This window comes from Chenopodium quinoa, unplaced genomic scaffold (genome assembly GCF_001683475.1).
Source record: "Chenopodium quinoa cultivar QQ74 unplaced genomic scaffold, ASM168347v1, whole genome shotgun sequence".
Classification (NCBI taxonomy): Eukaryota; Viridiplantae; Streptophyta; class Magnoliopsida; order Caryophyllales; family Amaranthaceae; genus Chenopodium; species Chenopodium quinoa.
This window is the reverse complement of record NW_018744239.1, coordinates 1,420,835-1,565,013: the sequence shown is the minus strand read 5'-3', so window position 1 is coordinate 1,565,013 and position 144,179 is coordinate 1,420,835. Positions and strand designations below refer to the sequence as shown.

General features: G+C 35.4%; 3 protein-coding genes and 1 long non-coding RNA gene across 11 annotated transcripts; 2 read left to right on the top strand and 2 right to left on the bottom strand.

The window, feature by feature from the left end:
* Positions 1–54,761: 54,761 nt before the first annotated feature.
* On the bottom strand, positions 54,762–77,498 carry LOC110694100. 6 transcript variants are annotated; one of them, XR_002505743.1, is made up of 13 exons: positions 77,128–77,498; positions 73,442–73,514; positions 73,245–73,295; positions 71,434–71,663; positions 70,582–70,627; positions 69,597–69,666; positions 67,581–67,968; positions 66,967–67,050; positions 62,807–63,090; positions 62,553–62,633; positions 62,391–62,444; positions 60,374–60,544; positions 54,762–56,053 (listed from the first exon to the last, which is right to left on the bottom strand). It is a non-coding gene; the product is annotated as an uncharacterized LOC110694100 (long non-coding RNA). The 6 variants fall into 6 exon arrangements; XR_002505741.1 differs by lacking the exon at positions 70,582–70,627 and having other exon boundaries at positions 67,581–69,666; XR_002505742.1 differs by lacking the exon at positions 70,582–70,627 and having other exon boundaries at positions 62,807–63,087; positions 67,581–69,666.
* A 2,621-nt stretch (positions 77,499–80,119) lies between these two features.
* Positions 80,120–84,220, top strand: LOC110694589 (meiotic recombination protein DMC1 homolog). Its single transcript, XM_021871754.1, has 14 exons — positions 80,120–80,142; positions 80,241–80,326; positions 80,966–81,057; positions 81,169–81,240; positions 81,335–81,373; positions 81,476–81,533; positions 81,655–81,700; positions 81,978–82,023; positions 82,515–82,576; positions 82,684–82,750; positions 82,837–82,929; positions 83,025–83,093; positions 83,253–83,331; positions 83,447–84,220. The coding sequence occupies exons 1-14, from the start codon at positions 80,120–80,122 to the stop codon at positions 83,629–83,631; spliced, it is 1,017 nt and encodes a 338-aa protein (XP_021727446.1). The 3' UTR covers positions 83,632–84,220.
* Positions 84,221–86,970: 2,750 nt separating this feature from the next.
* LOC110694099 (protein ALP1-like) lies at positions 86,971–89,590 on the top strand. 2 transcript variants are annotated; one of them, XM_021871260.1, is made up of 4 exons: positions 86,971–87,206; positions 87,287–87,364; positions 88,859–88,904; positions 88,991–89,590. In XM_021871260.1, exons 1-4 carry the CDS (start codon positions 87,141–87,143, stop codon positions 89,461–89,463), a joined length of 663 nt encoding a protein of 220 aa, XP_021726952.1. In that variant the 5' UTR covers positions 86,971–87,140; the 3' UTR covers positions 89,464–89,590. The 2 variants fall into 2 exon arrangements, with proteins under 2 accessions (XP_021726952.1, XP_021726951.1); XM_021871259.1 differs by having other exon boundaries at positions 86,974–87,206; positions 88,702–88,904.
* A 7,647-nt stretch (positions 89,591–97,237) lies between these two features.
* On the bottom strand, positions 97,238–99,917 carry LOC110694098 (protein ALTERED XYLOGLUCAN 4-like). Of its 2 annotated transcripts, none has more exons than XM_021871257.1 (4): positions 99,522–99,917; positions 99,366–99,416; positions 99,109–99,159; positions 97,238–98,997 (listed from the first exon to the last, which is right to left on the bottom strand). In XM_021871257.1, exons 1-4 carry the CDS (start codon positions 99,709–99,711, stop codon positions 97,877–97,879), a joined length of 1,413 nt encoding a protein of 470 aa, XP_021726949.1. In that variant the 5' UTR covers positions 99,712–99,917; the 3' UTR covers positions 97,238–97,876. The 2 variants fall into 2 exon arrangements, with proteins under 2 accessions (XP_021726949.1, XP_021726950.1); XM_021871258.1 differs by having other exon boundaries at positions 97,238–98,994; positions 99,522–99,915.
* Between the last annotated feature and the right edge of the window lie 44,262 nt (positions 99,918–144,179).

Genomic DNA, 144,179 nt, shown 5'->3' with positions numbered 1-144,179 from the left:
CACACCCCAAACCCACATACAGGTGAAAAATACGAGAAAGTGTAATCCTAGCATTGTAATTATTACTACTTTTACTTCCCTAATTCATAAAACGTGAGGGACTAAGTTTATATTTTTTTTAACACTTCCACTTTCATTATTGTCATTATTCAATTTCAATATTTAATGATGTTCATAAGAATATGAAATAACACTTATTATTAAGTTAATCATACCTATGCCAATTTGTTAATTTTAAATCTGGAACTGTAGACACCCATTTGTGTCTCCCCAAAACCAAACCCGGTGATGAGTACCTTTCACGTCGAATCATAATCGAACGAAGCGAAAGTGTGGAAAGTCTAGCGTTGCGGATAGTTTTAATTTCTTTTCTCTTCTCTCTTTTTTTGAAAACCTATTTTAAGAAAACAGCCAATTCAGTTTGGTTGGTCCATGATATGAGTCCAATAGTAATGTAGTTGGATGAGAATTGAAAAGAGCTTTCCAACGATATATTATAAGCCCAATTCCGATGAAAATTGAGGAAGTTATGGCCAAATTACTAAACTGGGCCCAGTTTGAACCTTATATGCGGCCCAATGATCTAGAGGAGGGCCTAATATGGATTTATCACTCCTAATGCAATTAGGAATAGTTTTAGTCTTCTAGATTCTTCTAGAAGTTCTTTTCATTCCTAATTCAATTAGCATTGATAAATTGACTTTTGTTGACTTTTTAGAGTTTTAATCCGAATAAAAGAGTGTTTTTGAGGAAAATACGATTTTATCCTCCTGTATGGTTAATTTCTATCTGATTTTAGAAAACGCGTCAAAAACTTGTTTAGCGCCTAACGCCAGCATTAGCGCCTGGCGCTAAGCTTGGCGTCTGGCGCTAATGTCAGCGTCTGGCGCTAACTCTGTTTTTTCGCGTCAGGACTCTGGTTCGATTTTCTATCTTTTTGGCTGATTTTCTCTATAAATAGCCTCCTAAAAACTCCGTTTTCAATCATCTACAATCATCAAATATTCTCTAATATCACCTATTCTCTAATTCTCTTCTCTCTCAAAGCCAAAGCTTTATTTTTCTTTCTTTTCTAAACCAACCTTCATACAAAATTCCGCATTCACATTAGATCTAGACACACCTAGCCAAGTTCGAAGTTGCCTTCGCCCTAGACGTGAAAGGTTTTAATTTCTAAGGGTTTGGTCACAAATCTCTCTTTCAAGTATTTAATTGAATTGTTTGTTTATTATTTTCCTTGAAGTTACTAACATGTGTATTTTGTTATTAGAAAGAGATATGAGACATCCAAGTAAGTGCTTTAATTGGTTTTATTGATATTATGATATAGAAATCATGTCTAGGTTGTTATTATGATTCCTAGTATCATGTTAGGATACTTGATGTTTTGAATGACAACAATGATTCCTAGTATTATGTTTAGGGAAAAGGTTATAATATCAAATATGCTTATTATGATTCCTGCGATGCTTCCTATTTTCTTTCCTAATATTCATGTTAGTATCATGTTAGGGTTAAAGCTTTGATTTTTATTGCTTAGTGACATGCTAGTGTTTGTTATTAATCTTGTTAGTATCATACCTAGGATCTTGCTATTATTATGCTTTAACATGATTATGATTATAATTGTTATAATTTATGATCATGATTATTTTAATTATTATTATTATGGTTATAATTATTATTTTGACGATGATAATTATGTTGCTTGATATTTATTGTTATTGCTTCATCACACCTTTTATGCATATTTAAAGGGAATTGGTACTTGTAATCACGCTTAATAAGATAATTAATAATCTTGTTTAGGGTTATTTTGATTATAATTCAAGTGATCGCCAATAATAGTTTTATTTGTGCATTAATATTTAACTAACATAGATCAACAGGTTTAGGGTAAACCTAATGATTACGATCAGAATAAAGTAGAGGCCTATTATTAGGGCATGTTCAACTCTTTTAGGTTGGATTTGTACCTTCATCCCCGAACTACCAGTCATGGTTCCAGACCTATTGGAGTTAACGATCTCCTGGATCATTAAGGGGTGTAACCTTCATCTCGTGAACGGTTTACAAGTTCCTAAAACTTGTTGGCGACTCTTTTGCTCTAGCTTCCTTCCCTTTGGACGCCACCGTACTTTAGTGTATGATCACAATGGAGTTCAAGCTAAGGATAATGCTTGAAATATTCCCTACAGGAACAAAAAAAACTTTTTATTTTTTATTTTTTTTTGAATATTTTAAGGAAACTTAAACTACACAAAACGAGCTCTAATAAACCCTTTTTATATACGCGTATAAAATACTCCGTAAAAAAATTCAATTTTCTAGGTTGAACACATACAAATCAAATCTTTGTATCATATAATAAATTGAAGAGCATAAAAACATACAAAAAAAAATTGCATATATAATCAATCCATCCAGAAAATAAAACCAATCAAATCAAAAGAAAAAAAACATGAAGTTATCAAGAACATAAATCACTTTAAACCTTGAAATAAAACCTTACGATGAAAAAATAAAATCCGAGCACCGAGAAAAAATGATAAGAACCTATGTTTTTGGAATTGCCATGTATTAAATGAAGGGAATAAGTTTTTTTACAAGATATTTAATAAAAGGTACAAAAATTCAATGAAGGGATTAAGTTTTTGCTCCGGTGAGTTAAACTTAGGTTAGTTTTCCGGATTATTAATTAGAGGCCCAAAAGGTGAAATAAAAAAACTAAGGTCCCAAAAGGTGAAAAAACTAAAAACTTAGTCCCCATTCTTATACTTAACTCTGTTTTACTATGGATAATAATCAAGAATCAATAACCAATCCACCACCACACCAAAAGTAAAAATCAAGAATCATCTGCTTCTTATTCTCCATTTCAATCCTCAATCTTTGATTTTTCTCATCATACCTAACTTCTTGACCTCAATGACAAAATTCATAGCAAATACATTCATTTGAGCACCCAATTCACGCATCATCAAATTATTTACATTTTCTTTCTCGTCCACCCCACCAGCCTCATCATCACCATCTTCAATCCCAACATCCGATCCTCTTCTCCTCAATCCTCATCCTCCCCTTCCTAGAAACTCTTCCTCTTCTTCAAATCCTGTTTGGGTTAAAGGAAATGGAGGGAAAGGAAGGGAATAGAAAAGAAGGGAAGGACTATCTTTTATTTGGATAACAAATGAGGAAATAAGGGAATTGAAGGTGCGAGAAATGGAGAGATTAAATAAAAACAAATAGATCTCTCCAACAATGGAGAGATTTGGAAGGAAAACTCGTCTTTTTTCCCTCCCTCCCTTTCTCTTCCCCCACCCTCACCTCCTCCCCCACCCCCCTCACCTCCCCCCTCTGCTTTTCTTTCCCATTTCTTTGAAGTCCTCAAACCCCCACCTTCATAATCACCCCTTCTCCAACACCTATTTTCGATATCCCACCCATTCTATCGAACGCCCCAACCTTTTCCCTCCTTTACATCTCAAGATTCCCAAGCTGAAATCCCCATTCCTCATCTTTTTTGTCCTCATTGTTCTTTGATTACATCAATTGAAAGAATTTAGGGAAAAAACCCTAATTTTCAACAACCCAAGCCAGTTTCATACAAAAATAAAAAATCTAACGAAGGGAAAACACATTACCTTGCTCGAAAATGATAAATTGATCCGTTGAAGATTTGAGTTTCATAATCAAATAGCTTTGGGAGTAATTGAGCCTTCAACTTTGAGAGAAGAGAAGATTGTTATAGTGGAAGCGAGAGAGCATGGCTACATGGTTCTTTTGTGGGGGATTTGGAGGGAAAAGGGGTTTAATTAGGAGAAAAAAATATCACATGCCAAACATTCTCCAGTCAACGCCGGAAAGAGAGAGCCAACGTTTGACAAAAAAAATTTACAAAGGTTGTTTGTGACAAGTTTGTGTTAGATTTAATCTACACGAAAAATTTCATACTTCAAAATACACACGAAAATGGATGCTCAATAGTTCTTGTCTTCATGACTATACGCTACAAATGTAAGATAATGCATCAACGTAACCAACTGCCTACACTCAGCTCCATGCTAAACTAAATTGGTCTCGGTTAGGCAAACAATTCCTTATACCATACGAATTACTGCTAGACTACTACTGACTAGTTGTAAAGATCTTTGTGATCATCCTGATCAACCTCTACAACCCTTTTCGTCCACATCAAGGAATTACTGCTAGACTACTACTGACTAGTTGTAAAGATCTTTGACATGCTAAAGTACCCTATTGGAAATGCATCTCTATTTGGTAGGCACAGTGCATATCACTTTTTTTTTCAACTAACAAAACCTGCCACGTCCATCTTCACACCACCATCTAGTAGGCAAGCATACTACTTGTCACGATAACTAAGGTAAGCTGGACTACATTTAGTGCATTATAGTTTCACCAAGAGAAGAATTCAAGCACTATTGGCCAGCATAATTAGTAGATATCAAGAAAATTATGCAAGGTTTGACATGCAAAGGTATGGTGTAGAAAAAATATACATCAATCTACGATTCTACTGGTAGGTATACAAATGTATGAAGTTTTTTGATTTAAAAATCTACTTAAGTTAGTAATAGACTAATATGTCTAAAGTCAAATCAGAATTAAACATTTCCCGCAAACTAAAATTAGAATCACCCATCAGCAAGACAGAGATACATGAATGAATCACTTATTCAGAACATACAATCACTAGTAGAATAAACGTAATGGCAAGCGGTTCAAACCCCCTAATGGCAAGCGGTTTTGAACCGCATGCGCTTAGGGGGCTTGCCATTAGCCATTTAAATGACAAGCGGTTCAGAACTGCTTGCCATTACTAGAGAAAGGGCAGCGGTTTTGGCACCAAACCGCTGCCCATTATGGGTATACAAAATTAAAAAAAAAAATTTTGTTTTTTTGTTTTTTCACATAAATTGATACACAAACCAAATATATGTAAAAACATTAATGTTTTTATTAATTATTTGTTGTAATATTACATTTACATCAAAAAAAAATTAATACAACAATAAAATTAATACAACTAATAAAATTAGCTCTATATAAAAATAAATACTAGATTTAGAGTTTTCATGGTCGAATTTGACCTCCACCGTCCCTAACCCGCAACCCACCCAAGCAAAACACCAATTTTGACTTGAAAATTTGGTTTTAAAGGTCAAATTCGACCATGAAAACACTAGATCTAGAGTTTTCATGGTCGAATTTTACCTAAAAAACTTGAAAACCCACACGATTTGCACGAATTTGCTCAAAAATTGCTCAAAATTTTGCTCCAAAGCTGCTCGGAATTTTAGTCGAAATTATATGGGTTTTGGTCAAATTTGTTCGAAATTTATGCGGGTTTTGGTCGAGGAGAATGAGAAATGGAGATTGAGAGAGGAGAGTGAAATGAAGGGAGTGAGAAATGGAAGGAGGAGTGAGAACGAAAGAGATTGAGGGAGGAGTGAGAACGAAAGAGATTGAGAGAGGAGAGTGAGAACTGAGAAAGAGAGGAGAGAGAGGAGGAGAGAGAGCGGCTAGAGTTATTTAAAATGGGTAGGTTTTTTTTTTTAAAAGGCAAGCGGTTCACGGTACGAACCGCTTGCCATTTGGGCTTTTGCAAGCGGTTCAGCCCAAACCGCTTGCCATTTACAATTATGCAAGCAGTTCAGCCCAAACCGCTTGCCATTTATAATTTTGGAAGCGGAATTGCATACCGCTTGCCATTTGGGGCTTCCCATTACATTTATTCTACTAGTGAATCATGAAATTCAGCTTTGCAAGGTTGGATCTTGTCCCACATCAATTAACTAACAAGGGTTGTATTAAAGAGATGACTATAAAATTAAAATGAGTATGTTCAAACAAATTACTTACCTGGACGGGGTCAATGAGCGATCAAGAAGGCCCATGGTCTAGACTGGTGACCTCCATTGCACATTAGGAGGGGTGCTTGCCTAACATCTTCCCAAGAGGAAGAGTGTACGTCATAATTTGTGATAGTGGGGGCCTGTGTTCGCGCGGCCCCTATACAATTTACAGTAAAACATTTAGGAAAATAATTATGCTTGTATTTAGAAAAAAAAAGGCAAACTTGAATTATTGGAAGAAGCAAAATTGATGCAGAACAACATAAGTAGAACAAGCTTCACAGAGTAGTTAGCAACTTAGCATAAATGTGAATTAAAGTTATATGAATTCTGGTTAAAACTTAAGCCAAAGATTGATGAATTGGGATGCTCGACTCTGTCTTGAATTTTATAACAATCACAATCCAGAGCACAATTTAGTTGGTAGTAAACCAGCAAATGTTAGCACGATAGCTCTAATCAAAATGGAACTTTTGGTGATTACGAACTCTTTCCCATGCAATAATTAACTGTAAAACTGTAACAGGAATTTATGATTGACTGTAAAACATACCAACCTGGGCGGGGGATATGGACTTATCTTATATCCTAGGAAGGTAGGCTCCATTGTACTTTTGGAGTTTTGGAAGGAATGCTCATGCCAGCCTAACATCTTCCCAAAGAGGAAGAGTGTACGTCATAATAGTATGGGTCTCCGGGTCTGTTTGCACAACCCCTGACCAAATTTATACTTTTTATAGTCTACTAGTCTGTAACCCAAATCGCTAGTACTGGCGCAACATTTACCAGTTTAATTTCTTAATATCTAAAATAATACTAAAAGCAGCAATTGTAACGTGACTAGATCCCCATTTTAAAAATAGATGCTGAATTTTCATTGAGGCTATTGAGTTTCATTCTCCTAGACTTGTCTAGTGTTTTCGGCATGGAACATAAACATTAATTGTTTTTCTTTAGTTTATTGAAGCAATTTTCATTTTCCACCTAAACCTTAATGCGACCAACTCCACCAGAGTCAAATAAATGAACTTGTAGATAACCATAAAGTAAAAATTTATAATACCTTGCAGAAGTCCCGGAGACATCATGGCACTCTGGTGAAGATAGCTAGCATACGACGCAAGTCAGGTCAGTATAAGAAGTCCATAGCTGGGTTTACAGAAATTAGATTATTAGTGGCAGAAGCCGCAGAACAGACTACAGAAAGAGAACATATTATTTAGAGAAAGAAACAAGGAAGACTATCTGAAGTTGGCATCATCTTTGAGCAGGAACCAAGAAAATAACTAAGACTTGACTAATCATTGGTGGGGTGCGCCAGGCCCGTGCAGTAGTGCAACGCATGGGCGACGCTTGAAGATCCCAGCAACAAGCTACTGTGGTGGATCTTCCCCCTTAAAAAATAAATTTAATATCGTTGTGGGCCATTGACCCACGTATCAGATATTAAACTGATAAGAACAGATACTACACTTGATCTTAGCCAAAAGGCCGAGAAAGGTATGATTTGTTCAATATAATCTCATGCTTTTTATTTCATGAAGTTATCTTACCATCGTCGCTTCTTTTCGATGTGGTACATCCTTCCTTAATTAAGAGCTTGGAACTTGGTACTATTATTCTGATGTCTGAAGTGTTTGGATAAGTAATTCATTAACAATATAGCTAGAGGTGATAAGATATAGTGGAATTGGTGAAAATATGAAGACAGGTTTATCACACATTAATATCATTTTAAGTGTAAGGCTACATAAGTCTAGAGCATGTCAAATTTTCATCTTGATCAAATGGAATAAAATTTTGGAAAATTTATTGTTATATAAAAGCATTTTGCAAGAAATAAAATTTAACAACTTTTTTAATTTTACTTTTTTAAGATGAAAACTTACTTGACCAAACATTTTATGACATTGACTCTCACGTGTAAGTCACGAGCCTGTATTTTCCTCGATTTTCATTCATCTTCTTCCCATTTCCATCTTCATCTTCTTCCCCATAACCAAAGACCTCCAAACAAATTGCATCCACAAAAGATCTCATATAATGTAATATTCATTTACAAAATATAAGAAAATACCAGGTATTTATGATGCCAGATTTCGATCCACTATTGCATATCTTACTTCTTATTCCAACTTTTATTTGAGTCTTTAGTCAACTCAAGTGCCACAAGTAAAATAAGGTGAACCTGAAGATTATGATAATTCTCCGACCTGACAAATTACCCGCAAAAAATTAATTAATGCAACTCTCCTATTCAAACTGCACATGAGATTCACAGAATTTTCACTATACAAAATTCTGCAACTGAAACTGAAATGTTCAGTAAAATAGACCATTTCTATAATAATTAATGAAACTGGCACTACAAGTACAGAGGAATTGGCCATTTGACTATTTAAGGCAAAGAAGTTGAATTTTTTTATGAACGATGACATACCAAAGCTAGTTTAGGATGAACTAAAATCATAAACACATTGCTTAAACACTTCAGAGCATGAACTGTTCAGAACCAAACCATGCTAAGTGCCCAACATGCATTTTAGATTGATACAGGAAGAGTAGAAAAGGACAAAAAAATTTGGACCATTTCTCGATTTGTGCGTGTCATCCTTGCGCAAGGGCCATGCTAATCTTCTCTATATCGTTCCAATTTTATCAGATGTCTCCGAAGAGACAATCATATTGTGAAGACACAATAATATAAAGAAAGAGTTTCTATATAAATCAACCAATGTGGGACTAATCTTTAACATATTTCAAAGGTATTCTGATACCTGAATTTCTGCAACTCAATCAGTCATAAGAACTACAACCTGAAGATCATAATGCCAAATAGATTTCAGACATGCATGGTACAAACACTAGACAGATCTCATTGGGTGATCAGCTGAAATTTCTACACAAATGCCATGGTTACTTTTTTGTTAAGTTGGTAGATGAGTTGAACTCTTCACCAAACAATCAAAATTAAAGATATATTTGATGAAACGGTGTCCTTCCCACATATCAAATGACTTCAGCATTTCTAGCATTGAAGGGTTCGTCATTTGAACTTTTTACAGTCAAAGAATCAAAAAATTATGGCAGATGTCGTTATAAATCTAGTTCAAAATGAATCAAAATCACAATACTGCTTATCAATTTTTTTAAAGCATGAAAAAGAACCTTTGCCAAGCAAGGCAAAGAGAATAAACCTTCTGGAAAAAAGGACCCTAAAATAATTTCCTAGGTAATTTGACATTGTTAGCTTTCAGTCATTCAAGCAGTGACTATTATCTTTCTATCTTATACTTGATGCAGTAGAAATATTTTTGTCATGGAAATTGTTATGGACTCATTTCTTCATCAAAGTTGCGGTCATGAGTGTCATCACATACTAGTACAAGTAAGAAATCACAATCATCGAACCCGTTCACTCAGTAAGCTTCCAGCTATCCAAATCAAACATTTTCCAACAAATGGCAACCACATAATAGTCACTAAACATAAAATACAGTATAAAATAAAAACTCATTGGATCCATTTCTTCTTATTCCAACTTTTACTCATATAATGTAATGGACTGCTAGGAGCAACCACCAACAGACTAATAAGATTAGAATGCTGAACAAAATAAAGAGAAATTTGAAGCTTTGATTACTGCCCAAGGATTTGTATTCTCCAGTAACAATGGAGAAAAAAAAGATTGATGCTTTAATTAACAGAACACGAATTACACAAAAGATAGGTATAGCCTATCGAGTTCCAAGTGAGTTTAGCTCACAACTCTCTATCAATGGCTTTAGGCCATAACTCTCTCATGACTTTACACCAAAATTCAGTGCAACTATTTCTTTCCCTCCCCTCTCTATTTAGACTAAGGACTAATAATCTAGAATACCTATACTACCACTCCTTAGGTTAGTCTATTACATATAACCAGTCCGCTAGGGTGCCTTCACCTTAATTAGGAGAGCCCAAAAAGATTATGAACATTCTCTGACCTCAAAAAAAAAATTATTATTATTATTATTATTATTATTATTATTATTATTATTATTATTATTATTATTATTATTATTATTATTATTATTATTATTATTATTATTATTATTATTATTATTATTATTATTATTATTATTATTATTATTATTATTATTATTATTATTATTATTATTATTATTATTATTATTATTATTATTATTATTATTATTATTATTATTATTATTATTATTATTATTGGACAGTTTTCAAATAGCTACAATAATAAAATTGTGGCTATTGTATTAAATCAAATCACAACCGTTCATTTTTATTGACTAATGTGAACCGTTGATATATTTTTACAAAAATTTGACAAAAAAAAGGATTTTTTTAAAAAAAACCACGACAATTCTTATTAGTTTGACGGTTTCTGTTTCTTCTTTATTTATTCAGCATTTTCCCCCTTTACTCCTCTTATGCATATTGATTGTCGTCTTCACAGTACTTTTTTCTTGAATCCATTCTTTGATTTACTCCATTATGTTTTTAGCTTTTTATGGCTTTATTATTTCAATCTAAATAGTTGGGAGTCTGGAAATTGATTTCAAAGAATAACACTATAACAGTTAATTAGATATTGGCATTTGCAAGTTCCATGTTTACAATGGGATAACGAAATCGTCACAATGCTATTGTGGATCCTCTATTTCTATTTGCCTTTTGCGCTTAGTGATACGTCATTAGATCAGAAATTCATATAGAGTTGCTTGAATTATTTGCAATATGTATCCATTCCAAAAAAAAGGAAACAAAAGGAAACAATTGAAGAGAAGTAAAGGAAAAAAAACTTAATAAACAAAGAAGGAACTAAAACAACAGAAAACTGACAAGAATGTGATAACTTTTTAATTTTTTTTGTTGAATTTATTTAAAAAAAACACAAAATAAACCATATCAACGATTTACGTTAGTTAATAGAAATGAAGGGTTATGATTTAATTTAATACAATGGCCACAATTTTATTATGGCCACTCAAAAGTCATCCTATGATTTTTTAGGAAAAGGATCAAAGAATTCAAGAAATAGGAAAAATACAAGGAGAAACTCAAAATCATACCCAACAAAAAAAAACAAGACAAAAACTACCTACTACGGGACCAAGCGTGGTGAGGCCACACCCCTACAATTAGAGGTGGGCAACGTGTCGTGTTGGGCCGCCGCCAGCCGTGCCTGATGGTGACTCGTGCTGTAATGTGCCGTGTCGGGCCACCATTTAGCACACTCTAGCCCACGGCGTGCCGTGCACCTGGCCGTCCATAATATTATTTAAAATAAATATACTATTTAAATAATTTTATTAATTTATGTTTTTTTATTATCATATTATTATTGCTCTTTTTATTATTCTTATTTTTATTATTAAAATCCTTTATTATTATTTATGTTAGTTTATGGTCGTACATGGCGTGTCATGCTAGCAGGTCAAACTATCGTGCCGCCCGCGGGTTTGTGCCGTGCTCGTATCGGATTATTAAAATTGTGTTCACGACACGACCCACTCCTCAGTCTCTGTGCCGTGTCATGGCGTTGGCGGGCTCGTGCCGGGCCAATCTCGTGCTCGGCCCATGCCCACCTCTATGGCTACAATCCTCTGCTAAAATACGACCAAGATCAAGCGGACATTATAAATATATTCTAATGGACAGTCTTGAATGACTCTGCAATAGGCCAATCAATCCGTTGTTCGGTTTCCTTTCGAAACACATGTGCTACTTTGGTTGCTCAACTTGGATCATTAAGTAACTTCTTGCAGTAAATGATGCCATTGGACGTTTACACCTCTAGGAACCTCCTTCTTGCATAAAGCCTTAACACAAGCGATGTTTTCGTCAAGCTAGACTTCAAGTTTATCAACGGAGGAAGTATTTAAAATTGTGATTTCTATACCCATTAAAATTGCAACTATAAAAATACGAGTAATAATTACTTCCTCCAATCTCTTTTACTTGCATAATTTTTTATATGTGCGGTGGCCTGTTGTACCATATTGTAGGGGTTATTCGAGCTACTCGGTCAGGGGCTACTCGAGTTACTCGGTGTAGACACCCATTTGTGTCTCCCTAAAACCAAATCCAGTGATGAGTACCTTTCACGTCGAATCATAATCGAATGAAATGAAAGTGTGGAAAGGTCTAGTGTTGCGGAAAGTTTTATTTCTTTTCTCTTCTCCCTGTTTTGGAAATACCTTTCCAACGATATATTATAAGCCCAATTCCAATGAATATTGAGGAAGTTATGGACAATTTACTAAACTGGGCCCGGTTTGAGCTTTATGTACGACCCAATGATCTAGGGGAGGGCCTAATATGATTTATCATTCCTAATGCAATTAGGAATGGTTTTAGTCTTCTAGAATCTTCTAGAAGGTTCTTTTCATTCCTAATTCAATTAACATTGATAAGTTGACTTTGTTGACTTTTCAGAGTTTTAATCAAGATCAAATAGCATTTTCGAAGAAATTATATTATTTTATCTTCCAGTACGGTAAACTTATCAGATTTTCGAAAACGCGTTGGAATTAAGACTGGCGTCCAACCCTAGGCCTTGGCGCCTGGAACCAGGCTTGGCGCCAGGCGCTAGCCATTGGTGCCTGGCGCCAGCTAGCCAGGGTTGACGTCAATCCTGTTTTGCGATCTTCAGACTCTGTTTTGTTAAATTATCTTTTTTGGCTGATTTTCTCTATAAATATCGTATTAAAAACTCCGTTTTCATGGAGGATTTCTACATCTACATTCATCAATTCTCAACAAACATTAGTTCTTTCATCTTTCAATTCTTCCTTGCTTTCTCATACAAAATTCCGCATTCACAAGATCTAGAAACACCTAGCCATATTCGAAGTTGCCTTCGCCCTAGACGTGAAAGGTTTTAATTTCTGAGGGTTTGGTCCCAAATCTCTATTTCAATTATTTAATTTAATTGTTTTGATTATTATTTTCCTTGAAGTTACTAACGTGTGTATTTTGTTATTAGAAAGAGGTACGAGGCATCAAAGTAAGTGCTTTGTTGATTTATTGATTATATGATATAGAAATCATGTTTATATTGTTATTATGATATTCCTAGTATCATGTCTAGGATATTTTTAATATATTAAATATGATTGCTATGATGCTTCCTATGCTCTTCCTAATATTTATTCATTGTTAGTATCATGTTAGGGCTAAAGATTTGATTTTTATTGCTTAGTGACATGCAAGGGTTTGTTATTAATCTTATTAGTATCATGCCTAGGATCTTGCTATTTCTATTATGCTTTAATATTAACATGAACATGATTATGATTATGATTATGATTGATATTATTATTATTAATGATGTTGATTATTGATTACGGAAATTTCATCAAATGCCCCTGAGTTATTTTTTTATTCACCATATGTCCCTGAGTTTTAAAAAAATGTCACCAATTGCCCAAATGACTAACGGATGTTAAACTCCGTTAGTCATTAGGGTTAAGTACGCCACGTGGCTAGATCTAATTGGTTATTTTTTAAATATTATTTAACTAAATATTATATGTATATATATTTCAAAAAAAAAAAAAACTAAAATAAAATTTCAAAAAAAAAAAAGACCTTTAACCCCCAACCTGCTTCTGCCGGCGAACCCTAAACCCAGCCACCTCCCCACAACCGCCACCCACCAGCCTCCCCACTACACACTAGCGCCGTCGGTTCCACCAATCTCGCTCGCCGGCAACTCAATCCCCTCCCCCACACTGCTGCTGCTCACCAAAGCCGAAAACCACCACCTAAAAACATTAAACCACCAAAATTAAAACCCTAGGTTTCAGTTTTTGGGGTTTTTGATTTTGTTAATCGACGCGGTGTTTCATGGGGTTGGAGATGGCAGGGGGAGGGGGGTTTGGGCTCGCCGACACACATAGCCAAAAACCACCATCCTTAAACACCAAAACCCCAAAATCGAAACCTTAAAAATCAAATTTAGGGTTTCGATTTTGGGTTTTTTTTATTTTTGGGTCCGACATGGTGGTTCACGGAATGGACACGACTGGGAGGAGGTGCGGCTTGGGTTCGCTGGCGTGGGGATAGGAATTCGGACACCGACGCGGTGGGGAGGGGATTTCAAGGAAGAGATGAAGGGGCGGTTTGGGGAGTAGGTGGTTTGCGTCGGGTTTGGGGTGGCGGTGGGGTAGGGTGGCAGCGTGGGCTGGTTTTTGTCGGGTTTGGGGTGGCGCCGGCGCTGGGGTTTTTACGGAAACTGGCAGGTGGTGGTTGGGGCTGGGCGGTGGTTGTGGTTATGGTGGGTAAGTTATTTTTTTTAAAATTTTTTTTGATAATTAATTAAATAATTATTTTAAAATTTAAATTATATAAATAACAACCAATCATAGGTTGCCACGTGGAAAATTTAGCCTTAATGATTAACGGAGTTAACGTCCGTTAGTCATTTGGGCAATTGGTGACATTTTTTTAAAACTCAGGGACATATGGTGAATTTGAAAATTTTTATGGGTATATGGTGAATAAAAAAATAACTTAGGGGCATTTGATGAAATTTCCGTATTGATTATGTTGCTTGATACATTATTTATTCTTTATTGCTTGATCACACCTTTTTATTGCATGTTAAAGGGAATTTGTACTTGTAATCACGCTTAATAAGATAATTAATAATCTTGTTAGGTTAAATATGATTATAATTCAAGTGATCGCCAATAATAGTTTATTTGTGAATTATATTCAACCAACATAGATTAAACAGGTTTAGGGTTAATCCTATTGATTGCATGTTGGTCAGAAAGCGCACATGAATATGAGCAGAATAAAGTAGAGGCCTATTATTAGGGCAGGTTCAATCTCTTTTAGGTTGGATTTGTACCTTTATCCCCGAACCCTTATTTGGTTCATGACCTTATGAAGTTGATGATCTCTTGGATCGTTAAGGGGTGTAACCTTCATCCTATGAACGGTTTACAAGTTCCTTAAAAACTTGTTGGCGACTCTTTTGCTCTATCTTCTTCCCTTTTGGACGCCACCATACTTTAGTGTATGATCACAGTGGGGTTCAAGCTAGTGGGATTTTAAAGGCTTGAAATTATTCCCTACAGTTTTTGGCGACTCCTGGGGAGGATTTCTATTTTAATTCCTGAATTTGTTTCGGCAATGATTTAGAATGAGTGGATGAGACTCAAAAAGTTCTAAGTATTTCATGTGCGTAATTTTGATTAACATTATTGTCATATGCATAAAAATGTTCTCATTGGAAAGACCATCCGTAATGAGTCAAAAATATAGGATTTTACACGTAGGAAATTTGAGGAATGTCTTTCACAACTAGGACTGAAATAACACCGCGCGAAGCTGGAAGATTTTATCGAGCACAGAAAGCTGCTGAGGCATGTGGGAAGTAGCGTCAGGGGCCAGAGCTTGGCGCCAAACTTTTAGCCGTAGCGCCAGAAGCCAATATTGGCGTCAGGCGCTACAGTTAAAAGTTGGCGTCAGTCTCTGTTTGCTGGCGCCAATTTCCCCCAATACCGAGCCAGAAATATGCGTTCTAATTTCGACCGGTTTTTCGTATTGTTTTCTCGATCCTACTTCCTGATTGAATTTTTTCTCACTTTTCTGAAACCCATATGTGTTCTACATATGGACATAACCCTCTGGGAATTCATGCTCCATCTACCCGATTGAACGCTCCTGGCAACAAAGGGTACATCCAAGATGTTGAATTCACCAAACCATGGAAGTGAGTTTTTTTCTAAAACTCGCGGTGTCCCATCCACTCGCGCCAACCCTTCACGGTTAGGCTTCCGCGCGGTGCATCCGGACAATTAACCATGGACCCTCTATTGACTAAACCATATCCCGAACTTTAGAAAACTAGAGCCATGGTTAGGTTGCAAACTCATTGCATCATATTGTGCCTACTTGACTAATTGTGCATTATTTGTTGTGCATATATATCCTATGTTTCTCTTAACCGTTTGTTGATTTGTGTTGAGACTAAAATTAATGACTTAAAGAACTTTTCCTAATTAATTAATTAATTAATTAATTTGAGTCAATAAAGTCTTTTTTAATCGGAATTGACCTAGTACGACTTTAGGCATACCCTAGTTGACTAATAATACTGAAAACAGTCCCAGACCGAAGCTCCAATATTGGCGCCAAAGTCTGAGCTGTAGCGCCACATTATAGTGTGTAGCGCCAGACATTAACTAAATCGTCTGGCGCCAACCACCATAGTGTGACGCCAGTCCTGTCGCTTGGCTGACAGTTCGGATTATTTGTTGAGTCATCCCCTAGTGTCTAATTAATCAGTTTTCTGTTTAATTCGGTTAATTCTGATGACAATAATGCTTAATTGAATTAATGTTCGAGTTTAGGCACCAAGTCCCATGGTCTTACACAAGAGTCCAAGCATGTCATTTACACTCAATGCACACACCGATACACATGTTTTGACCATGATTAAGAGAGTCTTGTGTGCGCGCTTTTTTCGTCATTTTTTTTAAGGGGTAAGTTGGATATTAATCCTCCAGTAAATAATGATACTTAGTTCCCTAAAAATATGTACATTTTTAAAAAAAAAAAAACAAAACCATAAGGTCAAGTCGATTCGAGTCAAGTAATTAAAACGCAAATTGGCTTAATTTACAGCGCGTGGTCAAGAAAGGAAGGACGATTAATCAAAGATAACCTCTTCATACAAGTCCAACTTTTCGACAAACCTATAGCCCGCAAGAGAAAAGCAAGAGTTATAATGGCAACTCAAGAAGAAGTCAATGACCTCAAGAACCAACTGGCTACTGTAACTGAGACACTGAAGTTTCTCGCACTTAAAATCGATGATCCCGTGAAACAACAACAAATGGTCCTCATGCAAGAGAGCCTAAGCAAGTTGTCCAGCGACTACAAGTTTCAAGAACTCACATCCCAAGGGGTCTCGGTGGATAAAGATCTTCTTCCGCAGAAGTTCAGCGCCAACGACATCCCAAAATTTAGGGCAATTGACAACCCTTACTTCCATTTAAGAGCATTTGAAACAATAATGAGTGTCAAGGGTATCAATAAGAATGTCTTCCCTTCTCTGTTCTCACTATCTCTCGAGACCGTTTGCCAACAATGGTTCTTTTCTCTCGAAAAATAAAAGACATCTACCTGGGAATCCATAGCAAACGCTTTCGTTGATAGGTACAAATGCAACATTCAAGTCGAAACTGACCATAGAGAACTTGAAATCCTCAAACAGAAAGAGAATGAAGGCTTCACTTCTTTCTTTAACAAGTGGAGAGAAACCTCAGCCAAAATGATCGAGGTACCAAGTGAAAAAGAGTCTGTAAGAATGTTCATTAAAAATCTCCAAGAAAAATATTCCAAAGATCTCAAATATCAAAATAACCTTCATACCTTTAAGGCTGTTTATGACATTGGGATCAATATTGAAGATGACTTGGTTAAATCTAAAGCTGCCAACAATAACTCCAACAGTGGCTGGAAAGGAAAGAAGAATGACAATCCTTCTTCTTCCAAAACCGCCCACTCAAATAATGTTAGCACCTTTAATCTAGGAGAGGTCCTCGCCATGAACAACCAAGGACAAAAGAAACCATTTAGGAGGAACTTCACTCTTATTGGCATGAGTTATGACACCGCATTTGATAGATTAAATGCAAAAGGCCTTATAACTCCCATTGGACCATTTGGGGATCCACCAGTTGAGAAGAGGTCGGCTAACTGGAACCCCAACGCACATTGCAAATATCACCAAGGTAGGGGCCATTCTACTGAAAGCTGTTGGAAGCTTAAGGAAGCTATCCAAGACCTAATTGACAATAACAAACTGTCGTTTCCCCCTGCCAGTAAGAATCCAAGTATTGACAATGCACCTCTTGCTCATACTTTGGCTATCTCCGATGAAGAAAGCAAAGTTGACCCCTCATCTCTCATTAAGCCTGTCAAAGCAACCAATGTCGAAGAAGGAGAAGAAGAGATCTTTTTCGATGTCAGAGATAACCTTCCAGAACTAGCAAACAAGGAAGACATAAATTTGCTCACACTGTTTATGAGGGAGACATCGCAACTATTACGTGAAACTCTCAAAATTGTAAACGAACTTCACAAGAAATATGATGAACTTCCATGTCCAAAGGTTAAGCCTAAAAGAGAATTCACACCCATAGGAATGACCTACGATGATACTTTTGATCGCCTCTATGATCAAGGACTAATCAAACCTATTGGTCCAATAGAGGATCCAACACCAGAAAAGCGATCTCCAAGATGGGATCCCAAATCCTACTGCAAGTACCATCAAGGAAACGGTCATACCACAAATGAATGCTACAGACTTCAAAACCTCATTCAAGATCTTGTGGAAGCTAATAAGATCTCTTTACCTCTAGCTAGCAAGGGAACGACTTATGAGGCAAAGTATTTTCCCTTACAAGTCACCGAAAAACCCAAGAAGAGCAATAGATTTTACACTCCGATTGGGATCCCATATGCACGAATGTTCGAAATGCTCTCTGAGAGTGGCAAGGTCAAACCTCTCGAACCGAGACCATTTGAATCATTAAAAAGGACATATAGATATTACTGTCAGTACCATCAGTCAGGGGGGCACACCATAGAAAACTGTTTCAAATTCAAGGATTTGGTGCAGAAAATGATTGATGAAAAGGAGTTAATCCAAGTTCAACAAGAAGAGGACATAACTGTTAATGGAGTATGGGACAGTGATGAAGAAGATGTCTACCTAAAGGACATAGTAGGACCTTCATCTTCTGTATCATACACCACAGACGACATTTGGGCTGAAGAAGATTCATCAATAGACGTCCTCACAAGATCCGGGAGAATGCAACCTCCCGTTTCAACACAACCTATGCCTACTGTACAACAAGTTCCCATACCTATCATCGAAGACAACGACATCGTTAAACAGTTTAAGAAGACAAAAGTTGAGATGAATGTATGGAAACTCCTGGCAACATCTCGAGAACATAGGTTGGCTGTAATGAATGCCTTGGATAAAATTGGGATAGATTCTGACACCACTCCTGAGGGACTAGCTAACTTCCTCACAAGTGACCTCCCTAGTCCGATTAATCTAATCACCTTCTCTGATAAAGATTTACCCCCAGAAGGTGACAAACACTACAAGGCGTTAAACCTCACGGTAGTCTGCAAAAGGATGAATGTTCCCATGACTCTTGTAGACAATGGATCAGCTATCAATGTCTGTCCACTTAGGACTGCGAGGATGCTCGGCATAAGGGATGAGGATTTAACTCCGTCCAAACAAGGAATAAGAGCTTACGATAATACTCGTCGTCAAGCTCTTGGCAAAATAACCCTAAATGTGACGGCAGGAGCAATAGAACATGCTACTACTTTTCAAGTGGTAGACATCAAAGCCTCATTCAATCTGTTGTTAGGACGCCCTTGGATCCATGATCTAAAGGCCGTCCCTTCATCTCTCCACCAACAAGTGAAAGCCATAGTTGGAGGAATTCCAATCACTATTGACGCTTCGCCGATGAGAATCAAATCAATAGAAAATCCAATCATCAATGTGGAGCACGACGAAGATGACGAAGACCTATGGGGCTTTAACGAAGAAGTCTCCTTAATCCAAGAGGATGAAAGGACATCTCTTTGCCACGACCCCCATTCCAACATGATTATCAACACCATGATGAAAAAACAAGGACACTTCCCTGGGATGACCTTAGGAAAGAAGAAGGAGATAGCAAAATCGGTGGAGTCACCTGGCCTCCCTAAATTAGATACTTTCGAACTTGGTTTCGAACCGACTCGTAAAGATCTCAAGCGATCCCAGGACAAGTTGAAAGCACGTAGGGACGCTCGCATTCAAAAGAAAGCAATTCCAATGGATCAGTACCCTCTTACGCTTAATGGTCAGTTTATAAAATAAGGAGAGGTCTATCCATGCTCTGAATTTCCCGAGCCATTTGTTGTAAATGGCATACGACAACCAGGATTCGAGATTTTCTTGGATTGCTACTTCACTGACGAAATCCCAACTCCCGTCCGTAAGGAAAAAGCACCCCCATGCTTTGATTTTAACGTCATGGGATTACTGTTTGGGCGAGAAAAGAATGAGTCAGCTTATGAGGAAGATAACTCCTCACTCATTCAAACGGTCCTACAAAGCGAAAACTTCAACCCCTTGAAGCTAATTACTCCAGCCGAAGAATCATTGCAAGGGTGGCGCAAGACTAACAAGGTGACTACTCCGAGTGGAAAGAAGATATCAATCACGACAGGGAAAGGACCGATGTTCGAAGAGTCGTCGGAGTCAGAGTCCGAGTCAGAGTCTTTCCCTTTAGAATCTTCTAAGTCTTTAGCAATAATGCCTCCCCTTCCTATTTCTTCTCCTAGGATAGTTAGTGATCCCGTCCCTGAGGACATATCACTCTTTGATGTAATGATCTCAGATTATAATAATACTTCTCGTTCTCCTTACTTCTCGTGTTCTTCCCTAACCCAAGATGACAAGCACTTCTTAGCTAACGATGAAAAAGATAAAGAAATTATTAAAGCAATGGAAACACTTGAAAAGAAAACACCAGTAATTGAAGAGACCGAAACGGTCGACATCTCAAATGACTCAACTCATAAAAGAGAAGTTAAAATCGGACTAACGTTGAATAAACAAGAAAGAACCGATTTAATTAACTTACTTAAAGAATTTATCGATGTATTTTCTTGGTCATATGAAGATATGCCAGGCATTAACAGAGAAATAGCTCAACACACTATACCATTAATCCCAGGAATGAAACCTGTAAAACAAAAGTTGCGTCGAATGAAACCCGACGTAGCACTTAAAATAAAAGAAGAAGTTCAAAAACAAATAACTGCAGGTTTCATCAAGGTATCTAAATACCCCGAATGGGTCGCCAACGTCGTCCCAGTTCCAAAGAAAGACGGAAGGGTAAGGATGTGTGTTGACTATCGAGATCTAAATAAGGCAAGTCCAAAGGCAACTTCCCTTTGCCACACATCGATATTCTGGTAGACAACACGGCAAATCACACGCTTCTCTCATTCATGGACGGATATGCAGGGTACAATCAGATTCTCATGGAAGAAGAAGACATGGAGAAAACGACCTTTATCACACCATGGGGCACTTACTGTTACACGGTAATTCCATTTGGGTTGAAAAACGCAGGTGCTACTTACCAACGTGTAGCAACTGCCTTACTCCACGACATGATGCACAAAGAAGTCGAAGTATATGTCGACGACATGATTGTGAAATCAAAGGACCGTCCAGGACGTCAAGTAGCCTTAAGGAAATTTTTCGAAAGGCTAAGAAAATATAATATGAGGTTGAATCCATCAAGATGTGCTTTTGGAGTCACCTCGGGCAAGCTCTTGGGATACGTCATAAGCTCTAGAGGAATAGAGGTAGATCCAACCAATATTAAAGCAATCATGTCGATGCCACCGCCCAAGACCGAGAAACAGATTCGAGGATTTATTGGCCGGTTGCAATACATAAGTAGGTTCGTATCAAAACTGACAACGATATGTGAACCAATCTTCAAAAAGCTCAAAAAGAATGTACCAGTAATATGGGATGATGAGTGTCAAAAAGCCTTTGACAGGATCAAAGCCTATCTCGCAAACCCTCCCGTATTAGCGCCGGCACTTCCCGAAATACCTCTTAGGTTATACTTGACGGTTACCAAAGAGATAATGGGAGCCATGCTAGCACAAGAGGTAGAAAGCAAAGAGAATGCAATCTATTACCTAAGTAAGAAGATGCTCGAATATGAAACACGCTATACACCACTTGAGAAATTGTGCCTCGCTTTGGTGTGGGCCACAACTAAGTTGAGACATTACATGTTGGTACATACCGTTTTCGTAGTATCCCGATTGGATCCACTCAAATATTTGTTCGAGAAATCAACACTTAATGGACGTATTTCAAGATGGATAGTCAACTTAGCCCAGTTTGATGTGCGGTTTATGCCACAAAAAGCTATTAAAGGATCTGTGGTGTCAGACTTTCTGGCAGACTTTCCAATAGAAGACTCGACACCAATACAGGACAATGAATTTCCGGATGAAGATTTGATGGTCACCGAAGATGATACTTGGACCTTGTATTTCGACGGAGCCTCAAACCAAAAGGGATGTGGCGTCGGAGTGCTACTAGTATCACCTAAAGAAGAACACGTCCCAATCTCAATAAAGCTTGATTTCGACGTTACCAACAACGCTGCTGAATATGAAGCATGCGTGGTAGGCCTTGAAACAGCCCTGGCATTGGGAGTAAAGAAGCTAAGGATATTCGGAGATTCTTCTTTGATTATCAATCAGATATCTAAAAGGTGGAAAGTAAGGAGCGAAAGCCTATCCCCTTACCAAACTTATCTGGAAACTCTTATTGATCAGTTAGAGAAGGTAGAATACACATATCTACCTAGAGAAGAAAACCAATTTGCTGATGCCTTGGAAAGATTGGCCTCAATGGTTAGGATTCCCACGGAAATCGAGCAAATGCCTCTAACTATCGAAAAAAGGCACAAACCAGCATATATACAGGCTATAGAAGATGACAACTCAGTTCAAGACGAAGAAGAAGAACAAGAAGAAGAACCATGGTACACGGACATACTCAACTATGTCACCAATAGAGAATACCCTCCTCATGCTGACAAAAGAGCAAAACGAGCATTGAGACTTTTGGCTTCTCAATATGTACTCATAGACAACGAGCTACATAAAAGGGTACCTAAAGGTCGAGCTCTCCTATGCGTAGGAAAGGTGGATGCACAAAGAATAATGAGAATAGTTCACGAAGGAATCTGTGGAACTCATGTAAATGGCAAAATGTTAGACCAGAAAATAATGCGAGAAGGGTATTATTGGACTACCATGAATAGGGATTGCCATCAATATGTGAAAAGATGTCCTAAGTGTCAAATTTATGCCAATTTACAACATGTTCCTCCATCTTTGCTCTACACCTACACATCACCATGGTCATTCTCTACATGGGGAATTGACATAATTGGCAAAATTACTCCCCCAGGGACAGGAGGCCACGAATTTATTCTAGTAGCAATTGATTATTTTACAAAGTGGGTCGAAGCGCAATCATACGCTAAACTCACTGCAAACCATGTAGCACTCTTTATCGAGAGAAATATCATTTGTCGATATGGAGTCCCACATGAAATGATAAGTGATAATGGAACTTACTTTCAAGCCGAATGTGAAGAATTGCTACATAAATATGGTATCCAACATCATCATTCGTCCCCTTATAGACCTCAAGCAAACGGAGCAGTTGAGGCAGCTAATAAGAATTTAAAGACTATCATCGAGAAAATGACAGAAAATTATAAGGATTGGCCTGACAAGCTCCACTTCGCACTGTGGGGTTATCGCACGTCAATCCGTACATCAACGGGAAATACACCATTTTCTTTGGTATACGGAATGGATGCCGTACAACCCGTCGAACTAGAAATACCATCTCTACGCATTGCGCTAGAGAGTAAACTTGATGAAGTTGAATGGACTAGGGCACGATATGAAGAATTGATCCTACTCGACGAAAAACGATTAGAAGCTCTACATCACACTCAGTGCTATCAAACTCGTATGGCTAGACATTTTAATAAGAAGGTCAAGACAAGAAATATCAAAGTAGGAGATTTGGTATCAAAAGCACTAAGGAAAAATGTTTTAGATCCAAGGGGAAAGTTTAGACCTAATTGGTCTGGCCCCTACATTGTCAAAACAATCCTGTCAGGTGGTGCAGCAAAACTAACTGATATGGATGGCAATGAATTCTCAAACATGACCAATCTTGACCAACTAAAAAAATACTACCCATGATTACTTGAGTAGGATACTCAAGAGAGCTACGTTCGGCCTGATTCCTTAGGAAAGGATACGTAGGCAACCCTTTACGGGTGCGGCCACTTTATTTTTTGACATCTCCGCGTTCCAGAATCAACTAAAATACAACACAAAGTCGACAAATTATCGGCGTTGCAGAACAGAGTCTGGCGCCAGCCAGAAGCCATTAGCGCCAGCCGATGGTATTGGCGCCTGGCGCCAGACCTCAATAGCTGGCGCCAAACTACAATTACTAGCGCCAATTCAGCAATAACATCTGGGCGAATTTTGGTGTTTTTTCGGAAAATTTTCGACTTCCGTACTCGAAGAATTTCTGGAAAATTAAATTTTTTTTTTTCGATTTTCATTGCTTTAATAAATTAAATTTAAAATAACAATTTAATTGAAAGCTGAAATTTCATTAATAAAACAAAATTACATTGTTAATGGAATTTAAATAAGGCTGGAATAAAAATTAACAATCTAATAAATCTAAAGCTAAGCAATGTTTTTAATCTTTCTTCTCCTTTTTAGCCCTTTTCCAATTCTTTTCTGTTTCCTCCTCTTCATCCATTACTTTAGCTAGTAGGCATCCTTTAGAGGACCTACATTCAATTTTGGAATAGATTGTTTCCCCTTCAGGTAGCACCCCATGCTTCTTTTCCACCCAAGCCTTTTTGTCCGTGGTGTTAGCTTTCCTTTTCCCTTTGTCTTTAGTAGCATTCTTCTTCCTAGGCATTATAGGTTTTTGAATTCAATTCTTGCACCTAAGCGTTCTTTGGCCGGTGTCACCCTGTCACCTAGACGATTCTTCACATCGGTTCTACCCTGATCAATTGAAGATTTCTTCAGTAACCACTTCTTTACATCATTAGGTAAAGAAGGGGGTACCTTTTGGGTAATCACTTCCCATAAAGGTCTAGCGCTCCAGTAAGTGTCGAATCTATCTACTTCTTGAGATACGGGGTACTCATAGGGAGGACGAAGATCCCCGGAAGGAATATTTTGAAGCAAGCCGTATTGTCTTTTTACCCTGCAGGGATAATAATATGTTACACGAGACAAGCTTGGGAGACGGCAGAAAGGTTGCTTGTTAACACCAACCATCCTTTCTATTCTCCACCATGGGATGACCCACTTGATAGCAAAATCACGTGATTCAAAGACTTTTATCCACCCATGGCGCCCAATTTTAGGGATGCGTTTCTTCCTTCTCACAAAGCAACTGGGAGTATATTTTTCGATGTCATCCGGAGGGCAAATTAACCCTAGCCTCTCCATTAGCCACACCTGTAAAAATTGCAATGCAAATAAATTATTATTACAATACAAAAATATTTTTTTTTGATTTCTGTAATTAAAAATATTATTTTTCTACCTGTAACAAAATTGGAGAGCCGCGAAGAGGCGCTTTTGGGTCCCTTTTCAATTCATCTAGACTAATCATAGTCTCTCCAACTATCAATGGCATTGGATTTCTCCCTGATTCAATTTGTTCTAGTACAGTGGTTATAATTGATTGACCCTCGTTATTTTTACCACTACTAAGACAATATTGATTGAGCATGCAAAATAAGAACGCCCTTCTTCTATATATATGAAAGGATTCAGAAAGAGGTTTATCAAAATAATGGCGTGCGAATTCTTTCAAATTAACTATTTTGCCATCTACTATTTTTGACAAATCCCTTTCCTTCAAATTAAAGAAGCGCTCAAAATCCTTATAATAGTATGCATCTACTCTAGGGATTACTACCAGGTCTATTGCAGGGAAGCCTAAGATAGCACCAAATTCCTCTGGCAAAGGGATAATTTCATCATACCCTATTCTAAAACAATATGTATCGATATTCCAAAATTCTAAAGCGGTATGTATGAAGTCTATGTCTAAATCTACCCCTTTGATGCCATAAATTCCCCCCAAGTGAAATAAATCTAATTCTTTTCTTTCTCTAACATTAAGAGATCGACACCATTCATGAGTGTATTGGGTGAAGGTTTTAGTGGCTAAGGACATGATTATTATTTTTTCTAAAGAGGGGAATAATTTTTTTCACTGGAATTATGAGAAGAATCGGCTGAGCAGGGGGCTATTTATGTACAAATTGCGAAGAATTTTAATCTGAATGGAATACGGAGTCAGCATCATTTGGCGTCAAAACCCCAACATTGGCGCCACCCTCCAGTGCTTGGCGCCACACGCTAAGTATAGCGCCTGGCGCCACGCGCCATACTATGGCGCCAGCTGGCGCCAAGTAAGCAAGACAGTCGCGCGTGCTCAGTTTACGTTTTTGATATTAAACTTGAGTCGGTTAATGACTTTATGGCCCCGTTTATTTTTTCTAAATATCTTTTCCATTTTTTTCTTAATTAATTAAATATCGTAATTATTTTTTTAATTTATTTTTCCTTTTTTTGGATTTTATATTAAAACGGCTTTTTTCCGTTTTCTTTTCCTCTTTATTTTTTCTTTTTGGGGGAGAGAGTCGGATAATATCCTCCATCAATAATAAAAATGACGGAATTTTTGCGCAAAATTGTCATCACACTTCTTTTGCACGCACTAACATACAATCAAATAAATTTACGATAACATAAAAAAATACAAAAGTGTCTAAGTAATGAGTCAAAGGCAAAAGTTCTATAAGTAAAAATAAAATACATATACAGAAACAGACTACGGCGCCGGAGGACGTAGGCCCATCATGCCATAAAACTGCGCCGTACGAGGAGTCACCTCTCCACCAGCTCCAGCCTCGGCACCAGCTCTAGTCTCCGTAGGAGGGGGAAGATTCAAGACAGGACCACTCCAGCCAATATCAACCTGAGGCTGAGACCGCGGAGGCTGCTGCGATGACGAGCCAACCTCGTACATCCCACCACCTCTGAAAGCCGAGGTAGCCTCTCCTACCGGTGCAGCAGGAGCACCCTCAGAAGAAGATCCTGAGCCCTCAGCAGCCTCGGAACGACCACCTCTACCTCGTGACGAAGTTCGACGACATCTCGAGCTAGACCTCGCCGGATCTCTCCGCCCCTCAGGTCTCGTACGGGTGTGAGAAGCGATGGGCTGACCCTGCAAAAAGAATTAAATCAGAAACAAGATAAAACTGAAGCCATAATACATAAATAACAAGTGAAGAAAGTTTACCTCTCGGACAACGTCGTCCCGACGACAGGTAGTCGCGTTCCTCATCCGGACGAGCTGGCTCCGGAAGGCATCTATACATCGTGCCATAGCCGAAACCACCTCGCGTGAGAACTGTCAGAAAAATAAGTCAGTGAAATACATGATAAATGAATACAAAATTCTGAATTAAAACTAGGCTTACACTAGTCTGGTGGCGAGGAATAGACCGCTCCACGAAGCGCTCGCCCTCGGGAGCCGGAGAAATCGTCTCCTCGATCAGCCCGTATACCACCTGGTAGTGAATGGACATACGGGGCGGCACAAACTCAGTGGGACCATCCTAATAAAATAGAAAGAAATCAGTAAGGTATTACTTGGGGGCTACTTAGCGAAAAATAAAAGCTAAGACTCTTACCCTCACATCCTCAGCCGGTGTAGGGGCTGGAGCTAATAAAGGTAGTAGCTCCTCAACGTAACGCCGCCCAAGGATCACATGGGACCGCCAGAGGGAACCAGATCCCTCGGCCATGCTCGAAAACTGTCTCTTGTCGAACATATGACGTGGCGGAGGAACAGGAACGACGAAAACATCAGAAGAGTGTTGTCTAGCAACTCTCTCTCCTAAATACACAACCGCTCCGTAGGTCCCTAGAAAATAGCGACGCTCAGCAGAGTATTGTGCGGCTAATCCAGGGACTGTCCAACCGCCCCACGGTCGGTATACGACCTCAGGTCCCTATAAAAAACACCAATCAGGCAAGAATATGTCTAAAACACTACAGAAGAGCAAGATAAACACTAAAAGTCGTACCGAGATGATCCGGCTCCGTACGCGTGCAGTAGACATGTCCACATGGTGGCCGCCCCAAGAGGCGCTCACCGGATATCCCCTCGGCGATGGTCTCGCCGGCGCAACGGAAGGAAAGTACTCGTAGAACCAGATCTACAAAAAGTTAAAAGCGTGAGTAAAGGCTAACTAATATGTAGGGCTAAACTTTATAGGGAATAATGTTTACCTCTACGACCTTCCAGAAAGCAGACAAAGCGACATTCGTCCTAAAGGACCGATGACGACACGAGTCCCTCAGCGCACGAACGAAATCAGCGTAGGCCAAGCTGGCCCAGTCATAAGTCCCGATCTGCTGGAGATCACGGACAGCAGGGAGGTAGTAAAGCAATGCCCTACTACCCTTGTCAGGGGAGAATGTCCCTGACAACAACATCAGCACAAAGATGCGCACCCGCTGCTCTCGGGTGGTAGCATCATCATCGAGAGCCGCTGCCAGCGTCGAGCGGCAAATCCCTCTAGCACCGAACTGAGTCGCTTCGACCTCAGCTCGGGCTCGAATAGCAATCGGCCCCAACAACTCCTCGACCTCTGAAGAAAAGACGTTGATCCCACCGTCGAACGGCAGCGGCACAGAAGTGAACTCCAGTCTTGTGATGAGACTGAAGTCTGTAGGGGTGACCATCATCTCGTCCCAGGGAAAATGGAAGGTGTTGGTGGTGTCCCAGAAGAACTCCACTAAAGCGCGTACTACGTGGTGACCCCCGCTGGAGGCAACCATAGCCTCGGAGGTCTCGAACAGAGTAACTAGCGCGCAGGACTCCCATAGGAGTCTCGTCTCACGATCTCTGGCGATGTGCATCTTGTACAAATCGCCTAGACCATCACAACCAGAGCCGTGATGACGTGTCCTCCCAGGCTCGGTTCCCCGTCTCACCCTCTCAGAAATGTGGTGGACAGGGGCAAAGAACAAATTCTGTTCGTCCCACTCCGGGAGCCGACCATGCGAAGTGGACGGCGTGGCGTCGTCCTCCACGGGCTCATGCTCCGATCTAGTGTTTCGGGACCGTGAACCTGAGCCTCGTTGTCTAGTCATGCTACATTGTGCAGAATCATCATAAATTAAGGTTCTATAGTATCTAAGGTTCGCCTAGCCACATGATACTATGTTCGTAAAAACAGAGTACGTAGTACTAAAACAGAGCACAAATTCAAATTGAGCATGACAGTATTTTTTTCAAGCAATCAAACAATTTCTTGCAACACTATAGTGATTATTGTGACAAATTGAACAAGAATTGCTAGCAAAAACGTTAAGAACAAGTCACATTGTTTTAATTGTTCTTCACGACCTTAAGAGGTCCAACAATGGCAGATTGCTCATTTCTTCACCAAATTGAGTCAAACAAGTCTCAAATTACTCCCAAGGCAATATATAAACATAAACAAGCAATTTCATGGCATGAAACTTGATAAACAAAGCAAATTGAGCATCATAGAATTCGAATTTTCATAAAATTTGTGAATAAATATGCCAAGAATTCATAAAAACCGGTGTGAGTTTGAGGAAAACTTACATAGATCGGGAAAATAGATGAAAAGAGATTTGATTTGCAACAAATTTGAGCGAATTCGGTTGAAAAACGAGCAAGCAATGAGCAATTGAAGTTTCGGAATTCTTTCAAGCAGTTTCGCGACGAACAGAGCAGCAAATGAAGAGGAAACGGGAATTTAAAGAAAATCCCGTGCTGGCGCCAGTCCCTAGGCATTGGCGTCGCAAAATGGGTGTGGCGCCTGGCGCCAACATCAGCGCCTAGCGCTAACACCAATGTCTGGCGCTGATGGATTTTCAGTGACGCCAAAGCAGCCAGCCACTTGTTGGGGTTGTGCTAGCCTTCTGCAATATATTTTTGGGTTCCTTGGTACGCTAGTTAGCCCCTCTAAGCAATTTGACATGATTAAGTAATCGGCTTGATTACGTAAAGTGATCGACCTGATAAAAGATCGTCTCACTTAGCTTAAAGCGCCTAAACATTGGCTCATTAGCAAAGGGCACCGACATATAGGTTCAAGAGCAAAGAGCACCGACATACAGGTTCAAAGCAAAAGAGCGCCGACGTACAGGCATAGCGGAGGCAAAGTTCAGGCGAACTTTTAAAGATCGACAGGTGTGGATCTTTGGTAATTTCCTTTGGAAAATTATCGTATCAATGCAACTGAAGATTGTTTCGAGAGAAATAATTTTCGATAGTATTCCCTTGGACGTGGGATATTATCAATGCGAATGAGAATTATTTCGAGAGAAATAATTTTCGATAGTGTTCCCTTGGACGTGGAATATTATCAATGTGGATGGAGATTGTTTCGAGAGAAATAATCTTCGATGATGTTCCCTTGGACGTGGAATGTTATCATAGCGGGGAGGATAGTTTCAGGCGAAGCGATTTTCTAAATTTTTTAGAAGCGGTTACAGGCGTAGCGGTTTTCAAGCAGGATGGCATTCTCTAGCTTGCAGGAGGTCATCAAAACAATCAGTTACTTTCAGAGACGTGTGCTCGACGGTGCAAGATACGCGTTTATTAACTCTTTTATCTGTTTAACTAATGCTAGTTTTGCAGGTATCGGCGTTATAAGATTGATTTAGGATCGCAGAACGTTCTGAATCATTCTCCGTCCCTATCGTTACTTTGACTTTCGTTTTCGAAACTAGCGTTTCTCCAAACTCAGTCAAAGTGGGGGCTTCTGTAGACACCCATTTGTGTCTCCCCAAAACCAAACCCAATGATGAGTACCTTTCACGTCGAATCATAATCGAATGAAACGAAAGTGTGGAAAGGTCTAGTGTTGCGGAAAGTTTTATTTCTTTTCTCTTCTCCCTGTTTTGGAAAACTTTATTTTAAGAAAACAGCCAATCCAGTTTGGTTGGTCCATGATATGGGTCCAATAGTGGTGTAGTTGGATGGGGCTTGCAAATACCTTTCCAACGATATATTATAAGCCCATTTCCGATGAATATTGAGGAAGTTATGGCCAATTTACTAAACTGGGCCCGGTTTGAGCTTTATGTACGGCCCAATGATCTAGGGGAGGGCCTAATATAATTTATCATTCCTAATGCAATTAGGAATGGTTTTAGTCTTCTAGAAGGTTCTTTTCATTCCTAATTCAATTAGCATTGATAAGTTGACTTTGTTGACTTTTCAGAGTTTTAATCAAGATCAAATAGCATTTTCGAAGAAATTATATTATTTTATCTTCCAGTACGGTAAACTTATCAGATTTTCGAAAACGCGTTGGAATTAAGACTGGCGTCCAACCCTAGGCCTTGGCGCCTGGAACCAGGCTTGGCGCCAGGCGCTAGCCATTGGTGCCTGGCGCCAACTAGCCAGGGTTGGCGCCAATCCTGTTTTGCGATCTTCAAACTCTGTTTTGTTAAATTATCTTTTTTGGCTGATTTTCTCTATAAATATCGTATTAAAAACTCCGTTTTCATGGAGGATTTCTACATCTACATTCATCAATTCTCAACAAACATTAGTTCTTTCATCTTTCAATTCTTCCTTGCTTTCTCATACAAAATTCCGCATTCACAAAATCTAGAAACACCTAGCCATATTCGAAGTTGCCTTCGCCCTAGACGTGAAAGGTTTTAATTTCTGAGGGTTTGGTCCCAAATCTCTATTTCAATTATTTAATTTAATTGTTTTGATTATTATTTTCCTTGAAGTTACTAACGTGTGTATTTTGTTATTAGAAAGAGGTACGAGGCATCAAAGTAAGTGCTTTGTTGATTTATTGATTTTATGATATAGAAATCATGTTTATATTGTTATTATGATATTCCTAGTATCATGTCTAGGATATTTTTAATATATTAAATATGATTGCTATGATGCTTCCTATGCTCTTCCTAATATTTATTCATTGTTAGTATCATGTTAGGGGTAAAGATTTGATTTTTATTGCTTAGTGACATGCTAGGGTTTGTTATTAATCTTATTAGTATCATGCCTAGGATCTTGCTATTTCTATTATGCTTTAATATTAACATGAACATGATTATGATTGTGATTATGATTATGATTGATATTATTATTATTAATGATGTTAATTATTGATTGTGTTGCTTGATACATTATTTATTCTTTATTGCTTGATCACACCTTTTTATTGCATGTTAAAGGGAATTTGTACTTGTAATCACGCTTAATAATATAATTAATAATTTTGTTAGGTTAAATATGATTATAATTCAAGTGATCGCCAATAATAGTTTATTTGTGCATTATATTCAACCAACATAAATTAAACAGGTTTAGGGTTAATCCTATTGATTGCATGTTAGTCAGAAAGCGCACATAAATACGAGCAGAATAAAGTAGAGGCCTATTATTAGGGCAGGTTCAATCTCTTTTAGGTTGGATTTGTACCTTCATCCCCGAACCCTTATTTGGTTCATGACCTTATGGAGTTGATGATCTCTTGGATCGTTAAGGGGTGTAATCTTCATCCTATGAACGGTTTACAAGTTCCTTAAAAACTTGTTGGCGACTCTTTTGCTCTATCTTCTTCCCTTTTGGACGCCACCGTACTTTAGTGTATGATCACAGTGGGGTTCAAGCTAGTGGGATTTTAAAGGCTTGAAATTATTCCCTACACTCGGTCAAGGGTTACTTGAGTTACTCCTGACCGAGTAACCCCTCAAGTAACCCCTGACCGAGAAACACCTCAAGTAACCCCTGACCGAGTAACCCCTCGAGTAATCCATGACTGAGTAACCCCTCGAATAACCCCTGATCGAGTAACCCCTCAAGTATCCACTGACTGATTAACCCCTGATCGAGTAACCCCTGACCGACCTCCTTAAGTAACCCCTCACCAAATTACTCGAGTAACCCTTGACCGAACTCCTTAAATAACCCCTAACTGAGTAACTCGAGTAACCCTTGATCGAGTAACCCTTGACTAAGTAACTCGAATAACCCCTGATCGAGTAAACCCTCAAGTAACCCATGACCGAGTGAACCCCTCGACTAATCCTTGTCCGAACCCCTAAAGTAACCCCTGATTGAGTAACTCAATAACTCCTGATAGAATAACTCAGGTAACCCCTTACAAAATAACTCGAGTAACCCTTGTCACACGGTGAGGCTTGTTGCACCAAAAAGTTGTTTTACTTGATCTGTTTTATTTCGTTTTAATTTTTTTAATCACACATTCACGTTTGTTAATACAAAACTTTAATACTCAATAAATTTATTTTTTATCCTTACATATTATTCACCAAAGACGGTCAAAAAAGAGATGGTGAATAATTTAAAAGTCAAAGCGAGTCAAATAAAAAAGAACAGATGAAGTATAATTTTGGTTATTTTTGGTATGATCACGCTTTCTAGCTGGTGACACATCAATGACTGTGGAGTGTTGTCTAATCTTATCAGTGCAACAATAATACTCGAGGATTTAGGAGGATATGTTGTATGAGTAAGGAAATCAACCACCCTTTTAAAACTATGGCTTATGTGCATACAACCCCTTTTACTTTGCATAGTATTTCATATGGTTTAATATACTCCGTAATTAATGATATGGATACAAAGGAGTTAAAGTAAATATTTGGTGATCAAGTTTTCACCAATTTCACCTTTTGGTGATCAAGTTTATTTTGCTTTCAATTTGGTAATTGAAGACACTTTTCCGGTGAGGAAAATTAAATGGGGGGACAAAACTTAGTCACTTAGGGTTAAAAACATAATCACCTAAGGTTAACCTATAGGAAATTAGCTGATTTAATTAAATTTTTACTTTAATCAAAATACGTCGGTCATTGAAATGAGTAAATGGCGCCCAATTCCCCTGCTTTCTCGTTCGTGGCCGCTCTGCTTTTCATCATCACAATCATCCATCTTCATCACCATTCATTAGCATCATCGATCATCGTTAATCGTCATCAAGACATCAACAATCATTAGCAAACAATCTTGACCGCTCGATATTAAAGAGCACCTCCATTCATGTGCAAATCACGTGAGAATTAGGAAAGACAAGCCCACAATGGAGCGGTTGCGAAGCCCATTGGAGCACCCGCTCCGAGAGCTTCATTCCTTGATTCTAAAAATTGAACAAATTGCGAGTGTTGTCCGCTTCAAAATACAGAGCAACTGCGGTAAAAGTTCTAACTTATGTGACCTCAATTGGAGCAATAATTGCTATTGCGTTTGGAAGGTGCAGGTCGCCACAGGGGCTGCTGGTGGCTAGGGTTGTATGAATTGGTGATTAAGGGACGCCTGAGATGGCGGTATTGGGCAGCTATGGTGAGCAAAGTTGGTGAGTGGCGGCGAGATGCTAGGTGCATTCGGGTGGATGGGCTGCTGTGAATTGGTGTGGCCCATGTGGGTAATTAAGGGGTGTGTGTAGCAGGTGTTGTTGTGTGTTTAAACGAGTTTTTTTTTTATGAACTTTTATTTCAGTTTGGAAATTAAAAAAAAAAAGGCTTAATTAGAAAATAACACCTGCAAAAAGACCCGATTTTGTTTATAACACCTTAACATTTCGAAATTTTATTATAACACCTACAAAAATCCCAAAATTTTGGTTTCACCACCCACTAACGGATTTTTGGATGGAAACCGTTAGTGGGACCCACTAGGGACACGTGTCAGTTGTTTATTGGCTTAAAAATAAAAATTAGGGGTTTTTTTTTATTAATTTTTATTTTTAAGCCAATAAACAACTGACACGTGTCCCTAGTGGGTCCCACTAACGGTTTCCATCCAAAAATCCGTTAGTGGGTGGTGAAACCAAAATTTTGGGATTTTTGTAGGTGTTATAATAAAATTTCGAAATGTTAAGGTGTTATAAACAAAATCGGGTCTTTTTGCAGGTGTTATTTTCTAATTTTTCCAAAGTTATTTATGACAGGTGATTGAGTTTATGTTGGGGGTGATTAATATTTGGTGTGGTTAAAGGTGAGTTAAATAAAATTCAGGTGAGTTAAGTTGCCTAAAAAGTTAACTTAATCACCAAATTGCAAACAAAAAAACTTGATCACTGAAAGGTGAAATTGGTGAAAACTTGGTCACCAAATGTTACCTTAACTTGGATACAAAGTGTGCCTTTATCCATAGTGAGCATTCCAACCATTATTCTCGTTAAAACTGTTGAACTCTCTTGTTTAATTTAATTAATTTATATTTTTCGATTTTCATGCCAAAAAATATTTCGTTATGGTTTCGGAGGATGTTTTATAAATAAAAATTTAATGGGACATTTCGTGGCACGAAAATCAGAAAATAAAAATTTAATTATATTAATAAAATAGAAGGTTCATCGGCTCCTGCGAAAATTGAGAATAATTGTCGGAATGCTCACCAAAGACACACTTTACATCCAAATAATTAGTTTGTGGTCTTTTAGCTACTACGAAAAGTGTCGAGTGCACCTAAGTCACAATTCAACAATTTTTGCTTTGAAAATAACATACATTTAACAAAAAATAACATCACCTAAATAAATAACATTGATCTTTAGAAAAAATAACATGAAAACAATTTAAATGAGTCTACAAAAACCAAAATACATAATCTCTAATCTATAATACAATATAAAGAAGTGAATTGCTAAACACCGCCAACAAAAATGATCACCACCGCCAACATTCGGTGTGAATGGACAATCGTACCCTTATTAATTCACCACCCCTTATCCTCCCGGCGACCCACAACCCCTTCTGATCGGCGATGACCACCACCTTGATCGACGACCCACCATACCCTCCTCTATGACGACCCACGACCTTCCCTCGCCGGCGGGAAGGTGGTGGTTTAATATATATATATTTTTTATTCCAGGAAACCGCGGTAACCGGAGCCCAAAACCGATTACCGTGCATGGTAACCGATTTTGGGCTCCGGTTATCGCGCACGGTAACCGATTTTGGGCTCCGGTTATCGCGCACGGTAACCGATTTTGGACTCCGGTTACCATGCACGGTAACCGATTTTGGGCTCTGGTTACCATGCACGGTAACCGGTTTTGGGCTCCAGTTACCGTGCACCTTAACCGATTCCATGGTAACCGGAGCCCAAAACCGGTTATCGTGCCCGGTAACCAGTTTTGAGCTCCGGTTGGTACAATTGTCAGAAAAAAAAAACCACCACCTTTCCGCTAAAGAGGGAAGGTGGTGGGTCATCTTTGAAGGGGGATGTGGTGGGTCGCCGGTCAGGGTGGTGGTGGTGGTCAACGCCGATTAGGGTGGTTGTGGTGGTGGTCGTCGTCTCCGGTCAGTGTGGTGGTGGTGTTAGTCGTTAATTGGGGTGGTGGTGTCAAGGTGTTAGTGATTGGTGGCAAGAGGGTAGATAGTGGTAACGTACTAAGGGTATGGTTGTCAATTTACACTAAATGTTGGCGGTTGTGATCATTTTGGATGGCGGTATCTAACACCCCCCAAGAAAGGAATTTTTTGTCGTAAATTTTACTATTCCTAAAATACCCTTTGACTTTGTAAAAATTACATTATCTACCCACAATTAAAAATTAATTAAAAAAAATCCTATCATGACTACCCATAAATATAATCCATTATTTAAATAATTTTTTTTTTTTTAAAAAAAAAACATTGTCATATCATAACTACCCAAATAGTAAAAGATATTATTAATAATTTTAAAAAAAAATAAGGATAAGTTGGTAACTGCTCATAGATTGAACCATGTTTGAATTGATCTGATTAACTGCGCATTAAAAAAAATGTAAAGCAGTTTCAATCACCAATATTTAACTCTTTAATTTTTTTGTTTTTCAATCACCACATTTTTTTTTTTTGGGACAAAATGGTGAAAACACTCTTGGATATGATAAATCTTTGGAGCATGTAGCAATTCAACAAAATATAGAATAAAATTATTTATACCAATAAAAGATACCATACCAAAAGTAGCCAAGAGTTCCAAGTTAATTTCCTGTGATATATACTTGTTGATATTTTATATGTTCTCTTTGATTATAAATTTAAGGCTAGAAAGTTCATTTGCCCATTATCTTATTACATTAGCCTAGAATAAGTCAAGGTTCATTCATTATTTATAATGCTCTTTAATTGGTGCACCCAATACACACAACATTACAGCACAAAATATTATTACAATTTTGGAATAAATAAATATATAGGATCTTTACTAAAGGTGCGTTTGATTTACCTGATTTTTACTTATCTGAACTTATTTGATCTTATCTGAACTTATTTTAGTTGTTTTAATAGTGAATGAATTTTTTTTTATTTATTTATACAAGGTAAGAAAATGTTTGAAAATAATTAGGATACATTCTCCTGTTTATTCTAATTAAAAACAATAAATATTAGTTGATGTAAATTTTAAAACTACTAAAAAATGTAAGTACCAAAAAAATTATAATAAAAAAGTCCATGAAGTTATGGAGTAGTTTTTAAGTGGGATAGGATGATAGGGGTATGTATGTATGTGTTTTTTTATTTTTTTTTATTTTTATTTTTATTTAGGATGGTAGTTATAAAAAAATTATTGAAGAGGGTAATTTAGAAATAGTGAAATTTATCATCTAAAAAGCTCTTTTTCTTTGTAATTATTTCTCTTTCTCTTAGTATAAGCTAAAAGATTCTTTCAAAAAAAAAAAAGTACAAGCTAAAGACACACGCATTGTGTGTGCAATAATAAGAAATAATTATAATTGATTAATAATGATTATAACAATTTTTATAGAAGAAACTGATTTCATATTCTTTTTTATCAACAATTAAAAAAGAAAATTAAATTTACATTATTGATATTTGTACTACTTACAAATTTAAATTGTGCTGCAATAATTTTTTCTTTTCAAATTTGAAAACTTCATTAATCTTTAATTAATGGATAATGATACAATACTATTGGAAAAAAAAAAAGAAGCAAGTTATATATTGCTAATAACTAATAAGCCAACTAGTAAGAATTCCACTCCAATATTCCTACGATCATTGATTATTCAATACACTAGAATTTTTTTTTTTTGGGGTTTACAGAGCCACAAGGGCGGGTGATGAGTTCGAACCCAGCATCACCTGGAATTGGAAGAGGAGTTCTAACCACTTGAACTATCCCTCACACTCAATACACTAGCATTTTGCATATTCTTTTAATAATTTCAGTTGTTCAATTTGTTTTTACTATATGTGCTTTACATAATTATCTAGTCTTCTTCTTTTTTAATTTTAGCATGATTCAAAAATACAACTGCTAGGAGAACAAATGGCTTAGCAATTTGTATAATATTAGAGAGATGTGGTGTTCTGCATGCTCGAAAAACTACTTTAGTGGTGCCATTCTCTATCTCAAAGGAGTGAAACAACAAACAAATCGGTTTCTCGTAGACTCCATGTCAATCATGGTCTTTGTGATTTTTACTATTCATTCCTTGAGGTTGTTGACGAGCATAGGAAAGAAGGCGGTAGTGATTATGATAGTATGACTGGTAATCGACACTTAGTGTGGGTAGATGTGGGATTGTTAGAGCATGCAAGAAAGGTATATACCATTCAAGTCTATTTACAATTTGAGGATAATTTTGTGAATGGTTTGCCTTACAATGCAAAGGTAACAGTGATGCAACCTCCTCTTTATGTTTACCATAATGGGCATCCCAAAAAAGATTTAATAATGCATACAGTTACTTTTGATGAATCAATGGTCACTGTTGAATGTACATGAAACTATGTAAGTACTTTGGCCAGGTGTACCATGACTCTATGAACATGGTACACCCGGGTATACAAATCAATAATTATGACAAAAGTGGATGAAATTCATCAAATGATGGTGCTTAACAAAGTTTTTGCATTTAATTTCAAAAGGTTTTTTTGGGTTGTTTTTCAAAAAAACCAATTTTTTTATTATTTTTTTTTTATATATAAAATAGTTCTAAACAAAATTTATGTAATGTCACCTTACTTGTTGGGTTTAGACTAATTTAGTGTGATTAGTGACCAAATTCCATAAGCCCATAAAAAACGTATCATACTTGCGTACTTATTAGAATATTCATGATTCTTCTAGAAATAGCATTTGTTTTTTTGTTTTTTTTTTTTTGAATAGCTAGAAATAGCATTTTAATGATAAATCATTCTACACAATGTCATTCGTTTCATTAATCAACCCTCATCAACATATATAAATATCAAATCCTCATTTTTTTTAGTATGTTCAATTCCTCAAATATTCTCACTCATATTCGGTGTATCTTGCTATCTTATTATTTGTTACACTTATCAAATACAACTATGGTTTTTTTAAAATGTTATTATTCTTTGATTTTTTTTTATAAAAAATTACATTTTAATATTATATCTCTCTTATTACATTAAGCTAATCAAGGATTACAAACTATATACATATGAAAAAAGTTTGTCAAACTATTCAAAGGAAATTTAATAGCTCAATTTTACAAAGAATACAAATATAACTAAAGTACATCATCTTTAACAGTAATTGCGGGTTTCAAACATGCCGTAGAAGATACCAAAATTAACCATATATGTTGAGATTGTAGAAGAAATTGAAGAGCAAATAATAAATAAAATTCGGTGGTTGGCATATATCAATTTGAGGAGAATTGACGGTGAGAAATGTGAAGTGAGAATGAGAAATATGTGAGAGAGATTAGGAAAATCAACGATAAGAATGGGTTATGAAAACTATAATTTTTGTAATAAGAAAATTGAGATATATAAAGAGAGGTATATCTTAGGGTTCATCACCATTGAAATCAACGGGTGGATTGAGTTTATAGAAATCACTATAGTAACACGTGACTTTCTAGGGAATAGGAGGGATGTGATAGTGTTAATCCTCATTTTTTTATTTCAACAGGTGGATTTTAATTTTGTAGAAATCACTATCATATTATAGAGAGAGGGATTTATTAGATCTCCTCAAATGAATGAGATTGACTTTTTTTACAGGCATCCTACCGAATTTTCAATTAACATCGTGATGAATTTAACAAATTTAACAAGTGTCAAATTCATCAAGATCCACATGAATATATTTATATATTTAATTAATTAATAAAATTATTTAAAAAAAATAAAAAAGGGGAAGGAATCCTAGTGCCGAAAACCGTCGAGCTCTCCAACAACCTATTTTGTAGCAACACCAATTAATTACTCCAATTGTTCGTATTTCATAAATTAGGTTTTTTCGATAATTATGGTTTATCGAAGGTTAAATTAAATTAATTTAGAGGTGTTGGGCCGTGATTGAGGCGCGCGCCGTCTGGAATGCGCTACGCCTAGGAAGACCAAGCCATTGACCTGTGCTTCGCTTCGCCTACTGCATAGGTGTTCTTGAGACACGCTTTTTAAAAATAAGTTAAAAACAGAGGAATCCGGTAGTAAAGAGAATTAAACTTTAAACCTGAAATCATATAAACAAACTCGTTGTTCACTATCTCAATCCCAAGATCAATACAAATCCAATACAACTAGAAATACAAGAGGCAAGACGACCATTGATCTTGGAGTTAACATGACCACGACTCTATGATAAATTGTTTTATGATTGATTTTTTTTTATATATAACACCGAGTTGTTGTTTATAATATACTTCTTAACTATTTTAAGATAAAAGATTTAGTTTAGATTAATACGTATTTGTATATTATAAAGAATAATAACATGTTCAAGAGTTTTACCCAACGTTAGAAATCACAATATAAGAGTTCAAATCCTTCTTCCAATACGAGGCATGATGGACCACTACCAGGTTGGGACTCTCATGCCCAATACCTAGGGGTATATTTGCCATTCAACATATATTGGATAGTAACTTCATTAATAGTCACCACATGCGTTGGCAACAATAAAAAGTAGTTTCTCTCTCATACTTTTGGAAAAGATACCACCACTGTTGTCAATTTGTCATTGCCGCTTTCCTCCATTAACACCACCACCAAAACCAAAGAAAATCACCATTATCATCATCTTATTCTTCGTCAATTACATGATGGTTTAGATTATTGCACCGCCTTACCACCACCACTATCGGATGTCCAATAACAGTATACAAATTAATAGTAGTAGTATACAATCAACAATAACAGTTTATTAATTAACAATAACAGTACAAACTTAACCTAAACCAAGTTATAAAACGATAACATTTAAATCAAACCCATGAAATTTCCAAAAAAAAAAAAACAGAAAGCATATAAACCCAGATTCACAGATAATTATACTAATCAGCCAATAACAGTATACTAATAAAAATCACAGTATACTAATAAAAAATAACAGTATAACAATTAACAATAACTGTGTAAAATCAATAATAGTTATGATTGCCAAATAATTTTCGTCGTCGACTTCAACCCCAAACATCCAAAGCTTAGATGAATAATCATCCTACCTGATTTGTATATTATCTACAAAGCTTGCAAATTCCATGGAAATAGATCAGAGCTTTGCGCTTAATTTCATTCCACAAGGGAGCTCGACTTTCCCTCGAGATTTCGATCAATAGCCACCATATTTGGAATCTCCTCCAGATCTCCGGTGAATAGCCACTGGCTATGATGTCATTTTTGAGAACTCCATCTAAACCTCTAGTGTTTTTCCATGGAGAAATGGTTTACCCAACTATTCACCCCGATTAAGGTGGATTTCCATATTTAGGTGGAAGTTCTAGTCAAATTCCCCTCTCTGAGCTACCTTCAGCTACACCACCGACACCGATCGACTATTTTTTCGCGGGAAGAGCAGCAACTAAAGGGGGAAAGTAACTTCTCTGTCCTCCTTTTTTTTTTACCCAACCCTTTTCATTTTACCCCCAATTTCATTTTATCTTTTTTTAATTTGCAAATATTATTTTTGGATTTTTTTGAAAATAACACCACAAATTTTACAAAAAAATGGATTATAACACCACAAATTCTCAAACTTTAATTATAACACCACAAAAAAAATCCAATAATTGGATTTCACCACCATGTAACGGATTCTTGGATGGAATCCGTTAGTGGGATCCGTACAAGACACGTGTCAAGTGGCTAGTGGTTTAAGTAAATGTTAATAAAAACCCTAACCTAGCCATCCCACCACCTCTGCACCACCTGCCTCAAATGCCAACCGCCGCCGACATCCACTACCCCAACAAAATCCGACGAAACCGAAGCCGTTGACCGCCGATCAACCACTTCGCCCCCTCTCCCTCCTCAAAAACCACCTTAAGCCCTCCAAACCACCGCAAAAACCATCCCTAACCGCCGCAAAATCCACCCCCATTTCCTGATCTGCCGCTAAATCCACACCCATTCCCCCAGTTTTGCGAAATCGGTGGCCGAAATCGACCAATCGAGGGCTGTCATGGTCGATTTCGGTCGTTTTGAGGGTGAAAGGTAAGGGTTTTCGTGGTTGGTGTTTGCTGTGGTAGGTGGTTAATTGCGGTGGGAATGCGGTGATTTGTGGCGATTAAGCAGGGTTGGGGTGGTTTTCGGGGAGGGGGAAGAAGGGAAGGGGAATTTCGCCGGGTTTCGGGGGTGCAGGTGACGCCGTCGGCTTGGGTTAGGCGTTGGCGTGGCTGGAGAAGGAGGTGCTGGTGGTGGGGTTGGCTGGGTTTAGGTTAGGTTTTTTTTAAAAAAAAATTTCTTTTTTTTTAAACCAATGTCTTATCGACACGTGTCCATCGTGGGTCCCTTTAACGGATTCCATCCAAAAATCAATTAGATGGTGGTGAAATCAATTTTTTTGATTTTTTTGTGGTGTTATGATAAAAATTCGAAAAATTGTGGTGTTATAACCCGTTTTTTTTGTAAAATTTGTGGTGTTATTTTTAAAAAATCCATTATTTTTTAATAGTTTCTCCTTCCAATACCACTTATAATAGTATAAGCCCATTTCCCAAACAATACCATCCACTGTTCCTCTCTTTTATACCAGATGGGAAGTTCACATATATTGCAAATTGCAAAATACTCAAGTCTTAATAAAGAGTTATAAGAAAATCCAAATATATTAAAATGTGAATTTCCTCATCTCGATCACCAGGATCACTCCTGATTTCTCAACTTGATTAGGCTTCTAGACGGCTTCATTAATTTGATCCTCGTTTCAACGGCAGTGTCCTAAATGGCTTTATCATTCGCGATACATTTACTGTTCTAAAATTTGATCAACCGCTTAGTAATCTAATAGCAGTCCTAACACTCACCTGCAAATATCAGATCTGTTTGTGGAATTCAGATTAGCCAGCAGGAATTAGAAACGCTCACCATATTTTGTCCCACATCAATGATCAACAATAGCAAAATAATAGTGTTTTGGGGTCAATGGGTGATCAGGTAGGATCGATGACGAAGTAGTTGGCTTCCATTGCACTTCAGGAGATGCACCCATGACCCATACATCATGATTTGCAGCATCGAGGGGCCTGCGTCGTGTAAGCTCAACCAACTATAGTTACACCCTTTTTTATGCTGAAACCACACCATACTGTCATAAACTGTAAGATAGTTTACAATACAAAGTAATTTCTTATCAGCACAAAATCAGGATTAATTCAAGAAAAGAACAAGGTTATCATTTTCGATCATTAGCTAACGTGAAGATGGAACACAAGTTTCAGCAGTTAAAGATGCTGACAAATAAAGGGAAACAACACACTTAACAGACTAACAATGATACCACACAGCATTTTCCTCTGCTCTTCACAGAATAGATACAAATAAGCAGGATATAAATTTCATGGAAATTTCCCATGAAGGTTGGGGTTTCTCATATGTACTTCGTATATACAAATTAGCAGCTTAGCACTATAGACTATAACATAATTTAGGCAGAACACCAAATAATTGAACTAATCATTTGTGAGGTGCGCCAGGCCCATGCAGTAGTGCGATGCATGGACAACGCTTGAAGATCCCAGTAGCAAGCTACCGTGGTAGAGCTTCCCCCTCAATTGAAGATTCATGATGTAATGAGATTAACATACCTTCCATACGATCATACATAAGAAAGCCACATAATTTTATCACAAAACTTGTTTCACAAAATTTTTTATCACGAAACTGATATGTGTGCCAAGCAGATATCAGATATGCAGTAGTGCAACACTGCAACCACTAGTAGAATAAACTTAATGAGCAGCCACAAATGGCAAACGCATGGGTGACACTTGAAGACCCTAGTAGAAAACTATTGTGACGGGACTAGCCCTTAACAATAAATTCAATACCATTGTATGTATCAGATATAAACTGATGAAAACAGATACTACACTTTACCTTATCCAAAAGGTCAAGAAAGGCATAATTTGCTTAGATTTAAGTACCTATATTTATTTTCTTGCATCATCTATTTAGGATCACCAACTCCATAGATCTTCCCAATTCTACCCAAACAGAACTACAATCTGCAATCAGAAAAAAGCAGGATTAGACATGCTGCAAGTCAAAATAGTGAGCGAACAGATATGGGATTGTGTTTTACTGTGGATATAATCATTCTCACATAGTACTACTCATGACTGTTTGCACCCAAAAAGAAAGTTTTCATTTAAATATATATATGGGTGACCTTGGCTTGCCTCAGTCATACTTCTCAAGACATACCATGTCTTATGCCGCTCAAATTGCAAATGAATTTATCATTATTAAAAGATATAGCAAAAGATGCAATCCAGCTCAAAATACAATGACTATTTAGTGAAAAGGTCACCTTAGTGTTCAACAAATGATTTTGGCATTTCAAACATTGAAGGTTTCACAATTTGACTTGTTCATAAAAAAATGAAATCAGAAAATTCTGTGCTGCACCAAGTGTCCATGTATGCTTAACAACGGAACACATCTAAACCTTGCTTATGATATTTTTTTTTTAATAAAAAAAAACATGCAACAAACATAGCAAGCAATTATATATATAGAATGAAACCTTCATAAAAATGGACCCTAAATAATTCCTAATTCCTAATATTAACATCATGCCTTTTCTAGTGGGTGATTAATGAATGAGTATTTAAGCTTAGTTTTCACTCTTAAAATGTGGAATGCAAACAATGAGTACAAATTTCCAGTTGGTAGCATAATATTAACAGCATACCTTAGCTTAATACGGAGTATAAGATTATAGATGTGGAATGCAAAATAATCCCACATCACTTAAGTATAGTGCGCCAACGTACGACTCTATATATATGTTTCACTATTCAATGTTACACTCCACGCAGCCATGCAGTGAGCACAGAGCGAACTATTCTTTCGCCTTTTACTAAAGAATACCGTGTGCTCGCTGCATTTAGTGGCATACGTTTATTTTTGGAGGGAGTTCCTTAAAGGAGCTTCCAATTAATCAAGTTCAATTATTTAACACTGTCCATTCTGTTATTATTAACCAGGTAATTGAATGAAGCAATACAAAGCATAACCATTGTTTAAGTAGAGCCTTAAAATGGAATCAACTATTCTAATATTTGTATCCATTCCAATCAGAAGCGTATTAGAATAGTTGATTTAATCTAATTTTCATCCTATTGGACCTTACACGGAGTTACACCCCAATATGAAGTCCTCTTACCAATTACTCCGTATTATATAGACAATACCATCATAATATGAGCTTTAAATTTAATCTAGAACTGCGACAAATACCAAAAATTTCATACTTCAGGATACACATGAAAATGGATGCCCAATAATTCCCATCTTCCTGACTTTATGCAACAAACGTAACATAACACATCAACCAACTGCCTACTCTCCACGCTTAGCTAAATTGACCTTAGTTGGAAAACAATTCCTTATACCATATTTACTTTGTGATCAAACTGATCAACCTCTACAGCCCTTTTCGTCCACATCAAGGAGTTGCTGCTAGACTACTACCTACTAATTGTAAAGATCTTTGATATGCTAAAGTACCCTGCTGTGAAATGCATCTCTATTTGGTAGGCACAGTGCAGCACCTTTTTTTTTTTTTTTTTTTACAATGACAACCTGCCACAAGCTTCACACGTCAGTACGCCACCATCTAGTAGACAAGCATATTGCTTGTCACAATAACTATTGACCAGTACAATAAGTAGTTATCAAAAAGACCATGCAAGGGTTTGGCATGCAAAATTATGATGTAGAGACAATATACATTAATCTACCTAGTAGGTATGTTAACAGTATAAATCTTTCGATTTTAATATCTAAAGTTAGTAATAGGTCTAAAGCAAATTCAGTATTAATCATTTCCCGCAAACTAAAGTTAAAATCACCCATCAGCAAGACAAAGATACATGAATTAATCACTTATTCAGAACATACAATCATGAAATTCAGCTTTGCAAGGTTGGATCTTGTCCCACATCAATTAATTAACAAGGGTTGTATTAAAGAGATGACTATAAAATAAAAATGAGTATGTCCAAACAAATTACTTACCTGGACGGGGTCAATGGGTGATCAAGAAGGCTCATGTCCTAGGCTGGTGACCTCCATTGCACATTAGGAGGGGTGCCTGCTTAACATCTTCCCAAGAGGAAGAGTGAACGTCATAATTTGTGATAGTGGGGGCCTGCGTCCGCGCGGCCCCTATACATTTGTCAGTTAAATCATCAGATGTATTTCTTTGTAAATGATTAGCAAAACATGGGACGATAACTAAATAACTATTGTTAATAATTAATTTGACACAATCATACCTCTACTGCTCTACACTGCTGGAATTGGTGAAGCTCTTTCGGCAAGTTAAAAAACTGAAAATTAAAGGAAACTCTTTTGATAATGATATAGCACTATTGAGGTACAATCTTCTCAATACAGAATTACAGATCAGTCATGCATAAGTTAAACAAGTTTCAGAGAGTAGTTAGCTATCTTAACATAAGTGGGGTACTAGATTGACAAGCTCAGGCTCACTTATAAGTTATAACTACTTTTAATGATGGTAAGGGAGTTTCAGTCAAAAGTAAAATCAGATATCAATACATCATCCAAGTAGGTTGGAGCGAGAAGAACTTCCAGTCCCTGGGATACACAAGCAAAGTAAAAAGATAAACAAAAAGACGCTGTATTAACACCACAAAGGGAAAATAAATTTGGACAATTTCTCGATTTGTGCCTGTCATCCTTGGAGGGGTCATGCTAATCTTCTTGTATCTTTCCAATTTTATTAGATATCTCTAAAGAGACAATAATTTGTAGTCAATGCAAAATAAACAAAGAAGTTTATTTATATGTTTTCAATGTGGGACAGATTGATTTACCCCTCACCAAGACCTATAATTTCCCAAATAAGTTCAAGGAACTGCCTATTTCTAAATAATCCAAGCAACACTTATAACAATTTCTGATTTGTCACTGGCCAGAAATTGGCAGCTTTGAGGCTTTACTATTCCTAGAATTGTAAAGATGAAAGCTATGAGTTCCTAAATTTTTTTGCAAACATACATAGAACCATTTAGATGAAATAAAACACAAAAATTGATTGATCACACAGAGGGAGAATTGAGCAAGGAGATTCATATGTCTAGAATAAAGCATCACCTGTAATTCTAAACAGCTTGCAATGAATGACTCACCATTTGACCTTGTTTATACTGTTTGAAGCAAAGATGGATTGATCGAAACTTCAATATACCCTGTGGTTGGTAAAAATCAAATCGACGTGAATCAGATCATAGTTACAGACTAGTTGCTTGAAATCCTTTACAAAGCATTACTAACCTGGTCAAGAACGATGCATCATAGTGTAACTGGTGAATGGAAGCCAGGCAGAAATTTTTTATATATTTCCAAAGAAAACTGAAATTAGTTTTAATCATGCTATCTTTAATTTTATAACTGAAAAGGCAAATATAACATTGTGATTTGTGAAGCTTGTAAAGGATTCCAACTCAAAACATAAGCATTCCTTGATTGCCATTATTATGGACAGAGTGACATAAGCATTCCTTGATACCTGAGTGAAGAACTGCTACTTCAAAGTAGAGAACAAAAATTTCTGTGAACAGCTAAGAATTATAAATTTTAGATTTTCAACAGAAGAAATAACAACAATATTATAAATTTCCAACAGGAAAAAAAAAAAATAAAAAAAAAAGGGCTAAAACCCTCGTCGTTGGCAAAAAAAATTTGGACCATTTCTCGATTTGTGCGTGTCATCCTTGCGCAGGGGCCATGCTAGCATTCCTTGATACCTGAGTGAAGAACTGCTACTTCAAAGTAGAGAACAAAAATTTCTGTGAACAGCTAAGAATTATAAATTTTAGATTTTCAACAGAAGAAATAACAACAATATTATAAATTTCCAACAGGAAAAAAAAAAAATAAAAAAAAAAGGGCTAAAACCCTCGTCGTTGGCAAAAAAAAATTTGGACCATTTCTCGATTTGTGCGTGTCATCCTTGCGCAGGGGCCATGCTAATCTTCTCTGTATCGTTCCAATTTTATCAAATGTCTCCGAAGAGACAATGCCTTATAGACACAACAGCGTTATAAATAAAGCCTTTATATCATTATTTTCCAATGTGGGACTACATATATTGCTGCATTTGTGTAGCCCATAAAATCTAATCTCCAGAAACCTATTAAATTGTTACAGCCAAAACATCTCATAGTGCCAAAGCCAACCACATATGTCCAATCTTCTAAGTATCCTATCAGCCGAGAGTAGCTTCCAAAATGTGTTCCTTTTTCTAAACAAACCTTACTTAATAGTTCAGCAAGTCTCTAAACCAATAGACAACAACAAGGAAAGTTGAGCTAAAAGATTTAAATTTTTTCCTACCTGCCTTAACATCTTCAGATTCTGGTACTGTTAAGTATTGAATGATTTGCCAGCAAACAAACTGGACCTGTTGTAGCAAAGATGATCACGCATTTTCAGTTCGAGATGAAGCATGAGTAGAAAATATCGAAATGTTTTCAAAATGCAAATTATAAACCAAATTGAAAAGAAAAAAAATGCACATCCCTTCTTTCTGCCAGGTGATAATCTGTCAATTAAAGAACCAGCAAAAAAACAAGAAGATTTCAGTAACACCAGTTCCTAAAACAAAGCCTACAATTATCTCTACAAAGAAATATAACAAAGCATATAAGTAAAAGACATAAAGTTTACTTGAACTTTGGTTTGCAAACTCAAATAAAAAACCACACAATACAGACATAAATCACATAATGAGAAAATAAGACATACAGGCATAAGAGGAAGCAACAGCCAGCAAATGGCAGTCTCGGTAGAATCATTCCCCATACGACCCAAAAAAAAAAAAAAAAAAAAACTTGTACATTTATAAGTTTTTGTAGATAAAATTCACCTGTTCTCTGTTACATTTACAATAAGATGTAAGTGACAAACACAACCGTCCAGCATCAATCAAGAAAGAAGAAAACTAGGAATTTGAAGCATAAATAACGTTGTGTGAGTGTGTGACCCTTCTCGCAGCTGTGCAGTCAGCACACGTCAAACTTCCAGAAGACCGAGTGCAAGTTTTTAATCAGCAAGACAGAAACTACAGTACTCTCCAAATTGTCAAATTTCTCCCACCAAAACTTGACTTTTATTCTTATTTTTACTTCTGGTTATTGGCAGCCATGGCAGGGGATGAAGGAGACCTTATTTTCTAGCTGAAATTTATTGCCAGTATCAAGTCCAACTCAATCACAGAGAGTCAGGTAAAAGAGACTTTGTAGAAAAGAATAAAGGAAAATCTTCAATAATACCTTGAAGCAGTCTGAGGCATCGTGGCACTCAAAGGCGCAAGGAGAGTTCAGAGTAAGTACAGACCCTGGTAGTATTTAACATAAACCATCAGTCATAACAATTTAAGAATGCCATATCTGGGTTTAGAGAAATAAATTTGTTAGTGGTAAAAACAGACTGCAGAAGCAGAATATAACCTGCAACAAGCAACAGAAGAACCAAATGGAGAGAAGGGACTAATGTTTGGACTATATCTCAAGGTGGCATCACCATTGCGCACAAGCAAGGATACTCTTCATTGTTCCCAGTTTCATACAAATCTGACTGTAAGTTCAACTGCACTCATGAGAAAACGACATACTACTCTACTATCTACCACAAATCCTTTGTTTTTTTTCTCTTACCAGCACTAAGAACTCTGCACTAACTATTAGAGCACATAATCTGTCCACTTACCAAATTCCACTGAAAATGGACCGGAGAATTCATACTTGTTATTTCCACACAAATAATAGCCACACATTCCATCTAATCAAAAAAAGAATAGTGTATTCTCACATGATATCACAACTCATTTATCATTGTTAAATTCTCTCACAGAACCAGAAATTTAAGCGGCTTAAACTGAGATTTCTTTGTTATAATCTCTTACAGCAGTAGAGAAAACTATTCTTTTGCACTATACTAAAGAATACCATCAGATGGCTGTATTAATTTGCAGTTTTTGAATGGGTTGCTTCAGAGTGCTTCTGGTCCCTGACTGCTGTGACTAGGGGTTGAAAAAAATCATGAATTTGAACGATTTAACATAATATAAGATGATACATATATTTAAAACAGAATATTCAGCTATTCATCATCATTCAATTAATTAGGAGAGAAAATCAGATTATTTTACTAGTCATTGGTGGGGTGCGCCAGGCCCGTGCAGTAGTGCAACGCATGGGCGACGCTTGAAGATCCCAGCAGCAAGCTACTGTGGTGGATCTTCCCCCTTAAAAAAAATTTAATATCGTATTGGCCCAAATATCAGATAATAAACTGATAACAGATACTACACTTGATCTTAGCCAATAGGCCGAGAAAGGTATGATTTGTTAAGTTTAATCTCTTGCACTTTATTTCTTGAAGTTGTCATACCCTTGACGCTTCTTTTCGATGTGGTACATCACTCCTTGAAATGGGGTTCTGTTTACAGCAAACTTCCATCATCATTATTCGGATGTCTGAAGTTCATGGTTAACTAATGTATTAACAATAGAGCTGGAGGTCATAAAATCTACTAGTAGATTTGGTGAACAAAAGGAGAAGGTCAATCACACATTAATTGTATCTAAGGGTAAAGCTACACAAATATAAAACATATCATACTTTCATTTTGAACAAAAGGAGACTTGTTTATCACACACAAACAACATCTAGTAGTAAAGGGTGCATCCAGTGGAACATCCCCAGATTTCATGTTGACAAGGTTTGTACTTGGATTGTTTTTATTTGGGCAGTTTATGCAGTAAAAGAGCATGCAAAAGTAAAATAATGAATCCCCAAGCTCAGATCATTAATATAACATTGTTTAATAATCATATGAGTTTTAACTGCTCAGAACCCCACATCTTGGACAAAGCTTACAAATATATAAGATATGATAAGTTAAAGACTTTAATATAACCAATTTAATAAATAAAATAGATTGAGTTAAACAAGCTTAAACAAAAGCAAAGGCCCTTAAACACTTAGAGTGACTGGTTTAGTGTAACATATTTTCTAGGAAATAATATTTCTATTTCCCGATGGTCAAAAATAATTCTACATTTCTACTTATGGAAGAAACAAAAATTATGTTACCCTTTTATAAAGATGCTCAATAAATAATTCCCATTTCCCTTTGTTTGCATCAATAAAGATGCTCACATATATGGCGCCACTATTGAAAAGTAAGTGAAAATTTAGGTCTTACTAAGTTTGCATGGAGTTAAGTTAGTTTACATAGAGCTAGGCAGTAAGGCAGAATATTGAGAATACATAAACAAAGTACTTTAATCAGCTATTTAAATGATTTACTACTCTAGCTGGAATCATTCTTTGTTTTGGTTCTCACCGAGAGTCAATTCTTTGATTTATTATATGAGGCTTAGTATGAATAGTGCATTCTAAAATTCAACCCCAGCAATGAGGTTATCTGTTATGGTATGCGAAAACAACACAGGAATCAACTTCTAGAGTATACAAAATAAGAGGTAACATAATTTTTGTTTATATAAACCCTATTATTACATGAACAACTATTTAAATGATTTACTACACTGGCATCATCCTTAGTATGAACAGCATCATCATATAAGAGAGGGATAGAGAGAGCAGCAAAATTATTATATTTTAGATAGAACTGCTGGGGCAGAAAAGGACAAAAAAATTTATGGACTTGTTTCTTCAATGATAATCCTATAATCACAATCAAAAGCCCCCAAACAAGCTGCAACCACAAAAGCTCTCCAATAACTGAATAATGTAATAGTCAGTTACTAAATAAAAAGAACAAATACCGGGAACTTATGGTGCCAGTTCTCGATCCATTTCTTCAAATTTCACTTCTAATTCTTTTACTTGAATCTTTAGTCAGCTCAGGGGCCTTAAGTAAACAACGGAGAGCCCAAAATATTATGACGATAATTCTTCAACCTGACAGTTAACAGCAGGAGATATATTAACACAACTCTCCTAGTTAAACTACAAATGAAAATTGCTTAAATAATTGTACCAGTCTACAAAATACTGCAGTTAAAACTATAAATTGTACTAGTCTACAAAAAAACTGCAGTTTTAACAGAAATTCAGTAAAACAGTTCAGGTCTATAATAACAAATGACACTGGCAATACAAGTACAGAAGGAATGGCCATTTGACCTATTTGAGGCAAAAAAAAAGGCATGGCCACACCAATATCAGTTCAGGATCGACCAAAACTACAAGCACAATTCTTGACATACTTTTCAGAGCATGAAAACATTCAGAAACAAGCCAATTAAGTATGCAGCTCTCCTATTACAAATTAAGAAGCTTCATAAAGTGCAACTGAGTAGGCAAAACTCGCTTTCAATTTCACAACACCAAACCATACCCATGAGCCCATGATACATGAAAATCCGAAATGATCAAAGTGGAACCTTAATCAACATATTACAAGTGACTAACTAGGATCTTGCTAACGATTGCTGGGGCATTAGATAACAATTTAAGATACTTCTTAAAATGGTATTAATTTAGGAATGTACGGCAAAATCGCACATCAATTGGTGTAATTAAGTACGGCAAAGTCACTCAGCTAGCTTAAGTCTAGGGAGGAGGCTCGACATGCACCATAATGTGCTAATGTCACATGGGTTTATTATATACTAACACTCCAACATGCATATAATTATACAAACATTTGGAATAACAAATAGGGTGGAATAAATTAATTAGAAAACCAAATTAAAGCTCAGCCAGTCAATTCTTCATCTCCTTTACAAAATTGATAATTAAATGACAATTTTAACATTATAAGCCCGTTTCCAATTTCACAAATTAACATTATAAGCCAATCTTCCCATATATCAAATTAATCAAAATAGGAACAATAGAAGTAGTAGTGATCCCTAATCCCTGCAAACTAAGACCTGAAAAAGGCGAATTAATACGTGATTGTAATTCATTTTGGCCTAATTTAACAACATAAGTTAGCGATTCATACCCATATGGTAACACTAGGAAATACTAGTCAGATTATAATTTTAAACATCCTATAGATTAATGCATAATGTTTTACTAGGGTTTTGTCACATAGATGATGTGTCCAATGTAGCAGATTATCAAATGGAGTGACTGAGTGAGAGAGTTTATTTTTTACGTACTTTGAAACTCAATTCACATTGCAATTTTCACAGATCTCATAACAAAAAAATTAATGTTAATTAACTATAACTACCAATAATTGTTCATACTTGTATTAACTTAGTGTGCTCAATAAAAAGCCAAAACTTTAATTTTAGGAAAAACTGAAAAAGCCCATAAATTTTTGGAAAAAATCTAATATATTATATATAATTTTATCTAAATATTTAATAATTTTTAGCACATAAATATATATGTAAAAAAATTATTTTAAAAAATTCAAACAAATCGTGCATCGCACGGGTTTCATCTAGTAAAAATATAATTAAAACTCAGAATCATGCTCCTCCACACACACAATAAAAATAAAAAGATAAAAATTTAGGAAAAAATACTACAAATACGGAGTATTAAATAAATGAACCAAAAAATCTATAACTAATACTAAAAGAACAGCCGCTGACATCATTTATTTATCCAAATTGTACACGTGTCAACTTCTCCTTTAAAATTTTCCCGCCTAAACTTTTTTTTTCTATTTCACATTTTTTTTTAAAAAAAAGAATTAATATTGACTACAAAATATTTTAATACATAATATTGTACATTAAACTCCTCACAATTTTTTTAATAAGCCTTTTGACAACTGTTTACCTAATATCTTATGATTTTTTTTATAGAGTACTCGTATTATTTAAATAGCTCTCTTTTTTTATGATATCCGTGCATCGCACGGAAGCTAATCTAGTAAGTGTATTAAAAGGCAGTGGATTACCTCAAGCCCAAATAATTGGTGAAATGGATGGCTTGTAGACTGTATAAATTGAGGAGATTATCAACCCCTATTTTTTTTTGGGGGCGCCCCGGTTTCTCTTCTTGAGAAACAAGAAGTGTTTTCCTATTGGCAAAAGTGTAATAAAAATACCTAGGGAATTGTAAACAAATGGTTTTTAAAGCTGAATAAATGCTGATTGTGAGCCCCATTGAAGCAGGTCACGTGACTGCTGAAGACGACGTTAGATGGTAACGTTAGCGGCGTCCATTGCAGCTTTGGCTTCACCTCCACCTCCACCGACAACAAACACCAACACCATCACCTTCCTATTTCGTCCCCACCGACACCATCTTCCTCTTTCGTCTACACCGGGGACAACCACCATGTTCTCACCCACACGCACCCTAGGAAGTTTTCCCAGAAGGTCACCCATTTTAAGACTACTCCCAGCAAAACACGCTTAACTGAAAGGTATCTTATAAAAAAAAAATACACCTTGTTCGTATTAGTAGTATATTAAGTTCCTTTAAAGCAATTATGAGAGCTATTGCAACTCTCTTCATTTATAAGTAACTTGAGTAATTTTAATATTAGATGTGTTTGATGTATAATTTCAACAATAAATATATACCGTTATGTATCAATAAGTATGAAAAAAAAAATTAATTTAATTAAGACCAATTCAAATTCAACAACATATTACACGATAATAATAATAATGTTAATCTGTACAGGTGTTGTAAATCTTCATCATCCTCCTCATTAGGAGTTACATATAACATATCTGCTGTGTACCATCTTAGCCAAATAAAAAATATTCTACAAATGAGTAGTGTTTCATAAAGTTTTAATGTATCATAATGGTTTGAGATTGAACCAACTCAACCAAGTAATCACTAAGATGTAGTATTGATGATGAATCAGTGATACAAGCATTTATCATAATAAAAGTGTGTTTGTGAATGCCCTTTAAAAGAGGCTACACAAGTGTGGTGCTCTTATGGCCATGGGCAGGGCAGCCTTACTGTCCCAATCTTCAAAGTCTGTTCCCTGAAACAAAGGATGAGCGTGCCGTGCTTCCTCCTCCGTGATAAACCCAAGCTCCATGCTAGTCTTAAGCAAACACTTTTACCCCCAATTGAATCACTTGATTGAACTTCTCTCCACACCACCATTCCTAATAGCTTCTTGTTGACTTTAACAATTTGATCCTCACTTCAAGAACGGAAGTGTCCTAAATAGCTTTATCAGTTGTGATTCATTGCCCATTCTAGAAAATTAGCCAATGTTCAAAAATCAGATAACACCCCCTTGCAAAAAACAGAGCTGTTCAGAATTCAGATTAGCTAGCAGGAAATAGAAGGAACACTCAGCAAATACTGTCCCACATCAATGATTGCCAAGAAGATGGTAATAGCCTCTAGAGGGTCAATGGGTGAATATGGTGATCAATTAGGAACATAGCCTAAGTAGTAGCCGCCATTGCACTTCAGGAGGTACACCTATACCTCATAATTTGTGGCATCAATGGACCAGCGTTTGTGCGGCCTCTGCCCCACTCCAAATACAACTTTTTTACTCTGATGCACTACATAACTGTCAAAAACATACGTTAGAAAAAACTATACAAAGGACGGAGTAAATGCTTATATAATCACAAACTCATAACTGCTTCAACAAAAGCTGAAATACTTATGACAGTTACAAATTAAATTGAACTAAGTATTGGTGGGGAGTGCCAGGCCCGTGCAGTAATGCAACGCATGGGCGACACTTGAGAATCCCAGCAGCAAGCTACTGTGGTGGATCCAATTTAGTATCGTTGTGGGTCATTGACCCACGTATCAGATAATAAACTGATAAGAACAGATACTACACTTGATCTTAGCCATAAGGCCGAGAAAGGTATGATTTGTTTAGCTTCACAAAAGTCTACTAATTATCTGGTTGTATCGGCTTAATGCTTCACCTATCCAATGTGGGATCACCAACTTTGAAAATCTTCCCATCTCTACCTGAATAGCACTACGATCTGCATTCACAAAAAAAAAAAAAAAAAAAAAAAAAAAAAAAAAACAGGATTAAGGTCCCCTTTGATTTGATGTAAAACATTTTCAATGAAAAATTAGTTTTCATGGAAAACATATTTTCAAGGAAAACCACACTTACAAAATAGTTTTCCTTTGTTTGGTTCTTACAAAAAAAAAAAAGGTAAAGAGAAATTAATATAGGAGTGGAAATGTGGGGAAAATGTGGCTTCCCTTGTTTTGTGAAGGAAAATGCATTCCGCCATTGTGGATGCAATTTTCCACCATTGGAAAAATTGTTTTCCGGCCCCTTCACAAACCAAACAAAGGAAAATGGGAAATAATGAAAAAATTATTTTACATCAAACCAAACAAGGCCTAAGGAAAAAAAAAAAAAAGCAAGGAGCATACGGAGTACATGAGAATGGGATAATGTTCAATTTGGAATCAAATTCATCATCACACACATCTCATGTTTGTTTGCCATCTAAAGAGGAAGTTTACATTCATATGTGGGTGACTCAGAATTTTCAAGGCAAACCATGTCTTAAACCTAAGAGATTGCAAATGAGTTTATCATCATCAAAACTTCCTCCGTCCCACTTAAATTGCCCCATTTTCAAGTAATAGATGTCCCATTAAATTATCCCATTTCATCTATGGAATGTTTTTCCCACTTTTTTTTTTTTTTTGGGTTACCACTTGATTCATCCTTTGGGATAATCCTTGGGTGGTTAGATAATCCCCCCCAATTGTTGTTGCGAGGGATCAAACACGCAGTAATCCCTACTTAGTGCAATCTCAATCACTACTGCACCATCACCAATTAGCTAGTACGTTTTTCCCACTTGTCAAATCATGTGTATCCACAAAAAGACAAAAAAGAACATGTATGCCGATTGCCTACTCAATTGAGCCAACTCTTAAAATAGTGGAAACGTAATTAAAGCAATCTTAGTGAGATAGAAGGTACAAATATAGCAAACTTCAATAGTCCTAGACTTAAATTTCTTGTAAGTTGCAAATTAATTTTATCATCATTTGTGACAAAAAGGCCACATATTACAATTAGACTCTTCATTAAACCATGCATCAAAGTTAAAGTATTAATCATCTGCTGTTTTGTCCAGGATGAACCTAATAACATCATCACAAAACTACTTCAGTGGTAGATCAGAGCGTGAGGGTAGCTAGTACTTATGGTCAATGTATCTTTGTCCAATGTGATATTGGGGAGTGATAGGGGTTTAAATGAAGTGGTGAATATTAGGGCCTAGTTTCAACTAAACATATTATATTAAGCAAAAATCATTCCAATTAGGAAAACTCAGTTGTAACATCCAATATCAGACTGATTGTTAATAGTGTAGAGCAACAACCTCATATTTGGAAGTACGTCGAAATATTTGTTTAATTCACCTTTTCCACCACACCTCATCCAACCATAAATGTATTCATTTATCTATATGGTATATAGGGTTGTTGTGGATAAGGATTTAGGGAATATGGTAAGGGCCAATATTAGAATAAGGGTTTAGGCCTTTAGGGAACATGGTAAGGGTCAAGAATAATCTACCCAGTCTTGAGTGCCTATAAAGTTAAGAATTTAAGATGCATTAACTACCCGAGAAACGATTGGGAGCTAGTCTCCTTTTACTCCGCTGTCAGAAGAAAAAAAAAAAAAAAAAAAAAAAAAAAACTACCCGAGAAACTCGCTCACATAGTTAAGTTATAAATGGTCTGATAGGAGGGTAAAGTGTAGAGTAAAGCTTTTTGTTATAAATGTTGTGTACCTTTGGAATGTTGGGGTTGGGTATGAGTCAAAAGGTAAGTGGTGTGTGGTTATGGTCTCCCATGTGAGTAGTCATGAAGCTAAGAGCAGCTGCCCACATGTCACATAGAAGAGATCCTTGGGACAGGTTGGTACTTACCTAGTGATCTTATAATCATTAATTCATTATATAGTGATCCCGTAGATGTTGCCACTATATTTTACGTGCTGATGTGAGTCCATGACATCCCATACAACCAGCCCCCAAAAGTGAGTGAATCTACATGCCAGGTGTGGCCACTATGAATAATCAACTCCATTGGTTGCTGTTTTCATATTTGATCTAAAAGGAAATTGCTGCAATTAATCAAAAAAAGGAGTAAATCTGTATATATATCTATCTGTCTATATCTATAGATATCTATACTCAGTATTTAAAAACACAAACCACATATTTTCCATATGACACATGTCATCACAAGTCACTCATTACCCCATATGCCACATGTCATCTCCCTTAATATTTTTGTTCAAGTCTTTATGCATTCTATAACTTGCAAATTCAAGGAAGAAAATAAACATATAAATTATAATAAATTTGTCTTTTCATCTCATAGACTTAATATAACTTAAACTAATATGTCATTTCATATTCCGCAATCTTCATGTACATACCTAACCAAATTTCTTCATCTTCTTTCACAGTTCTACTCCGACTCTTTTTTTCTTTTAAGATTTAGCAATGAAACAATTACTTCGCATACTATATCAAAAGTTTCAACTTTTGAAAAAACATACCTATATATGAAAATAATTAACCCAAGTAACAACCCGTACATTAAACGGGTCAAAAGGTTAGTTAGGATGAATACGTCTGTGAAGCCTACAAAGTTTTATAGACTGATACATATTGCGTATAATTACTAATAGAGAAAAGCAAAACAGTCCCACATCGTATAATTTAAAACCGCCAAGTACTACTCTATACATATGCTTCACTGTACTCCAGTATACTCCACGCAGCCATGCAGTGAGCACAGAGCGAACTATTCTTTCGCCTTTTACTAAAGAATACCGTGTGCTTGCTGCATACAGTGGCATACGTTTATTTTTGGAGGGAGTTCCTTAACTGGAGCTTCCAGCAAACTTAGTCCAAGTATATATGGTGTGGTCTAATTCTATTTAGGGGTTGTTTGGCTCATCAAATTGGAATGGATTGATATGAAATATAATACGTATGGGGGAGAGTTAGAAGGGTATGAGATTCCACATCTAAAAAACAAACTAGATGGAATGGAATTAGCCCACTCCAAATGATCCAACCAAACAACCCCTCAAATAGATACCAAAATCTATCCTTCCTGCCTTTTACAGCATCAACATTGACTTTAAGAGTTTAAGGCGGCTGAGAGAGATAGACAACCCCAATGTTTTAGATTGATATGGGCTTTAATCTTATTCCAGTAGCAAATCCTATAGAAACTGTCTATAGACCTTCACAAATTCACAAGGACATGGCTAACTCAAGTGAACTTAGTAGGGAAACAGCCCCCCCCCCCCCCCCTCCCCCCCCCCCCCCCCAAAAAAAAAACAAATAGAGTATCACTTAATGACCAACCTCTACAGCCTCCCATAGTATCACTTAGTGATCAACCTCTACAGCCCTTTCCGTCCACATGAAGTAGTTGTTGCGAATTGCCTAGCTGTGAAAGTGTGAATTGCATATCTATTTGGTAGGACAGCATATATATCAATTTTTTAAAATTTTCTTTCTATTAACAAAACCTGACACCACCTTCAAGTCATACTGAAGTTCAAGAGGAAAATCTAGTTTACAAGCATCCTTATTGTCACAATAACTGCAATGAGTTGGACATAGATGGTGCACTACCCATTCACCAAGAGGTTTGAAGCACTATTGGTCAACATAATATATCATGCAGGTGTTAGCAGCTTAGAATGCAAATGCATTAATTTACCTGGTGTATATAACTACAATATTTCGACTCCCATGCAGTAATACATCAGAGGTCAAATCCAGTACCCCTCCCCCCACCCTGCCCTACTAAAACTAGAAATACCCACGACTCCACGAGGAAGAGTGGAACTGTGGAAGACAAAGATACAAAGGAATCATCTGTCTGCTGTTTATACTGAAGATGCAATGTGAGGCAAATAAGCATAAGAATTATTTTAGATACAAGTCAATGGAATTCAGTCATCTGAATCTATTTTTTCCAAGATTTCATACGGCACAAAATCTCTGAGCTTAAAAGTAGTGATATTTATATACTCAGTAATTTCTACATTGGGTCCAGCAACACTTCACAGATTGATTAGTTATGATGTACTGCTTATTTAATCATTCCAACTTCACTGATCGGTGAGTTGATACAATGATATAAATATGCATACATAAGACTCACTTATTCACCATATATTTATGAAAGTCAGTTTTGTAAGGTGATATTGTCCCACATCAATTAAATAACAAGGAGCGTATGAGAAAGATGACTATTAAAGGAAACTGATAATGAACATTCAAATTACTTACCTGGACGGGGTCAATGGGTGATCATGAAGACTCATGGCCTAGGCAGGTAGCCTCCATTGCACATTAGGAGGGGTGCCTGCTTAACATCTTCCCAAGAGGAAGAGTGTACGTCATAATTTGTGATAGAGGGGGCCTGCGTTCGCGCGGCCCCTATCCAATATCTAGTTCAACCTTCACCGCGGTACTTTACGGTGACACAGAAATTAAAAAAACCAATTTAATAAGCAATTTATTAAGGGAATCTATTTGACACAGAATTCACGTCAGACCAGGTGTGTGAAAGTTAACGAAAAATCCTATTTCCTTTTAATAATGATAAGCATAATTTAGTTACTGGTAGAATCTTTAACACAGAGCAGTCACACATAAGTAGGACAAGTTTCAGAGTGTAGTTAGCATAAGTGATGTACTAGATTAACAAGCTCATCTCAGCCTTTAATTACTTTATTTTTTGAAGGATTGTATGGGAATTTCAGTCAAAAGACTCAAAACTTAACCAGACAAATTAATTAACCAGCTAGATTGGAGAGCTAAAATCTTACAGTCCCAAAAATACACAAGCAAAGCAAAAAGATATCCAACTATAGAGCACATAAAGGATACAGGTCAACCATCATATATGAGCACAAGGCCTTGAATTAATAGAAATTCATTGACAAAGGTTGGGTTTAAGCACTCCATTCATAACCTCAAAGAGCTCATGCAAAGGAAATTCACCAAAGTACCAAACTCACAATGCACAAATAAGTAATTGTCCGTCTTATCATTCACGAGCATTACAGGTGAGGAGAAACTATGAAGAGCCCTATGCCCCTATCTGGTCTCTAATTCCAAAGCTCAATACTACTACTAAAAAAGTTCATTTATCCTCGATATTTTTTAATGTTGGTCATTAGTTGTGATGGTAGAAGCTTTTGGACATTAATCTATTTGTTTGAAGCTGAAATTGACTCCAAACCAAACATAAACATGGCACAGTTGCCCAAATTTATCCCCTAACCAATTTTATCCCCTAATCTCTACAACATAAATGTTAGGCTCTCTTAAGTGTCATACCTTTTCCCATTGCTGATTTTTCCAAGTAGTAAGCAGTAACCACAATTGTAATGTGATGTAACCGACTACACATCCATAAATTAGGTGCTAAGTTGCCATAGAAGCTACTGAGTTGTTGATTTTCACGTGGAACATTTATAGAAATTTCCTTAATTGTTTTTTTTTTTTGGTAAAGAAATATTAATTGGGTTTCCATGTGCTTATTACCATTATTATTATGTAAAAGACAACACAACCGTCCCACATCAGTCAAGAAAGAAAATCTAAGCTAGGACTTTGCGGTATAAATAACGAAGCCTGTTACAGCAAGCATCACGCAGCCATGCAGTAAGCACAGAGCGAACTATCCTTTCGCCTTTTACTAAAGAATACCGTGTGCTCACTGCATTTAGTGGCGTACGTTTATTTTTGGAGGGAGTTCCTAAAAGGAGCTTCCAAAAAAACAACTATAATACTAAATCTATGATGAGATTATCAAATACTCCCTATGCTTATCAAACGTGATCCTGTTTAAGTGTTACATTTCCTTTTTTGGCAAAAAGCTACATTTTTAATACTACTTCCGTTACATATTATTTGCAACGATTAGACATTTTTTTTCTCTACTTTATGTCAAATCGTTGCAAATAATATGTAACAGAGGTAGTATTATATATCACCTCTCATGGTCCCCACCTAAGCCTTCTATTATTTCTTCTCTCACATTCAATACCTTTTTCATAAATTATCAACCCCACTATCTTTCTTTTACAATTTTTTAATACTCCAACTACCTCACTTACCTCTATGTGCTGGTCAAAGTGTAACCCTTAAAAAGAACGGAGAGTATCAATTTGCCAAACTGTTGTATGATATAATACACTTTAACTTAACCCACAAAATAAAAAGCACCAAATCCACCAACTCAATCACAGAGAATCAGTTAAATGAGATATGAATCGAGTAAAAGTTGCAATAATACCTTGCAGCAGTTTGAGGCATCATCGTGCACAAGGACTCGAGAAGGATATAGGCCCTGGTAGAATTTAAGATAACAATTTAAACTCTCCATATCAGGGTTAGAGAAATAAAACTGTTAGTGGTGCAATTAAATATAAAACAGACCGCAGAAGGAAAACATAACCTGCTAAAAGGAGCCCCGAAAGTCCCAAAATTAAGGAGAGAAGGGACAAATGTTGGACTGTAACTCAAGGTGGCATCATATCTGTACACGAACCAGGATAACTGTCAGTACGACTGCATTCATTAAGCTTAAAATGCACATGAAAACTCTCGCACAGCAAGTAGTTTCTATACTACTGTTACACAGCTAGTATAGAAACCACAGAGAATAAGTCATAGTTTGTGAGTAGGAGTCTGGGCTCTTACAGAACTTACCTAATTATATCAGAATAAAAACCTGCAGCATGTATCCTCTATAGTTAAACAAACGTTGCTAACATGGCGTTGACAGAACAAATCTGCAGAATAAATGGACCATGTGAAAGTAAAGTTATACTAACAGCCTCAGTAGTGATTGTAGAAGTGTAAGTTCCATCAACCAGGACTGAGGAGAAAACCAAATACACTGAAGAGACTGCAAGTCCATTTTTCTTGTTCTTGCCAGCACCAAACCTCAGCTCTAGCTGTTCGAGCACATTCTCTGGTCACTTTGAATTCTACTGAAATGGAATGGGTGAAGAAACACCATACATTTGTGTTATTTCACACAGAATACGCATGCATTCTATCCAATCAGAAAACGAATGTTGTATTTGCACACAATATTTGAACTGGATAGTATGTATCAAATTGTTACTTATAACCAGAAATTTAGGCAGGTTTTATAGGAGTTTCTCTGTTGGATCCTCTTGATTGAAGATGTCAGAGAGTAGTTGATCAAACTATTCTTTCACACTTTACTAAAGAATACTATCTGCTTGTCGCATTAAATGACATACATTAGTTGTTGAATGGGTTCCTTCAAGGAGCTTGTAACAAGCCAGTTGTCCCTGACTACTGGGACTAAGGTACAAACAAATCACAAACTTTAAAATTCAAACAAGTATTTGCGGAGAATATAAGAAGATATCTGACGAAACCTATTAACTTTTTATGAAAAATAACATTTCTCAAACCAGTAGATTTTAGATCCTCACTGCAATAAGGAAAACCACGAAATCTGATCACACAATAATCAGCAGGAGATTCCTTTTTTTCAAAGTCAACAGGATATACTTCTTCACTCCTAGTTAGACTCTTGAATGATACTCAACGATATCAATTCTCAAGATTATGACCGCTGAGACAGTGACTTCACAATAGCAGCTTCCTCTCTTTAATACGAAATTTCCTAATGCAAAATAGATAGAATTTAGGAAGACTACAAAAAGCTGAAGTATGTATTGGTGGGGAGTGCCAGGCCCTTGCAGTAGTGCAACACATGGACGACACTTGAGAATCCCAGCAGCAAGCTACTGTGGTGGATCCTCCCCCTTAAAAGATAAATTTAATATCGTTGTGAGTCATTGACCCACGTATCAGATATTAAACTGATAAGAACAGATACTACACTTGATCTTAGCCAAAAGGCCGAGAAAGGTATGAATTGTTCTGTCTTGTCTCCTGCTCTTTATTTCCTGAAGTTGTTGTACTCTTGCCGTTCTTCTCAATGTGGTACAGCATTCATACAAGTATTCTAACGTATAAACTATAAGTATAAACTATAAAATATAAAGTATTCTAACGTCTGGACTCTGGGAAATCAGTCTTGTTCTCATCAGACTTCAGAAAATTAGAATAAACTATAAAGTATTCTACAGTCTGGACTCTGGGATACATTGAGAAACCATGTATTAACTATAGAGCTAAAAGTCATAATGGATTTGATGGACTAATTCAGAAAGGTTTGTTGGATTCAAGACTTCAAGATGGAAGTCTAGAAAGTTTCATAACCATAAATCCACAATCGACGTCAATAATTTGGCTGTGCATTCTCCCCACAATGGCACCGAGGAATTAATTGTTGGAGAAGGTACAGGTTTAAAAATTCCTTACGTTGGTTCTCTTTCATTTTCTTAAATATGTTCTTTATTTCCTTGGCTCATAATGTTATTTCCGTCTCTCAATTTTGCATTGACAATAACACATCCATAGATTACCTACCAACACTTAGTTTTCACGTATTAAACTTTTTTCCCTTGACTGGCACCATTTATTAGGGCCTCCATCACAAAGAGTATTTAGGCAGCTTATTTCATTAAATAACCTATATGTCTCTAGCATCTCTACCTTGGATTGCAATTCATTTGCTAGCAATAAGTCACCAGACACCATTTCCTTCTCTTCTATATCCACTACGGCTCTCTTCAATATATTTATACCAACTTTAAGGATTGACCATAGAGTTTCAGAAATCCTGAGAAACATATAAGAATTCCATAGCTGGGTTTAGAGAAATTAAATTATTAGTGGCAGAACAGACTACAGAAAGAGAACATATTTAGAGAAAGAGACAAGGAAGACTATCTCAAGTTGGCATCATCTTTGAGCAGGAACCAAGCTTGAAAAATAACTGAGACTTAACTAATCATTGGTGGGGTGCGCCAGGCCTGTGCAGTAGTGCAACGCATGGGCGATGCTTGAAGATCCCAGCAGCAAGCTACTGTGGTGGATCTTCCCCCTTAAAAAATAAATTTAATATCGTTGTGGGCCATTGGCCCACGTATCAGATATTAAACTGATAAGAACAGATACTACACTTGATCTTAGCCAAAAGGCCGAGAAAGGTATGATTTGTTCTGTTTCATCTCCTGCCTTTTATTTCTTAATGGTTCCGTACCCTTGTTATTTCTTTTCGATGTGGTACAGAATTTCTGTTGATTGGGAAGTGAATATCATTCCTTATTAGGAGTTCTATTCACAGAAAACTTCAATAACTCAATAGTACATTTCTTTTTTTTTTTTTTTTTTTTTGACGGGGAACTCAAGAGTACATGATAAAGAGTGTATTAGCAATAAAGACCCAAGTCCTGGAAACTTGTGCGTTTTGTGACGAATATAGAAAGGTTTATCACAATTAAATACTCCATGCGTTCACAAATAATCTTCTCGTTAGATTTGGACATACATATTATTAAATTTATTAGGTTTGTCAGACATAAATACTCCATGCGTTCATAAATAATCTTTTTGAGTTGGACATGCATATTAAGAAATTTATTAGGGAGGAGTGAGAATGTGAGAAAAATAAATGTAATAGAAGGGTCCACATCACAGGAATTGAGTGTAAAATTTTCCATTTTCAGGAAGATTACTAGTTATTGGCCCTAATTTATAACTTTAATTCAACTATATATATTTTGGTCTGTTTGTCATTGAGAGCTTAAGAGTTTTTTTTTTTTTAATAATATGATAGCTTAAGTAGTTAGTTGTTTGTATGAGCTGGTTTGACCCTCCATATAGGGTAAATGATAAATCAATCCAATGTGGAAAAAAAATATAATTGATAAATCAAATCTGTATAAATAATATACATCCTCCGTTCTATTAATATTGCAACAAGGAGGAAATTACACATCCCTATGCACATTTTATATGCTATATATCTATAATTGTATAAGAGTAAAAATTATAAAAAGTTGATATTGTGAAAGTATTTTATGAGACGAATCTAACAATATCTCACATGACTTTATTTTGCTTAACATATAAATCATATTATATGGTCAAACAAGAGTGATGAATAGTGCAAAAAGTCCATTGTTGCAACATTAACTGAACGGAGGAAGTATATACTACAGAGTACTCCATAATGCACCCTAAAAAATTACTCTATAATTACATTTGTAATATATATAAATCAAAACTTTTACTCTATAATTACAATCTTATGAATTAATGCATACAAATATGGAGTAATGTTTAGTTTCTTATAAATTTTATTATTTTGCAATTATTAAGGAATTACATTCCAATCTAGGGGAATTTAAATAGAGTGTTATGCATATGAAAGTTTTTCAATCAAACAAAACATAAATATATAGAGGTTATGCATATAATGAGTTTTCAATCATTAATGAATTTGTATGATGTGGCGTCACAATATATGCCAAATGGCAAAATTGGTGACACATGGCAAAATAGCATGTCTTGCCATGGGTATATCCGTATATATATTGATATTGATTGATTGATATATTGATTGATTTGGGGACATCCTAAAAAGAAATGCACGAAAAATCATTTGTGAATAGAGGGAGTAGTATATAAGAGTAGGTTAGCCGCTAATGTGCATTTCCAAACTTCCATCATGAGCAAATAAAGAAAGGTTTATTACACAAAATTTTCCTTCGGTTTTATGTTCCAACACCCCTCTCTAAAAAAAAGGAAGGCAACTTGGGAAGTCATGTGATTAAGTGACTTAGATTAATGTTCCAAATACTTCAACAGCAACATGCAAGTTAAGCCACATAACAGATTTTAAACTGATTAGAACAGACACTACACTTGATATGCCAAAAGGGCGAGAAAGGTGTGGTTTTCTTAGTACAAGTTACCTTCTTTTTTTTCCAAGTGGCATTGACCTTTCCTTCATCTTTCTGATGTGGGATTATCAAACTTGAAAATGTCCGCATGGATACCTGAGAAATTCACAGTTAGCAATTAAGATGATTATACAAAAGTAGATAACTCACAGAAGAAGAAGTATTTGTTACAAGTCAAAAAGTGAGGGCACAAAATATCTCCAAGGGATCAGTTTCATCTTTAGCATTGATTCATCCTCAGTTTCTCACGCAAATCACATTTTATTTGCCATAACTATTCCAATTTAACCAGATGTATTTCAGATAGCCCAAAATAGATAGAGACCATCTGAAAGTAGATTAAGGGTCTCAGGATGTGCCTGTTGGGTGAAATAGCACTCAAGTCTCAAGATGAAGATTACTCAACAGTATGGCTAGGAGAGACCTCTAGAATCAAATTAGTGGACACGAAAGTTGAAAATGAAGGAAGGAACACAGGTTTTGTTTCTATACACTATTTTTCAGCAGACAATGAAATCGCAATAGAGTGCTAATTTCATAGTAGAGAGAATGCAATGCAGTCAACAGCAAAAGAACTTTATATCACTGAAGGTAAAAAAAATAAAGAAAAAATTTAGAAGCAATACACATTAAAAGCAGGGGCAAAAGGTCAAAAAAATTTGGACCATTTCTCGATTTGTGCGTGTCATCCTTGCGCAGGGGCCATGCTAATCTTCTCTGTATCGTTCCAATTTTATCAAATGTCTCCGAAGAGACAATACCTATATAGAAGCCAGGCTTAATAAAGGGACCAGTAGCTTTGTAAATAATCAGTGTGGGACTAGAGAATAAAGCAGTTGACTTGTAACCAAGTAGCAACCATGAAAGATCTCCAATAACCAACAGTGGTAAAAGTACTGTCTGTTAGTTGTCTTTAGGGTATGCAAAGCATATGAACAAGAACAACACCAGAAAGGCGGAAACCTCCTTTGTTTTGGTTCTCACCCAAGTTGTGTCAATTCTTTGATTTAGTATCTGAGGCAATAAAGCAGTAAGGTTATGAATAACAGCACCATGTAATCAAAATATAACTTACAGAAACATAATCCAACATATGGTAAGCAAAAGCTACAAAGGAATCAAATTATAGAGTATGCATGTTAAGAGGTAGCATAGTTTTTGTTTTTGTAAACCCTATCATAAGTTCATAACTGAAGAGATGGCATAATCATATCACAATTAAGTACATAATGTTTCAGAGTTCAGAGCAGAAAACAAATTAAGCTGTAAACAACATATAGGATCAAGTGAAGAAAAACAGACTAGAGAGGAAATATTAGAAAGGGGGAAAAAACAAAAAGAATAAACATTATAGATTGATGTTGGAGGGGTAGAAAAGGAAAAAAAAATTAGAAAAAAATAGAAGCAAAACACAAAGAAGGGGCAAAAAGGTCAAAAAAATTTGGACCATTTCTCGATTTGTGCGTGTCATCCTTGCGCAGGGGCCATGCTAATCTTCTCTGTATCGTTCCAATTTTATCAGATGTCTCCGAAGAGACAATTCATAACAGAAGCTTGTGCAATATAAACAAAGTGTTATCTGCATATTTATTCAATGTGGGATATCCAGTTTCACACCTATATGGCCATATCAGCCTCCAATAACCTAGCAATTTGCAAATCTCAAATTACCATGCCCTATCTTTTAAGTAAACTACTTTCTAAGAACATCAAGAGTACCATTAGTACATGTTCCAATACAAACCTCACCAATATTTCGAAAATTCTCCGATTTGTCACCAAGTACGAGTGACTTTAAGACTATGCGTTTCTTATTTGTTTTTATTTTTTTGAAAATAACTTCAGAGCCATTCAGACAATACACAGTACAAGAAATAGGATTGATCCACCATAGAGGGGAAATTTGGCAATAAGCTCCACTACTCTGACATGAAACAATTCCTGTCATTCTGAACAGCTAGCAAAGATGACTCCATTTGACCTTGTTTGAAGTGTTTAAAACCAAATTGGATAAAAAAAAATTTATAAACTCTGAGGTGGATGACCTACTCATATTTTTTTGAAAGAGATACTTACTCATATTTAGTTTAATGTGAACCAAATTTACACACATGTTGCTAGAATTTCATTCCAAACTTTGTTTTTCTATTACCATTCTAAATTACTAACAACTCATATAATTCCATCTAATTATCAATTTCGTTTTAAATAATGACAAGGTATGCTTTGGAAGTGCTCTCAATGCTCTTTAAGATACTGGTTTTATACTTCAAGTGTAGATATGGACCCTAACTAAAGGATTAAGCATACATGCCGTTGACAAAAGAGTTGTATACAACAAACACTGGTGTTGTCAAAATTGCTAGAGTAAGTTTCAACAGCCTAACACCTTTAAAACTGTTTTCCAAGCCCTGAGCCATAGGGGTGTATTTAACGAATTAACCCCGTGTAGTAATGCAATTCATGGGCAATGCTCTAAGATCCAGGTAAGCAAGCTACAGTTATGGAGTCTCCTCCTTGAATTAATCTAACATCAATGTGGGTGAATGACCCACAATCAACTACTCCGCTGATTTGCTGATAAAATCTTAATATTAGATACTAAAATTGATTTTACTGCCAAAAGAGAAAGAAAGCTGTACCAGTATGCTTTGTTTAACCTTTCAATCCTCTATCAAATTTCTGATCATTCCAGCCTCAACCATCTCCAGCCTGTGTGAGACAGAGTCAATATTCAACACGTGGAATGATCTATTAAAAAGAAAAATTTCCAATCAAAGATTAAGCCTGTAATTCATCATAAAAATTTATAAGATGATCACAGACACAATTTTACCAGATACAAATTAAACAACTAGTGCCTTTCAACACACACACAGCTTTTGTAAAGTTAGGAGCCTACTTGTTTTTCATGAAGTAAAGCAATAAGAGCAGATAAATGGAACAAAAACTAGAGACAAAATTTATTGCCACTAAGCACTGTCCAAAATATTAAAAAATCGCTCATCAAGGACTAGCAAAGGTTAGTGAGCAACTACCATCACAGACAAGCTTTATCTTTGACAAAGTTTCCAGTACAAAGCATTATCTTCACTTAATTAAATGAGTGACTGGCAAATGTTCTAATGGATGCAATAAAGTAGCAAATGACACACAAATTCATGTAGTTCACTAATAATGTGTAGCTAAACTTAAAGGGCACATCCATTACGTCATCCAGCTTATTGCAACTACAGCTGATTAATCCTTATGGCATATTAAGCATAAGGCCACAAGCCTACAGCCTGCTAAGGCAAAATTCATGTTTCTTTGAAACCATATATCATCGTTTGTTCAAATTGTAAGAAAAAATAAAACCAAATATCATGAGACTGGAAGCTAAGAATAAAAGCATCCTCAAACAAAATAGGAACCAGAAGCTGAGCTGGTTGAATAAAAAAAAAGGATATAGATGAAATGATTCTGGGCTCTCCTCAAAAACAAAAGCAGACCATCAAAAGCTTTCAAACTATAATAACTTCAAAACAATCTAGCTTGTTAACCTTTTCCAAATGAACAACCGCAGTATGTAATGCCATCAAATATAACCACATTAACTTTCGATTCATTAACTTTTACTGATCTCACCTGAAGCATAGTCTTCTCAGGTTAACAGGGCACATAATATTAAGCCCTGTCAAAGCAAAGAAGAACTGTAACATGTTTATGTGGTTCTCTCACTTTTCTGTAGCACTCAAATTATATTTATGAAAGAAATCAAAGAAAAACAACAGTGGCAAACACACATACAAACTTTAACGTAAAAGAACAATCTCCTCACCACACAAAAATCCTATATACAAGCCTCCCTGAACACAAAATTCCCAGAACCAAATACCACCAATAATGTGAAATCTAAACAGCTTTTCAAGAACCATCCACTAGAGATCCTCTTACAAGTAGATAGTATTTCTCTCTTGTATAAAAGTAATTAGTATAGTGGAAGTAAACTAGAATAAATAAACTCTTAACAAAAGGATGCTATAAAGATTATTCACAAAATCAGCAGTTGTATCTTCAGAGCATCAGACACAAGTACCACCCATGAACCATCCATAGACCAGGTACCTAATGGTAGACGAGGTTTTGAACTTGGTTCCTCTATTCCATACTTGTCTAAACACCATAATGGACCACTACATTAATGTTATTGACTTGTAACTGTTATCAGTATAGACAGGTAAAATTTTGTAGATCATATGGTAAAGTATAGCTAGGAAGTTAGTTACAGCTATGTCTGGATGGCCATAAAAGCTAAATTCAACGCCAAAAGCATCTTGTTGACTTTTACACGGTTATACCAACTATATTGTTCCATTTTGAGGTTTTCCAAAAAAGTTTTAGGAAATTTGTTTATTGTCCCACATCAATGTAATAACAGATATATAAGAGCATCATAGATATAAAATGAAAGCGTAGAATGTGAAGAAACATACTTACCTGGATGGGGTCAATGGGCGATCAAGAAGGCTCATGGCCTAGGTTGGTGGCCTCCATTGCACACTTGGAGGGGTGCTAGCCTAACATCTTCCCAAGAGGAAGAGTGCACGTCATAATTTGTGATAGTGGGGGTCTGCGTTCGCGCAACCCCTGACCAGTTCTATGTCCAAAATTTTAATGCATTGATTTGTGTTATTGAGAGCCTGCTTACCCAGATGCCCTGCACACTCCTGATTTTCAAATAAAAAAAGCATAAGTCCAAATAGGTAAAATGTAAATAGCCCAACATATATTATACTCATTCTGTCCACAAATAATCTTTCTTGTATTCCTTTTCAAGATGTCTGCAAAAAAGTTTCCTATTACTTGAAAAAAGAAAATTTTCTCACTCAAATCATGTACAGTAGATCCCTCTACTAACTCTCTTTCTCTTACTCTCACCCCACCCTACTAAATTCCTTAATGTGCGCCGAAGTCTAACAAAAAGATTTTTCATGGACGGAGGGAGTATATATGATGAGTTGGCAAAGAAGCAAGTTGCTCCTACACATGCCTAATTGTGTCTAATTTTTCTAGGGTCTATCAAGTTTTACAGATTCTGAAATAAAGACTTCACTATATTTGGGTCAAGTATATTTTTGTAATAACATAAAATTACATCTATGAAATAATACATTTGTGCCATTTTAAAACTCCAAATTCAAAAGGTGTTCTCTCAACGTAACCATAGCACAAACTCTAGCAATCTAGAGGGGTCAGATGAATCTCTTTATTCACCATTTTTCAGCCCTGATGGCCTGAATTATATCAAGTTTCCATTAGCAGAAAAACTCAAAACAAAGAAAGATAAAAAAAAAAAAAAAAAAAAAAAAAAAAAAAAAAAAAAAAAAAACAAAAAAGAGTTCAGATAATTATCTATGAAAGTGCAATAGACTTATCTTAGGAGGGGTAATTTGGGAAGTCTAATATTATTAGGTTAGAGTCTTTAGCTTTAGTAAAAATAGATAGAGGAGGGAAAGTAGAAGGTAGGCAGAATTTTGGAGTGATTCCTTAGGAGAGTTGTGACCTTAAGTCACTATTAGGAGAGTTGTGACCTTAAGTCACTATTAAGAGAGTTGTGACCTTAAGTCGCTATTAGGAGCGTTGTGACCTCAAGTCACTGATATGAGCTTTCTAGGCTAAACCTACTACCTTTTGTAAGAAATCATTAATCTGTTAATCAAATTTCCAAGCTTTCTCCCTTAAAATTTCCTCTTCATCAGTAAAGTATACAAGTCAGATTTTCAGTGTATAACAGTAGGAAGTAACATTTAACAAATGGCATTGTCACTCGGTAGAGTCCTCCCCACTTAATAAAGCAAGAGAAGAAATTTCTTTGTTTATGAAAAAGTCACAATAGTTACATTCCTACTCTCTGAAATTATATTTCACAGATCACAATAAGATACAAGGAAAAATCACAAAAGTCCCACATCAGTCAAGAAAGAAGATCTAAATTTTGGACTTTACAGTATAAATAACAAAGCCTGTTACTGTAAAATTCACGCAGCCATGTAGTGAGCACAGAGCGAACTATTCTTTCGCCTTTTACTAAAGAATACCGTGTGCTCGCTGCATTTAGTGGCATACGTTTATTTTTGGAGGGAGTTCCTTAAAGGAGCTTCCCACAAGCCAAGTGCAAGTTTTCTATAGACAGCTTAATAACTAGTCAATTCCCCAGCTTATTGGTTATCAAAAATCAAGAGGTGAATATTCATGCGACCACCAACTCAAACATAGAAAATCAGAACTATAAGCTTTTATGATGACACCTTGCAACAGTCACTGAAGTGATAAGCTTTTTTGTGATACTTTGCAACAGTCTGAGGCACTCAGAAAGTAGAGCCAATTCAAGCAATCCGTCAATATTAAAAAGGAAAATTTAAAATATAGTGACAGTAGTTCAGAAAACAGGCTTAAAGATTGGTAAAGGAAACATAAAAATTCCAGAGAGACTAGGGACACATACATGAAGTATTTTTCCTTTTGCTGGTATCATTTCTGTGCATGAACCATGTTATTCTTCCATTCCCAGCCTCATTCTGCTCAATATTCATCACTGTCAGTACAGAAATAATACATGAAACAAATTTATACAGAAATAACAACTGTCTAAAAAATCCAAAAGACAGTTATGTGTCTGCACCTTACCTGGAAGCCATATACTACGTACATATGACTCAGATCGTCATATGATTATAACAGAAACAAATAATTAAAAGAAAGCATCATAAAGAGCATTTCTAGTAAATGAAAATTACTCATGATATCATTGTGAAGCAATAACCTGGAACAAAGTTTTTAATAAAAATTAGACCATTTCTTGATTGGTGTGTGTCATCCTAACGCATGGGTCATGCTAATCTTCTCTGTATCATTCCAACTTTACCAGATGTCTTGGTAGAGACAATGTTATATCGATGATGAGCATTATAAATAGAAAAGTGCCTTTATATACTGTGGGACTTTATTATAACATGTTGCTGCTCAAAAACACAATTCATAAGTAAACCTAATACAGAGCAGCTTGTTCCCACCAAAAAACACTTCAGGGTACCAAGGCCAACTACATCTCATTGGATCCTCATTTAGTTTGATTTATTTCTTCTATCCAATCTTTTAAGTACACCCCAGCCAAGTAAACTCCAATGGTGTGCCAATTCTAGAGCAAACCTTGCAATATACTTTGCCATGGCAATTAATGGAAGTATAGAATAATTCACTATCAAATATGCTGGACCACTTATCACAAATATGATCATGTCAGAACATAAGTAAAGGATGGCAAAACCATTCAAGTTCAAGAAGGAGCAGAAGTAACAAAACAACAAGAAAATGCTTGAGAGTGCGGAGGCAACATGTTCATCTTAGAATCAAATGTTTATTTTATAGATCCAAGGAAACGCATGTGCTGATAGTAGATTAAGGACCCTCGCTGTTCTTTTCTTTTTATCTTGAGTAAGACAACAACATCAGATGAAAGATACCAAAAAAAAATGTGGAAGTATAAAGCCACTGAGCACTGGCCTAGATGATGTATCAGTTTCCAAGAGAGAAAATGTCTTCCATAGATTTCAACAAGAAACAATTTAAGCCTATCCAACAACTTAAATTGGTCATTAGGTTAGTTAAGTTTAATGGCTTCTAGAGCACAGAGAGGAAAGGCTCCATATGGAACAAGAAATATCTTCACAAACACACTTTTTACACTATAAGCTATAATGCATCAAGGTCATGCTCTTTTGAGAAAGTTATTTAAGACTACAAAACAAAGACTTATTATGTATTCAACATAATGGCATATGGCCAACATCTCATTAGCATAATAGCAATGCGGCTAAGGATTCAGTAACCCTGCCATTTATGCAGTTACTGATGTCTGCTTAAGGTTTGAAAGAAGTAGATTTAAGTTACATTCTCAATCCCCAGTTGCACTCAACAAAAATGCTGACAGCTTGATATATGAAAAAATAACTGACTTTTCAGAGGGGTGGGTGGTAACGCAGATTGCAGAAGCTAGAGTAGCTATCGACAGTGTTTTCTGGAAAAATGAAAGAGAAGAGTAGCTGAACCAAAGCGGAAAAGGGACTCTTTACACAGCATATGAAGAAAAAAGAAAAGAAATTCATTTAGCCGGAAAAAGCAGTTTTTGTCAGGCAAGGTCCAGGATTCCGGGAACTGGCCACCAACTTGGCAACTTCTATGATCAGCTATAGAAATGATTCACTAAACCAGCTGCACATTTTTTCGTTTCTCATCCATATTTTAACCCTTAGATAAATAGTCTGAAGTAATGCAAGAAAAAACTCAATTTAAAACCTTACAAAGAAGAAATTATTAGTGGAAGCAATCCAAAACACCAACAACATAGTAAAATCAACATTATGTAACCCAATTCTTACTTAAAAACTATGTCATTCAGCATGTGCTATACTAATCACACACCAAGTGCTACAATATCAATCAAAAATGCAAAAAGTATGTGACATGAAAAGAACATGGGCATCATTCTGTTTAATCTACCCCTATTAGCAAGCCTTAACGTATATAACAGGGCAGGACAATCAAATTCTAGCCTGGATTCTATGCTATACTTATAAGTTCTCAAATCCAGGCAGATATCCTATGAACTTATAAAGTGTAGGCACAAGCTTGGATGAAAGAAGAGAGCTGACGTAGATGTATGGAAGGATAAAAAAAATGTATTACATTTATGATCACAAGCGAAGTGTAGACAGTTGTCCAGAAAATTTTCTCACAGAAAATCCAATTTCTGGCTCATGTACCAGTCAAGAAAACTCGATTGGCCAAGAGACAACCCCAAATTATAAGTGATTGGGATTCAAAAGCTTTGAATTATAAGCATTGTCCAACAAACCATGATATTATATACCGCCAGAACTGGTGTCTATAAGTATGTATTGGTTCATGGCAAAGATTAAAGTACAATTACATTCTTTCCCCCATAAGCACTCTACTATAGTTATATAGTAGCAAGTTTCTAAATTAGTTACGATATACTAGCAAAACAAAAAGATATGTTGAACTTTGATTACAACTTCTAACTTTCTCTAATCATCACCATGAAAGGACATGCTCATGTGGATAATGAGAAAATGGTTCAAAAATTTTACAATGTAGTTTCGCTACGGAGTACAATAATATATTGTACAAATATCAAATGCAATACTTTGTACGGAGTATTAATTTTTTTTAGTTGAGCAATTTCACTTGATTCCAAATTTCCAATTACCAATGTACTTTTACAATTCGACTTCATATAAGTCCACTTACACCTCATTTAAATTGCATTTTCCATCAATTGTCATTTATTCTGTTGTTAGTCGCAATTATATTGGGTAGTTATTTACAACATTTTTTTTAAAAGGTGTTTTTTTCACAAAAATAAATAAATAACTCAAGAATTCAGGTGCTCAAGAATTCAGGTGGTTTTGATAAAATTTCCTAAAATAAATGATACTTCTTTCAATGGTTAAAAAAAATGATAATTCAATGGTCACATATTTTAGGGCCTAGGCAAAAGGGGTACTGGTTCAAAAACATACCTTATTCGATTTTCAATTTCGAAAGATATGAGCTTAACTAATCTTTTGTAGTTATAAATTAAACTTGGGTAACCCTAATTTGACCGCATCTAACTTTTTTTTTTTTTTTTTTTGTGAGGAATACCGCATCTAACTTATTTCTTCTAAGCTTGTTTAATTATTAAGTAAATCAGCTATTTTTTTTTAATATAAATGGAAATAAGATGAACTAAACAAGATTTAAACCATCAGACCTCCTCAAATTCTAACAACTACTCCCATTTACAAGTAATTTTTTATTTAAAATAAAAATCATCAAGTAAAAAAAAAAAAAAAAAAAAGCTACGGAGTAGTAAACAAGTATAATCACACTAAAACAAGCCAAATACACAATTAGGAGAAATGTAACGCATCAAAACCATATATCACGATTATTAGCTTAAAAATTCGTCCATTTCACGATCTTCTACCTTAGATAAAATAATCAAATAAAACTACATGTTTACATCCCATAATTTTATAAACCATAAATAGGTTAGGGTACAATCAAATCAACAATAAAGAAGAAGAAAAAAAAAATGAAAGCAGGAGAAGCAAAACTATGGATTACCTAAGTCCGCAAGCACCGATTGATGCGCGATAGTACTGTTAGACAGTAGAAGAAATTAACCCCAAATTTTGATCTTAACAGAAAATGATCTAGAGTACTAATTCACCTTGAAAATGATCTTAACCCCAAATTTTGATCAAATAATACTAGGATGATCGTGGTGCTATAGCGTGAGGGTTGACGCTGCCACTATTGTCTTGTCATGTCAAAAGTGTCAATGCAAAGCTCGAAGATTTAGGAGGGAAATGAGTGCAAGTAAAACCAAAGGGTAGGGGAGGAATTTTTGGCTTTAACCCATTACTTTTATTCAATTCAAGGTTTTTTTTTTTTTGGGATAAAATACAGGTTTATCTATGCTAATAATTTAATACGAGTACCAATTGCGGTTGGTGTAGTGGTGATTGAGACTTTATTTGATAGGAAGGACCCGTGTTCGATCTGGTGAACGGGATGGAACACCAATAAAAAAAAAAAATACTAGTACAATTAATAATATTTTTGTCAACTCCACAATAGTTAATTTATTTACAAATATACTATATTGGACCTCGCAATAGTTGATTTTTTCACAAATATGTCCTAATGGTTTAGGCAAAATTGTTGATTTATTACAATTTTTCATGTGATCAATGACTTTTGTTTAACAAGGAGATAAACTGGGCTTCCTCGTTATTTTTTAGGAATTAAAATTTATTATAGTACTTCAGTTAATTGCTGACTTTTACTAAATAAGACTAAAAGATAATGTAGCAATCAAAATGTTAACCATTACTTCAAACATTAACGCCAAAAAAGGCATATATAGTGATGAATAAGATTAATACACGGTATATTTCTTGCATAGGAATATACTTCATATCATAATTCAAAACTAGACATGATAATTTTAACTTGATATGAAAACTGAATCGATGATACTGGTTTTGACTTTTGAGTGTGAAGCTCAAGAACATTGAAAATTATGTATTACCCAACCTAAAATAACTAATTCAGGTCATGCCCTATTTATTAATCCTTAACTGAAATATAGGCGAAATTATCCAACCTAAAATGAGCATTTAAAATATTGATCTTACAAGTCAAATTTGTACTAACTCCATTTCATAATATAGTTCCCACCCTACAAAAAATGTTTATTTACCGACAGTTTCAGACGCTTTAGAGTCGTCGGTCCGTCACAAATTAATGAGGACCTTAAAAATTAAAATTGTACTAACAACAATATAGTATTGACGGTTTACAGTTGTCGGTAAATTATTATTATTGTTACTTTATTTTTGGTAAAGATACTAAAGTCTCGATTATAAAATTGATGTAGTCAGCCTTAACCAAACTTCTACTCACTCCGTCCTAAAAAGAACGACTCATTTGGCCAAAACTTTGTCCCCAAAAAGAATGACCCATTTGCATTAAAACACCACCAATTTGCAACAATATTTGTGCAAAATTAGCTTCCCCATAAAAATATTTGATTTTCATGTTATTTTATTACTTTCTCTTAGGAGTAACTCCTCTACCTTATAAAGAGAGTTTGGTCCATAAACAAGGCTTTGGAGCTTTCATACTAAAACCAATTGGCAATAGTAGGAGTAACTCCTCTACCTTATATAGTGGAACTATCTCTCCTCTTTCTCCAATGTGGGACACTCACAAGTGGGCTACAATGGGTTTCAACAATCTGATTTTACTCTCTTCACATTTTTATGAGTGCTACACTTGATTTTTTTTTTTTCACGACTCACACAATGATTTTGACTTGATTAATTTACTAATTTAAAAAAATAATAATGTTATTGTATTAATAGATTGTTGGGTTCGTTATAATGTATACTTTTATAATATCAATTTTCTTATAATTTTACTAAATAACATACAATTAGATAAAGTCAATATTTGGTCAAAGTGTAACACTAATTAAACACTGATGAAGTAGTACCAAATTTTCAATTAAGCTTATGTTATACACCATAAAAAAAATATATCCTCATAATTCTAACTTTCTAACTCACTGTTTGAGTGTTTGACACTTAGACCTGTTTAGTTCGTCTTATATTTGATTATCTGAACATATCTGATCTGGTCTGATTTGATTTGAATGTCAAATTTGACCAAACTTTGACCTTATATATACAATAATAATATATTTTAAAAAAATATATCAAGTGGGATCTTGTTAGATTCGTAATAATGTGTATTTTATTAATATGTGATTTTCAGAATTTTTTTCATTACGAAATTAAAGTTATTTAGCGACAAAAAACTACACATAAAATGATGAACTGATGTGAACCGATTTTCTTTATCTAAACACATTTTTTCTGATCTGAACTTATTTTTTCTGAAATAAGTAAAAATAAGGTGAAGTAAACAAGGCCTTAATCTCTTATATCATTCTGAATCTCAAATGTAATTCACTACTTTAAAGTTTAAACATTCTAATTTTTTTTTTCAAAGTCATCACAAAAAGTTAATATTTCTTAAATATTCACCTTTTTTTCCTTTCTATTTTTCATTCAACTCAAGTCACGTGATCAACATTGTTGTCTTTTATTTCACTATTTATCAATTTACTCTAATGCCTCAATCAGTGAAGAATAACTTGTATATCTTCAACCTTCCCCAAAAAATAAACCAATTAGCAACACCATAACAAATTAGCAAGCAATTATAAGCACAAACTTTTGATTTCCATTCCATTTTTTATTTTTTTTTTATTTTAATTTCAACATATAATTACCTGAAATTTATTACATTTCACACGTCATCAAAATTTTGAACCAAAAACTGATAAGAGCGACTTCAAATTCCATTTAATTCCGCGCCTAATCCACATTCCACACCTATAAAAAGGGTTCTTCCGGAGCACCGAAGAGCGAAACCACTAACAAATTCACAATTACAATTTCTCTATTTCTCTCTCTAAAATCCTCATTCTCTCTCTCTCTCTAAAACTGAAGTTCCTTCAAAAAATCGTCGAAGTTTTCTCTCTACAATGCCGGAAATGTACGCACTCAAGTAAGTTCTCTTCTGCAACTGGAAATTCTCTGCATAATAATGATCTGAAGAATTTTTTATATGTTGATGACTATTTGTGTTTTTGAATTTTGATGCAGATCTGAAGAACAGAGCCAGCAATTGCAGCTTGTTCAACGAGAAGAAATCGAAGATGAAGAAGACTTGTTCGAAGCTATTGATAAATGTATGATCATCTCTCTAAATTTGTAGCGATTTACTTGAATTTGGTATGAATTTGAATTATAAAAAAATTGCTCAAGAATTCCAGTTGCATAAATTTGGAAAGCTGAATTTACACTCTGTTTTTCTAGCTGTTATTGTTAAATTTTGTTGAAACATAGCTTAATCGCTTAATTCATAGAGATTACTCCGATTTTATCTGAAATTCTATGTTTCTACTTTCGATTACTTGATAAACTTGAGTCTGAATTACTTTTAAAATTTTTCTAGTTATTTGTTCTAGTTTTTAATTTATCGCGCTGAACAGTTGAATCTCATAGCTCATATTGAACTTCGTTAAATTTTTCTCTTGAAATGCATACAAATTCAAATTTCGTAGAACTTCAAATTATACGTTTCAATCGTTATATTGTCATGAAGCTGAAATGATACTGTGTTTTTGGCGCCAAACGCTTACTTTGTTTAAATTTGTGTTTGTGTGTGAATTTTAAATAACTATTGCTCCGATATGCGTAGTTCATCAGAAAATTTCTTGTTAGTTCGTCTAATTTGAAAAATTATCGCGATGAATGCTTAAAGCCGTCCAAATTATTCTCAATTTTTCGGCGTATAACTTTAACATTAAGAAATTATTTTTCACTAGTGATTGCACATGGAATCAATGCTGGAGATGTTAAGAAGCTTCAGGATGCTGGAATATACACTTGTAATGGCTTGATGATGCAGACGAAGAAGGTCTTACATCATTTGTTTATTTTTTTTTTTACTTTGAATTTGAATTCAGAATTATACAATTTCCTTTGAGATTTCTTAATACATCTTTCCTAATTTTGTTTGTGTGTGTAGAATTTGACTGGTATTAAGGGATTGTCTGAGGCTAAAGTTGATAAGATATGCGAAGCTGCTGAGAAGATTGTGGTACGTTCTCTGCAATCATATTTCTCAATTGATCGGCTTATCGTATTGGTTTCGAAGCTAATCAAATCTTAATGTTCTGCTTTAATTTATCCAGAATTATGGTTACATCACAGGAAGTGATGCTTTGCTCAAAGTAAGTTGCTGTTCTCTACAAATTTTAAAATTCTGAATTCCAATTGTGTAGTTTTAGCTGTTTTACTACTTCTAATTCTATCATAATTGTTATTTGCAATAGAGAAAATCTGTGGTTCGCATAACCACTGGAAGCCAGTCATTAGACGAGTTATTAGGAGGTAACTATATGCTGTTTTGATCAGTATAAGTCATTTTATTCTTATTCAAATTACTAGCATCTTGGCAAATATTAGAGTTCATTTGTATGTTTAACACTCTTATTATGTTTCATTGGAAAAGGTGGAATCGAAACATCAGCAATTACTGAAACATTTGGAGAATTCCGGTGAGGACCCTTAACAGTATCTTGAATCTTTAATTGGTGTGGCAACGTTTCCGTGGTTTCTGTGTATGTTGAATCAATTTTTGCTCAGAAAATAACTAGCTGACTAATTTTCAAATTTTGTACTTCTCTTCTTGGTTTTAATGACTGATCGACTACATTTTTAGACTTTATGATTGATTATATACTTTTCATAAGCAAATTTGACTATGCTGACTAGTTAACAAGTTACATATCTACTTTTCTGACCTCTCATGGCTTGATAATTGATTCTGCTCAGCTCTGGAAAAACTCAGCTAGCACATACTCTATGCGTCTCAACACAGGTAAATCTTTTATTGTATGCCAGATTTATGATCTGAAACAGCTAAATTTCGGTAGGCAGTAAGTTTAATCAGCAACTAACAAGAAATAACCACTAGTTTAGACCATATTTTGGTTGGGATTGCAGTATGATGGAAGTAGAAAAGTGCTTACAACCTCTGATCTATATGGTTGTTAACAGTCAGGTTTCACTGTTTCAGTTAATATGCTAGTTTAGTCGAACATTTCAACCCTAGAATCAGATTTTCAGGAAACTGAAGGGTGCTCACTGACAAATTAGGAAGATAGTGTACCTGTATTACTGAGTTTGTAAGTCGGCGACACGTTGTCTCAGTTGCTTTTTTAAGAGAGTGAGAATGGTTTCACATGTTCTGTTAATGAAGGATAAATTGTCCATGCATGTCTTTGATGTAAACATGTGTTTTGATTTCCTTGAGGGTAGAAGTCTCAAGTTAGAGGTAAAATTTACTTGTTTTTCAATGCTTACCTGCAGCTTCCGACTAGCATGAAAGGAGGAAATGGGAAGGTTGCCTACATCGACACTGAAGGAACTTTGTATCCTCTCCTGTCATTCTATTTAGTTTTGGAGTACAGAAACAGATTAAAATTCTGCAAATGAAGTACATTTTAAAAGAGTTTTCTCTTCACTTACTACACTACAGTCGACCTGATCGTATTGTGCCAATTGCTGAAAGGTTTGGGATGGATGCTGCTGCTGTCCTAGACAATGTAAAAAGCAACCTAACCACTTATTTTTGTGTCTGAATTATATATCACATGATGACTTTTTTTTTTTTTATCTTACAATCCTATAGATCATATATGCACGTGCATATACGTATGAACATCAGCACAATCTCCTCCTCGGCTTGGCTGCAAAAATGGCTGAGGAACCCTTCAGATTACTGGTGAGTACTCGCAATTTCTTATAAAAAAAAAAAGTAGCCAGAAAAATCCTCTCATAAAATTCTTGGCTAACATGAATTTTTCATTGATTTTTTAGATTGTAGATTCTGTCATTGCTCTTTTCCGAGTGGATTTCTCTGGAAGAGGAGAGCTTGCAGACCGACAGGTAATTTGTTGAAAGATATGAAACAATCTACATTATTAAACACTATCTAGGATACACAAATATGTATGAACTCTTGAAGGACCTCCTTGATGCAGTGAATTTCTCATTCATTTTTCTGCTTAGTTCTATATCTTGACAAGAATTTAATTGCATTTTCAGCAAAAACTGGCCCAAATGCTGTCTCGTTTGATAAAAATTGCTGAAGAGTTCAACATTGCTGTATATCTTACTAATCAAGGTTATTCCAAAAATCCTCAACCAATCTGACTTGGATTTTCATGAGTAGTGATTTATGCAAATAATTGTTGATCAAACCATTGAACACTAGCCAACTAATCAGATGCTGCTTGCAGTTATCGCTGATCCAGCAGGAGGAGTTTTTGTTACAGACCCTAAGAAGCCAGCAGGCGGTCATGTCTTAGCCCATGCATCAACAATAAGGTTGATGTTCAGGAAGGGAAAGGGTGAACAGCGTATCTGCAAGGTGATTGATGCCCCAAATCTGCCAGAGGCCGAAGCTATATCCTTTTTCTATTGACACTTGCGCTACTATTTAGTGCAAATTGAAACATTCTGCATCTTCACCAATGTTAACACCTTGACACCAGCACGTATTTCAGATTACACCAGGTGGAATCGCTGATGCAAAGGACTGAAGCTAGCAGGCAATCAAATCAATTTATCTGATACCAGAAAGAGCAAAGGAAAAGTTGCCTGGTTTTCTACTGCCATTATATAGCTTTAAGAAATAGTTATCTATGGCCAGGAATGCATTATACTTATTCATATTACTTAGTAAAAACTCTGTACAACTTAAGCAGCCATGCAGAGAGCGAACTATACATTCTTTCGCCTTTTACTAAAGAATACCTTGTGCTTGCTGCAGTCAGTGGCTTATATAGTTATATTTTTTTTGGAGGAAGTTCCTTAAACAGGAGCTTCCAGCATTTGCAGTCTGAATTCTGAAATGTTGTCAGCTACTAGCATTAAGTTCTGTTGTAGGATTTATTGCATAGTATAAACAAAATACTCCGTAGTTGAGTAAGGATGATTCTTGCGTTCTTTCTTTCTTTCAGGGTAACAGTTCAATTTTTTTGGATAGATTTTGCTAATGTATTTGGACGCATTAATACTATACGAGTATTGGATAGATCAACTGAGCATACTCCAGCCAAATAGACATCTTGTATGCAAACGAGCTTTAATATCATTTGCTATGTAGCAACCTGCAAGAGGTGTGATAAAACTCTTCACCAGACCATCAAAATAGAAGTGGTAATTAGTGACAAGGTGCATCTTTCTATATATATCAATTGATTTCGGAACTTTAAGCTGTAGAAGATTGACCTGTTTTGAAGCAAAAACCATCAAGTTTTGTGACAGATCCTGTAACAATTAAGTACATTTCAGAATGATCTAAAATACCAAAATCTAAAAACGTTGTAAATTGCAAAGCACATTACAAGAATCAAGTCTAAACATGGAAAAGATAGACCCCCCTAATAAATAAGCTAAGAAATTTGATTTAATGATGTAGTGAGGTGTGCCAGGCCCGTGCAATAGTGCAACGCATGGGCGACACTTGAGAATCCCAGCAGCAAGCTACTGTGGTGGATCCTCCCCCTTAAAAAATAAATTTAATATCGTTGTGGGTCATTGACCCACGTATCAGATATTAAACTGATAAGAACAGATACTACACTTGATCTTAGCCAAAAGGCCGAGAAAGGTATGATTTGTTTGGTCTCAAATCCTGCGCTTTGTATCCTGAAGTTGCCGTATCCTCTTTGTTTGTTTCGATGTGGAACATCAGCTCTCTTACTCGGTAACACCATTCTGTTGTCTAAAGTACTACATAAATTAATGTATTACTGAGTAACAATAAAATATAGAGCTAGAAGTCATGTAATCTAGTGGTTTATCACACATTATTTGTTTCTAGAATAAAGGCTATATGTACACCTAAAAGCTTTCAACCATTATCAATTACGAGTTCTATTTCTATATTCAATTTATCAGATATGAATTTAGAAACAATGGTCTGACATGTCTTCTAAATTACTAGTTAGTAATTCTGGTTACATCAGTAACAGATTTGCAATAGTTCAAAAACAAAAAAAATTAACAGATTTGCAAGGGTTTTACTGATGTAATCTTTGCTTCAGATATTCAAGGGTATTGCTGGCTTTGCTAATGTAATCTTTTTCCCACTGTATTACAGATACATTCGACTTCAATAAGCAAATCAATTAGTTTGATCTTAAATTTGTCACAGCAATGTTAATACTCCAGTGAAGTCGATAATTCACTACCATACCAGATTGCCAGGAGCTCTGCGCAAAAAGGTCAAAAAAATTTGGACCATTTCTCGATTTGTGCGTGTCATCCTTGCGCAGGGGCCATGCTAATCTTCTCTGTATCGTTCCAATTTTATCAGATGTCTCCGAAGAGACAACCCTTATTAGACGCCACGATATATAAAGAAAGTAGTTTTAGAACAATCTATCAATGTGGGACAAAAAGAGACTATACATCTAAGTATGTGAGGGTACCAAATGAAAGTCAAATCTCATCAGATCTTACCCAATCTTTCGGTAATACTAACATCAATATCATGAATTACTTTGACAATTCTATAATTCTATGATATGAACAAATTATCTATGATTTTCACTATTAATCCTTCAAGCTTAGGCCTCCATCCCATATAGTTTGCGTACTTGTTTTTGTTGATTGTTCTTTTCTACTCCTCCTGACACGAATGTGACCGAAACTGATAAACTGTATCTCAGATTATTTTTCACCTCTACTTAGTTAAATTATCTCTATAAATTCTGATCACTCCTCTATAATAAACATAAACAAATATGCAAAAGATAAATTAGGACAAATAATGAAACAAAACAAAAACCAGCTAAAAAAAGCCTAAATGTGTTTACCTTAGACCAAATTGATTGCCCTTGGTAGTTGATAAACGGAAGATTTTATCATTCAACAGTTTTGAACTAGCTAGTATGCTTGTGATTACTGATTATACTGCTTATTGAAAAGGGTAAATACTAATATAATTAAAACATAAATAGTGGTGCATTTATACATAGACAATTAGAAATTTAACAATATAAATTCTACGATATAATAAGGTTATTTCTAGCAGAAACATTTCTGATAAGAACTTTTGGAAAGTTTCCAAAGAGGAATGCAATAATACTTAAAGGGATATAATAATTTATTATTCATCCTTCTCATTTCACTAATGGCTAGTCTTCAGTCTAAATTTTACAATATTATTTTCCATCCAATTTTAGACATCATACTTTAAACTTAAATAACATTTTTTTTTTTTTTGTTCAGAAGACATTAAACTTAGAATTTGTTGCATCGGGTGCACCATACACCCAACTAACCTAAGATTAGTTTTTGCTCTTCATTTGATGATAAAATGAAAAACAATAATCAAAATGAGTACGTACACCCGGGTATATATAACAATATCTCTATTAAACTTAGATAACATTTTTTTTTGGACATAGATAACTTACTATTACTATTATTACTACTACTACTACTACTACTACTATTATTTTTAAATAAAACTAGTTTTGATGAAGCCATTCACAAACCATAAGTTATAAAAAATACTTTTCAAACAAGACCAAATGAGGGGTGAAAAGTGCCACAACCACTAAGTAACTGTTTGGCCTAGTTTCTACAAGGGTTTCTTTATCTAAGAAATAGAAATTGGGCCAAACAAGGGTTTTTTAAAAAACATAAACACTTTCTCAAGAAGCCCAAAACAGCTTCTAGAGTGGGCAAAATGAGAAGCACCAATTTTGAGCTTCTCTACATCAGTTTCTCGGGGAGCTATTTTCCCATTTAATGAAACTTTTTGTTGGACAAAAATATCTTTAACATTTCACAAAAAGACCTCTTATACCCCATTAAGAAAAAGAAACCCCTCTTCTCTCTTCTCCTCTCTCATAAACATCAGCTCTTTCTCTCTCCTGAAACACAAACCCCTGAAGGCCAAAAATCATCACCGACGACATGCAATCTGGTCCTCCGGCGCCACCATTTCGTCCACCCAAGAGGACACAACCAAGCAATAATAAGGTATTAATTTTTTTTACTTATGGAAATTTCTTCTCTTTTGTGGGTAGAACCCTAATTTCTTTGCATTGATTTTGAAATAGGAGAAAGATATAAATCTCAGTGGTTCTCCTCATCCAAATCATCCCAATATGTCACAAACAAGAAGTTCTGCCAATGAGGTTAGTGAATTGGTCCAGAATTTAGATCTTGAAATTTTCAATTTTGATTCAATTTAGGCGTTTCATTTCAATTTTGATTCAATTGAGTTGGATGAACTAGGATTAATATGACAAGTGTTTGGGTAGTGCCGTAGTGAATTTCAAATGACATGGTTTTGTTGGATGATTGATTCAAATCAATTATGGCTAGTTATTGTTGAAGGGTCCATTTTCTGTGAGGATAAATTAATTAGGAGTATGTTGTTAGTGGGAGGTTAGGTAGGCTATGTTTATGCATTCTAATCATGGGATAGTTCCATATTTGTAGGTGTAGTTTGTTATTTTCATTTTCTATAAAGTATTCATTGGGTTGGTTTCGACTTGTATGTTATTCTTCTATGTTAATATATTAGATCAAATTTCTTATCAAGTTCCAGCTTGAATTTGTAGTTTACATTTTTAAGTTAATAAGAAATTAAAGTAAACTAAATAGCTTGTAAAGTAAATAAATTTTTAGATAGTTGAGTCTGTTGTTAAATTAAAAGCTTTGAGAAGGAATTATGTATTAGCAAGAATTTCTTTATGACAATACAGTCTTCCATGGCCCAGATTCTTTGCTAGAGATCAATATTAACCCCATTTTTACTCATTCTCCAACTTAATTTGTGTTGTTGTTGGGTTGTCGTGGATGAAAGAGTATGGGGTTTAAAGGGCAGCTAGGGAGTGTGTCGCGTGCGAGGTAGGTATTATGCAAGTTTTTGTAAATAACTCATCAATTTTACATAATTTAAGCCCTAAAATATGTTAAGTACTTAAGTTTTATTTCTTTAATTTTTATAAGTTTGATACTTCATTTCTTATGGTAGGCACTAGTGTTTTTATGGAGGTTTGAAGTGATCTTATTCCTCACTAATATCCTTAGTTAGCAATTTGTTATTCTGTTTACTTTTTTAGCTTCTTGGAATGGTAGATGTCTTATGTAATGTATCTGTTTATGCAAGTGTGTGGAATATGACCATCATTTTATTTCGGTTTCTCTAAAACTATTTTCTCTTCTTTATTTCTTTTATTAGCTTCAACAGGTTTGACTGATTATTTCAATTTCTTTGTTTTATGAAGTTTTCTTAATTGTTTTAGAATTTTAAATAAAACTCTTGTATCCAAACAGAGCATTATTCGAATTGGATTCTTTCATTTTCAAATTGCTTGTATTGGTGCCAAATTACTTTGGATGGTGATAGTGGAATGGTTGATATGATGTCTAAGTTAAATTATTGTTTTATGAGAAATGCTTGTATGTTGTAAGGTTTGTCAATATAATGCTAGTAGAATTTATAAAGCGTGACATTGGGAGGCAGATTGCATTGTGTTGTTTCGGAGGAGGATAAAATCCCTTACATAGGGCGCAAAGGTATCCCTACACAAAATGTGTTAGCAATTTGTGACTTTGACATGTTATTTACATATTTTGTTGCTGGATGGCCGGGATCTGTTCATGATAATCGAATCTTAAAGGATGCAATGGAAGACCCCAAGAAATATTTCCCTCATCCACCCGAAGGTATATATTTATGAAACTATTATGTGTATAATCGTTACCATTATTATATACTATGGTGTCATTATCTAATATTATACAATGTACAGGAAAATATTATGTTGTTGACGTGGGTTATCCGAATATGAAAGGATTTTTAGCTCCTTTCAAAGGTGAACGATACCATGTTCCTGATTTTCGTCGTTCAACACAACCTCCAAATGGTTTCTATGAAGTCTTTAATTATTCACATTCGTCGTTGAGAAACGTTATAGAGAGAACATTTGGTGTCTGGAAAAAAAGATGGAGGATATTATCAATTATGCCCAGCTTTCCGTTGGAAACTCAAAAGAAACTTGTTGCAGCTACTATGGCTATGCATAACTATATAAGAAGACACGCGCTTGAAGATTTGGAATTTGATAAATGTGATGCAGATCCTTATTATATACCTGAAGTTGAAGGGGATGTGGATATTGGAGGCAACCCGGTAACTACTCTTGAAGAACATGATGGATCAATGGATGATTTTAGTATGGAGTCTATTCGCTACAATATTGCAACTTCTCTAATGAGTCGTTGATTGTAACATTATTGGATCTTTTATTAGGAATAATTATATTAGACATTATGTTTGTAATTATGAACGTATGAAACTTTTGGATATGAATTATTAATATGAAATTTAAAAATCTAAGTATTTAGACTTATGAATTGTTCAAAATTTTATATTAAAATTTTATCTTACAAGCAATTATAAACAATTTTCTAACCAATTTTTTTTTTTAAATAATAATAAAAAAAAAAACTACTATTAACAACAATATACAAGAAATTAATACTAGTTTATTCTCCCAAATAATTTTTTTTTAAAAAAAAAAAAACTGATATGGGCCAAACAAGGTAAAATAGTTTCTCAATCTAAGAATCACTTCTGATTTTTGATGGGCCAAACAAATTTGTTTCTTACAAGTGTTTTCCTAGAAATAGTTTCTGGAAAACTACTTCTGGGAAACAGAAGTTGTTTTTCAGAAGCTTGGCCAAACAAATAACTACCATCCGTTTTTGAACTTGGTGTAATGTATGTTTGACCATCATATTTGAGCCCATTTATGCCGATAAATTTGGGCCCACCCCATCCAAAATCTGCTTCATAACAAGGTAATCTAGCCAAGAAGTTATTGTGATGTTTGGACAAACAGAACTATGTGGCCCACGAACAATAGTCGTTAGATCTGGGTGTGATTCCACACAATCAATGGCTGATCTTAGATACTCAATATCATTCAATTTGATAATTGCCTCATGAATCTTACTCGCAGCATACCACAATGGTTTACATGTAACATCTCCTTTCTTTTCTACACAAGTTGCATTAAAAAGGATGTTTCCACGGTATTCCTGTGGTACTTTCATTAGTTTCATATCCTTCAATCTTGATCGCCCATTAACTGGTATGTAAAGTTTCACGTCTTGATCATCTGCTAATCCACGCGCTATACATGCACTGTGCCACACGTGTGCAGCTTGCACCTCGATGTTGAGATGTTGCTTGTAGTTTTATGGTATCCATTTGGTCTTTAATTAGCTTGAAGGTACATTCAGTTGTTGTCATTGTCATCTCACCTTGTAGTAAATATAATTTAAAAGAGAACGGAAGGAGCATAATATAAACTTAGGGTCTGTTCTCATTGACTAAACTCAGCTAAATTAAACTGAACTGAACTAAATCGAAATGAATATTTTATAAGAGAAGGAAATTAAAAGCTGAACTGAACTGAACTGAAATGAACATTTTATAAGAGAAGGAAATAAGGAGCTGAACTGAACTGAAATGAACCGAAAATAAATGTATAAGAACAGGCCCTTAGGCCCTGTTCTCTTCACCTTAAAAAAATAATATTAAGTAAAAATAATTTCAGTTCAGTAAAAATAAGTTCAGTTCAGTAAAATTAATTTCAGTTCAGTAAAAATAATTTCAGTTCAGTAACAATAAAATCAGTTCAGTAAAATTCAGTTTTCTTAAAGAAGAATTATAATAGAAAATCAGTAAAAATAATTTCATTTCAGTAAAAATAATTTAAGTTTAGTAAAAATAATTTCAGTTCAGTAAAATTAAGTTCAGTTCAATAAAAATAAGTTCAGTTCAGTAAAAATAATTTTAGTTCAGCAAAATTAAGGTGAATCAAACAGGGCCTTAGTATCATTATTTTGAATAAATATGAAATAGCTAGTTGACTAATTTTCTTCTAAATTTGATTTTGTTTTATTTCCTTCCATTATTTCTTCCGTTCTAATTTTGTAATAATTTATATATTTATTCCTTTTCTTTTTAATAAAAAATTCAATAGCTATTCTCTCACTAAATTACTTTCATGGGACACTTTGATTCATAATACTTTCAATATTTTTATATTATATATAAAAAGTGATCCTCTATTCACTTCTCTCCAAAAATAAATTACTCACAAAACACTAAATGAAGTAAATTAATCTACGTACTAACTATTACACGATAAAATAAGAAGTTATTTAATGTGACTAAACCTATATGTCAGTCAAATTAAGTAAATTACATTGGGACGATGGGAGTAATAAAGTAAATCAATTGATATTAATATTAAGTCGGAGTACTAATTATTAATTGTATAACATATCATTGTGGGTCAATGGCAATGGTGCTTAGACTGCTTACTGCGCTTAACAAATACATAGTTGATAAAAAGCTAAATCGCCCCTTTCTAGCTAGGGTGCAAATATGTATCACATTCCCGTTTTACGAAGGCTTGTAATCAGATTAGTATGCTCTTTGGTTCTTTGCAATATAAGATCATAACTCTATCATCACGGAGGGATTTCGTAGGTGTGTTCCAGAACTAAACAATGTTAGGGGCAAAAAGGTCTAAAAAATTTAAATTATATCTTTTGAATAATTTGATTTAATAATATTCATTTCAGATCAGTCCAATCAATTCAGTTAAGTTGTCTCCAAAGAGACAATCTTTGTTAGACACCAGACTATATAAAGAAAGCATTGTTTAAAAACTCTTTCGATGTGGGACAAAAAGAGACATGTACAGTAATAGAACAAGGAGTATATTTTAGTATTTATTTTTACCACAAGGCCCAAAGAATTCCAGCTTCTGAAGGTACCAAATTGAAGCCAAATCTCATCCGATGTTTACCCAATCTTATGAAAACACTAACATCAATTTCATGATTTTTCCGTCAAAAAAGAAAAAAAAAAAAAAATTAAATCCCGATTTTCCTGTGATAATTCTCTTATATGTCACAACTCACAAATTTAGCAATACAACTAATACCTCTAGGCCTTAGACAACGATGCAAAAGATAAATCAGGACAAATAAAGTAAAGGGGAGATAAGAAGTTAAAGAAAGTTGAAAGATTTATTACAGAAATATTTGAATTATAAGAACAAATTTTGTTTAGGGGTTAAAGGAACAGAGCCTCCAAGACTAAACATTAGCCTTAAATCACCTAAAACTTGGAAAAAAGTGGTGTAGTTGTTTTCAGATGAAATAAACCATTGTCAGGCCCATATTTGGGATAATGGGTGAAAGGCCCATAAAATGAGCCCAAGTATGCTTTCAACATTTCTACAAATTTTTGTCCACACCCCCTATGTAGGTAGCACTGCCTGCACCCCCTCTTCATCATAATGACGTTATCTAATAAATTTTCGGTTTTGAATTATATACAAAATGTTCATTTTGATATACATATATATGTGTGTGTGTTCATTTTTATAAATATAAATGTTCAGTTTTATATCATTAAATGTTCAATATTGTTAATACAACGTGCTATATACTCATTGTTTCTTAAGCATAACTTTTTTTTTTCTTTTCAAATGTATGCTAAATTTATTAATTAAACGTAAAAAAATTTAAAAAAAAAAATCAAAAGTGAAAACCTTACAATTCAAAAATGTACATATCATATACTTAGTATATATGTGTCTTACAAAATGAATTTATTATCGTCTCTAATTTAATACATTTGGTATACATAAAAAGTATGTAGAATTATCATCCTTGTAATGGATACCCTTCTACATACTCTTATGATGTTTGTGTGTTTTCCTTAATACATATATTTTTATCAATACATCCATTATCGTTTTCAACTTTTTTTTATTTCATTAACCTGTGTGATAAAAGATCAAAACATTTTAAAGTAAAATGTTAGTAACAATCAAAACATATAAACTTTTAAAAATACAAATTTTAACATATTGCTAGACAATGAACGAGAATAGTTATATATGAAGATGAACAAGTAATATCAAAGTTTGAATAAACATTTTTTAATACAAGAACGAACAAATATTATTATTTAATTGAATATTTTTCAATAAGATAACAAACAAGTATTAAAATTGAAACAAATGTCTTTTAATGTGAGGATGAATGAATAAGTATAAATCTAAATAAACATGTTTATATATGAGAATAATACTGAATTAGATTGCAAATGAACATCTTTCAATATAAGAATGAACATATAATGTAAAGAGAATGAACATGTATCAATTTTAATTGAATATAAATGAACATGAAATCCATCTAAATGATCAATGTGCCACCTATAATGAAAATTTACAATAGATTGATATTCCTTATTAGATCGATAGAAAATTTAGGAAGAAATTGGAGATCAAGACTTTTATCATAATTCTAATGACCGTATATTAATATGTGCATGAACATATACTAACATACAAATGAATATTTATCAAAATGAAAATGAACATTCATCTACGAGCTAAATTTGTATTTCTATAATCCTACAACATAGATCAAATCCAGAAAATTAGGGCAATTAAACTCTCTCTCTCTCTCTCTCTCTCTCTCTCTTTTTTTTTTTTTTTTTTTTTTTTTTTTTTTTTTTGTCCAGTAATTTTATAACCTAATAATACACCACAAATTAATTCAACTTAAAGTATATTATTATACCAAACATCATTCTAATATAATCATAAGAAATCATTGTTATGTTAAAAATTATAAGAAATCATGAACTAATACTGTAAATTCATACATCTAAAGAAAGTAATTGAAGAATAAGGCAAATAAAAAGTTAGTGTTTGTACTTTTTTTTCAAAAATAAACAAAGTTAACAAAAATAAACAAAATTAACTTACAATTTGATTGTTAGTTGTTCTTTTGTAGAAATTTTCTGCAATTTCGTATCTTACATACGTAGTACAATATTTTGGTAGAGATCAAGAGTATTTGAACTTTTTTTTGTAAGATAAATTTGAGAGATTTTGATCGTTTAAGAGTGAGAAAATGGAGAAAGAAAAGAGTAAAATTATGAGGATAGAGAAATTTAAAATGTTGGTAAAATTATAAGAAAATTGATTTATAAAAGGAGGGAGAAAAGGAGGGAAACAAATTTTTATTGTTTGTAGGATGTATATATAGTATGTGGAGTGGAGGATGTAGGTGTTAATATTTAATAACTACAACATTCCCTATCAAAGTTCACATTGTTTTTCTTTTGCTTTTCAAGCTCTCAACAATAAGCTCCACATATGGAGTACTCCTTCCGTTCTACAATAATATCCCTACTTCAAATATAATTATCTCACTAATAGATTCTAAATAGGAACATCATTATGGAACCAACTAACAGAGGGAGTAATTCACAACATTAAACTTCACATCAAATCATTCCTTTTTAATTTCTTACTCATATTTCTTTACTCTTTACATCTTTCTCCAATGATGTTTTTCTTTAATTGCTAATGCTATGAATTAATAAATAAGTCTAATCACAAAACTATTAAACCTCCAAATTTCAGATGAAGATACCATAGGACTATAGGAGGAGATGTAACTAATAATTTTGAAACATCTTTATATTTTTTTTTTGTTTTATTTAAACATCTTTATATTTGATATACTGGTTTTTTATTTTTTTGAGGAAATACTTCGTATAATATGAGTACTATATTAATAAATTAAACAAAGAATAAAATCAGCCCACAATTTTTTTTTTATTTTTTTGAACTAGCAGGTTTCGAAGCCCATACAATTGTCAAGGAAAAGGAAAAAGTGTAAAAAAAAAAGGAAAATTTGTTGAAAACCATCTTATAATTATTATTATTATTTTTTTGTCAAAACACACCTGTTTTAAAAAAAAATTGTCAAGGCACACCTGTTTTAAATTTTTTATTTTGTTAAGCCCCACAGTTTCCCTGGGTTCCAGCTAATTACTTACATTTCCAGTGTTGACTAACATGTGCACCTCACGTGACCCACTTAACTCTACTTTTATTTTATTTTCCCCTCTTTCCCTTCTAACATTTCCCTCTTTGCCACTCCTCTTCATCATACTTTGGTTTTAATAGCCTTTTAAAAAATTGCACGAAAATGTAAGTGACAAAGGGGGAATAAATGAAGAAAAAAGGGGGGAAAAATAATAGAAAAGTGGAGTTAAGTAAGTCCCGTGAGGTGCATGACAGGGTAAAGTCGTATCCCCTAATAAAAAATAATTCCTAAGTCCTCTAACTAAAGCAGATAGGGAAGTAGGGTCGATCTCCACAGGGAAACAAGTCTTTTTATTCCTAATTAACTAAAATAATCTAGATTATGAAGTAACCAATATTTATATTTGAATAAGAAACTAAACTACTGAGATTGAGAATAGGGAGAAAACAATATATAAAAGGATCTAGGGCATAGGTTTACCAATAAATAATATTCCAGGGTAAAACAAAATAATCAATCATTGACATTGCATAAATAACATGATTAACAGGCTCTCGCAATTTATTAATCAACATAGATCTAACAGGCTCTCGCAATTTACTAGATCTAAGTTCTTATTGAAAATAGCCTTTAATAACAAATTAACATTTGCTCGATTCATCAATTCAATATTGCTATACTTTTACAAGCCGTAATTGTAAAGCGTTAAAACAATTCAATAAGAAATTTTCATGCAATATCTAGAACCAATAATAGTCAAACATTAATGCATCAATTAACCAGATTGTAAAGGGCTTTCGCTACGTATTACAATCACAGAATTAATCTACCGGTATTAAATCTCATCTCTCGAATCTCGACTTAACCATTTATAAATTAAACTGCCTATTGAAACTAGACCGAAACATCAATTCTCATCTGTCGAATCTTGAATCAATATTGTCAAACTCATGCATAAAAGATAGGCCTAATCTAGTCACAGAGCATTAAATCAATCAATAGGAAATTTATCTAACATTGATAATTAATAACAATAAATTACCCCTTCATATTATTTATGGATCCTCATCAACCCTAGAAATAGAACTACTCACACATGGTAAAAACTAAGCTAATCAAAGCAATAAAGTAAGACATGATTAAAGGAATAAAATAAACAACTAAGATTAAGAGAAGAGAAATCGTTACCAAACAAATCTGGAATTAAGAGTAGAATTAAGAACAAGGGTTTAAGAGAAAGAAATCTAAGAGAACCATTAAGAGAGTAAAGAAACAGTAAAAAGAAAAGGAGAGGAAAGAGATCCCTAAAATCGTATTACGGAGGAGTATTTATACTCCGTACAAATCCTAAGTTAAAACAAACTAAAACGTCGCTAATCGTCTCCTAATTAATACACGCGCCCGATCGGGCGAGCCTTTTTACTCTCTAGTACTAATCTCGCGCCCGGCCGGGCGCGTCACCGGGCGACCACCTTAGCTTCTCCCGCCCGGCCGGGCGCGCCTCCGGGCGCCAACCTCTTTGGTCGGGCGGCTCACTTGGGCCACTATTTGGACTACGATTGGGCTCCAATTCTTTGGGCCAATCTGGGTTTCCTCTTCCTGTCTTGAATACTCGATCCAAATGCCCCGGTATCACCTATACCGAGCCCTTAATCACCGGTTCGATGACTCTAACCGGCCCTGGGCTATAAAATCTGGTCGTGCTTCTCCAATGTTCGTGATTGCTCCAAAATATCTCGGGAAAATACTCCAAAAACATAAATCCCTGCAAAAGTCAACCAAATCTACGAATACACTAGAAAACACCAATTAGTAATAAAATTGGCTCTAAAGAGCCAAAAACACTACTAATTGCGACCAAGGGACGGGGGTAAAATACTATATAAAATAGACACATCAGTGCATATGCTAATCAACACTGGAAATGTCAATCAATAGTTGAAATTCGAAAAGTGGTGGAATTCAACAAAAAAAAATTAAACAGGTGTGCTTTGACCTAAAAATATATATATATATATATATATATATATATATATATAAATAATGGTTTTCAACAAATTTTCCTAAAAAAAAACTTACTTAAATTGAATAAGGCTTGCTGCTTTAAGGCAAATGAATCATGAAAAGAAAAGTCAACAAACCATTCCAGCTGCTCTACTCAAATCATCTAATGAGCAGTTCAACTTCATACAAGTTTGATGTACTGCTGAAGAATTAACATAGATGGTACTCCATATAACATTGTATTGCTAATCATCAACAAATTTTATCATATGAAAAGGATACCAAATGTTCAAAGTGTCAAAAGTAAAGGACTAATAGATCAGTCCAACTATAACTCTAACATAGAAAACTGTAAGAAACTAATCAAGATATTAGCAGGCAGAATTTTACAACTAATTTGATTACAAACGGTCGGATACTGAGTATGTGGTAATAGCTCACATCACAAAAAACTTGCCATGAAAACTTAACCGATCCAGCAAAATCCTTGCACTTGTAGTCTTGAACATCCCGTGTAAGGCGGCTGGACTCTGGTCGTACTTTGTTCTATTCAAACCCTTTGTGAGTGCCACTTCCATATTGTTCATATACATTAAACATAGGAAGACAGCTAAAAGCCTTTACCACCATCATCTAACAACCATAAATATCTGTATGATTTCTCTTTTGTAACATCTGATGTCAACTAGTTTGACCAAAGAAGTAGAGGACAAGAAATCCTCCAATAGTTGAATTCAATGAAAAATGCTCTCAGCTCATTTCATTGATGATGCGCGCCATCTCTTCATAACATCGAGCATGATCTCGTTCCATGTATCAATTGGTCCTGGTAAGCACCAGTGCACACAATCGTTCTGAACACGTTCCTTAATCCCATCGGCAAAAGGGTTAGGATGCATGTAAGGGCCAGGGTGACCATCAGGCCTCAACATAGCCAACTTAGTGACATCTAATGCCGCTACCCTAACCTTAGGCATAGCATTATTATCAGCATTTAGTATTGTCTTAGCCTTTTCCACTTCTTCAACCTCTGCTTGCCTCATACGGGAATCCATCCAATCGAGAGATTTCTCCTCTTCCATGTATGGCTTTGTCTTAGAGCAAGCTCCAAACTGATCCCATTCCCCTTCAAAATGATGTGGAGAAAATGTAGTCACAATAACATCAATACCATTCCCTTCTGACTTTGATTTCCTTTCAATAATCGCCTTTAGGCTGGTGTTAAAAGCCTTGCCAAACACATCATAGAACTCAACATCAGTACAATTCATACTATCAAGAGCATGGCATCCGAGGTCAACTTCCCCATCGTGATATATAGCAGGATGCAAATACCAATGACCAATCGACAGAACCACCATATCAATCGAATCCAGCTCAGAACCCCACCTCTCATCAACCGAATCAAAGAACAATTGATTGTAATTTATAGTCCCATCACTTGATTTCTCAATCCCATTAACAAGAAAAGGTGACCAATACACAGAAACATTAACATTATGAGAAGGGAAATGCCATCTCCTGAACCTGTTATCATCCCCATTCGAGTAAATCAGATTTGGGGGCGAAACCGAGCTTAACATACACAACAAAGACTCTAATTGATTCCTTGCCATGGAATCCCCAACAAAAGCCAAGTGTTTTCCTTCAAGAATTTGCAAAAACAATTGAGGGTCAAACCTATCAAGATTGCATTCTTTAGGTTGCCATTTCCAATAAAGATAATCCATATCAGGTCTTCCATGATTCATGCAATTTTGCCCATCTTTAATTGTTCCACAACTTGAGCCATTATACAAAGGTCCTTTCTTTTCTTGGACCCATTTTCCATTTGTATAATCACAAACTGATGCAATTTCTTTACTTTCTTCTTCTGCTAAAATTAAAAAGGAAACTTTTTATGAATATATGGAGTAATCAATTAATATCCCAGAAAATCAAATTAGGTAATGTTTACAATAAAGATCATGAGAAAAAGTTATCTAACCTTTTGGAGGTGGTGTAGATGAAATTAGAATCTCATTCACATTTTCCTTTTCTGTTCAATAAAATATAAATCCATATTTCATCATTTCTCAAGTCAATTTTGGGTCTAGATATAAACAAATCAAGAATTAAATTTGGCAAGTTTATTAACATAAATAAACTAAGAAAATCACACTTTTTTTCTGCTCAATATACAAAACCCAGAACTTTAAAGTTGTAATTAAGCATTAATATCCAAAAATAAGCTAAAAAAATCACCTTTAGGAGGTTCTGACACTGAATCCAAAACCCCATTTCCAGTTTTTTCCGCTGTAAAAGAAAACAGAACACATAATAATCAGCAATTACACAAAACCCAGAAACTTAATTAGCTAAGAAAATACAAAAATCAAATTAAATTAAAAATAAAATTACCTTTAGCAATGGGATTAAGATTAGAAAATTGATCTTTAATAACAGAAGAAGAATCTAGAAGAGGAGGAGGAGAAGGGTAAAGGTAAAAATGGAGGAGAGCTAATGGAATTATTGCATAAAGAACATAAGGTAACAATTTCCTGGTTAAAGATTGTTGATGAGATTGTTGCGTTTTCCAAAGATTTCCCATTTTTTTGGTTTCTTGATTTTCTTTCTTCTCTGTTTTATTCTTTCTCTCTCTAACTTTTTTTGCAGCTCAAAAAAGCTCCAACATAATATGAAAAATGGAGATTTACTGGAAATAATGACGAAGTTGTGGAGTATTATTTATATCTAATTGTAATTAATTATATTTTTAGCTTTGATTTGTTTATTTGAATTGGCAGTTTGAAGGAGACAATTTGACAGGGAGAAAAGTGGAGGGCAAATAAGGAAAATATTAAAATTAAAGAGTAAAGAGAGTAAAAAGAGATCTGATCAAGTCAAAATTTAAAATAAAAACCAAGAACTTAGGTGGGTTAGGCCAACTAATCTATTTATCTCATGTGTAATTTTTACATTGATACAATATACAAGTATATGTTCATAATTTCGTATGTTTAAGGAAATAAAGAGAAATGAATTTAAAAAAGAAAAACATTACTCAATTACTTATATTGAATTGTCACATGCTATTTTTATACATCTCAAACCCCTTAATTTTACACGTGTAATAGTAACTGTTATGGTTATAGTTAGGAACATTAGAATCGTAGAATAAAATTGACCTGGACAAGCAAATACAATAAGAAAAAGTTTCTATTATAGGAGATTGATACATTAATAAAATTAATTAATAAGTTAATCAAGAAAGTAGGAGTGTGGAAAACATTTAAATATCAAGCTAATAACTAATCATTAGGGGATAAGCTAACTATAAATGGGATTAGTTTAGAATCCTACGTGACATCAATAATATTATACTCCGTAGTAGAAGATCCTTATATAAGTCATTATAAATTTAATCTCTGGGATATTAAGGCTAGCAAAACTCTCTGAAGTTCTAACCCGTTAATTAAGGAAATTTGATCGAATATGAATTCGGATTAGATATCCAATTCAAAAATTTAGGATATCGGATACCTATTTGGATATCCAATATTTGAAAAATATTCGAAATAAGTTAGATTTTAGATAATGGATATCCAATCCAAATATCCAATATCCAAAACAAAATGGATGTTTTTTACTAGAAATTGTAATGGTGGTTCTTAACTAAAAACCACTAATCAAAAAATAATAAATATACAATTCGTCCAAAAGTTTTTTTTTTTGTTTTTTTAGTGGAAAAGATATTGGTATATTTATTATTTTTCAGTTACTAAAATCCATAATCAATATATAACTAACTAGTTTTGCGCCCGTGCGATGCCCGGGTTGTTTATTGAATTTTAAGATAAATTTTTAATCTATACGACAAATTTTAAAATATATCATTGATACAAATTTAGTTAGGAATTGATGTGCTTTTGTGACGATTTGCTATTCGGTAGACATGTAATGACTAATAATAATGCTGATAGAAATGTTCGATTTAATACATTAAAATAATAAAAATTGGCAAAATATTTAAATTAAATAAAATAAATGTTCAACGGGTTGACCTGAACCCAAATCATTGGGAAAGGTTGAAAATTTCTTGACTCGTAACTAAATCGATTCAATCCGAGATGATTCATTACCCAACCCTAATTGACAGGTCTATATAGTAATAAAATTCTATTAGATTGTGAAATATATTATTTTAACCGATTAGTCTATATTATAAACGGATATTTTACGCTTTAAATTACTTTCTTAGTTCCAAAAAATATTATGATATAAAAATAAATTGATATGATAATTTTTGAGAATTAAAATCTAATAATTTTTTTGAATAAATTATAATTCAATTTGTTCATCTGAAATATTGGTATTTTATTGAAAATAAAACTCTAAACTAACAATTTTATCCTAAAATTTTGTCCAAATAGAATTCTAAACTAACGTTTTTATCTTATGATGAAGTTTATTCAAATCTATCCAACGTGGCACGACACTTGGCAAAAAGTTAGACCATCAAGTGTCGTTGCCTCGTGACCTGACTAAAAGTTTAACTTTATATATATATATATATATATATATATATATATATATATATATATATATATATATATATATATATATATATATATATATATATATATATATATATATATATATATATATATGTATATGTATATATTCCATCTATGTCACGAGACAACGACATTTGACATTCCAACTTTTCGCCAAGTGGCGCGCCACGTAGGCAACAATTTAACTTTAATATGACACATAGGATTTATTTGTACATATTTTTATAAAATAGGATATTAAAAGTTGGACATATTTGGTAGGATAAAAAAGTTATTTTAGAGTTTTATTTTCAATAAAATTTGCATAGATTTAGGGTCTGTTCTTATTTAATGAATTGAATCGAGCTCAACTGAATTGTTTATGAGAGAAGAAAATTAGGAACTGATTTGAACTGAACTTAACTTAACTTAAATTAAGCTGAAGAGAATACTCCCTTAGTATGATTTTTTTTTTTTTTTAAAAAAGAAGTTATTTTAGAGTTTTGTTTTCAATAAAAATTTTAGTTTAGAATTTATTTTCTATAAAATACCAATATTTTTATACAAATTATGGATCTAGAGACGTACAAAATGAAATAATTAAAAAAATCAAATAGACTTGTGATTTTACATAACCGTTCTCGATGATTGTTATTTTTTGTTGTACATTATTAATACCCATAAACGAACAAGACTGTCAAGTGATTATTAATCAATGAGTAGAAAATTCAATTAACATATACAATATAAAGTTTTATGTAGTATTTTAAAATTTAATAAACAACCCGGTCATCGCAACGGGGCACAAAACTAGTAATAACAAAACTCTAACTTTAAAGTTACTAGCCAAAAGGCACACGCACATTGCATGTGCAACATAAGAAAACTATATGGCTCGATTCTTCATTTTTATTTTTATTTTGAAATATTATCTACGTTATTCTAATAAATAAAATATTATTGGGTTCTAAAAGTTGGTGAAGTATGGAGGTTAACAGCAGAATATAACTTACAAAAAAAAAAAAGAGAGATGGTTTTTTTTTTAAGGTGGTAGTTTTTTTTTTTAAATAAAAATTAAAAATGAGAGGGGAATTTTGAAAAAGTAAAATTTATCACCCAAATTCCCCTTTCGCTTTATATATACAAGCTACGAGACACACGCTATGCGTGTAAATTATAGGAAATTTATTAATTTACTCAAAATATTGTTATTGTGGTTTTTTTTCGAAAATCAATACTTACATAAACTTTAAATTTAAGAATGATTTTTTTTTTTGTCAATAGGACATCTACTTTCGCTTTATATATATATATATATATATATATATATATATATATATATATATATATATATATATATATATATATATATATATATATATATATATATATATATATATATATATATATATATATATATATTAATATAGATAGAGTGAAATTAAAAAAAATAAAAAAATAAAAAAATAAAGGAAGAAGGTGAAATTATCGAGCACTATTTGGTTAGAAACAATATCGCCGCTATTGTACATAATTAGAAAGGGCTTCAACAAGAATAGTCAAATACCAAGCTAAAGCTAAGATAAATTTAGTGGAAACTGGAAAAGGTTGCACCTTTAAATCTTGAGGTTAGAGTAGACTTGTTCATCGGTCCAAGATCGGACCGAAAACCGAAAATTAGAATTTAAAGAACCGAAAACCGGACCGATTAAGCTATGACTGAACCCGGATCGAACCGAAAGAATCGGTCCAAAACCTGGACCGGACCGATTTGGTCCGATTTAAGAATTTTTTTTAAAAAGAATACTAAATTTTTAATAAAGTTATATAAAACACGAAAAAAGTAAAGGAAAAACTATATTTTAACGTCATTTCTACGTCTTTTTTTGAATGTTTAGTACAAAAAAACTTATAAAGTCAAAGTTTTCTAAGCTTATTAAGGATAATTTTAACCATTATTTAAGGTTTCACGCATATTTTTAATAAAAAAATCGGTCTGATCTAAGGCCGGAAAAATAAATGTCAAGACCTGAGACTGGATTTATGAACACCCATAGGGTGGAGGTCTGGTCCGGTTCGGATTCGGTCCGATCCAGTTTTTAGGTCCGGACCGATTTATTAACACCCATAGGTTGGAGGTTTAATTCCATTAGAGGCACTTTGAGGGTGGGGATCCCTTACGTACTCTTCCCTCTTCACTCTAAAAGTGTCTGACCCGCAAATATTAGACCAAAAAAATCGTGAGGTTGAGATTTGGTCAGAGTCATTCTCCTTACCCGTAAAAAAAATGTCAAATACTGTAGAATTGTACAAAGTAGTCATCTTTTAGCAATAGACGATAGTTTGTACAAAAATGTTATATTGAGGTAAGACAACTAACAACGTGCTATGGTCTAGTGGTAAGGATTGTACCTTTCCAACCCCGAGGTCAGAGGTTCAATCTCCATTAAGGACATTTAGAGGGTAGGGATCCCTTACCCTTCCCTCACTATCACAGTATCTGACTTGCAACTTCTTGCTAGTTTGGTTGTCACTTGTCTACGTAATTTTTTTGTAAAATAATTTTCCTTTTAAAAACTCAATTCTATCGTCATTTTTTTAGGAGCTAACTAATGTGATAAATTGATTCTAGTCCTTATTGCAAATCAGCAAATGTAGATGATGGGGTTTGAACTTATAACCTCAAAGTCCGCTCCCTAATTCCTCACTAAATGTTATTTGAAAAAATACAGTTTCAATTAAAAAAAACTAAGGTGAATCTCATTTCCAGCACACAAAGAAATTCCTAAGCTTTGAGCGATACTAAAAAGAAAAATCATTCAATTTTAAGTCTTTTTAAATCAGTTAAAACTCTTGTTCAAAAATAAAAAATAAAAAATAAACCCTCCTATATATCAAATAGCATCAATTTGAAAGCGAAGAGTAAAAAGAAATGAGGCGCATCCAGTTCAACTTCGTTTATCTAGGGGTATTTTTGGCTTTTCACTTTGGAAGTCAGCGGTACATACGTAAATTGGTACATACTTTTTTGGATTTCCATTTAACTATCGCTGACCCGTTTGCTGCATTCTTCTTCTTCCTCAAAGATCTCCACCAACACCACCATTTCCGGCGGCTTCGCCACCAAATAAAACAAAATCCCTATGAAAAAGGGGGTAATTAAGGATATGGTGAATCCCTAATGGTAAGGGTTTTCCTCGTCATCCATTAAAATCCTCCATTGAAGCTAATTTTGAGCTTCAATATTTTACCCTAAAGTTTGAAATATGGTTTCTCTCTCCTGACCCATGGATGGCAATTTGTGAAACGGATGTTAACGGACAAAGTTAACTTCCGTTATTTGCTATATTACTGTCATTGTCAACTACACATGCAAGTTGAGAAAAGTAAACTTCCAACTAAGAGTCTGTTCTCTTCAGCTTATTTTCAGTTCAGTTCACTTTAATTTAGATATAATAAGTTCATTTCAGTACACTTTAGTTCAGCTCTAATAAGTTCAGTTCAATTCTTATCTTAATTTCTTTCTCTCATAAAATATTCAATTCAGTTCAGTTCAGCTCAATTCAGTCAAATAAATAGCTCAGTTTACTGAACTAAACTAAACTGAATATTTTATGGGAAAAGGAAATTAGAAAGTGAATTGAGCTGATTGGAACTGAAATGAACTGAAATGAAAATAAGCTGTAGAGAATAGGACCTAAGTAAAAATATGAATAAAATAAGGTATAAGTACAATAATATTTACAAGTTTGTGTAGGCGTCGCTCGAAGTGTGCCTACGTTAAAAGCATGTGGTGAATATGCTTGGCACTCATAGGAAGTGGGAATTGACATATACAATTAGGGACAAATAAAGTAGGGAGCCGCCAACAAGTTTTTTAGGAACTTGTAAACCGTTCACGAATCATAAAAGGCAACCACGATAAAGGGACAACGATAGGCAACAACGATTGACCCGTGAAGGTTACGCCCCATTCATAATCCATGAGATTACTAACTCCATATGGTTCGGAACCACGAAAGGAGGATCAGGGATGATGGTACGAAGTGAGTCATGGAGTCACATTCACCCGTATTGGCCTCTACTCGATTCTTATATTGAAAAGCATTCCTGTGATCTCAAAGGCATACAAACAATAATTCAATTCGCTCCAAACTATTATTTAACTAAATCGGTTTAAAATTAATGCACACATAATTCTAAAAATTTGGTGATCACTTGAATTAATAATAAGATTAAAAGGATCCTAAACCGGTTGTCCAAATTATCTTATTAGGCGTGATTTTCAATTACATATTCCCTTTAACATGCAATATGGTGATCAAAATAAATAATAGAATCAATATTAATATAAAAACCAATTTAATCATAATTCCAACAACATAAAAATCGTTAGAAAAATAACAATAGTAAAAAGAGCATGATCCTTACTTTGAATCTGTTTGTTTGCAACTACAAAATAATAAACGAATTAGTAACTTCAAGGAAATAATAAAACAACAATTAAATTAAATTAAATAAAATAAGGTTGATTTTGGGGCCAAACCCTCAAACGATTCTACCTTTCACGCCTTGGTTTAAGGATAGAACCTTGAGTAAAATATGGACTCCTTTGAGTGATTGAAGAAGGAATTTTGAAGTGAAAAGGGTAGGCTAGTGTTTAGGTTAATAGCATAGAAGAGAGAAAATAAGAATCATAGCATTCTGGTTGCCCCGTACATCAGAAATGAGGGGGTATTTATAGGGAAATGTGCTGAGGGAGCACACGGAACCCTAAAATGATAAAAACCCTAAAAAAGTATCCCGTGACACGGTCAGACTGTACCGTGACACGGTTAGGTTGTACCGTCAGACGGTACAAGTTCCCATGACACGGTCAGTTTTGGAGTGACGCGGGAAATTTTCAGAAAACGGAACGGAAAACGCGTTAAGGGTTTACGCGGAAAGGACACGGAACTTCCCGTGTCACGGCAGACCTCCCGTGTCACGGGAAGTCCCACCGTCAGACGGGAACAGTTCCCGTGACACGGTCAAGCTGTACCGTGACACGGTCAGTTCCAATCCATTTTTCCGTCTAAATTCATTTTTAACCCTAATTTCTTTCGGTTTTTTAAGTGCCGATTGATAATTTCGGGCTTTTTTTCTGACTCTATCATTCGGGCTAAAATAAGAAAATAATAAAATAAAAATAAATAAAATATTTGGGCCAAAAATAATAATAAAATAAAAAGGTTTGGGCTTAAAATTAATTAACAAGCTTGGGCTAAAATTAAAACTATGCTTTTACCAAACACCAAGACTGATCCATGGACCTTTCAAAAATATGAATTTAATAAAATACGATTTTTTAAGCACTCTCGGGATTAAATACTAAACCCGACCAATAGCGGCGGTGAAAGGTTATTTATCATCGGACTTGGTTTTGGGGAGACATTTTTAGGTGTCTACAGTTTGCCACCAAGATTAAGGGTCTATTCTGATTGACTGAATTGAGCTGAAATGGATTGAACTAAATTAAACTGAACTGAACTTATTGGAACTGAACTGAACTGAATATTATATGAGAGAAGAAATTAAAAATTGAATTGAAATGAAAATAAGTTAAAGTCCCTAACAATATTTGTTTATCTTGATGACAAACTTAGTCAAAATTATAGATCTAGGAATCATCACCGCAAAACATGCCAATTATCTTTTCTCCAAATCATGGTGTGTGTCGTTTGTGGAAAAAACTAACTTACCAAATCTCATTGGAGTAAAGACAACACAAAAACACATGATACTGCTGAAATTAACAAAAGAAAGTTTTTTTTTTTTTTTTTTACTACATTTAATTCCTACACCTAATTAAATGTTGAGATTTGGTCATCACTAGTACATTTCGCTATAAACACAAGCACGTGATATGAAGTACGAACCAACGCAGAATTTACGTAACATGGATAGTTAGTAGTATACATATTACAATTAAATAATTTTATAATATTCATGTAAAATTGTGGCCTGCTATATTTTAAAAAAAAAATAAATAAATAATAATAATAAAGGTGTTGATTTTTATCCCATCCAATTGTTGATTGCCATTTGCAGCTTTCTTGTCCAAATACATAGTGGGAAATCTGAGAGTGAGAAATTAAGATCGATTCCACCGACAAAAAAATTAAAAATGATACTTGTATGAATATAATCATGTTGTTATGTCCAGAAATTCAAGTGATTACAGTTAACAAGCAATGAACATGAACCAATGTCTCTTAATGTTGTACCATTGGTCATTGTCATTTGATCTACATCTACCAGTAATGATAGACCACTATCAGGTATGGGCTCATTGGGACCATACCAGGGACAAAAATATAATTTCACGTATTATTTACCCATGTTGTAAAAATGTAGTCTCTTTCCTCTTAATAATAGTATACAAATTAAGAATAAAAGTATACAAACCAAGAATAACAGTACACAAACCAATAATAACAATATAGAAATTAAAAATAACTGAGCACCGACAAACAAGTACCGCCGTCAATTTTGACCGAACTCAACGATTTCCAGCATAGAACTCACCGATTTTAATGGCTAGAGCCATAAGTTTGTGTCTCTCGTTTTTTGGTTATGTTTTTTTGGGTGATTTCCGGTGATTTTTAACGGAGATAGTTGCGTGTTTTTGGATTTTCGACCAAGGTAGTAGCTAGTGGGATTGATTTCTTGCTGTTGGAGGTGAAGGTGTGGTGGGCGGAGATTTGGCTGGCAATGGGAGCTATCCATAGAGGTGGGGAAAGGGTTTGAGGGAGGAAGAAGATGAAGAGGAAAGGAAAAAAAAAGGAAAAGATAAATATATATATATATATATTTATTGTGGTATTGGGTAGTATTACCCACCTGATAGTGGGTAATACTTACTCCTACATCTATAGACTATAATGTGCCAAATTGTACTCTTTCTTGAGTCATGACATGATCTACGTAATAAAAAGTTTTGTATAGCACACATTATAATTTACTCCATATAACCTAGCACTAATTGAGTGACGACTTGAGTCGAACATTTAGCTAGGGTCTGTTTTAATACACTTATCTTCAGTTCAGATCAGTTCAGTTCAACTCCTAATTTTCTTCACTTATAAAATATTTATTTCAGTTAAGTTTAGTTCAGTTCAGCTCTAATAAGTTCAGTTCAGGTCAATTCAGTTGAGTTCAGTCCATGAGAACAGACCCTTACAGTGGCATCACTTTTCGTCTTTAAGAGAGGAGATTTGGGATCGAATTTTCAATTCGAGTAAGAGACTAGGAGAATTGGGGTAAGCTTGCTAATAACCCTTAGATAAGGAAGTTCGATCAAGTCAATTTGTAAGTATTACTAGCTAATTGATTCATATTTATTTACCAAGCTAAGTTTGGTCTAGTAGTACGATTGTCACATTGAGGTTGGAGGTTCAATCCCCACTAAAGACACTTTGAGGGTGAAGGATGGGGATCCCTTACCCTTTCCTCTCACTCTTAAAGAGTCTGACTCGTAAATATCAGACCTAAAAAACCGTGAGGGTTAAGGTATGATCAGAGTCTTTCTCCTTACCTTTGTGAGGGAGTAATTCTTAATTGGATCCATTCTTTAATGGTTATGAGATAGCCCATGCATAAAGCTAAGGAAAATTTGAGTTGACTACAAAACTAATTAACTATTAGATTTGCTTTGTAGATTCATTTAAAAAGGTTTAATCTCTCGCAAGAACATATAACGAGGCAACATAATATGTGATTTGATAACCTAAGTCATACCTAACATAAGTTTGGTTTGGAATATCAACTTGTCTTTCAAGGATAATGAGTGAGACAACTTGAGCAAGAAGCCTATAGCTCAGTGGAGCTAAGCTTCATTCCCGTGGTAGTGACCCGGGTTCGAGGCTCATATCCCCCTCCCCTGTGGGTAATACCCCCTTGATATTCCTGTGATAGGAAATTAAGGTGGAGCCCACCCCTTACCCCTAAAAAAAAATGAGTGAGACAACTTAACGATTCTTGAAGGTATTTTTTTTTTTTATTTTTTTTAGGGCTTGAAGCCAATTAATTAAGTTTTTTTTTTTTTTGGAAAATGATAAATATAGCCTTTAGGGCTATGTATAAGGAGCTAAAAAAGGAAATATTAAAGTTAAATTTATATTAATCACACCGATTTGTGCGTAATTTTATCATGAATTTCGAACTTAACTCTATTTTAAGAAGTATATTTAATGTTTATACATAGCTCTAAGTGCTATATATATCATTACCCTTTTTTTTTACCATTTTGTGTTGAATAATGATATATGTCCCTTAGGGTTATGTATAAACATTAAATATACTTTTTAAAATGGAATTAAGTTGGAAACTTATGACAAATCACGCGCAAATCGGTGTTATTAATGTTCCTCATTATTTCCTTTTTTAGCTTCTTATACATAGCTATGCTAATCATTTTCCTTTTGTGTTTCAACCTTTAAGGGCATGTTTACATAAACTTAATTTCAGTTCAGTTCAATTCAGTTCAGCTCCAATCAGTTTAGTTCAGTTCAGCTCCAATCAGTTCAATTCAGTTCTTAATTTCCCTCTCTCATAAAATATTCAGTTCAGTTCAACTCCAATCAGTTCAGTTCAGTTCAGTTCAGTTCCTAATTTCCCTCTCTTATAAAATATTCAGTTCATTTCATTTCAGCTCCAATCAGTTCAGTTCAGTAAATGTGAACATGCCCTAAGATATTAGTGTTTTAGTGAAGAATTGTTAGCAAGTGCAGTGCAATAAAGGAAGAAGCTAGATAAACTCACATTTCACTGTTACAACTACATAAAAAGCACCTTATTTGCATACATCATACTTGAATAGTTGAATGTCCTAATAGTTGCTAGTCTATCAAGATCTCATATGGATTAGCTTTATGAGTATTATAATGGGCTACTAAGCCTAAAAAATTGACAATAACTTTATTATTAGTGAAAATTATAGAATGTTAATTTTATAAAAATATTTATGTAGATAACTCTATTAAGATCGCACATAATTATTTTTTTTTATGATGCTAGGGGAGTCCACGCGCTCAATGTAGTTAGTCATACATTGTGGGGAGTTATTTATTTGAACCTCTAAGTTTACAAACTTTTAGTTGTTGTTGCATTATGAAGAAGCTCCATTCCATTATAGAGGAAGTGGATGACAGAGAAAAGGACATTAGTTTAAGAGAAAGAAATTGGAAAAGATTAAATTTAAGTATGAACTATTAAAGAGGGTGAATATGTAAATATACATTTTAAAGAATATAATTGGAAGAACACTATTCATAAGAGTATTCTTCCAGTTTTAATAAGGTAGGGATATAAATGATTGAAGATGGTTTTAAAAAAATGTCAATATGGTACAAATAAACAAATCCAAATAAACTGGAGTAGTTGATATTTTAATTCTTTTTTTTTTTGACGCATAGTTGATATCATTTCTAGGCTTCTATCATCTCCTTTTGTTTACCCCAATATCCTTTTTACTTTATCTTTTAAAGTTTTGTATTATCTCCGTAAAAAAAAAAATTAATAAATTTAGTTATAGCAGCCCAATTCATATCTTAAAATATTACATTTTTTTCCCCTATTTTTTGTCTATGCAATTATTTGAATTTTGATTCAATTGTCAATATTCATAATTGAATATGGGGTTCTACTTTTATAGTTCGTATATGTACTGTAATAGCAAAAATTTGTCAATTTAATCTTACACTTGGTAGTTTTTTTGTTTTTGTTTTTTTTTTTTTTTTTTTTTAATTAAAAAAGCAACAACAATTTGTCATAGGCCCACGACGGCTATAGGCCCAAAACGATCGTGGCTCAATTTATCACGAATTTGTAGTAGCCCATGAATGACCTTCCAAGGGTATTCGGAAATTCCAGGCATTTCTCCATTGGAGTTCAAAATTTTCCGCTTTTTCGTTTGTTTTCCCTTTTTTTTTTTTTGAATTTATGTTCTCCTATTATTATTGTTGTTGTTTATTTTTTGTGCAAACGAAGTCAAAGTCCTTTTATTCAAAGCAAACAAGAAATTAAATTACAAACCGGGGACTAGTACTCCTAAAATATCCTCCCGAAGAAACTCCTTTATTTCGGCCGGGGGACTATCGAAATAAAGGACCCTCTCCCTTTGGATGACTCCTAAATTAGCAAGCCTGTCTGCCACCTTATTCCTTTTCCGGTAACAATGAAAAATACAAGAATTAATTAAATCCTAATGACAATGATAATACGACACTCCTTTAGCATAATTGAGACTTCCCCTCCTTGAATATATTTACTTTGAAGTGCTTCTATGCAAGCCTTATTGTCCATCTGCACAACTAGCTTAGAGATACCCTTTGTTGCAACCATATGAAGACCTATCTCCAAGGCAAGGAGCTCAGCACGGTAGGCAGAGCAAACTCCAAAATTAGCTGAGAATGCTTTGATGAAATTGCCATAACAATCACGCAACACCCCTCCACCTCTAGCAGCCCCGGGGGATCCTTTAGCAGCATCATCGATGTTTAGAGCTATCCAGTCACATAGAGGAGATAACCACCTAATAAGAGTTTCTCTACGAGTTGGAATATTGTTCATAGAAGCATGATCATCAGCTTGACCCATTAGAACTCCCCAGGTCTCCTCAACTTTGCTTCTGATGAATGCCCCCTTGTCATACGAGTTCTGTGTGTGTGTGTGTTTTTTTTTTTTGGTATAGAAAATGAAGACGGTGATGATAGCGTGAATTACAGTGTAAATTTTGCAACGAACATGATATTTTCTACAATTGATGATGTTGTTCAATGAGTAGATGATATTTCCAAACCACTTGGATTTACTTTAGGAAAATTTGTCAAAAAAAACTCTTTTAAAAACACCATTTTGCAAAAAAAAAAAAAAAAAAAAAAAAAAACTTTCTGGTTAAAAAAAAACCACCATGTTCATTTTTTTTGCGAGAGGAAACCTATTTCCCTAATTACCTCTTATTAACTTATTTAAACTCTAATTTATTTTAATTAACCTCTAACCCAGCAAATTACTAAATAATTAGATTTATTAATATATGTAAAAAAACCACCACCCCCTTCCTTCTCCCTTTCCCCTTCCCTTTCCTCCTCTCATGGAATCAACCCCCTCCCCCACCGGACCTACTGTTCGGATCCCCTACCTCCGGCGACCTCCTTCACCGCCAGACAACCCTCTCTTTCCCCCTAATCACCGCCCAACAACCACCTCTTTGATGTTGAAAAACCCTAGAAAATTGATTTGGGGGTGTTTAATTATATGAATCTTGCTTGCAATTGATGCTTGTTTTGGCTTTGATTCTGCATGTATATGATTCTAGAGTGATTTAGAAGCAAATTGATTTCGACCAAGGTAGTAGCTAGTGGGATTGATTTCTTGCTGTTGGAGGTGAAGGTGTGGTGGGCGGAGATTTGGCTGGCAATGGGAGCTATCCATAGAGGTGGGGAAAGGGTTTGAGGGAGGAAGAAGATGAAGAGGAAAGGAAAAAAAAAAGGAAAAGATAAATATATATATATATTTATTGTGGTATTGGGTAGTATTACCCACCTGATAGTGGGTAATACTTACTCCTACATCTATAGACTATAATGTGCCAAATTGTACTCTTTCTTGAGTCATGACATGATCTACGTAATAAAAAGTTTTGTATAGCACACATTATAATTTACTCCATATAACCTAGCACTAATTGAGTGACGACTTGAGTTGAACATTTAGCTAGGGTCTGTTTTAATACACTTATCTTCAGTTCAGATCAGTTCAGTTCAACTCCTAATTTTCTTCACTTATAAAATATTTATTTCAGTTAAGTTTAGTTCAGTTCAGCTCTAATAAGTTCAGTTCAGGTCAATTCAGTTGAGTTCAGTCCATGAGAACAGACCCTTACAGTGGCATCACTTTTCGTCTTTAAGAGAGGAGATTTGGGATCGAATTTTCAATTCGAGTAAGAGACTAGGAGAATTGGGGTAAGCTTGCTAATAACCCTTAGATAAGGAAGTTCGATCAAGTCAATTTGTAAGTATTACTAGCTAATTGATTCATATTTATTTACCAAGCTAAGTTTGGTCTAGTAGTACGATTGTCACATTGAGGTTGGAGGTTCAATCCCCACTAAAGACACTTTGAGGGTGAAGGATGGGGATCCCTTACCCTTTCCTCTCACTCTTAAAGAGTCTGACTCGTAAATATCAGACCTAAAAAACCGTGAGGGTTAAGGTATGATCAGAGTCTTTCTCCTTACCTTTGTGAGGGAGTAATTCTTAATTGGATCCATTCTTTAATGGTTATGAGATAGCCCATGCATAAAGCTAAGGAAAATTTGAGTTGACTACAAAACTAATTAACTATTAGATTTGCTTTGTAGATTCATTTAAAAAGGTTTAATCTCTCGCAAGAACATATCACGAGGCAACATAATATGTGATTTGATAACCTAAGTCATACCTAACATAAGTTTGGTTTGGAATATCAACTTGTCTTTCAAGGATAATGAGTGAGACAACTTGAGCAAGAAGCCTATAGCTCAGTGGAGCTAAGCTTCATTCCCGTGGTAGTGACCCGGGTTCGAGGCTCATATCCCCCTCCCCTGTGGGTAATACCCCCTTGATATTCCTGTGATAGGAAATTAAGGTGGAGCCCACCCCTTACCCCTAAAAAAAAATGAGTGAGACAACTTAACGATTCTTGAAGGTATTTTTTTTATTTTATTTTTTTTAGGGCTTGAAGCCAATTAATTAAGTTTTTTTTTTTTTGGAAAATGATAAATATAGCCTTTAGGGCTATGTATAAGGAGCTAAAAAAGGAAATATTAAAGTTAAATTTATATTAATCACACCGATTTGTGCGTAATTTTATCATGAATTTCGAACTTAACTCTATTTTAAGAAGTATATTTAATGTTTATACATAGCTCTAAGTGCTATATATATCATTACCCTTTTTTTTTACCATTTTGTGTTGAATAATGATATATGTCCCTTAGGGTTATGTATAAACATTAAATATACTTTTTAAAATGGAATTAAGTTGGAAACTTATGACAAATCACGCGCAAATCGGTGTTATTAATGTTCCTCATTATTTCCTTTTTTAGATTCTTATACATAGCTATGCTAATAATTTTCCTTTTGTGTTTCAACCTTTAAGGGCATGTTTACATAAACTTAATTTCAGTTCAGTTCAATTCAGTTCAGCTCCAATCAGTTTAGTTCAGTTCAGCTCCAATCAGTTCAATTCAGTTCTTAATTTCCCTCTCTCATAAAATATTCAGTTCAGTTCAACTCCAATCAGTTCAGTTCAGTTCAGTTCAGTTCCTAATTTCCCTCTCTTATAAAATATTCAGTTCATTTCATTTCAGCTCCAATCAGTTCAGTTCAGTAAATGTGAACATGCCCTAAGATATTAGTGTTTTAGTGAAGAATTGTTAGCAAGTGCAGTGCAATAAAGGAAGAAGCTAGATAAACTCACATTTCACTGTTACAACTACATAAAAAGCACCTTATTTGCATACATCATACTTGAATAGTTGAATGTCCTAATAGTTGCTAGTTTATCAAGATCTCATATGGATTAGCTTTATGAGTATTATAATGGGCTACTAAGCCTAAAAAATTGACACTTATTAACTTTATTATTAGTGAAAATTATAGAATGTTAATTTTGTAAAAATATTTATGTAGATAACTCTATTAAGATCGCACATAATTATTTTTTTTTATGATGCTAGGGGAGTCCACGTGCTCAATGTAGTTAGTCATACATTGTGGGGAGTTATTTATTTGAACCTCTAAGTTTACAAACTTTTAGTTGTTGTTGCATTATGAAGAAGCTCCATTCCATTATAGAGGAAGTGGATGACAGAGAAAAGGACATTAGTTTAAGAGAAAGAAATTGGAAAAGATTAAATTTAAGTATGAACTATTAAAGAGGGTGAATATGTAAATATACATTTTAAAGAATATAATTGGAAGAACACTATTCATAAGAGTATTCTTCCAACTTTTATAAGGTAGGGATATAAATGATTGAAGATGGTTTTAAAAAAATGTCAATATGGTACAAATAAACAAATCCAAATAAACTGGAGTAGTTGATATTATTTCTTTTTTTTTTGACGCATAGTTGATATCATTTCTAGGCTTCTAGCATCTCCTTTTGTTTACCCCAATATCCTTTTTACTTTATCTTTTAAAGTTTTGTATTATCTCCGTAAAAAAAAAAATTAATAAATTTAGTTATAGCAGCCCAATTCATATCTTAAAATATTACATTTTTTTCCCCTATTTTTTGTCTATGCAATTATTTGAATTTTGATTCAATTGTCAATATTCATAATTGAATATGGGGTTCTACTTTTATAGTTCGTATATGTACTGTAATAGCAAAAATTTGTCAATTTAATCTTACACTTGGTAGTTTTTTTGTTTTTTTTTTTTTTTTTTTTTTTTTTTTTAATTAAAAAAGCAACAACAATTTGTCATAGGCCCACGACGGCTATAGGCCCAAAACGATCGTGGCTCAATTTATCACGAATTTGTAGTAGCCCATGAATGACCTTCCAAGGGTATTCGGAAATTCCAGGCATTTCTCCATTGGAGTTCAAAATTTTCCGCATTTTCGTTTGTTTTCCCTTTTTTTTTTTTTTTTGAATTTATGTTCTCCTATTATTATTGTTGTTGTTTATTTTTTGTGCAAACGAAGTCAAAGTCCTTTTATTCAAAGCAAACAAGAAATTAAATTACAAACCGGGGACTAGTACTCCTAAAATATCCTCCCGAAGAAACTCCTTTATTTCGGCCGGGGGACTATCGAAATAAAGGACCCTCTCCCTTTGGATGACTCCTAAATTAGCAAGCCTGTCTGCCACCTTATTCCTTTTCCGGTAACAATGAAAAATACAAGAATTAATTAAATCCTAATGACAATGATAATACGACACTCCTTTAGCATAATTGAGACTTCCCCTCCTTGAATATATTTACTTTGAAGTGCTTCTATGCAAGCCTTATTGTCCATCTGCACAACTAGCTTAGAGATACCCTTTGTTGCAACCATATGAAGACCTATCTCCAAGGCAAGGAGCTCAGCACGGTAGGCAGAGCAAACTCCAAAATTAGCTGAGAATGCTTTGATGAAATTGCCATAACAATCACGCAACACCCCTCCACCTCTAGCAGCCCCGGGGGATCCTTTAGCAGCATCATCGATGTTTAGAGCTATCCAGTCACATAGAGGAGATAACCACCTAATAAGAGTTTCTCTACGAGTTGGAATATTGTTCATAGAAGCATGATCATCAGCTTGACCCATTAGAACTCCCCAGGTCTCCTCAACTTTGCTTCTGATGAATGCCCCCTTGTCATACGAGTTCTGTGTGTGTGTGTGTGTTTTTTTTTTTGGTATAGAAAATGAAGACGGTGATGATAGCGTGAATTACAGTGTAAATTTTGCAACGAACATGATATTTTCTACAATTGATGATGTTGTTCAATGAGTAGATGATATTTCCAAACCACTTGGATTTACTTTAGGAAAATTTGTCAAAAAAAACTCTTTTAAAAACACCATTTTGCAAAAATAAAAAAAAAAAAAAAACTTTCTGGTTAAAAAAAACCACCATGTTCATTTTTTTTGCGAGAGGAAACCTATTTCCCTAATTACCTCTTATTAACTTATTTAAACTCTAATTTATTTTAATTAACCTCTAACCCAGCAAATTACTAAATAATTAGATTTATTAATATATGTAAAAAAACCACCACCCCCTTCCTTCTCCCTTTCCCCTTCCCTTTCCTCCTCTCATGGAATCAACCCCCTCCCCCACCGGACCTACTGTTCGGATCCCCTACCTCCGGCGACCTCCTTCACCGCCAGACAACCCTCTCTTTCCCCCTAATCACCGCCCAACAACCACCTCTTTGATGTTGAAAAACCCTAGAAAATTGATTTGGGGGTGTTTAATTATATGAATCTTGCTTGCAATTGATGCTTGTTTTGGCTTTGATTCTGCATGTATATGATTCTAGAGTGATTTAGAAGCAAATTGCAATTGATTTGGACTTAATTTGAGCATATTTGAGTAAATAAGATCCAAAAATTCGAAGGGAGGTGGTGGTCGCCAACAGGGATAAGAGGGAAAGGGACGGTCCACCAGCGGTGGAGGTAGGTCGCAAGAGGTAGGGGGGACCTGGTGACAAGCGCACTTTAGGGCGCGCTTTAGAGCATATTTTAGGATGATTTTGGATGTATTTGGGGCCGCTTTGGCCGATTATTACCTTGTTATGCTTACGTTCCCCATATTACGTGCTTCACGGGTTTTCGGTTTGTTTTTGATGTGTTTTCAGGTAATATCAACCGTGTTTAATCGGATCCCGAGCCCTTGATGCGTAACCGAGCTAGCCTTGACCGAAGTCCGAGGAGTTAAGGAAGTTCAAGTGCCGTGCATTGATTACATAGCACAGGCAGCACGGCCGTGTTACCATAGGCACACCCGTGCTGGCCTATAAGCAAGCAACCCCAGGCAAGGCAGCACGGCCGTGCAAGCCAATAGCACGGCCGTGTCAGTATCCACGCACCCGCACGGCCGTGCAGGCCATTAGCACGGCCGTGCCAGATGTTGCCCGTGCCCGTGTCAGCTTCAGTATGAGCCCCGTGCTAGAGCATATTCAGCACGGCCGTGTCATATTTAGCACGGCCGTGCCAGGAAGCTGCACGGCCGTGCCATATATAGCACGGCCGTGCCAATTTGAAGAAGAAATCCGGTTTACTTACTGACAAGCTAGCACGGCCGTGCCAAATACAGCACGGCCGTGCTGATCCAGGGTTAACTGCGCGCTTGACTTCTCCGCATTAGAAGACGTATATAAGGCCCAACTTTAAGAGGATTCCTCAGACAGTTTTTTTAGATATAGTTTTGAGAGCCTTTGTAGAGAGTTATTGGAGAACGTTCTTAGTATTAGAGATTCATTAGTTTTCTTAGAGATATTTCTAGAGATTTTAGTTTTCTTGGATTGATTTGAAGCAAGATTTGCGAAGATTCTTTGTATTATTCATTGACGACGGATATCAAAGTTCTGAACTTTTCCATTGATTCGCATCAATACAATTGGTATTATTCATTCTTGTTTATTAATCAAGCTTTATTATTCCTTAATCAGAATTCATGTTTATATCTATTATGCTTTTGGAATTCATTATTGCTTTGATTATGAATATGTGTGAGTAGTCTCCTAGCTAGGGTTTCGGGATGAAACCCGGCCTAGGTAATCTATGTAATTGAGGATTGATTTTGATAAACGGATTGTGATTAAATTGATTATATGCGATTGCATGTTAATTCATTATAATAGGAGTAGCTAACCTAAAATCTTGAATTTGATTGCATGATATTCTTGATTTGAACAAGAGATTGTGAATTGAGTATTTCATTATTGAATGTGGTTTGATTATGTATCGAGTAATGTTAAGTGCATGAGAAATCCAAGCTTAGTATTGCCCGTTGTCTTCCTATCACATGATATTGATCAGACTTATAGTCTTTGCATATCCCGTTTGTCTCTGTGATTCCTTGTTGCTTAGTTACCAATGGTTAGGCGGATTCCCGTTCTCCCTAGTGTCTTAGTTTATTGATTTATTCCATCTTATTAGTAGTATTTTAGAACACCATTTTCCATTGATTTCGAACTAGCTTAGGTTTAAGATTGATTTGCAATTACTCTCGTTCCTCGTCGACCGAACCTTTATTTGCCATTGTACTTGGTTATAGGGTGTTCGTATAAGTATTGTTTGATTGAGAGTTAGATTGTAGCAACCGATTTAACCCTCGTCAAAATGGCGCCGTTGCCGGGGAACGGTGTTTGTTAATTGCTTTTTGATTTCTTGAGTCTAGTTCATCATAAAAAAGCACAAAAAGATTTTTCCCTTTTGGCTACACTTGTAGCCCTGCTATTTAATTGGTTTGGTTAGTGTGTATGCGCAGGTCTAAACAGAGATAATTAATACCCTTCGATCCAGAAATCTAATGAACTTTGAAGAGCAATCGTAAATCTCGATTGACGTCATCAAACTCTCAAGGAAAGGAACACAACACACAACAGGTTCCAATGGAAGACATACCGCGCCAACCCAATCGGCCAGCACCACGACCCCTTAAGGAGTTGGGAACTCCTGGGGCGTATAGAGCTTCAAGTGGGATTGCTCCACCCACTACTAAGGCCAATGATTTCGAGATCCGGCCGGCTATGATCACCCTCATCGAGAGAAGGCAGTTTAGTGGTGCCAAGCATGAGAGTCCTTTGGCTCATTTGAACGAATTTGAGAAGTACTGCAATACCATCAAGGTTAATGGGGTGAATCAAGAGTTCGTGAGATTGAAGCTTTTCCCCTTTTCACTTATTGGGAGAGCTCTCGAATGGTTAGAGAAGGAGGTGAAGCCGAACTCTCTACACACTTGGGATGATGTCACGACAGCATTCTTGGGAAGATTTTATTCCCAAAAGAAGACGGCCGATGCTAGAGCTTTGATCCAGGGATTTCGGCAAAGGAGTGGGGAGTCAATCTACGAAGCATGGGAAAGGTACAAGGAGTATCAAAGAGAGTGCCCACACCACGGAATCCCAACATATCAAGTTTTACAGATTTTCTATGGAGGATTGAGTCCTCAAGGGAAGACCAGTTTGGATGCGGGAGCAGGTGGCCCCATTATGAACAAAACCAAAGAAGAAGTCATTGATATCATAGAAGATGTGGTACGACACCACATGGATTGGCAAGATGGAGAGCGAGAGGCCACGAGCAAGAGTGGAGGAGCGGTCTATTCGGTAGACCATCTTAATGCAATCGGGAATTTGACATCGCAAATTGTAAATCTAGGTAAGGAAATGTCAATTATCAAAGAGAAGCTCAACGCTCCACCGCATCAAAATCTTCCATCCTATTCTAAGGGAGCAGGTATGCACTCTAACTTTAATAATATGCCTGCTGGATGTATATTCTGTGAAAACTGTGGGTCTTATGACCATGATACCTCTGCCTGTAACGTAGATTCCCAATTTCAATCCAACTATAATGATGGTAATGAGTGTGATAATGAACAAGTCAATGCCTTGTCTTATGATAATAGACCTAGGAATGACAATAACAGATATTTACCACCTAATCAAAGAGGGAACAATTATAATCAACAGGGTAATAATTCTGACTACCAACAGCAAAACCAGTGGGGAAACAGGAACCAAAGGGACCAAAATCCCCAAGGGTCTTATAATCAACATGGTAATTTTGGTAATCAGAATAATTACCAACAAAATGCAGGTAATCAAGGGCAATACAATCAGAACATGAATGCCAATAACAGGGGAAATTGGAATAACAATGGTAACAGGAACAACTTCCAAAATCAAAATCCCCAACAGTCTAATGCGCGTGGCTCCCGAGCCTCTAATGACAACTACAATGCTCAAGGACCATCGCAAAGGACTAGTTTGGAGGAGATGATGGAAGCACAGACCAAAATGTTCAACACTTTCATGGCCACCAGTGACAAAAAGTTTAATGAAGTGATGACACATAATAAAATGCTTGAAACCCAGATTTCTCAGTTGGCTAGTGCTATAAAGGATGGGGTTGGAGTGTCAAAACTCCCACCTCAAGGTATTGACCCTAAAAACTCTGTAAATGCTATCACCACTAGGAGTGGAAAGACATTGAGGGGGAGCGATGAAGTAGTACCCCCTAGGAGTCAATCTGTGACTACACCTACCACTGATACTGTTATAGAGAGTGAGGAGGAGAGGACCGGAGAGAATGATAAAACTGTAGAGGTCCTAAATGAAAAGGAAGTAACACAAGTCAAAGAACCCAATCTATTGCAAAAACTTCCTTACCCCCATAAGTTTGTGAGACATAAGTTGGATGTTCAATTCGGTAAGTTTTTAGATACTTTGAAGCAAATTCACCTTTCCATACCATTCACCGACGCTATAAAACAAATGCCTAACTATGCTAGGTTTTTGAAAGATATTTTGAGTGGCAGGAGGAATTGTGATGGGGTGGAAACTGTTAACCTCACCGCGAATTGTAGTGCAATCATCATGAACAAGATGCCTCCCAAATTGGGAGACCCAGGTAATTTCTCAATCCCTTGTGCTATTAATAAAATGAAAATTGATAATGCATTATGTGATCTTGGGGCTAGTGTTAGTCTTATGCCATATTCTGTATATCAAAGATTAGGGGTAGGAGAACTTCTTCCTACCAACATTACCTTACAGTTAGCTGATCGTTCGATCAAATTTCCTAAGGGTAAGGTAGAAGATGTTCCCCTACAAGTTGGGAAATTTGTGATACTTGTGGATTTTGTAGTTTTGGAAATGGATGAAGATAATCATATACCTATTATTCTTGGGCGACCTTTCCTAGCTACCTCTGGTGCTCTCATTGATGTGAAGAGTGCCAAGATTTCTTTAAAGGTAGGAGAGGAGGTCCTTGAATTTGATCTGAACAAAAGCATGCAATATCCTTTGTCTACTTCCGAAAACTGCATGATGATTGACACTATTGATTCGATTGTCTCTAGTATGCATACACTATTGCTTTCTACTAACCATGATCTTGAGCCAAGTGATACCGATGAGAGCAGGTACATAGAGGAGCAAATGGTAGAGGAAGATGATGGTGATAACGGTTTCAAGGAAATTACACCCATGTATGCACTTGCTAAGGCCACCACAAAAGAGGTAAACGAGGCCCCTAAGGTAGAATTGAAACCTCTACCATCACATCTAAGGTACGAATTTCTTGGCCCTGATTCAACTTATCCTGTCATTGTGAATTCTTCTTTAGATGCGGATCAAACTCGGAAGTTGTGTGATGTATTGAGAGAGCATCAAAGTGCCATAGGCTATACCATTGATAACCTCAAGGGTATTAGCCCCGCTATATGTATGCATCACATAACTCTCGAGGATGGTGCGAGGCCTTCTATTAAGAGGCAGAGGAAACTCAATCCTCAAATGGGGGAGGTGGTGAAGAAAGAGATCACCAAACTTCTTGATGCAGGTATCATCTTCCCCATTTCAAGCTCTAGATGGGTTTCCCCTGTGCATGTTGTCCCTAAGAAGGGGGGAATGACTGTAGTTGAGAATGAGAATGGTGAGCTCATCTCAACTAGAACGGTGACCGGTTGGCGGATGTGCATAGACTATAGATGTCTAAACGCATCTACCAAAAAGGACCATTTTCCCCTCCCTTTTATTGATCAAATGCTCGAAAGACGAACTAGGCACAAGTATTATTGCTTTCTTGACGGTTATTCGGGGTTTTTCCAAATACCTATAAACCCGGATGACCAAGAGAAGACGACTTTTACTTGTCCATATGGTACTTTTGCCTACAGGAGAATGCCTTTTGGACTTTTCAATGCACCGGGCACCTTTCAACGGTGTATGATGAGCATTTTTGGGGACATGTTGGAGGCCGAGATGGAGGTTTTCATGGACGATTTTTCTGTTGGAGGAGCCTCCTTTGATGATTGCCTAGTGAACTTGGGGAAGTGCCTACAACGGTGTGAGAGAGTGAATTTAGTCCTGAACTGGGAGAAGTGTCACTTCATGGTTGAAGAAGGTATTGTCCTCGGTCACAAGATCTCAAATGCAGGCATAGAGGTGGACAAAGCAAAGGTTGAAGTTATAGCAAAGCTACCACCACCGGTCAATGCAAAAGGGGTAAGACAATTCCTAGGGCATGCGGGGTTCTACCGGTGATTCATAAAAGATTTCTCTCTTATAGCCAAGCCTTTGACTGCCTTATTGCAAAAGGAAGTCGACTTCAAGTTCGACAAAGAGTGCCTACAAGCTTTTAACACACTTAAGAAAGCTTTGATTTCGGCACCGATTGTGCAAGGACCACGGTGGGATCTACCTTTTGAGTTGATGTGCGATGCTAGTGATACGGTTATTGGAGGTGTTCTTGGGCAACGAGTTGAGAAGAGGGTTCACGTGATCTATTACATGTCCAAGACCTTAAATGAAGCACAAAGGAACTACACCACTACAGAGAAAGAGTTCCTAGCCATTGTTCATGCATTTGAGAAATTTTGGGACTACCTCATTGGTTCCAAAACGATTGTTTATACCGACCATGCTGCCATCAAGTACCTAATTTCGAAGAAGGAATCCAAACCACGCCTCCTCCGATGGGTCCTCTCTTTACAACAATTTCATGTGGAGATCCGGGACAAGAAGGGAGCCGAGAATGTGGTTGCGGATCACCTTTCGCGCATGGAGAGGGAGCAACAAGAAGATGATGGGCTGCCCATTTGTGATGAGTTGAAGGATGATGTTTTATACCTCCTCAAGGAGAAGATTCTACCATGGTTTGCGGATTTGGTAAACTACTTGGCTTGTGAGGAGTTTCCCCCCGATTACTCCAAGAACCAACGGAAGAAGATTAGGAGAGATGCAAGGCATTACATATGGGATGATCCAATTTTGTTCAAGAGAGGTGTAGATGGTCTCCTAAGAAGGTGCGTTCCGGAGGAAGAAGTTCATAGTGTGCTGAAAATGTGCCACTCCGACCCTTGCGGAGGTCACATGGGGGCTAATAAGACAGCCCAAAAGGTTTTGCAATGTGGGCTATGGTGGCCCCATATCTTTAGGGACGCGTGGGCATTTGTGAAGACTTGCGATGCTTGCCAACGGAGTGGAAACATTTCCAAGAAGAATGAAATGCCTCAAAAACCCATACTTGAACTTGAGATCTTTGATGTGTGGGGCATTGACTTTATGGGACCCTTCCCTTCCTCCCGTGGGAACCAATACATACTTGTGGCTGTGGATTACGTGTCTAAGTGGGTGGAAGCAATTGCCTCCCCTACAAATGATCACAAGGTGGTGGTGAAACTCTTCAAGAAGATTATATTTCCAAGGTTCGGGGTTCCTAGGGCGGTTATAAGTGACAACGGGTCACACTTTGTGCATGGGGCCTTTCAAAGGATGCTTCGAAAGAATGGAGTACATCAAAGGTTCGGGACAACCTATCACCCTCAATCTAGTGGGCAAGCGGAAGTCTCCAATCGACAGATAAAGTCCATCCTTGAGAAGACAGTGGCGAAGAATAGGAAAGATTGGTCCGATAAGCTTGATGATGCACTTTGGGCATACCGGACTGCTTTCAAGACCCCAATAGGCACCACCCCATACCGCTTGATCTACGGGAAAGCATGTCACCTCCCGGTCGAACTAGAGCACCGCGCTCAATGGGCTATCAAGAAGATAAATTTTGATCTAGCAAGCGCGGGAGAGCAACGGATGTTGGACCTTCATGAATTGGAGGAGCTTCGGATGGACGCATATGACAGTGCGAACCTATACAAGTCCCGATCTAAGGAGTTCCATGACCGGAAGATAGAGCGGAAGGTGTTCAATGTTGGTGACAAAGTCCTCTTATATAACTCTAGGATGAAGCTCTTCCCCGGTAAGTTGATGTCAAGATGGAGGGGTCCATTCACTGTCAAAGATGTTTTCCCTTCCGGTGCGGTTGAGCTTTATGATTCTAGTGGGTTGCAAGTGGTTAATGGGCAAAGGTTGAAGACATACTATGAGGGAGCCCATGTTGGTGTGATAGATGTGTTCGAATGCGGTCACAAGAGTTGAATGTGACCACGTCAAGCTATCGACGTTAAACTTAGCGCTTCCGGGAGGCAACCCGATTTTCTTGCTTTTACTAGAGTAGTTTCTTTTGTTTTGTAGTTGGTTTAGCTCCTAATTTGTGTGAGTTTTGTGTGCTCTTGTGTGTTTTTGTGCAGGTAGAAGATTGGTTAGAAGTCGGAATGAAGAGAGTGATGCGTGCCTTGAAGGAAAAGAAAACCTGCAGACTGCAGCAGACAGCACGGCCGTGCCATCAGACAGCACGGCCGTGCCAGAATCCAGCACGGCCGTGCCACAATCTGCACGGCCGTGCCAAACCTCAAAAGCCCACTGACATTCTAGCACGGCCGTGCCATTTTCAGCACGGCCGTGTCAAGTAATAGCACGGCCGTGCTAATTTTAGCACGGCCGTGCCATCTGAAATTCAATTTCGCAAAAAGCCTGCCAAGCCAACACGGCCGTGCCAAATTCGGCACGGCCGTGCCAAACTTCAGCACGGCCGTGCCAGTTATAGCACGGCCGTGCAGCGCGGGTTCCGGATAGTTTTTCGTGTTTTTTAAACACGATTTCACTCAAACTCTCTCATTATTCCCCAACTCTCTAACACTCTTTCCTACCCTTTTTCTCTCTAAACTAACCCAAACCCCCAACCTCCTCCCTCAATTCCTCAAATCAAACCCTAATTCCCCATATTCTTCTTTCAAGCTCTCGGCACCCTCCTTGCATTGGAGCATTTTTCAAGTGATTGGACGCAAAATTCGGCCCTCTTTGAGCTCGCCACAACTCCACTTCGTGGAGTCCTCGGTGAATTCGTTCTTAAACTCATTGATTTTCGCAATTTTTGTCCAATTTCATTTGTTTTTTTGAATATTTGTTGTTGAATTGTGCTTTATTGTTGAAAGTTTGGGTGAACTAGTAGTGTTAGGGTAGTACATTGCATGCTAGGATAGTTTCTTGCTTGTTAATTGGTATATTGTGCTTAATTTCTTGAATCAAACATGCCTAGAACAAAGACATCGACTAGGAGACCGGGTCGGGACGATGCATCCTCATCCATGGTTCCACCCACGGTGGACACCATGGGTATTGTTTTTAATAACCCGTCCTTTTTGGACAAATTTGTAGGATTATCCCACCGACCGATCCGGCCTACCAAGTTCTACGACCCTTTAGCCGCTAGGGCTCTAGGGATCGAAAGCGACATGGTTCAACTATTTTCATTTACCAACTTTGATTCTTTCCTTACCATGCATGCTCTCACTTACAAGAGGCTTACCCTCGAATTTTTGTCTTCTTTGTACGTGCATCGGGATGAGAATAACTCACCCCGCTACTTGTCCTTTCAACTAATGAACTCGGGCACCATTCAAATGTCGGTGGCCCAAGTTAATGCCGCCTTTGGGTGGACATCCGACCTGAAATATGGTCCTAAGGATGGCAACTCAAAACACTACAACTCCGGGTTGTTTTGGCGGCAAATCACGGGGAAAATGGATAGAGATCCCCGTAGGGATAAGGCGACTTCCATCGTCAATCCCGCCTTTCGGTTGTCCCACAGGACCTTCTCCTCTACTATCTTTGCTAGAGGAGATAGTTCGGGTGTAGTCTCCATTAGGGAGTTACAGTTTATTTGGCACCTCACCCGTGGGGACGGGCGTCTAGACATGGGAGCGTGGTTACTAGACCACCTCGACGGTGTAGCCCGGGGTAGGGGTGATATTACTATCGGTGGCATGATCACCATTCTTGCGCAATATAATGGGATTGATTTTTCTAAATTGCAGGCTATCCCAGGCACTACGAGGCTTGATATGCGCACCTTGAGAGCCATGCAGTGGCTTGAAGGGACATCTCAGCCGGATTGTTATTTGTGGCTCGTAGCAGGCAAGCCATACGCCTACTTGCCCGATCCGGAGAGGACGGTGGTTTACAACAAAGACAACTGGATCTTCGACCCCGACTTCGCCTGGCACGAGGACGGAGGCACGGAGTATGTAGACCGCAATCCCCAGCCTCACCAGGGGGATGAGCAGGCCCACGGGGGCCAAGGAGGTGACGATGCTGATGATGATGATGATGACGAGGAGGGTGGCCCGGATGCGGCCCAGCAGATCCCGGCGCAAGACTTCGCCTGGCTCCGCCAAGGAATGGAAGATTTGAATCTCGAGGTAGCGGATTTGCGCCGGTCGAACGAGGATATGACCTCCGCCTTCAGAGACCTAAAGAGGAGTGTTGATGATATGGCCTCCCGTTTCCCTTGTGGCTCGGGCGGGCCTAGCTCGTGATCCCTTTCCCTTTCCCTTTAATTACCTCCCTCTCCTTACTATTGTACGTCCTTGATGTATAAACATTGAGGACAATGTTTGATTCTAGCTTGGGGGGGTCTTACTTGTATTCATTCTAAAACAAAAAAAAAAAAATTAAAAAAAATAAAATAAAAAGATTTACTGCTTTCCTAGACTAACCTTAACTTGTTTGCTAGTATGTCTTTCCTTTTTGCAGATTGGGAACATTCGAGACGCGGCATGAGTTTGAAGAACGATGCTATGGCCGTTAATTGGAGCTCCCGGGAAGCAAATTTGGTGAGATCTTTTCTTTTTTTTTTGTGTGCTTAGGATAGTTTAGTTTAGGAAGAAGTTGAATGGTTCGAGGATGTTTGATCGGTTCTAAGGAACCTGGGATCGTTGATGTTGATATCATTCGATCACTTGTTTGTCGATTGGGATTTTATGTGATTTTTATGCCTCGTTATGTGCCTTTCAACTTATTCAGTTGGCTTAGTTGTACATATGTTTGTGTTAGATAGGAAAAGCTTCTGCTATGAGGATGTGTGGTTTAGCTTATATGATATGCCTCGTAGTCTTTTCCTATGTTTTTGGATCATAATAAACTTGTCTAATTGCAAAATTTTGGAATATTGTTCATGTTGGATTCGAAATGTGAATGAATGTGTATGGAATGTCTATTTCCACTTAAGCCAGTGATGAATACACAGTTTGAGTCTATTGTTGATCAATGTAGACGAGTCTAGGCGAAGGTAGTTGGTTAGAACGCTTTTGTCATGTGAAACTCTATGCCTTTGGGCTGTGGTAAGATGGAGTCGCTTCCCATTTGTGGATTTGATCCCCTTAATTGGTAGTTGCTTTGTTTTTGAATCCCGTGAGGTTTTATTGTTCTAGCCTTCATCATTCTTCTTGAGTGACATATTTGGATCCTTGATTACGCATGTTTCGATCTTTGTGTTGACTTGTAGCTCCCAAGACCGACTTGACACTTTTAAGGGAGGAAGAGGGCACCTTTTTCATTTTTCTTATTTTGTTCCTTTTGTTTTGTTACAAATTGATTTTCTTTTTACATCATCTTACTTGCTAACCATGTTGAGCTTTAATTCCATTCTTGGTTAACCGTGTTACAAACCCGATGGCCAATGTTTTACCAACCCTTAGTTGTGAAGCATTTACCTAGATAGGTTTGTTGAGCTTATTGTTTACTAATCAAGAATAATGATCGATAGTTGGTTTGAGCAAGTTTGAAAGTGAGCTTAATTGTAAAATTGTAATATGAAAATTTGTTTTTGAAAAAAAAGAAGGAAAAAAAAAAGGAAAGAAAATCAAAATAAAAAAAAAGGAGAAAAGCCGTCCGAATTGTGAAAAAGGCAAGGACACATAAATAAAGTTTTGAAGTCTGAAAGAGGTCATTTGAGTGTGTATTATATTGATAATTTGGGATGTGTAAGAATGTGAATCAATGAGATTGTGGAAAGTGAATTACATCTTTTGAACTATTGTTTTTGAGAATTGTGATTCTTGCGCTTCATTTAGGAATTAACCCCATTTTTTAAATTGTTTTCACCTACCTTACCCATTGCCAATACATTACAACCCTTTAAGACCCTTAGACTTTAGAGGTGTTCGGTTCTCAAACGGTGGAGGGAGATACCTTTCAACCCTATGGAAAGATTATGCGTAATCGAGATGTCGGGATACCTTTGTTATTTCCTCAAAATATCACTTTTCCGGTTCCTTCGAGGAATCACGAGGAGCCAATTAGGGTGGTGATTTGAAGCAAAAGGGGAGGACGTGGCCGGTTTGGTTGGGTTTAGAGGGAAGCATGATTTCTTTGTTCTCTATGCTTGGTTTAGGTCTTGTTCGCATTTGATCAACGATATCTTGGATTGTGTGTCTCGTTGCTTGTTTGAGTGAATTTTCCTTCCGTGCATGGTTGTTCTAAGTAGGATCCATTGATTCCATTCCGTGCTTAATTTGATTTGTTCGCAATGGCATAGTTTATTTGATCTTGTGTGTGTTTCCCTTGGTTTTTGCTCGAGGACTAGCAAAAGTGTAGCTTGGGGGGTTTTGACAAGCGCACTTTAGGGCGCGCTTTAGAGCATATTTTAGGATGATTTTGGATGTATTTGGGGCCGCTTTGGCCGATTATTACCTTGTTATGCTTACGTTCCCCATATTACGTGCTTCACGGGTTTTCGGTTTGTTTTTGATGTGTTTTCAGGTAATATCAACCGAGTTTAATCGGATCCCGAGCCCTTGATGCGTAACCGAGCTAGCCTTGACCGGAGTCCGAGGAGTTAAGGAAGTTCAAGTGCCGTGCATTGATTACATAGCACAGGCAGCACGGTCGTGTTACCATAGGCACACCCGTGCTGGCCTATAAGCAAGCAACCCCAGGCAAGGCAGCACGGCCGTGCAAGCCAATAGCACGGTCGTGTCAGTATCCACGCACCCGCACGGCCGTGCAGGCCATTAGCACGGCCGTGCCAGATGTTGCCCGTGCCCGTGTCAGCTTCAGTATGAGCCCCGTGCTAGAGCATATTCAGCACGGCCGTGCCATTTTTAGCACGGCCGTGCCAGGAAGCTGCACGGCCGTGCCAAATACAGCACGGCCGTGCTGATCCAGGGTTAACTGCGCGCTTGAGTTCTCCGAATTAGAAGACGTATATAAGGCCCGACTTTAAGAGGATTCAAAGGATAGTTTTAGAGATAGTTTTGAGAGTCTTTGTAGAGAGTTATTGAAGAACGTTCTTAGTATTAGAGATTCATTAGTTTTCTTAGAGATTATTCTAGCGATTTTAGTTTTCTTGGATTGATTTGAATCAAGATTTGTGAAGATTCTTTGTATTATTCATTGACGACGGATATCAAAGTTCTGAACTTTTCCATTGATTCGCATCAATACAATTGGTATTATTCATTCTTGTTTATTAATCAAGCTTTATTATTCCTTAATCAGAATTCATGTTTATATCTATTATGCTTTTGGAATTCATTATTGCTTTGATTATGAATATGTGTGAGTAGTCTCCTAGCTAGGGTTTCGGGATGAAACCCGGCCTAGGTAATCTATGTAATTGAGGATTGATTTGATAAACGGATTGTGATTAAATTGATTATATGCGATTGCATGTTAATTCATTATAATAGGAGTAGATAACCTAGAATCTTGAATTTGATTGCATGATATTCTTGATTTGAACAAGAGATTGTGAATTGAGTATTTCATTATTGAATGTGGTTTGATTATGTATCGAGTAATGTTAAGTGCATGAGAAATCCAAGCTTAGTATTGCCCGTTGTCTTCCTATCACATGATATTGATCAGACTTATAGTCTTTGCATATCCCGTTTGTCTCTGTGATTCCTTGTTGCTTAGTTACCAATGGTTAGGCGGATTCCCGTTCTCCCTAGTGTCTTAGTTTATTGATTTATTCCATCTTATTAGTAGTATTTTAGAACACCATTTTCCATTGATTTCGAACTAGCTTAGGTTTAAGATTGATTTGCAATTACTCTCGTTCCTCGTGGACCGAACCTTTATTTGCCATTGTACTTGGTTATAGGGTGTTCGTATAAGTATTGTTTGATTGAGAGTTAGATTGTAGCGACCGATTTAACCCTTGTCAAATATGGTGATCAATATATATAAGAATAAACATTAATATTCGAAGCAATTTAACCATAATTCCAACAATATAAAATCGTTAGAAAAAAAATAAAAATAAAAGGAACTTTGATTCTGTTTGTTTGCAACTACAAAATAATAAACGAGTTAGTAACTTCAAGGAAATAATAATAAAACAATAATTAAATTAAATTAAATAAAGTAGGGTTGATTTGGGGCAAAACCGTCAAACAGTTCTACCTTTCACACCTTGGCTTAAAGACAGAACCACGAGTAAAGTATGGACTCCTTGGAGTACTTGAAGAAGGAATTTTGAAATAAGAAGGGTAGTGTAGTGTTTAGGCTAGAGCATAGAAGAGAGAAAAAACTAGAATATTAATTGATGCCCCGTACATCAGAAATGAGGGGGTATTTATAGAGAAAATGTGCTGAGGGAACACACGGAACCCTAAAATGATAAAAACCCTAAAAACGTATCTTGCGACACGGAAACCTGTACCGTGACACGGGAAGTCCCACCGTCAGACGGGAAACATTTCCGTTACACGGCTCAATTTTTGAGTGACGCGGAAAATTTCTAGTAAACGGGGAAGAAAACGCGTTAAGGGTTTACGCGGAAATTCCCGTGTCACAGCAAGTTTCCCGTGTCACAGGAAATCCCACCGTTAGACGGGAAAGATTCCCGTGACACGGTGGATTCCTGCCGTGGCGCGGGAATTTTTAGTCCGCTTTTCCGTCTAAATACATTTTTAACCCTAATTTCGTTCAACATTTTAAGTGCCGATTGATAATTTTGGGCCTTTTCTCATTTATTATTTTTTGGGCTAAAATAAGAAAATAAAATAAATAAAAGATTTCGGCCAAAAATTAATAATAAAACAATAAAATAAAAAAGGTTTGGGCTAAAATTAAATAATAAGTTTGGGCTGAAATTAAAACTATGATTGTACCAAACATCAAGACTAATCCATGGACTATTCAAAAATACGAATTTAATCTAATACGATTTTTTAAGCCCTCTCGGGATTAAATACTGAACCCGACCAATAGTAGTGGTGAAAGGTTGTTCATCATCGCGTTTGGTTTTGAGGAGACATTTTTAGGTGTCTACAGCTAGGAATTGGGTTGGTTTATGAAATGGAAATATGGATTTTAGCACTCCAAGATTAAATACTCAACCCGACCAATAATGGCGGTGAAAGGTTGTTCATCATCGGGGTTGGTTTTGGGGAGACATTTTTAGGTGTCTACAAAAGCCCCCACTTTGACTGAGTTTGTAGAAATGTCAATTTCAAAAACGATAGTCAAAGTAGTCGATAGGTACGGAGAATGATTTAAGACGTTCTGCGATCCTAAATCACTCTTTATACGCCGATACCTGCAAAAAAATGTTAATTCCGCAGATAAAAGAGTAAAGGGATAGAATACGTATCTGACACTAGTGTATCGGTGACAAATGAGTTGGGTAGTTTCCTATGCTTGAAGGAATCCACCAGATGACGTTTGTTGAAATTCTTTCTATGCCTGAGGAAAACCGTCAGATGAGTTTGGTAGCTTTCTAAGCCTGAAGAAACCTACCGGATGACACTTTCCATGCTTGAGGAAAGTCGACATATGATTTTGGTGTTTTTCTATGCTTGAAGAAATCCACTGATAATGCTTTCCATGCTTGAGGAAATCCGACAAAGGAATTTGGCGGTTTTTTATGCTTGAAGAAATCCACCGGGTAATACTTTCCATGCTTCAGGAAAGTTGACAGATGATGAGATTGCAAGTCTCTGTGTATCGAGTACCTTGCATCATGAGATGATGGTGGTTCGATTATCCCCGAACGTGGGTTGTAGATGGTCCGCTTGTCCTTAGATGTGGGTTATAGTTGTTCCGCTTGTCCCCGGACGTGGGTTGTAGTTGGTTTGCTGGTCCCCGAACATGGCCTGTAAATGGTCCGCTTGTCCCCGGACGTGGGCTGTAGATGGTCCGCTTGTCCCCGGACGTGGGTTGTAGTTGGTTCGCTTGTCCCCGAACGTTGGTTATAGTTGGTTCGCTTGTCCCCGAACGTGGGCTATAGATGAGACCTGTAAAAATAAATTTGCCAATGGACTCATATATATTGTGATTGACTTAACCACTGACTTGACCAAGTTTGACTTGGTGTGACATGACATGTGTATAACTTGTGAGTGTGTGTGTGTAAATGTGTGTAAATGTGTGTGTGCAGACACAAGCAAGCGAAGATGCAAAAGCAAAAATTTTCCGTCAATTTTTGTCATGAGTGGAGGGTACCGACTTTCTCTCAAAAAAGAAAGATGTGAAAACAGAACTTTTATTTTGGAACTTCCCTCGATGAGAAAATTTTGAAAAAGTTTTTTCAAACTTCCCCAAAAGAATAGACATGAAAAAAGGAAAGAAGTTTTGAACTTCCTCGTTGAGCAAGACAAAATGAATCGCATGGATTGAATTGTTTCTTGAAAGTAATGTATGCATGATGCATGTCCTTAGGCCAGGAGGCTAAGGACAATTACATCATGTGACACGATGAATGAACTTAGGTCATGGAGCTAAGCATCATATATGGTGTAAAGAAACGATCTTGGACGTCACTTAGGTCTGGAAGCTAAGCACATATACAGATGAAGTGATTATTGCATAATGAACGTTGCTTAGGTCAAGGAGCTAAGCACAATATGCTTTGTATGATTAAAAATCATTGATATATAGATGTTTCTCAGCACGTTATGTGATGCATGAAACAATGAATATTGCTCAGGTCAGGAAGCTAAGCAAGTATACAATGTTTCTTCTAATGAATGTTGTCTTTAAATATGATGAAACATGCACAGTGTTGAAACAAGATTTAATGAAAAAGGGTTCCTAATGGAAACATGACATGGATGTGTAAGTGAAGTGTGTGAATGTGATACTAAGGCTGGCTACAAGGGTTATGGCGATGGAAAGAGATGTGAGAAGAGTCAAAGATGATGACTCTTTAGGCTGGGTAGGCTAAATGATGTGGGTTCAAGCCCCCAAGTCTAGCTCTAAATGGGTAGGGGTAAGCATTGGATATTCTTTGACTCAATCATACATGGATATGAATATGAATGTGGCCGCACCTCGATGTGAGGTTGCCTACGTATCCGTTAGGAATCAGGCCGAATGTTGCTCTAAGAGAACTTTGCACAAGTGTGTGTACACCTTAAAGAGGTCTTTCAAGGGTTGTAATGTGGTTAAGTTGATGTTTTAAAGAAGAAAAGGGTACAAGGCTCAAGACCCGAGAGAATCCCCAAGATGTGTAATTGTGAATTTGAAAATTTTGAATTATGCAAGTTTATTTTCATTTTTTTTCTTTTGAATTTCTTTTTTTTATTATTCTTTTGAATCAATGTAGGCAATCAAAGATCATGTGATCCATCACTCACTTAGCATTCATTTTTATCAGGCACGGTACCAAGCACTCGATGAGAGACGCAATTTGAGACGTGTTCATATCAAAGACATTGGAACACTTGCCTTTAGACATTGTTTTATTGTGCTTTGCTGCTTTATTTTTACCTGATTTTTGAATGTTATACAATTACACATATTCCAATCCCAGGGTTAAGTGAATGTGGGTTGAAGAAATGAAGGCCAAACGTTAGACGTGGCTCAAAGTGGTTGATGAAGAAATGGAATGTGATTGAACGGTTAACAGGGAATGATAGGGTTGCAAAGGTGCCTCAAGTCATTGGTGTACCTTGTGTTTAGTTCGGTAATTGATTTTTTTTAGAATGAGTGAATGAAAAATGCTATGATCGAGATGTAAAGGAAATTGCTCATTTTATTAATGGAATAAAGGTGAACGAAACACATGGAACATATAAAAATTTGAAATGGAAAACCTATGCTGGACATGAATGGGGGAATGGAGATGAATGATAAATAAAAAAAAAATCATGAAATCTTGCATAAAGGATCTGATGTGCGCCTTGTGTTAATTACTTCTTGCCGCCTGGTGGGACAGGAAGTTTATTTGCATCCACCATGTCTTGAATGACGTCCTTTAAATTCCAACATTGTTCGGTAGAGTGACCCTTTCCTTGATGGAACTTGCAATGGGCATTAGGGTTCCACTTTATGCTCCTTTCTTCAGGTTTGGGCTCTGGAAATGGACCAATAGGTGTGATCAAGCCTTGACCGTAAAGGCGATCAAAGGCCGTGTGATACCCCGTATTTTTTAATGTATTTTATAAATTATTTATTTAATTATAAAATATATTTTGGGTCAAACTATTTTAATTATTGAATTATAAATAAAGCAAGTATTTATATTTGGGTCAATAAGTATTCAATCCAAACGTAGCCCATTTTTATTGAACCCAATCATCTTATTTTTACTTTTGGGCCACCTACTTCATCATTTAAGTCCATTATTTTTATGAAACCCAAACCTACCCTAACCTACTCTACACTATAAATACTCTACTTATCCCCAAAATTTTACCACCCAAAAAGGTCAAATGGTCAAGGTAAGCTATTTTCTTTTTATTCTTTCTTTCTTCTTTTCCTTTTTCCTTTTCTTATTCTTTCTTTTTCTTCTTGCATTTACGTGGGTTTTGGGTGACATAAACCCACCCAAATTTCAATCTTGTTGCTGCCACATCATCACACCGACCACCACCTGCCGGGCCCGCCAACCCCACTGCCGGTCTGCCACCATGCCACGCCGCCGCTGGCCTGTAGCCGCCCAGCTGGGCGGCCACCACCCACGGTGGTTCTTCCCTTCTCTCTCCTCTTTTATTTTGTTTTAATAATTATTCCTAAAATATATTTTTGGGTATTGATTCTTGATGGTTAAATTATGATTAGTATGTTTTAAAATTGTGTTTTGATGATTAAAGAGTATAAATTTCAGATTTTGTATTGTTTTAGATTATGATTTTATAAGGTATTAAAGTTAGGGTTTTGAAATTAGTAAAGTGTTGATTTTTAGGGTTCTAACTTACAATCAATTTGGGGGTTTTATATACCCATTGATTGTAAGTGGTAATAAAGCTTAAAGATTGTATCTTTATGAAGTTTTAATGAAATTTTAATGGGTTTTTGATTTTAATAGTTCTAAATGTGTTTATTTAATATAAAAAAACATATTATAATGATTTAAAACTATAATTTCAGATTTTTATTATTGACATTATTTTCAGATTTAATAAATTTTAAAGTTAGGGTTTTTAATTCATTTAAGACTTGATTTTTAGGGTTTTTATGAACAATTGATTTAGGGCTTTTATAGTAATGATGTTTTGAAATTTTGGTGATTATAACTACTTTTTAGTTTAAATTAATTCCAGATTATTTTGAACACGTAAATTCATGTTTTAATTATTAGATTTCCGTTCGTTAATATTAATCCAGTTTTAATCCCGATCAGGTTCTAAACTCCTCCGATTTTGATAAAAAAAAAAGTAGTGTTTTTCGAGTGGAAACAACGTTTTAAGAAAGACTCACTACCATTTGTAGTGAGCACCACCCTCTCGTGGCCAAATTCAACCTCTAAATACGATTTTCGAGCAGTTTTTGATTTTTAACGAAGTTTTTTATTTTATGCTTTAAATTTTATCTTTGAGTTTAAAAGGGGTAAGAGATAATTTAATGTTTCTATGGATAATTTAAGTATAAAGATGTATTTTGATGAAGTTTTAAAGGATTTTTGATTAGTTTAAAATGTTGGAATTTTATTTAAAGTAGTATAATTGTGATTTATAATAAATGGGTGTGATTATCCATTAAAAAGAAGTTTAATTAGGGGTTTTAAAATAATTTTCAGATTATTATAAGTTATTTAAAGTGGTTTAAGTTGCTGGAAATTGTGTATACAAGGGTAATTAATATAGTATTATTGTCCCTTTATGTAGGAGACTTGGTTTGGGAATTGTTGTAGTGTAATCGGCTACTTTAAGGGCTTATTTGAGGTACGTACGCGTTCTTAGCATATTTTGATGATGTAGAATCATGTTAGGTTTGATTTCAATAAATTACATGTAGTATCATGCTAAGGTTTATGTATGGAATTGAGAATTTATGGTGTTTGTGATTGAATTGTGAAGCATGAATTATTTGTGATGGTTATGGATTTGGAAAATTATATTTTGGGCATGTTGTGTTTGAACCACATTTTTATTTATGGCATGTTAGAAGGCATGATTAATTAAACTGCATGTTTAATTATGTTTGGAATATTTAAAAGGAATTTTATTATGGTTCAAATAATTTTTATTGATGCTTTAAGCATGAGGAAGGAGTTATATAAGTGTCTATGTACACAAGGAATAAATAGTATGTTGGTGCCTTTGTGCACTTAAGGTGTTTTTAACACCGAGGGATAGGATTTTTGGCACATTATGCATTTAAGGTGTCTTTGACACTGAGGTAGAATTAAAAAGGGTTCAACAATAAATAATATGTGGTCACTAATTATTCAAGAATTAAATTGGTATGTTTGTTTGATTGTATAATTATTGTTGATTGACTTATTATGCTTTGAGAGTCATCACCAAGTCTAATAATATGTAAATAACGTAAAGTGAAAGAGATTACGCACCAAAACTCTTGGAACGTATATACCTTGAGTATGAACAATGGGGGGAGTTATGGGGTTTTATATTTAACCATAACTTCCAATGGAGTACAGGACGATGTATATTCCCTTATTTATTATTTATTATTATGCGCAGGAATTCCGCCACCTTTGTGTGGTTTTGTCGCTGGCACGGTTAGCTCCCGTGCTAGTTAACCTCAAATTTATTTGGGGGAGGTTAATAGGTGGAAACCCGTTCGATGCGTAATCAATGCAAAATGAATTAATTAGTGTTTAGTCATTGTGTCTTGTTGATTGGTGTGTGTGCTTGTGAACAGGTGCAATGAGGTAAGTGTGTGTTGATAGGTGAAAGCATGTTAGTGTGTTTAATTATGCTTATGTACTCAGCTTTGCTGATTGTGTGTGTTTGTGTGTTTTGGCCATGTCTTTATCTTGGCCTTATGATGACCCATTTTTAATGGAGAGTAGTGGAGACAAGTAGAGATAAGCTTTTCAGGTATTGAGGCATATTCATGATGGGGCACGAGTGAAGAGCGAATCATGCTAGTTTATATTAGTTACAATGTGTTTCTACTTTACTTATTTATGCTAATATTTATATGTGAAGCTAACATCAAGTTTGGATTTGGTTTGGTTTTAATAAGGGCCTTTAATGGTTCCAAGTTGTAGGTTGATTTTCATTTTACTTCGCTCATTTTGGTTTTAACTTTACTTTCGTTTGGTTAGCTTTTCAAGTTGGTTTGTTTTGGAAAGGTTTTTAAAATTAGTCTTCCGTTGTGTATCTTTGATATTGTCCTTAACCATTTTCACGGTAGCGGTAATGTCTTAGATATTCCTATTCAAAGTTTTATACAGGGCAAAACAGGTATTTTAAAATAAAGGAGTTTCTAGGGTGTTACAAAGTGATATCAGAGCTTTGGTCGAGATTTTATTACCACTAAAAAAATATGTATTTTAAAAGGGTTTTGTTTTAAAACTTGGCCAAGTGCTTATTTATATAAACGGTGTTAAACTTAAATGTTTTGAATTCTATTTTTGTTTTTATTTTAGGAATGACCAAATTTTTTTTTATGAAGAACGTCCAAATTTTTTTTTTTATTAAGGATGTCCGAATTTTTTTTAAGAAAGCCGAAAATTTTTCGGTCTTTTTCAAAGTTGATTTTTGAATTTCTTTAAAAAAAAAAAAGAGAGAGGAGTAAAAAATATTTTTAGTTTGTTCATGTTGCAGGAAAGCAAGGACTGAGGTAAGAAATATGTGTTAAAAGCTTTTATAAGCATGTTGGTGAGCTTGGGTAGGAGAAGAAAGGGTATATAGGCTAGAATTTAATTTATTTCCTATGTGCATATATATATATGTATTTTTTAAGAGGTGTTCAAGATGTTATATGAATAAATGTTTATTGATGACAAAATGTAATATGTGAATCATTATATGTGAGCTATCAAGATTGTTTGATTGAACATCGAACTTAATTTTCTGCAAAAACTGTATTATATGGTTATAGGAAGGGTTTGTTATTAGTAGTTGATCCCGTTTTCTTGTAGGATCCCTAAACCTATACCCTATGAGTTTCTATGATGAGAATTTTGAGGAATGTTAAGGATTTTGAGAGTTCAATTGCTTATGTTAGGATGGTTCGCTTCAATGGTCTTATTTGAGATGTATTTTTGAAGAAATTTTGGATGCACATCATCACATGAATGTGAGTATTGTTTTTGGGATAATTTGTTGTTAAGATACGTTGTCTAGATATTAATAATGAGTAATTTGAGTTTTGTACACTTGTGTATGGAGACACCAAGTTATAAGGATAAAGAGATTGATTTTAATGCACATGGTTAAAAAGCTTAAGGATGAAATCGTTTGGGATATTATCTATTATGAGGAATATGTTTTGTCTTTGAGTATGAATTTGAATTGAAATCAAAATTGAACAAGAGCCCAAGAGATGTGAGCATAGGAATTGATTAGAGATGAGTAATGATGAAAGTTATTATATGAGTTGAGGGATACTCAATGCGGATCAATTGAAGGTTGACATTTTAAGCTTAGTGACTTATCATTTCTTATGATTAAAGTTATTTAATTTGGGATGGAGAGTTGAGCATATATATTTAATATATGGTTGGAGTTTTGAGAAGTTATGATCTTGTTGGAATATTGAGGACTCTTGTTATGTTGGACCTTAAATACATTGTCACATGTTCAACCTTGAGAATATTGACATATGTTATTTAGGAGTTATGAGTATTTATTCTTTCACTTGGGATATCAGGATAATTATTTTACTTCAAGGAGTCATTATGGGTAGCAATGCTATCATTTTGGAGAAAATTCTTGAATTTATTCACCTAATCTTTTAGAGTTGTTCAACAACCTTATGATTTCTATTGTTTTCCAAGTGCTACTCATTTCTCTCTTCCCTTTGTGAGTAGCAGTTATTGGGGATATTTTTTTTATTTTTTATTTTTTTATTTTTGATTAATTCTTTAAGTATATGAATTTTGGTTGTTTATCAATCAAGATTTTATGTATTCGAATTATTGGGAATGAGGACAAAAAAAAAAAAAAAAGAGAGAGAGAGAGAATTTGACCTCAAACCTTAATTCGAATTAAATGATAATTGTTTCTTGATTGAGTTTAGTGGTTGGTGTTAGTAGATTAGAATAAGAGGAAACTAAGTGTTTCAACCCAACCTATATAGCAACCAGTTTTATCATCAAGAAAGTATGGTAACAAGAAGCAATTTTAATAATGGAATTATTTGAACAAGGTAGTAAGGCAAGCTTGACAGATTGCCAAGGAGGCAAGGATGATATAACCACCAACAATCCCATAGTGGGAAAAAGGTGAAACAAGATGGTGTTAAGAAGTGAAAACTATATATATACCAAAGGGAGATCAATTCATGAAGTTTTGACGGTTGAGTTAAAGAGTTATACAAATTGTTTAAAAACAATTTGTGTCTTGAGAATTTGAAAGTGAATAAAAGTTCGTATGGTAAGTATTGGAGAGAGTTGATTTTTACCATGTCAGAGGGAACGAACAAGTTATGAATACATCCGATCTTATTTTGGAGATGTTTGAGATAACAAACCCGAAATAAGTTTTACCAGTTTTTCATGCAGATAGAAAGAAAAGATAGTGAGGTTTAATTAAGTAATAATGAAAAGATTACTTGGTTTCAAGAAGTACTCCAAGTTGTTAAGATCTCTCGGTATTCAAGGAAATGATATTGCTTTAAACTTAAGGGAATTAGTTGAAGGATGGCGAACTATGAGTTTAAGGGTGGTTTCCAAGACATAAAGTCTTTAGGAGTTTGATTGAATTGAATTATAAATAATCAATTCATATATTAGCTAAAAGAAAGGTGAGATCAAAAATAAAGATAAGGAATCAAATCAAGAAAGAAGGTAATAGGCGAAAGTTCAACAAAATGGCTAAAGAGCTTTAAAGGAATATTTTGGAAATGATAAAAAGTTTGAAGGCGGCTTGAATAACTCTTGAAACTTAAGGAATTTGAATTATGAAGACATTGTATACTTGAAAGTGTCGAGAATATTGAACTATGGGTGTAAAAATGTCATAAAGGAGAAAGAATTTATGACAAGATTTATGAATTTGATTGAGATGTGTTGAAAGAACTTGAGTAAGGATTGTATATGAGGTGATTGAAGTTGAGATTATTTAGGAGTCACGAGATTTATTCAAGGGATGCTAGAAGAAAGATTATGGATTTAATTGCAGGAAAGATGTAAGCATGGGAAATATGAGCAAGGATATAAAGGTTAAGTGAAGTTGGAGGTATTATATGGACATATTTGCGTGTGGAGAAAGAGTTAATGTTGCATTGCTTAAAGGGGGTTGAAAGATACTATTGAAGTCATTGAAAGAAGGTTACATCACCCTGGAGAGCGTATGTAATTGTTAAAGAAAGGGATGGAAGTGTTTGTAAAGTGCCTATGGGGGATTGATCAATGTGACAAAGAAGTATAATTATCCTTTGCTTTAAAGTGACGATTTGTTTAATCAAATGAAAGAAGCAAATATAATTTTGAGATTAGACTTGAGGATAGAACTACTAAGTAAAAATATTCGAAAGAGGATATTTAGAATTTGGCGCTTATGACAAGGTTTGGACGATTCGATTTTTCATTTTTGCCTTTTGGGATTATAAAAATTTCCATGGACTTATGGAATTCAGTATTTTCGTTGAAAGTATTTTTGTGAATTCTAAGAATGGGAAGGAAAGGACGATGTGAACATATGTAATAAAACGTGTTGATGCTTAGAGAAAAGCAAATGCACGCAAGTTTTTCCGAGTGTGAGTTGTGATTGAGAAAGGACCATTTTGGGAAACCTTACGACAAGAGGAAAAGTATAGAAGCGGTGAATTATGGAATCCGTGATAAAACAATTGTAGTTGAGGTTTAAGTTGGACAACGGTGTGGAAGATTTTGATAGATTCGAAAGGATTATTAACAAGTGAATGCCCTGGCGAAGAGTAATTGGAAGTTCATGGAAAGTAATAAGTGTGAAATAAATTTGTATAAATTAATGATTATTTGCGAATGAATTTTGAAGTTTAAAGTTTGAGATAGACTCTCACACATAAGGATTTACAAACGTAACAAGAAATTATTGGAGTTGATAAAGGACCGTGGAAGAGACTTTCAATGTCATTGAAAGGGAAGCAATGTATTGGGCAAATGCGTTGCTAATAATGTTAAAGTTAAGGGGGAATAAGGACATTAATCTCCTCGAAATTGTTGGAAAAGGAAAGCTAAAAAAAATGTTGGGGTAACGACAGCATGAGACCAACAATATTCGAGGAAATGAAGAAAAAAAAAATCAAGTAAAGAGTGTAAATTTGATCGAATTTGTAAGAGGATATGTCACTTTAATATTCATGGAGATAAAAGCTTGAGTATACTTTGTAAGAGTAAGAAGTTTAAAGGAAATATAACGGAAGGAAATGTAATACAACCAGGAAAGGACACGCTGTAAAAATGATTTGGTAAAGGTGTATTGAGGGTTCAGAGTGATAAATTTATTCGAATTGTGGTGGATAGATTGTCTAAGTCCGCAATGTTTAAAACCCGATGAAGGAGACTTTGAAGATGAAGCAACTTGCGGAGGCTTACATTAAATTCGTTGTGAGATTACATGGAGTTCCTGAAAATATCATGTCAGATAAAAATTCCTAGTTTCTTTCAAAATCCTAGAAGGAGGTATACAGGAGAACTTTGGTAATACATTTGAGACGATTACAACCTCCACCCATTGGTATAATAGGGAAATAATATTTGACAGGGGAATTTATGCAGAAAACAAGCATATTCAATTTCAGAAAAGGATGTAACAAAGTCACCATCCAGAAAAGGATGTAATAAAACCATGAAAGTTCACTATGTTGGGGAACATTAGTGACCGAAGCAAGAAAAGTATACATGAATGGATTTGATCTGAGTAGTGCAAGTTAAACAACGGACAAGGCACTAATGTTATTCAAAGTATAACCCATAAGACAAAAGAAGAATTTTGGTAAGAAAGAAAATTTGAGCCAAAGTATATAGAAATATATATGAATTTGCATAGAATTGGTAAAGTGGCAAATAACTTGGCATATTATCATACCTTGGTAAAGTTTAAGACAATTTTCATAAGTCATTGTGAAAGAACATTAACTAAAGGTATGAGTTGCAAAGAGATCTATTGAGTTCAGCCAATTTGATCATGAAAGAGCTAGACAAATCAAAGTTTCGAATATCAAAGTGCTTCATAATTTTACTAGAGGATGGGTGAAAGATAGTATAGATGGAAATTTATTATTTTTGGTATAATGTGTAAGGAATTAATAAGAATTTTGGTTCGCAACAAAGAATGCATACAGAGAATTGTTATGACCTTACCAAGGATGGAATAAGAAAAGATCAACATGATTCTAAAGTTGAGTTAAGTGGAGTTATGGGGGTGTAACTCGTTTTCTTTAAGGGGGGGAGAGTGCGATAGAATTACGCGCTTTTTTCCAGAATTTTGGCTTTGTAAAGTGCTTTTTCGTCAGTTCTACACTGATTTAGTTGATAAGTTTGATTATTTTACACACTAAGATGTGTAAGTTCATTACCAAAGTTGATTCTTACACTAATGCTCGTGTGAGTTTGTTAGATAGTCTAATAGTTTAAATATTATTTTGTGTAAGTTTGTTAGTAAAGTTGTTATCTTACACATTATTTTGTGTAAGTAGGTCAGCGAGTTGGTTACTTTACACACTAGTTTGTGTGTGAATGAATACATGAGGTAGAAAGGAAGTATCACAAAAGTACAACAACTAAAAGTATTAAGAAAAGT

What these genes read in the sequence shown, in the direction of transcription:
- LOC110694589 (XM_021871754.1), top strand. Translation starts at nt 80,120, where the DNA reads ATGCCGGAAATGTACGCACTCAA. An exon ending in GAAACATTTGGAGAATTCCG is followed by an intron (nt 81,701 to 81,977) that starts GTGAGGACCCTT and finishes GATTCTGCTCAG; the next exon opens with CTCTGGAAAAACTCAGCTAG. An exon ending in CTGCTGCTGTCCTAGACAAT is followed by an intron (nt 82,751 to 82,836) that starts GTAAAAAGCAAC and finishes ACAATCCTATAG; the next exon opens with ATCATATATGCACGTGCATA.
- LOC110694099 (XM_021871259.1), top strand. An exon ending in TTTCCCTCATCCACCCGAAG is followed by an intron (nt 88,905 to 88,990) that starts GTATATATTTAT and finishes TACAATGTACAG; the next exon opens with GAAAATATTATGTTGTTGAC.
- LOC110694098 (XM_021871257.1), bottom strand. Translation starts at nt 99,711, where the DNA reads ATGGGAAATCTTTGGAAAACGCAACAATCTCATCAACAATCTTTAACC. An exon ending in AGTGTCAGAACCTCCTAAAG is followed by an intron (nt 99,160 to 99,365) that starts GTGATTTTTTTA and finishes TTTATTGAACAG; the next exon opens with AAAAGGAAAATGTGAATGAG. An exon ending in ATCTACACCACCTCCAAAAG is followed by an intron (nt 98,998 to 99,108) that starts GTTAGATAACTT and finishes TTTTAATTTTAG; the next exon opens with CAGAAGAAGAAAGTAAAGAA.